This window comes from Penicillium maclennaniae (genome assembly GCF_028827695.1).
Source record: "Penicillium maclennaniae strain IBT 15551 chromosome Unknown utg000006l:1.0-2513246.0:1.0-2515036.0, whole genome shotgun sequence".
NCBI lineage: Eukaryota > Fungi > Ascomycota > Eurotiomycetes > Eurotiales > Aspergillaceae > Penicillium > Penicillium maclennaniae.
The window spans coordinates 573,965-674,897 of record NW_026623218.1 but is presented as its reverse complement, the minus strand read 5'-3'; the positions used below and the strand labels follow the sequence as shown (position 1 = coordinate 674,897).

At 50.8% G+C, this 100,933-nt stretch overlaps 32 protein-coding genes across 32 annotated transcripts; 18 read left to right on the top strand and 14 right to left on the bottom strand.

Annotated features, from left to right (window-relative positions):
• Nucleotides 1-9,723: 9,723 nt before the first annotated feature.
• Nucleotides 9,724-10,463, top strand: N7477_006493 (rRNA-processing FCF1 family protein; the record flags this gene model as incomplete). The annotated part of the gene is made up of 4 exons (XM_056968156.1): nucleotides 9,724-9,794; nucleotides 9,848-9,910; nucleotides 9,974-10,330; nucleotides 10,382-10,463. The coding sequence occupies 4 exons, from the start codon at nucleotides 9,724-9,726 to the stop codon at nucleotides 10,461-10,463; spliced, it is 573 nt and encodes a 190-aa protein (XP_056820952.1).
• A 651-nt stretch (nucleotides 10,464-11,114) lies between these two features.
• Nucleotides 11,115-16,517, bottom strand: N7477_006492 (rRNA-processing protein UTP21; the record flags this gene model as incomplete). The annotated part of the gene is made up of 9 exons (XM_056968155.1): nucleotides 11,115-12,567; nucleotides 12,666-12,733; nucleotides 12,790-12,931; nucleotides 13,203-13,765; nucleotides 13,835-14,473; nucleotides 14,534-14,785; nucleotides 14,844-16,152; nucleotides 16,238-16,338; nucleotides 16,398-16,517. The coding sequence occupies 9 exons, from the start codon at nucleotides 16,515-16,517 to the stop codon at nucleotides 11,115-11,117; spliced, it is 4,647 nt and encodes a 1,548-aa protein (XP_056820951.1).
• Nucleotides 16,518-17,316: 799 nt separating this feature from the next.
• On the top strand, nucleotides 17,317-21,258 carry N7477_006491 (inositol polyphosphate kinase VIP1; the record flags this gene model as incomplete). Its single annotated transcript, XM_056968154.1, has 3 exons — nucleotides 17,317-19,705; nucleotides 19,771-21,118; nucleotides 21,174-21,258. The coding sequence occupies 3 exons, from the start codon at nucleotides 17,317-17,319 to the stop codon at nucleotides 21,256-21,258; spliced, it is 3,822 nt and encodes a 1,273-aa protein (XP_056820950.1).
• A 352-nt stretch (nucleotides 21,259-21,610) lies between these two features.
• On the top strand, nucleotides 21,611-22,963 carry N7477_006490 (ATP-NAD kinase PpnK-type; the record flags this gene model as incomplete). Its single annotated transcript, XM_056968153.1, has 1 exon — nucleotides 21,611-22,963. One exon carries the CDS (start codon nucleotides 21,611-21,613, stop codon nucleotides 22,961-22,963), a length of 1,353 nt encoding a protein of 450 aa, XP_056820949.1.
• A 406-nt stretch (nucleotides 22,964-23,369) lies between these two features.
• Nucleotides 23,370-26,541, top strand: N7477_006489 (lipase ROG1 family protein; the record flags this gene model as incomplete). The annotated part of the gene is made up of 3 exons (XM_056968152.1): nucleotides 23,370-23,613; nucleotides 23,662-23,832; nucleotides 23,891-26,541. 3 exons carry the CDS (start codon nucleotides 23,370-23,372, stop codon nucleotides 26,539-26,541), a joined length of 3,066 nt encoding a protein of 1,021 aa, XP_056820948.1.
• A 133-nt stretch (nucleotides 26,542-26,674) lies between these two features.
• N7477_006488 (inositol monophosphatase family protein) lies at nucleotides 26,675-27,656 on the bottom strand (the record flags this gene model as incomplete). Its single annotated transcript, XM_056968151.1, has 3 exons — nucleotides 26,675-27,347; nucleotides 27,406-27,487; nucleotides 27,539-27,656. 3 exons carry the CDS (start codon nucleotides 27,654-27,656, stop codon nucleotides 26,675-26,677), a joined length of 873 nt encoding a protein of 290 aa, XP_056820947.1.
• Nucleotides 27,657-27,989: 333 nt separating this feature from the next.
• On the top strand, nucleotides 27,990-35,654 carry N7477_006487 (uncharacterized protein; the record flags this gene model as incomplete). The annotated part of the gene is given in 17 exon segments (XM_056968150.1): nucleotides 27,990-28,010; nucleotides 28,069-28,114; nucleotides 28,163-28,266; nucleotides 28,323-28,436; nucleotides 28,494-29,294; nucleotides 29,633-30,169; nucleotides 30,231-30,270; nucleotides 30,476-30,831; nucleotides 30,884-31,243; nucleotides 31,295-31,448; nucleotides 31,504-32,014; nucleotides 32,076-32,907; nucleotides 32,975-33,034; nucleotides 33,351-33,482; nucleotides 33,497-34,720; nucleotides 34,777-35,070; nucleotides 35,130-35,654. The coding sequence occupies 17 exon segments, from the start codon at nucleotides 27,990-27,992 to the stop codon at nucleotides 35,652-35,654; spliced, it is 6,111 nt and encodes a 2,036-aa protein (XP_056820946.1).
• Nucleotides 35,655-35,950: 296 nt separating this feature from the next.
• N7477_006486 (tetrafunctional fatty acid synthase subunit FAS1) lies at nucleotides 35,951-42,273 on the bottom strand (the record flags this gene model as incomplete). Its single annotated transcript, XM_056968149.1, has 5 exons — nucleotides 35,951-36,421; nucleotides 36,482-38,104; nucleotides 38,130-39,146; nucleotides 39,194-41,965; nucleotides 42,016-42,273. 5 exons carry the CDS (start codon nucleotides 42,271-42,273, stop codon nucleotides 35,951-35,953), a joined length of 6,141 nt encoding a protein of 2,046 aa, XP_056820945.1.
• Nucleotides 42,274-43,314: 1,041 nt separating this feature from the next.
• N7477_006485 (trifunctional fatty acid synthase subunit FAS2) lies at nucleotides 43,315-49,006 on the top strand (the record flags this gene model as incomplete). Its single annotated transcript, XM_056968148.1, has 4 exons — nucleotides 43,315-43,831; nucleotides 43,894-45,662; nucleotides 45,707-48,829; nucleotides 48,896-49,006. The coding sequence occupies 4 exons, from the start codon at nucleotides 43,315-43,317 to the stop codon at nucleotides 49,004-49,006; spliced, it is 5,520 nt and encodes a 1,839-aa protein (XP_056820944.1).
• Nucleotides 49,007-49,559: 553 nt separating this feature from the next.
• On the bottom strand, nucleotides 49,560-51,777 carry N7477_006484 (tRNA (guanine26-N2)-dimethyltransferase; the record flags this gene model as incomplete). Its single annotated transcript, XM_056968147.1, has 2 exons — nucleotides 49,560-49,704; nucleotides 49,841-51,777. 2 exons carry the CDS (start codon nucleotides 51,775-51,777, stop codon nucleotides 49,560-49,562), a joined length of 2,082 nt encoding a protein of 693 aa, XP_056820943.1.
• A 361-nt stretch (nucleotides 51,778-52,138) lies between these two features.
• On the bottom strand, nucleotides 52,139-53,191 carry N7477_006483 (uncharacterized protein; the record flags this gene model as incomplete). The annotated part of the gene is made up of 3 exons (XM_056968146.1): nucleotides 52,139-52,923; nucleotides 52,985-53,096; nucleotides 53,123-53,191. The coding sequence occupies 3 exons, from the start codon at nucleotides 53,189-53,191 to the stop codon at nucleotides 52,139-52,141; spliced, it is 966 nt and encodes a 321-aa protein (XP_056820942.1).
• Nucleotides 53,192-53,396: 205 nt separating this feature from the next.
• Nucleotides 53,397-54,110, top strand: N7477_006482 (putative C2H2 finger domain protein; the record flags this gene model as incomplete). The annotated part of the gene is made up of 3 exons (XM_056968145.1): nucleotides 53,397-53,405; nucleotides 53,456-53,482; nucleotides 53,547-54,110. 3 exons carry the CDS (start codon nucleotides 53,397-53,399, stop codon nucleotides 54,108-54,110), a joined length of 600 nt encoding a protein of 199 aa, XP_056820941.1.
• A 334-nt stretch (nucleotides 54,111-54,444) lies between these two features.
• Nucleotides 54,445-55,792, bottom strand: N7477_006481 (pyruvate dehydrogenase (acetyl-transferring) subunit E1 beta; the record flags this gene model as incomplete). The annotated part of the gene is made up of 4 exons (XM_056968144.1): nucleotides 54,445-54,916; nucleotides 54,990-55,276; nucleotides 55,348-55,471; nucleotides 55,554-55,792. 4 exons carry the CDS (start codon nucleotides 55,790-55,792, stop codon nucleotides 54,445-54,447), a joined length of 1,122 nt encoding a protein of 373 aa, XP_056820940.1.
• A 358-nt stretch (nucleotides 55,793-56,150) lies between these two features.
• On the top strand, nucleotides 56,151-58,052 carry N7477_006480 (metallophosphoesterase family protein; the record flags this gene model as incomplete). Its single annotated transcript, XM_056968143.1, has 2 exons — nucleotides 56,151-56,317; nucleotides 56,357-58,052. The coding sequence occupies 2 exons, from the start codon at nucleotides 56,151-56,153 to the stop codon at nucleotides 58,050-58,052; spliced, it is 1,863 nt and encodes a 620-aa protein (XP_056820939.1).
• Nucleotides 58,053-58,211: 159 nt separating this feature from the next.
• On the bottom strand, nucleotides 58,212-59,517 carry N7477_006479 (enoyl-[acyl-carrier-protein] reductase; the record flags this gene model as incomplete). The annotated part of the gene is made up of 2 exons (XM_056968142.1): nucleotides 58,212-59,256; nucleotides 59,309-59,517. The coding sequence occupies 2 exons, from the start codon at nucleotides 59,515-59,517 to the stop codon at nucleotides 58,212-58,214; spliced, it is 1,254 nt and encodes a 417-aa protein (XP_056820938.1).
• A 714-nt stretch (nucleotides 59,518-60,231) lies between these two features.
• On the top strand, nucleotides 60,232-61,861 carry N7477_006478 (glutamyl-tRNA(Gln) amidotransferase subunit HER2; the record flags this gene model as incomplete). The annotated part of the gene is made up of 3 exons (XM_056968141.1): nucleotides 60,232-60,367; nucleotides 60,581-60,749; nucleotides 60,814-61,861. The coding sequence occupies 3 exons, from the start codon at nucleotides 60,232-60,234 to the stop codon at nucleotides 61,859-61,861; spliced, it is 1,353 nt and encodes a 450-aa protein (XP_056820937.1).
• A 272-nt stretch (nucleotides 61,862-62,133) lies between these two features.
• On the bottom strand, nucleotides 62,134-63,938 carry N7477_006477 (SPRY domain-containing protein; the record flags this gene model as incomplete). The annotated part of the gene is made up of 2 exons (XM_056968140.1): nucleotides 62,134-63,352; nucleotides 63,406-63,938. The coding sequence occupies 2 exons, from the start codon at nucleotides 63,936-63,938 to the stop codon at nucleotides 62,134-62,136; spliced, it is 1,752 nt and encodes a 583-aa protein (XP_056820936.1).
• A 662-nt stretch (nucleotides 63,939-64,600) lies between these two features.
• On the top strand, nucleotides 64,601-66,193 carry N7477_006476 (snoRNA-binding rRNA-processing protein ENP1; the record flags this gene model as incomplete). Its single annotated transcript, XM_056968139.1, has 3 exons — nucleotides 64,601-64,963; nucleotides 65,020-65,276; nucleotides 65,329-66,193. The coding sequence occupies 3 exons, from the start codon at nucleotides 64,601-64,603 to the stop codon at nucleotides 66,191-66,193; spliced, it is 1,485 nt and encodes a 494-aa protein (XP_056820935.1).
• A 3,987-nt stretch (nucleotides 66,194-70,180) lies between these two features.
• Nucleotides 70,181-71,514, top strand: hacA (transcription factor HAC1; the record flags this gene model as incomplete). The annotated part of the gene is made up of 2 exons (XM_056968138.1): nucleotides 70,181-70,377; nucleotides 70,440-71,514. 2 exons carry the CDS (start codon nucleotides 70,181-70,183, stop codon nucleotides 71,512-71,514), a joined length of 1,272 nt encoding a protein of 423 aa, XP_056820934.1.
• Nucleotides 71,515-71,950: 436 nt separating this feature from the next.
• N7477_006474 (putative SNF7 family protein Fti1/Did2) lies at nucleotides 71,951-72,644 on the top strand (the record flags this gene model as incomplete). Its single annotated transcript, XM_056968137.1, has 2 exons — nucleotides 71,951-71,995; nucleotides 72,054-72,644. The coding sequence occupies 2 exons, from the start codon at nucleotides 71,951-71,953 to the stop codon at nucleotides 72,642-72,644; spliced, it is 636 nt and encodes a 211-aa protein (XP_056820933.1).
• Nucleotides 72,645-73,586: 942 nt separating this feature from the next.
• On the top strand, nucleotides 73,587-78,111 carry N7477_006473 (Zn(II)2Cys6 transcription factor domain-containing protein; the record flags this gene model as incomplete). Its single annotated transcript, XM_056968136.1, has 9 exons — nucleotides 73,587-74,166; nucleotides 74,205-74,878; nucleotides 75,582-75,817; nucleotides 75,865-76,347; nucleotides 76,402-76,868; nucleotides 76,977-77,116; nucleotides 77,164-77,240; nucleotides 77,293-77,366; nucleotides 77,420-78,111. 9 exons carry the CDS (start codon nucleotides 73,587-73,589, stop codon nucleotides 78,109-78,111), a joined length of 3,423 nt encoding a protein of 1,140 aa, XP_056820932.1.
• Nucleotides 78,112-78,410: 299 nt separating this feature from the next.
• Nucleotides 78,411-78,792, top strand: N7477_006472 (uncharacterized protein; the record flags this gene model as incomplete). The annotated part of the gene is made up of 2 exons (XM_056968135.1): nucleotides 78,411-78,510; nucleotides 78,542-78,792. 2 exons carry the CDS (start codon nucleotides 78,411-78,413, stop codon nucleotides 78,790-78,792), a joined length of 351 nt encoding a protein of 116 aa, XP_056820931.1.
• A 238-nt stretch (nucleotides 78,793-79,030) lies between these two features.
• N7477_006471 (3-oxoacid CoA-transferase) lies at nucleotides 79,031-81,016 on the top strand (the record flags this gene model as incomplete). Its single annotated transcript, XM_056968134.1, has 7 exons — nucleotides 79,031-79,292; nucleotides 79,345-79,625; nucleotides 79,698-80,217; nucleotides 80,281-80,360; nucleotides 80,410-80,559; nucleotides 80,609-80,830; nucleotides 80,873-81,016. 7 exons carry the CDS (start codon nucleotides 79,031-79,033, stop codon nucleotides 81,014-81,016), a joined length of 1,659 nt encoding a protein of 552 aa, XP_056820930.1.
• A 170-nt stretch (nucleotides 81,017-81,186) lies between these two features.
• Nucleotides 81,187-82,078, bottom strand: N7477_006470 (uncharacterized protein; the record flags this gene model as incomplete). Its single annotated transcript, XM_056968133.1, has 3 exons — nucleotides 81,187-81,738; nucleotides 81,759-81,860; nucleotides 81,920-82,078. The coding sequence occupies 3 exons, from the start codon at nucleotides 82,076-82,078 to the stop codon at nucleotides 81,187-81,189; spliced, it is 813 nt and encodes a 270-aa protein (XP_056820929.1).
• A 314-nt stretch (nucleotides 82,079-82,392) lies between these two features.
• On the top strand, nucleotides 82,393-84,343 carry N7477_006469 (uncharacterized protein; the record flags this gene model as incomplete). The annotated part of the gene is made up of 10 exons (XM_056968132.1): nucleotides 82,393-82,514; nucleotides 82,561-82,891; nucleotides 82,952-83,045; nucleotides 83,102-83,187; nucleotides 83,243-83,373; nucleotides 83,420-83,549; nucleotides 83,602-83,698; nucleotides 83,764-84,033; nucleotides 84,091-84,175; nucleotides 84,226-84,343. The coding sequence occupies 10 exons, from the start codon at nucleotides 82,393-82,395 to the stop codon at nucleotides 84,341-84,343; spliced, it is 1,464 nt and encodes a 487-aa protein (XP_056820928.1).
• A 201-nt stretch (nucleotides 84,344-84,544) lies between these two features.
• On the bottom strand, nucleotides 84,545-85,755 carry N7477_006468 (uncharacterized protein; the record flags this gene model as incomplete). The annotated part of the gene is made up of 2 exons (XM_056968131.1): nucleotides 84,545-85,514; nucleotides 85,559-85,755. 2 exons carry the CDS (start codon nucleotides 85,753-85,755, stop codon nucleotides 84,545-84,547), a joined length of 1,167 nt encoding a protein of 388 aa, XP_056820927.1.
• A 421-nt stretch (nucleotides 85,756-86,176) lies between these two features.
• Nucleotides 86,177-87,724, bottom strand: N7477_006467 (putative MFS transporter; the record flags this gene model as incomplete). Its single annotated transcript, XM_056968130.1, has 6 exons — nucleotides 86,177-86,391; nucleotides 86,436-86,564; nucleotides 86,626-86,756; nucleotides 86,807-87,268; nucleotides 87,331-87,547; nucleotides 87,604-87,724. The coding sequence occupies 6 exons, from the start codon at nucleotides 87,722-87,724 to the stop codon at nucleotides 86,177-86,179; spliced, it is 1,275 nt and encodes a 424-aa protein (XP_056820926.1).
• A 207-nt stretch (nucleotides 87,725-87,931) lies between these two features.
• Nucleotides 87,932-89,651, bottom strand: N7477_006466 (cytochrome P450; the record flags this gene model as incomplete). Its single annotated transcript, XM_056968129.1, has 2 exons — nucleotides 87,932-89,460; nucleotides 89,519-89,651. 2 exons carry the CDS (start codon nucleotides 89,649-89,651, stop codon nucleotides 87,932-87,934), a joined length of 1,662 nt encoding a protein of 553 aa, XP_056820925.1.
• Nucleotides 89,652-90,345: 694 nt separating this feature from the next.
• On the top strand, nucleotides 90,346-91,833 carry N7477_006465 (putative cytochrome b5 reductase; the record flags this gene model as incomplete). The annotated part of the gene is made up of 2 exons (XM_056968128.1): nucleotides 90,346-90,478; nucleotides 90,527-91,833. 2 exons carry the CDS (start codon nucleotides 90,346-90,348, stop codon nucleotides 91,831-91,833), a joined length of 1,440 nt encoding a protein of 479 aa, XP_056820924.1.
• A 1,651-nt stretch (nucleotides 91,834-93,484) lies between these two features.
• N7477_006464 (uncharacterized protein) lies at nucleotides 93,485-95,092 on the bottom strand (the record flags this gene model as incomplete). The annotated part of the gene is made up of 3 exons (XM_056968127.1): nucleotides 93,485-94,060; nucleotides 94,107-94,918; nucleotides 94,993-95,092. 3 exons carry the CDS (start codon nucleotides 95,090-95,092, stop codon nucleotides 93,485-93,487), a joined length of 1,488 nt encoding a protein of 495 aa, XP_056820923.1.
• Nucleotides 95,093-95,865: 773 nt separating this feature from the next.
• N7477_006463 (uncharacterized protein) lies at nucleotides 95,866-97,314 on the top strand (the record flags this gene model as incomplete). The annotated part of the gene is made up of 1 exon (XM_056968126.1): nucleotides 95,866-97,314. One exon carries the CDS (start codon nucleotides 95,866-95,868, stop codon nucleotides 97,312-97,314), a length of 1,449 nt encoding a protein of 482 aa, XP_056820922.1.
• Nucleotides 97,315-98,359: 1,045 nt separating this feature from the next.
• On the bottom strand, nucleotides 98,360-99,160 carry N7477_006462 (putative allergen; the record flags this gene model as incomplete). The annotated part of the gene is made up of 1 exon (XM_056968125.1): nucleotides 98,360-99,160. The coding sequence occupies one exon, from the start codon at nucleotides 99,158-99,160 to the stop codon at nucleotides 98,360-98,362; it is 801 nt and encodes a 266-aa protein (XP_056820921.1).
• Between the last annotated feature and the right edge of the window lie 1,773 nt (nucleotides 99,161-100,933).

The following is a 100,933-nucleotide window of genomic DNA, read 5'->3' as shown; positions in this document are numbered from 1 at the left end:
TATTTTGACCACTTCTGATTCCGGTCCGCGGCCCTCCCCCCGAACGATAGGCGGGACCATTTTCCCTTAGGGATAAAATGGTCTACCGGGTATGCATAGCCTGATACTGCGGGGAAGCTTTCGGGGTGGCTTAAACCGTCGATCCTTGACATCATTCTTTTCGCTTTTCTTCGGTTCCCTTCTTTGCCACCTTTATTATGTTGCTGCCTAGTATTTGTATGTTATTCTAGACGTCATTTCTAGGCTATCCTAGCCTATAAATATGTCCTTCTTTTCTAGCAGAAAGAATCAAGTCAGTTCTACTTTCCAAAAAGTCATCTCTACCTTCTTCCTTTGATCCTCAGGACTGTGGTTCTGCCTTCGTTTCGGCTATATCTGCTTATAGTCTATCCTACGACCTTTGACCTTCTACCTTTGTCTGGCACCGACTGACCCAGCCGGACTAAGGTTGATCCCACGGACTTAAGGGGCCACGATCTGCTTCGTGGTAGCTTTCCCCTTATATCCCAACAATATCTAAGTTATAAATACTAGAATAATATTAAATATAAGAAATTACTAATAAAGGTATACATTATTTTTTTAGTATAGATATAAATAGTATTAAATTAAATATATTCTTTAATAATAAATATATTGATGTTTTTTTTTAATACGTTTAATAGTAAGATCTTAGATATCTATAATATACTTAACTAGATTAACTATATTAATAGAGTTATTTTATATAATAAAAAGAATCCATATGAATTCACAATAAGTAAAAATAAATAAAACAGATAAATTAACTAAAGAGTAAAGATAATTAATATAGAAATAACTATAATATAATATAAAATAGAATTTAATATATTATAGATATAAATTAGTAAAAAAAAACCCTTCATTTATTTTAGTCTTAAAAAAAGGAATAGATATAAAATATATATTAAGTAAGCTTTAAGATTAGTATAAAACCAAAAAAAATAAAAATCCTTTCGTTTCTCCTTATAATTACCTCTGAAGCCTATTATCTCTAAAAAGGAAGATAGTTATAAAGAAATACTAAGGACTAATAATAAAGATTTACCCTATAGTATAATAAGGAAGTCTTAGACCTAATTTATTCTTAAATTAAGAGGGTATCTAGATAACTTAGACCTAGTAAGAATTAGTCTTACTTCTATTAATATTACTTTAGCTGTAAAGGAATACTGAGGACTAGCGGTGAAGGTTTGCCCCGCAGTGGAATAAGCAAGTCTCGGACCCAATTCGTACTTAAATCGAGAGGGTTTCCAATTAATCTAGACTTAGCAAGAATCAGTCTTGCTTCTACAATATTATACCTAGTCTAGATATCCTTTCTTACCTAACCGACAGGCTTTCTATCCTAAACATATAGATCCTTTATAATTCTGATTCTTCTTTTATCGGTTACCTAAGGAAGTATATCTATTAACGACCGTGTCCTTCGCTCCCGCGTCGCTACCGAAGGCGACGACACGCCTATATCGCACGAGGCTACTGCTACGTCCTAGCGTAGAGACGCTACCGATTCGACCCCGGGACTAAACTAACCTAAGTTAATTTCTCCTGACCCGCTATAATACGAACCACTTCTAGGGGGACCTACGCGGATATTAAGCGACCCATAGAGAACTCCGAAACGACAGCCAAACTATCGAAGATAAAATCGAACGCCTTAATAAGAAAATCCGCCTCCTTAAACGTATTCGGGAGCTTAAAGAGGACCGAACTATGCTAGTTAAGATAAGGACCCAGCTACAAAATAAAGACGAATTAACCGCGAGTAACGACAAAAAGGGTATTAAAATCAAAGATATCCCTTCCTTTTTAAAGGACTTTAACCTCCGGAAACGTTAAGAGTGGATTCTTAACCTCGAATACTAATTCGAAGCTAACCCAAAACGATACCCTACAGACCGAGAAAAGGTATTCACTAATATAGTAATAATAGAATATGACTATTACTAAAGATAGCTATAATATATATATATAAAGCCTATAGAGGAATAATAAGAGCTTAAGAGCTTATAGATAGCTTTTAAAGACTAGACGACTACCCTTCTATATAATATAGTTACCTTATAGGCCGATATAAGTGTTAGCCTTAGCTAGGTACGCTAAAGGCCATAAGATAATCCGGATTAATTCTATATCTATCTAGATAGCCTAGAATAATATTTTAAACGGAAAAGCGAAAAGGATAATATAATATTCTATTACTCTAAGCTTAACCTAGCCCTTCGCTATTATATAAGCGAATATCTCCCTAGAGGATAACTACTAAAGACACATAATACTATAGTAAGTGAAGCGGGATATTTCTGGAACCTACTCTAAATAGCTAAGAAACGTTACCGATTCGCTAACGAAACCTAAGAGTATTAACGCCCACTAGGACGCCTTATATAATCTAAATATACGTATAACTAGAGAAGGGACGACGCCTCCTAAAGATATAAGGAGTAATAACCCTTAAAGACCCGGCTAGGTTCCTTACGCTTCCGGGAAAGCCACGGTTATTATAACTTAAATAATATATATAGATCGACTACGAACTAAGACCGAAACCCACTACGCTTAGGATTAGGACCCTAATACTACCGATACCACGAATTTAGCTATATCGCCTTAAACTACACTAAAGACAGACTAAATACATACCCTACGCGTATCTAATCCTTAAGGAACTCGGGAAAGGGGAATAAATTAAAGTAAGCCCTACCCCTACGACTCTAGACCCTAAGATAGGGACTACCTTACACTTTTATATCCCGATTCGAGTACGGAATACCCTCGTCATACACGCGGACCTAGACAGTTACGCTAAAGTTAATCTAGTTAGCTACTAATTCGCAAAAAAGTATAACCTAGAATATACCCTAGCCACCGCTCTAACTATTTAGGCAATCTTAAACTAAAAGATTATCTCCTATAGGGTATAGAAAGTCCCTATTACCGCTACTAACTTAAGGGGACACCCCGTAGCTTTATAAGATAATATATAGCTATAGATAGGGACCTACGCCTAGAAGGTAGCCCTATCCTTCTATTAATAACTATAATTTAAGACCTTTAAATCTATTTATTACTAGACCGATAATAGTAATTTAAGGTAAAAGAGTTCTCCTTACTTAGCCTATAGTAATTCACTAAGGCCTACCAAAACTATACCTATATTTATACCGCGATCTAAATATCAGAAGATATATAGCTTCTAGAGGATAATAAAGAAACAGAGACTATATCCGAACTAATACTACTAGACGAACTAGAGATATTTCGTAATATATTCGCGGCCGATTAGTTAAGGATTCTGCTAATATAAAAGTTAACTAATTATACTATCGAACTTAAGGAAGGGGTATCACCCCCCTATAGGCTAATATACCCCCTCTCGCAAACCGAACTCGCGGAATTAAGGAGATATCTTAACGAAAACCTCGTAAATAGACGTATCCGACCCTCTAAGAGTCCCGTAGGGGCGCTAATCCTCTTTATACCTAAAAAGGATGGTAGTTTATATCTCTGCGTAGACTACCGAGGATTAAATAAAGTCTTAGTTAAGAATCGCTATCCTTTACCCCTTATTTCAGAGATCCTTAACCGCCTTTTAGGTATAAAATACTTTAGCAAAATCGATATATAGGATATATATTACCGAATCTAAATAAGAGAGGGCGAAGAATAGAAAATAGCCTTCCGGACACAATATAGCCACTATAAATATATAGTGATACTATTTAGACTCACTAACGCACCGACTACCTTTTAAAACTATATTCATACCGCGTTATGTGGCCTACTCGATATAATCTATATTATATATCTAGATAATATCCTTATCTTCTTATTAGACTATAAGTCACACACGAAATACCTTCGATAAGTCCTCGAAAGGCTAAAGGAAGTATAGCTCTACGCAAAAATATCTAAATATATATTTTATTAAGACTAAGTAAAATTCCTCGACTTTATAATTAGTAGCTAAGGTATCTTAATAGACCTATAACGTGTTACCGCTATTATATCCTAGGAAATACCTAAAATATTCTATAATATCTAAGTATTCCTAGGATTCTATAACTTCTACTAGCGCTTTATTAAAGGATACTCCCTTATTACGGTCCCTCTTATTAACCTTCTAAAGGGAAGCTAGAACGGCAAGAAATAAGGGAATATAGATCTAAACGATATCGAAAAGGTAGCGTTTTAATAACTAAAAGATACCTTTTAGTAAGCCCTACTCCTTAAATTCTTTGACTTAATAAGATATATCCGAATTAAAACTAATATATCTAACCTAGGGATAGCCGGGATAATATTATAACCTAATAATAAAGAGCGATAGCACCCTATAGCGTTCTAGTCAAGAAAATTTACTAACGCAGAACTAAACTATAGCACCCCAGACTAGGAACTATTCGCTATCGTATATTTATTTAAGCAATAGCGACACTACCTAGAAGGAAGTAAGTACCCTATCGAGGTCCTCTCTGATTATTCGAACCTCTAAGGCTTTATAAAATAGCCAAAAATCAATAGACGCTAAGCCCGGTAGTATTTATTTCTTACCCCCTTTAATTTTATAATTAAATACCGAGTAAGTAAAATAAATCCCGCTAATAGCCTCTCACGATAGCCAAATAAAGATATAGCTCTAAGAATAGAGCTTCTAAACCCTATTTAAGAGCGAATTATAGGTATTTCGGAGGTCAAACTAAGAGACCTCTTAGCTAGCAAATCCTAGTTAGAGTATAATAACTAGGAAGAACCTAAACTCCGTATACGAATCCCTATTAATACCTAAGTGAATCGAGGCCGGGGTAATATAAAAATAGCTAACTAAGCTATCTAGGAGGAGTTAAGTCGCGCTTAATAGTTACCCCAGAGTATAATATAGAGTGCTAGTACTAATAAGAATGCTTATACGGAGTATATAAGCGCTAATCTACGGATCTAGATTAAGAGAATCTAGGATAATAATCCGGAGACTCAGAGCCGAAAGATAGCTATTTCGCAAGGGAAATAGCGTATAAAAGGATAGTCTATTAACCTCGATAGCCTATTACGCTACAGAATACGCCTTTATATCCCTATAGGGAGTAACCTAAAATAGAAATTACTATAAATCTACCACGATAATCCCCTAGCAGGACACTTTAGGAAATATAGGATAATAGAGCTCCTATAACAGAAATATTATTAGATAAATATATACTAAGATATTACAGAATATATAAAAACCTACTCTGTTTACTAAGGAACTATAGCACCTCGGTATAGGCCGTACGGTAACCTCGAATCCCTACCGTAACCTTCACGACTATTCGCCAAAATCTCTATAGACTTTATTATAGGTCTACCCTTAGTAATCTATAAGAATAAGCCTTATAACGTAATCTTAGTTATTATCTGCCGCTTTACGAAATAGTGCCGATTTATCCCTATTTTAATAGCGATTAACGCTAGTTCCCTTACCGTTATAATATATTATAAGATCGAACTCTAGTTTAGCCCACCAGAAGGTATCGTATCCGACAGAGGCCCTATCTTTACTAATATATTCTGGTTAAAACTATATTTCTACTTAAGGATAAAACTCCGATTTTCTATAGCTTTCTACCCATAGATAGATAGCCAAACAGAAAGGATAAATTAAACCCTTAAGTATTACTTATAGTATTTTATAGATACTAAGTAATAAATATAGCCGAATCTACTACGAATTACAGAGTTTATATATAATAATACTATAAATACTACTATAGGTATCTCGCCCTTCTAAGCCCTTATAGGATATTCCCCAAATTTCTAATTACGCTCCGAGACTAGAGCACTAAAGGAGGAAGTACTAGCTATAATAGATCGAATATAAAAGCTATAGGATCTCCGTAAAAAAATAAAGAAAATATAGCGAAGAGCTACCGAAACTATAGCGAAGCACTATAATAAACGCTATACCCTAATTAAATTTAAGCGTAGAGATCTTATAGCTCTTTTAACCCGTAACTTAAAGCTAAAGACACCTATAAGAAAACTCTTACTACGCTTTATTAGACTATTCTGCGTACTTATAATAGTCAGAATATAAGCGTATCGTCTAAGCTTACCTAACTAATACTCTTAGTTATATAATATCTTCCCTATAACCTTCCTTAAGCCCTAGCACTAGCGTAAATCAGATATAAACCCACTTCTAATACCAGAGCTCGCGGACAATAATAAATAGGAGGTTAAGGAGGTTAAGGACGAGAAAATCTTCCGTAATAAGACACACTTCCTAATTAAGTGAAAGGGATAGCCCGCAAAATATAACTAATAGTTACCAGAAGTGGATATAAAGAATACCTAAGAAATAATATAGGACTATAGGAAAAAGAGAAAAGGCAGAAGAGTTTATTAAAATCCTAAGAAAAGATCCCGACCCAAAGTTGGCCACCACAAAAATAGCAAGAACAAATTTAGGTATTTAAGGTTTCACACACGAAATCTCTACGAAGATATACTAATATATTAAGAAAATAAGACCGAAAGGTTAAAGTATAAGAGAAAGATAGGCCACAATATTATTAATAATCGCCGCACTATTAGCGTCTCTATCCGCGTACTAAAGGCGAAGCGTGGCCAAAATATTATTACGGAAGGTTAGCTTCGTAACCCACTAGGAAATAAATATAATATCTATAGGGGACAAACGAGAGACTAGCGAAGCCTCCTATAAGAGACAGTAAATATTAGATACGCTAGGGCTAAGGTTATCGATAGGAATAGGGAGATAACCGGCCAGATACATTTAGTAAATAGCGAAGTTAACCTATAGAATTATTAGCGAAACTTATACTAAATAGGCTTCTAACTTATAGGCTTAGTGGCACGCGTAGTGCCTAGGTTATAAATACTAGAGTGACGAGATACTAAGTGCAGAAAGTTAGTAATAAAGGCGCGAACTGCCTCCTCGGCACAGATATAAATAGCACTAGACCAAATAGAGTCACTAGTAATAAACTCACTATCTTTATCCGCCTCCTTAGCAGACTTAGTGATAACAGCCTAAATATCCGCGATATACTTAACTAAATTAACTATATTAATTAAGTCACCCTATATACTAAGGGGAACCTAGACAGGTTAGTAATAAAATATAACCGAATAAAAAAGATAAATAAACCGAAGGGCAAGGACGATTAGCACAGAAATATATCTAACATAGGACAGAACTTAGCGTATTATATATATAAACTACCGAGAAGGCGCTCTACCTATCCCAGTCTCGGAGGGAGCGACGGACGCAGGGAACACACTAAGTAAGCTCGGGGATCAGAGATACGTCCTATAGAGGGCGATAGCTAAGGGACAAAGGGGCAAATATATTGATTCGCGAGCGAAATAACGACAAAAATAGAGAAAAAGAAAAGAAATAAAGAGAAAGCTAAACTAGCAATAAGTTATGGCCGAAGAACGAATAAAAAGAAGTTAAAACAATACTAAATATAAGCACTAAGGAGATAGAAGAGAGTTATTAAAGGGGGAAGAGTGAGGGGAGAGAAGTAAGGAAATATATAAGTAAAGATATTAATAATATATATAAGTAAATAATAATAACACACTAGAAAACCACCGATACGCGACCGGAAAAGACACACGTAAATATATATTGCTATTAGCTAAACCAAATACACGACCTCGCGCGGTATAATAATATTATTGCCCTATCGCGGCTAGGTCTGCCGCGAAACTAGAGGGAGTCTAATACTATTTATAACTCCTATATAATATACCTTAAGTATAACGACACCTAAGGCTTATCCCTATCACATAATCCGACCCCAGGGGTCACGTGCCACCAGATAATGTTATACCAAAGAACGACTAAAAAAAAAAAAATTTCGATTATCTCCGGGGCCCGTCGTCTCTAGAAGGGGAGGTAGTTATAAAGGAATACTGAGGACTAGCGGTGAAGGTTTGCCTCGCAGTGGAATAAGTAAGTCTCGGACCTAATTCGTACTTAAATCGAGAGGGTTTCCAATTAATCTAGACTTAGCAAGAATCAGTCTTGCTTCTACAATACTACACCTAGTCCAGACATCCTTTCTTACCTAACCGACAGGCTTTCTATCCTGAACACATAGATCCTTTACATTAGCCTAGATATCCTTCCTTACCTAAGCGATAGGCCTTCCACCCTAAACACGTAGATTCTTTACATTATTCTAATTAATATAAAATTATATTATAGCCGCAGGCATTAAGATAGATAGTCCTCTGGCACTATAGCGGGGACTTGGTCCTTACCGCTCGTGATAGGGGCAGTCTATATTTTAGATAGTACCCACTAACCCTTAGGAGGGTCGTCGTTGAGTCTCTTTCATAAAAGGGAACTAGATTTCATATAAAGGCTTTTGCCTCGCTGACCTAATTAAACCTAGAGACTACTGTGTGGTCTCACATCATCGTTGTCCTCAAAAATATTAGGTATAGCGCGGGAATCAGCCTTACAATAATGGAATAACGATTGTACAAAATACAAATACAGTGTATAACTGATCTCACCTCCGAGTGGCGTTTCTAAACCTCATAAAAAACATTTTGAGGGTCGGCATCTCCCGCCCTCCGCCCGACCCTCGCGGGCGGCCCTTATCCGTCCGTATTTGCATAAAAAATTTTAACTGTTCCTAATTTGGATATATAAGCCTAATAACTTATACTTTTATACTATTCTTGTAAAGGAGGTTGTTTGAGGGCAACATCCTTCCGCTTAGCCAAAAGACCATTTATTTCGACCCTTAAGGTCGACATCCTCAAATCCATATATATACCCACACCTGCATATTAAGGAATAACCACATTATTCCTTAACAATTCTTACTTCCTATTCTAGTTAGTCTATATATATTTGTTATGTTTGTCGGCCCTCGAATCGCCCGCGAGCCGCCCTCTGAGGGTAGGTTAAAGACCCTACCCGGCCCGCGGGCAGGAAGAGCCCGCCCTCCGCCCGCAAAACTGCGGGTCTGTGGGCGGCCCTCAGAGGGCGGCTCGCGGGCGGTTATGAGGTCCAGGCGTTTCTCTCATACTACGACACGAGGAATCGAGAGCGTTAAAAACTCTCGATTCACTCCTAATGTGTCAGAACGACTCTCGTATTATCAGCGAATTTTGTAACTACGAAATTTTTTGCAAAAGCTTAATCGATCATCTTCTCGATAGATTTCCAGCCAATTTATCTAGGATCATCAATAAAAATGGAAGGCATTTTTGATTAGAGATCCATATCGCACGGTCACGCAATGGGTGCTGCAGATCTCTTAGATGTTCCCAAGAGGGTCTTTCGAATGGGCATCTATACCTGATTCCAGCTCTTTCTCGAAAATTTCTGGACACCCGTCCAGAAGCTCCTTAAAAAGCTAAATCTCCTTTTGTTCCTTTTTTTAGACATCTTTTCTGGATGTCTTTGGATATCTCTCGTGTGATCTGTTACGGCCACTCACCTATAATAATTTGTATTATGTGCCTGGTCCGGCTACAGGCTGGAGTTGCGAGCGGGGAACTCGAAGCGGCTCCCGAAAAGCGAGATAAAAGCGGTCAGTTTCGGCAGATCCCATGCCGTGCATTAGTCATCGACAGATAAAGAGTGATCGCCTCAGGCTCCCAGATAGCCAAAAATATTTCTGGAGCCGCTTGTCTGCGTTCCGCCTTCCTCCTACAATTCTCCACGCCAGTATGGGTGTCCAAAAGAAATCTCGCAAGTTTGCGCAGGCAAAGAGAGCAATTTCTCTTCGCGATAACCGTCTGTATGTCATAGCATTCTCCCCCATCTTTGATCGTTGCTGACATACAAGTGCAGGAAAGAGAGTGAAAAAACGGACAAGAAGGGCAAGACAGGAAAGGATGATGTTGTCAAAGAAGCGTTCGAACCCTGTATTCCATTTGACAGGTGATGCAAGATTACTGAAATTATGACAGACCGCAGGCTCCATCGTCGCTTTTCTTTCAATACAACACGGCTCTGGCCCCCCCCATATTCCGTGCTTGTCGACACCAACTTCATCTCACACACCATACAACACAAGCTCGAGGTCATTCCCACCATGATGGACTGCCTATATGCCAAGTGCATCCCTGTCATCACGGACTGCGTGCTTGCCGAGCTGGAGAAACTGGGCCAAAAATATCGACTTGCATTGCGTGTCGCCAAAGACCCCCGCTTCGAAAGAATAAGGTGTGACCACAAGGGTACATATGCAGATGACTGCCTTGTCGATCGAGTGATCAAGCATCGCGTGTATATCGTGGCAACCAACGATCGCGATCTGAAGAGACGCATTCGGTACGTCAATTACTCTGGCAATTTATATCTATGATTCTCACGCCCAAACAGCAAAATTCCTGGAGCACCGATCATGAGCGTTGCTCGTGGGAAATACGTAATTGAGCGACTTCCAGATGCTCCTGAAAAGTGAGAACTCTCCTCTCCTATCACGCCAGGCTTTACCCCGGTTGGGTCTGTTCGGGTAGTCACTTGTCATGAACCGACGCTATCGGATAGGTCGGTCGATATATCGTTCACATGGTTTGGACTTTCCCGGTTCGCGAGTTCGTTCATGGTCAGCGCGGGCGCCGCTTTGGACAACATAGCCTGCTGGTCATTTTCTACGCCCAACTGTGTAATGATTGTCACTGGAGTGACCCTCTCATTACATTCAATTCACGCTTGGTACCTGGGTACGTGGTTCAAATTCGACCACGGGACATAATGAGGGCACTCGGTCAAATCTGCGAATCCCATTCTTCTCCAAGCTACGGACTGTCAGATTTGCGCTCCAGCCTGATGTCTGCAAAGAGCAGTTTATGTACCTAGACAAACATGCCCTATTTTCGTGAACAAATGGCGCCCCTTAGCGATTGGGCCTGTCTGGGTCTCAACTAAGGTTGTGCCAAAACATCCAATGAATCGTCATCAGCTCTTCACAGGATTCATCCCACGGGGACGAAGGATCTGCGCGATCTAAAGAGATCTTCAATCCCAATGCAAAATTGAGCGTCGGGTAGAACCTCACACGAAGCGCATGGGATTGTAACGATCGGGAAAGCGTTGGCTCGTCCCCGCCGTATCAATTATATGTCTCAAACAACCGGGAGACCGAATTGCGGGCGAGTCCATTCGTAGAGAAGCTTTTGACTATATCGTGCCGCGACATCATGAGAAGATGTAGTGGGGGTAAACCTGCCAGAATACCTTGGTGCTGGACGGGAATATTCTCCGCATTGATCTCAGCCAGCTGCTTCAAAATCCGCAGGGAATACAGTATGGCCTGTATCTGGGCCATTAGATGGATGTCAGTCCAGTCAGTTCGTTTGCCCATGAATCCTTTGCTGAGGAATCGCTCAAGATGTGCTGCGTTGGGTGTCGCAGTCGTGCGGGAGGAGTCGCAGTGTATCTCGGACAAGGCAAATAACACCCAGAATACAGACGGCGTATTATGCCGAAATGTTCTTCGCGCAAGATCTATACGCTCTTGTAGAGTGCGTAAGTCGGAGATCGTCGTGTTTGTGCTGCTAAGACTGATCTGCTCAGCAACGATTCTACCTCCTCTGCGAACAAATTCCTGAACACGTGAGAGTTTCTGAGGAGCTGATCGAGACAGATTGAGGAGGGAATAGCCAATAGATCTGTAAAAGCGACCGTGTTCCCAGGCACATCGCCTGGAGTGATCTTCATTAAGGATTCCAAGGTACATATGAGGCTGGTCGGCGCAACAATAGACATCCGGCTGCTCATACTGCCAGAATAGCTCAGACACCCTGGGGTCACACGTCTGGACACTTCGTATGTTCTTGACCAACATTCGATCATCGGGTTGATATTCGCGGATGAACTCTATGTAATCAGACGACCGTTCAACCGTTCCGGAGTTGTCCTTGGACCGTCGCACAAGCTCCGTAAAGCTTCGGTGAGGGTCTTGTATCAGCTCGTAGGCAAATCTCGGAAGATTCACTGACCCGAGTCGATTGGCAAGTTCGGTGGGTTGTAATCGCAGGCCCCGGATCTCCAGCTCGACCAAATCTGGTGCGTCTTGGAGCATATGCACCGAATTAAGGAGCACGACTGCACCAAGCGGACCTAGATCATGAACCAACAGATCTGAGTCGTTTGTGAGAACGGCCGAGCCTGTGAGTTTGGCGAACCGGGCACATTCGATGTCGGCTTCTCCGGGGACCATTGCTGTGATCTCAGCCCATGGATATTCAGCCTCCCCCAGAGGGAGATCGGATCGCTGAAACATCGATATTATGAGCTGTTTGTTCCACCGGGACCGCAAGTCCTCGAAAACCGCGGACACCATGAACGGGTTTTCGGGAAGGTTCCTCCATCGAGCGGGAAGATTTCGGATCTGCCAGAGCTGAGCATGCCGAAGTGAAGTCTCTGGACGATGTTGATATTCATGACTAGGAACCACATTTTGGAGTCGGGTCAATTCCAGCCGGTGTCTGGACTTTTCAAGCCGAGCAAGTCGAGTCCCTCGCTTGGAAAAGGGCAAGGCACCATCGAAACATATATTATGTCTGAAAATTGTGGTTAATTATTACATTGGCATATTCAGCATGAGCACGGTTGTTCACATTTCAACGCCCAGATCAATCAATTGCAGAAGGTAACTTACGACACCGCGACTGACCTCGTCGCAGGTAGGTTGGATGTCCAAAACGTCGTAAGCTGGGTCTGTCCACGCTAGTAGTCGGTAGTAGACATGATATACCAAACTAGGTCCGTCAATCACTACTGACTGCACGCATGGAGGGCCCTGGTCGGATGCTTTCCTTAGCGAAACAGTCTCGGCGTAGGGCAAAAGGTACTTCGTCAAATGCGAGATCCCCATCGTCTAACCTGAAGAGATAGGAGTGGTAGAAGTGAAGAAGAATTTTCCCGCTATTTGACTGTCTTAGTCAGGCCGATACAAATGGGAATCAGTGGAATCCTCACATCTGGCAGATATATTCTTCAGATGTTCTGTAATATGTAAAGGCCCACTTGCAAGTAATATCAAAACTCCGCTTGAAGCAAATAATTCAAATTGATCAAAAGCCATTTTTTTGGTGTGAAACTACATATGCGATATAGATGTACAGGAAACACGGAACCACCACAGCGAGTGGCTTAGCGTGCGGATCTTAGGAATCCCACAACTCCACGACAGTACCCTACCAGCCCGGCCAGGCGTTTCCCTTCTTGCTCTTGTTCGTGAGCCCAAGAGACCAGAGCCTGCTGCAGAACCCGATATTCAGGCTCATCCCGATGAGAGCATAGCCCGACGGTATCAGCATGGATCTTCAGAAAGACTGCCATCCATGCATTAACCAATTCGAAGTCTCTTCGCAATTTCAAACGCATCGTCAGAGCGGTCACGAACCCGGACAGTTCAGAGAAACCGCCGCGCGCCCGTGGATCTAAAGAGCGAATTTCCAAGTCCGCGCGGGCTGGAGGTAAAGATTTAAGATGCTCGATCAAGGCATCGTAGTTGCCTAAACGATGACCAGACTGCAAAAGCCTAGTAATTAGAGACTCCGAGGAGCTGAGGCCCCCAGCCTGCAATTTGGAAACCCGCGAACGCTCTGCTTCCGTACCCTGCGTAAGCGGATCCAGCACGGCCGCTTCAGTAGTGATTGCGCTCGTAGACTGGGGGTCCCTGGTACCGATCAGCGAGGGGAGGAAGAATGGTGCCTTCTCAGGGGCCTTCGGAGCTTCTTTGGGCCGGTTGCGTTCCTGCGATGACGTTAGTGAGACCGTCAACAGCCTTGGACAGGAAAAAATTCATAACAATCATATACATACCCTGATAGAGTCCAGGTGAAGAAGAGCTTGCCACCTACTCTTGGGAACCAGGCTGAGTGTCACCATATCTTGTCGAAGCTGGTCACTTGCCAGCACCGGTCCCTCAAAATCATCCTGCTCGGGCGTATCCAGGAAAGCTGCCTCAACGAGGCCTGCACCACTCTCACCAGACGAGGTTGGCACGCCGATGTCCTCGATAGCATCCTCGTCCATGTTCTTGGTGGAAATCGGCATGAAAAGGCTACGGTTGCTCCATAGGCTGATTCCGATGCTACCTGCGTGCGCGGTGGCCAAGAAGTCGCCGCTGGATGACATGGCAAGGGAGACACAGGTGCTGGACACCCGGAAAATGTCGATGAGATGACCGGTGGGCAGGTCCCAAACGCGCAATACCGAGTCCATCGAGGCCGCGATAATCCAGCGTCCATCATTGGAGAAAATGAAATCATTTACCTGGCCCACGCAGCCCCAGAATTCACGGACAAGTTTTCTGGTCTCCAGATCGATCACACGAATTGAGAGATCATCACAGCTGAATGCGACTAACTCGCTGGTCTTACTATAACGAAGGCCTGTGACAGCTGCCATTGGATGCCAATCCAATTCGTCTAACAACGAACCAGAAAGCAAGTCCCAGAACTACAGAGACAAGGTGAGTTAGGTATGTCAGACTGACGGAACGATATCAGAGGTATATACCTTGACTTTCCCATCCAGACCACAGCTAATGACCGTCCGGTTAAGATTGTCAATCATCAAGCCAGTGACAGCCTTGGTATGACTAGAGCCGACAGTGAAATCGTCGTTTGCGCGCGATTTCGCACCACGAGACCGGGGCGAGCGAGGTGGGAAACTTTGGCGATGCATGCCGGACTGCATATTAAACATATCAATGGAGCCGGCCGCTGAACCTATAACCGCAAAAGTTCCACATGGAGACATAGCCACGCTCTGACGTGTGAGTTAGCGGAATCACGTTCTTCTTGCCAAAGGACTCAGCGCTACGTACCTTGACTTCAGTCCCATCACTGGTGGCGAAAGCCCAGCGTCCCGCCTTTTTCTTGCCCCAGAACCAAGTTCGCGCATATTTATCACCTCGGTGGCCAGTAACCACGCTTTCCCAGCCCGTTGCGTTGGAGGTGTCGGCATTGGAAGCTTTGGGGTTTGACCAGACCGGGCCCGAGGTTGTCACGCCCATACCCCCATCACGATTGAGAGAGCAGGCGAGGCAAGTGATCTCAGGTGCCTTGAGCGTATCCGCGACAGACGAGTTTGAATGTCCGGAAGGGCCCATTTTCTTTGCCTTGCGTTCCAGATTACCCTGGGATATTTCCGCGTGCTGACTGTCCTTGCGCAAGCTAAGACCCCAGAAGCTGCAGTCTTTGCTGGCACTGAGAAGCCATTTACCGCCGGATTCGGAACCATCTGAGGACACGGGCACGAAATCGAGAGCACTGACAGCAGCAGAGTGACCACCCCTGGAATGGAGCGGCCTAGGAATTGGAGAAAACGGCGTCTCGTCGAAGATCCATGTCTTCAGGGCATTGTCGTCTCCCGACGATACCAGTACTGGCTGTCCGTCCAAGAATTCTACGCGATTCACTCCCATACCGGTCTCATTGTTTGAGACTCTATGAGCACCGCGGAGAATACCTGCCACACGGCCCCCATCGTTCAGGTCCCACATAGTGATATCACCGCTCCCGCTGGAGATTGTGGCCATCACGCCAGCCTTCCGTCCATCGTGACCAGCACCAAGACCGTCGCTGCGGAAGGTAATTGAGGTCACCGGAAGAGCCTGGGTCGATGCATTCCTCAAGGGCAAAACCAACTGGGCAGAATCGACATCATGAATCGACAAAGAACCGCTCTTGTGGGCAATGGCCAGAAGGGATAAGGCCGGAGTAGGATGCATGGCAGTCACCGGCCCGGCATCTGACGATGGAGGGGGCATTGTGTACAAAAGCTTGCCGCTGCGAAGGTTCCAAATATCAACCGCGCCATCACTACGCCCCACGAAAACCTTGTTGAGATAGGTGGGCATATTGCACATGATTCCCACGTAGACCTGCTCCCCTGACGAACCGGGGGTCGACCGGGGCCGCAGACTGGCATAGTGTTCGTAGCTAATAGTGTTCCAGATCTCTAGCCCACCTGCCCAGCAGCCAATAACCCACGAGCCAAACACCATCAACCGCTCAATGGGCCCATCAAGCGCCGGACTGTCCAGACTTGCGACGCGCTTGCCGCGTTTGAAGACCCAGACTCCCCCCAGAGGATCGAGGTCGAAGATGGCCCCAGGCAGCGAAAACCTTGTCCTGCCAGGCATATGTGGCGGTGATAATCTCGGGTGTTTGTGGTCGACTCAAGAAGACCAGGCTCAGACCTCGGCGCAAGTCGTACGTCTGGAGGGAATGGCCCACCGAAGTTGTAATTTGGAATGTCGACTTGCCCAGGCGCACACTAGTAAAGGGAACGGGGGTCGGTGACACGAGTCCTAACGTCTTCACACCCAGCGAGTTAGCAGAAAGATTTGAACTAAATGAAATAGTTCTTGACGTACCCGAAAAGGAGCAAAGACTTTGGAGCCATGACGGCCTTCCTTTCGAGCTTTCTCATCAAATACCCTCTTTTGCCTCTTTGCAAGAGGCAAGCCGAATGTATCGCTGGCCATTGCCGGCATATTGTCGCGGGCAAAATGCAATGCTGTAGCGGCCGCACGTATTACGACGGAACAACGAGACTGAGGTGAAAGTCAAAAAATCAGACAAAATAACAGATAGCGAGACTTTCAAGCAACGAAAACGCAGAAAGTAATTGCTGAATAGCGAACTACTCGATACTCGCAGACCAAAGGTTGCTCGAATAGTGTGGTGATTTTTTTTTATCCGCAAGAAAGCTCTGACCGCCTTCCGTCCCGCCCCATAGCCTATGAGCACGATTTGCCGGCGTCCGCAAGTTGAACATTCCAACAGAAAGCACGAGAGAATTTCAATAACGATGCCATGAGAAGATGAATTCCGTCGCCGTCATTGGCTCAATTCTAGAAGCTCGTTGATGCAATTGGATGGGGCGAGGGCTGAATTAGGCGGAGCAGAATAGAGCAGAGCAGGCTAGCGGACGTCGAGAGATACAGAGTGAATTCTGAAAGTAATTTTTCTATTTCGCGTAAAATCATGGTGAGTTGATAATGGTGTGGAATCCAGCGTAGTCGAAGCGGCAAAGCTTGGTTGGTTTTGTGCCGCAAATATTCTTAAGTAAGTATCCGTCTGCGTCTCGGTCAATCTTCTCCGCCTCCAGGCAAAACCCTTGTTTCTGTCCATATCCATCTCAGTGAAGCCAATTTGTGATCGGAGCATGATCTCACCCATTTGACTGTGACAGGGAACTGATACGTCCCGGAGTCGCACTCGATTTCCTCCCCACCTTGCCCCTCCACCCTACCGCATCTCTCGTCTTTGACCTTGGCCTTTATCCGCGACATGGATACCGACAATGGCCGGAGTAGCGGCCCTCCTGTGGATGTCGGCTCTTCAAAAGCCACACCTGACTCGACAGGCTTGCTGAGTATGGAATCGGAGTCGAAAGATAACCCTCTGACGGAGTCCACAACATCGACCAAGCACCATGGCCAAAACAGCCCCGTGAAGCCGGGCAAGACGGAGACAGATAAAGGCTCTTCGCCTCGCTTCGGGCAATCTACACGTTCTTCTAGCCGACCCGCCCGCAGATTCAGCGGCAGCACCGCTGCCAGCACCGCCGCCAGTTCCACCAGCGAGATGGAGACCAATACCCCGAGACCCTGGAGGATCGGTGTGTGCGCCTTGGATGTCAAAGCACGTAGCAAGCCAAGCCAAAATATCCTGACAAGACTTCAGTCTAAGGGCAATTTTGAGGTCATTGTCTTCGGCGACAAGGTCATTCTCGATGAGGCCGTGGAGAACTGGCCCGTCTGCGATTTTTTGATTGCGTTCTTCTCGGATGGATTTCCTCTAGACAAAGCGATCGCATATGCCAACTTGCGGAAGCCGTTCTGCGTCAACGATCTGCCGATGCAGAAGGTGCTTTGGGATCGTCGGCTGTGTCTCAAAATACTGGACCAAATGGGAGTTCCTACTCCCAAGAGAATGGAGGTAAACCGCGATGGTGGGCCAATTCTGGAATCACCGGAGCTAGCCCAGCATATATACAACCTCACAGGAGTGAAATTGGAGGGTCCGGAGGATGGCACCGGCGGTGGCGCCCCAAAGACTCAGCAAGTCTCAATGTCAGAAGACGGGGAAGCTCTGGTGGTGGACGGCAAAGTCCTCCGGAAGCCCTTTGTGGAAAAGCCGGTTAATGGCGAGGATCATAACATTCACATTTACTTCCCCAATGATCAACAATATGGCGGCGGAGGACGCAAATTGTTCCGTAAAGTCGGGAACAAAAGCTCAGAATACGACCCAACTCTGTCTGTGCCTCGGTCTCTGACCGAGTCAGGGACAAGCTATTTGTACGAGCAATTCCTACGCGTGGACAATGCCGAGGACGTGAAAGCGTACACAGTCGGGCCCAATTTCTGCCATGCCGAGACGCGCAAGTCCCCCGTGGTTGATGGGCTTGTCAGACGTAACACCCACGGAAAGGAGCTGCGGTACATTACAAAATTAAGCCAGGAAGAGGCAGCGATTGCCTCCAAAATCTCGAATGGTTTCGGACAGAGAATCTGCGGATTTGATATGCTTCGTGTTGGAGATAAAAGCTACGTCATCGATGTCAATGGCTGGAGCTTCGTCAAGGACAATAACGACTATTACGACAAGTGCGCTAATATCCTCGGAGACACTTTCTTAGTCGAGAGGCGAAAGTACGAGGGATCGATAGAGCGTTCCGAACCGCCTTCACCGGATATGGGTTCATCACGGAAAAGCACGGCCAGCTCTCACCGACAGGCCTTGAAAACGCTTCTGAAGTCTCCAAGTACCTCTCGACTTCACAAATCCCACGAACCAGCTCCTTCGGATGCATCGACTGGTGCCCCCTCGTTGGCATCATCCTCAGGCATTGAGAGCACTGATCTCGGTATCACTCTCAGCAAATTGAACTCTCGCGATGGGCGCTCCGATTCCCGGGGGTATAGTCCCTCTAACACAAAGTCCCCGGCCTTATCACTGCATCATCCTAATGATGGAGCTCCTCCACCACTTCCTGCTTCGAAGCATTCGTGGAAATTGAAAGGCATGGTGGCAGTCATTCGACATGCGGATCGCACTCCGAAGCAAAAGTTCAAGTTTACATTCCACAGCCAGCCATTTGTAGATCTTCTGAAAGGTCACCAGGAAGAAGTGGTGATCAAAGGAGAGGCTGCTTTGTCAAGTGTCTCCAATGCAGTGAAGTTGGCAATGGAACAAGGGTTGGAAGATATGGAGAAGCTTAAGCTGCTTAGTACTTCTCTTGAAAAGAAGGGCGGATGGCCTGGAACGAAGGTACAGATTAAACCCATGTTCCGGAAGCGGAGGCCGGAAGAGATGCGAGAGCAGGTATCACCTACTACACCCACAGCACCGCCGGGCGAAGTAGCCTCCGAGGAGCCTCTTTCGCCCGTAGTCAGCGAGCCTGCGCACGATAACGACCCATTTGGCAGGCCCCAAACGCGGAGCGACTCAATTTCCGGTGCCACTTTCTCTCGATTCTCGGCTGTGGAGAATGACCTGATCCTAGACAAACTCCAACTTGTCATCAAGTGGGGAGGAGAACCCACGCATGCAGCGCGTTATCAATCCCAGGATCTTGGATTGAACATGCGCGATGACCTCAAGTTGATGAATAAGGAGGCCCTGAACAACGTTCGTCTGTTCACAAGTTCTGAACGGAGAGTGAGCACCAGTGGTACGTGAAATGCCCCCTAGACAAAAACAGATCCCTCAAACATCTTACTCATGAGCGAATTATAGCTCAAATCTGGGCTTGTTCGTTCCTCGACCAGAAGGAAATACCCGAGGACTTCATTCAGGTCCGAAAGGATCTTCTAGATGACTCTAATGCTGCGAAAGATGTCATGGATAAGGTCAAGAAGAAGCTGAAGCTGCTTTTGCGAGAAGGGTCCGCACCCTCACAATTTGCTTGGCCTAAAGATGGAAATATTCCGGAGCCTTCGGTTGTCCTTGCTACAGTGGTGGCCCTCATGAAGTTCCATCGAAGTGTGATGCGCCACAACTTTGAGAAATTGGACCTGAGGGACTCACAGCCCTCACCAACCGTTAAAAATCCCGAGGACATTGGTCTGTGCAGTCAGCCAGAGACACAGCCGGATCTGCACAACATTTCGACAATCCAGGGGCGTTGGTGCGCCGGAGAAGACCCGCGTCTCTTCAAAGAGAGATGGGAAAAGCTTTTTGCAGAATTTTGTGACACTGAGAAGGTGGATCCCAGCAAACTGTCTGAGCTTTATGACAGTATGAAATTTGATGCACTCCACAATCGGCAGTTCCTGGAATGGATCTTCATGCCCCCTGACAGTGACCGCGAGGAAGACGATAAGTGCAGTGTCAAGGGAAAGAGCTCCACAAGTTCCGATTCAACCACAGAAAGCACCAAGACTGGCCTTGACCCTGCAAACGAAAAGATCGATGAGCGCACGGATAATTCGATATTTGCCCATCGGTTCGGATGGAAAAAGCGACTCCAAGCAATCGAGTCACTACCACAACTTCGAGCACTGGATGATTCATATGACCATTATTTCAAGCTCTTCCCGGGCTCTAGCTCAAGCAAGTGCAAGATGGACGAGCGACTTTCTAAGCTCCGTGAACTGTACAAACTGGCGAAGGTTCTGTTCGACTACGTGACACCTCAGGAATACGGCATCACCGACAGTGAGAAGCTTGAGATCGGCCTTCTTACGTCGCTTCCTCTCCTTCAAGAAATCGTTCGTGACCTAGAAGAAGTTCAGGCATCTGCGGATGCGAAGTCTTTCTTCTACTTCACGAAAGAGTCCCATATCTACACACTTATGAATTGTATTTTGGAGGGTGGGATCCAGACAAAGATCGCTCGGAGCGCTATTCCGGAGCTTGACTATCTCTCCCAGATCTGTTTCGAGCTATACGAAGCACGAGATGCCGAATCAGAAGTTAATTCCTACTCGATCAGGATTTCCATCAGCCCTGGCTGTCACGCTTTCGACCCGCTTGACGTGCAACTTGATTCGCGGCACGCTATCGGTTGTGCTCCTCGGCGCAGCTTGACTGCCCATCAAGACTGGAAGGAAGTGATTGAAACGCTGAAGGCAAAATTTGATACGTAAGCATCATATGAAGTTGATCTTTCTTTGCATTAAGCTGACTATCGACTGAAGGGTCAAACTCCCGAAATCATTCATTGCCGTCAACTTAAGTGACAAGCATGTTTCTAACCGATCAGAGGAGCAGGAGCGTGTCTAGCCGTCTTGGTTGTAGTCATGGTATCTCATACGGAACTAGAAGCCCCAGTCGATGCGGGTGTGTTAAGAGGGCAGGGGATGCTTATGTGTATTGTATTGTATACTCTCATGTAAATTCTTTCGTTCTTTGTATACAAGCATGCTTTGAATCTGGATCGTTAGATCTAAGTATATATCCATCTTTTGATCCTAGAACGCATTTGAAAGCACAAGAGGTTGGCTCGTTGCGTAGTCACCGACAGATACGAGGTCCAGGAACAGAAGTTGCCCCACCAAATGCTTATCAGTTGGAATAACACCAGGCTGACTCCTGCAGTTTAAATCCACCACTCCCTCCCTCCAGATATATGAAAATGACGGCAGTAGAGGCCGATCAGAATGCTGCGTGCAGTGCCGCCGTGATAGGAAATGTACTAAATTATAATAACCGCGCAGGTGGTGAGGGGCATGTTGACTTGACTGATATTGTGGGTGTGCTCCCCCGGCCGGGACATCAATCAGAACACCTTGTGCTCTTTTTGGACCAAACTCAAGGTCACGAAGACGATATATGTCCTCGTCTTGCAAAAATATGCATATCTTCTCTGGTGAAGGGATTGTCCCCGTTTTTAAGGGAGATTCCCAGTTATCTCCAACAAGGCGAGCCCGTACAGGTTGTGATATCTACACAGTCTGGGACAGGAATAGCAAAAACAGTATTCCAGCGTGCTGTGCAGCCTTTCCTGACTTATCTGGCCATTTCTCACCAGGTACATGAAACCCAGTCAGACCAGACGATCCTTGGACTGTCTCAATCACAATTCCTCGAGCGAGCCTGTGCGGGGATTCCGCAGACTATTATTCTCCTGTCCGGAGATGGGGGCCTCATCGACATCGTTGATGTCTTCTACAGAACTCATCGCAAGATCTACGTTCCACCGCATATTGCCTTGGTCCCCTGTGGGACAGGGAACGCGATGGCAAGCTCGATTGGACTACGGTCTGGCCCGGCTTCTAGCCTCACTGGACTTCTTCAGGGACAACCTGTTCCGGTGCCCATTTTCGCTGCCAGGCTCTCTGCCGGTAGCCGGCTTGTTGTTGACGAGGGTCGCCATCGTTCTCAGATAGATGCCGAATCCGACGCTCCTCACCGCACAATGTACGGTGCAGTGGTTGCGAGCTGGGGATTACATGCGGCACTGGTCGCAGATAGTGACACTATTGAATATCGCAAGTTCGGATCCGAGAGGTTTAAGATGGCAGCCAATGAGCTCCTCTACCCATCTGATGGCACAGATCCTCATCGGTTTCAGGGAAAGATCACCTTGACTACAATGGACAGGCAGACCGGAGATCTTTGCGAGAAGGCAATAGAGGACCACGAGCACACTTATGTGCTTGCAACTCTTGTCCCCAGATTGGAGAAGGAATTTCTGATTTCGCCCGATTCGGAACCTCTCGGTGGACAAATGAGGCTCCTGCGCTTCGGTCCTCTACCCGCTGAAGAGACAATGCGCCTCATGAGCATGGCTTATGAGGAAGGCAAGCACGTGCGCGAAGAAACCGTGACCTACGATGAGGTGGAGCGTCTACGCATCGATTTCTATGAGGACGAAGAAAGATGGAGACGAGTTTGTATCGATGGCAAGATTGTGGCAGTCGAAAAGGGAGGTTGGATAGAGCTTCACAAAGAGTCTCGTCAGCTGCTAAATGTGATCAAGCCATGATGTTTTGGGCCTCACACTGGTCCCATTTCAAAATTGAGCCAGGTTGAAGGTACAATCTATTTAATTATCTCATGTGGAGATATGCCGACTTGGAAAGATGTCACCAATAACCCCACGAGATATATGCCCCGTCCTATTGTAGATTAAAAACCCGTAGCTCCCAATACCGATGAAATAGGTACGCTGTTATTTATACCACCAGATGTAGTCCCATCCTCAAAGCACGAGGATCGTATCTGCGGGATGACCGCCCGCGTTCACCTTCCGAGAGCAGGCCGATAAGGTTGTTCCATTACCAACTCCAACACCGGATCATTTTCCACGACTCACCCAAATGGGACATGCCAGGTCCTAGTCCTGCCTTGAATCTGGCCTTGTTGGACCATGGAACTGCACGTAACATTCGATGCTGATCACTCCTCGAACGTACATCGCTTCGCAGACCCCAGACCACGCCAATTCGCGCGTCGAGGGCGCGTCCCGCTTCTACACACTCGCCGGGTGGCATCAGAGCCCCGTGGATACTGGACAAGCTGCGGATATGCTGTTCATTCATCAAGTCGGCAGTGTTCGCGTAGGGGAAGTAGCACGGTCAGTTCCAGAACACCTAGAAGCCCATATTCTCACTGCTTTGGCTCCGGGCTCTTCCGGTTTGCACCCATATACGTCTCATCGAGCAAAAAACTAATGGATCCGAGTTGACAGATATACCTTGACATACACGCCAGCTGCCGACCCTATCCTGCCCATTCCGTCCGAACTCCATGTGAGGGTGAAGAACTCATCCGCGATCCCTCTTCGAGCTGCTTATCTCCATGGCCCATATACGCTCTATGCAGCCTGCTACCCCTCCAAGTTCGATCCCAACAGTAAGTATGACCGACAAGACACCGAAGGAGCCCCCCCAGTTTGAGCCATATCTTAAAGCTGGAGGCAGCTGGAATGCGGTCATCAAAATGCCCACGCGCTTCGGAGATTCCCATAATCTTGCTGTTGGACAGCTCGGACCAGACGGAGACCGAAGTATGACCTGGGTCATCGAGATCGTGTCCCAGGTCATCTTCTCGAATAGCGCCGCGGTCCACTTTGAGCTGCTTGTTGGCCGCGACGCGAAATCCGTGGAGCTTTTTTCTTCAGGCGCCGCCTCGATGAAAATTGGACCCCCTGGTAAATTTCATGAACATTGGCTCCCAGGAAGCAAGGGCCAACAAGTCACTGCTTCAACTGGAGTGTATTCGAAATCCATTACATTACGCGTCGACGATACGACTAGCTTGTGGAACACCCCGCCTTTACCATCGGGGACACCGGTCCCAGCGAACGATACGCCGGATGGTAATCGCTCGGAAATCCAGGTGAATGAACATCCGGGATCAGAGTGTGCCAGCGAGACGCAAGCCTTCAAGGCCTCTAGGCAGAAAATTCATCTGGTCGTGATTACTCATGGCTTGCACAGTAATCTAGGCGCCGATATGCTTTATTTGAAAGAAAGTATTGATGCCGCCGCCAGAAAGTCGAGTGAACAAGCGAGAGCCGCCAAAGGTGACCATGATAACACCGACGACGAGCTTGACGAGCAAGTCATTGTCCGGGGCTTTTCTGGAAATGCCGTGCGAACTGAACGTGGCATTCAATATCTTGGCAAGCGCCTGGCTAAATATGTCTTGCTCATGACCTATCCCGATCAGCCATACTTTCCCCTCAAAGGGTCCAAGTCGAAGTCATTCTCCCGCCCTTTCAGTGCTCGCAAAGACCAGGCTGAGCCCTCATTAGAAACCCACGCCTCAGTGAACAGAGGTGATTTCTTAAATGGAGAGAATATGGCCTATCAAATCACCAGCATCAGCTTCATTGGACATTCTCTCGGTGGATTGATTCAAACTTACGCTATCGCATATATCCGGAAACACTCGCCCGAGTTTTTTGACCGAATCAGACCGGTCAATTTCATTGCTCTCGCATCTCCCTTTCTAGGCCTTAGCAATGAAAATCCAATGTATGTGCGGTTTGCTCTGGACCTGGGGCTTGTTGGACGGACTGGACAAGACCTCGGTCTCAGCTGGACAGCGCCCAGGGTGCGAAGTGGGTGGAGTGCTCTCATCGGTGGCCGAGGAGACTCATCAAAAGCCCAAAGTCAGTCAGATCCCGGCGCAAAGCCACTTTTGCGAATCCTGCCTTGTGGTCCCGCACATGAGGTTCTTCACAAATTCCAGCATCGCACCATTTACTCCAATGTAGTGAACGATGGAATTGTTCCGCTAAGGACATCGTGTCTCCTCTTCTTGGACTGGCGTGGCCTTGATCGGGTTGAGAAGGCGAGAAGAGACAATGGTCTTGTTGGCACTATGGCCGAATGGGGCTGGGCCGAATTGACGGGGGCGAACTCAAAATCTCCTCGAATGACAACCGCGCTGCGAAATGGTAGCAATGGAACAAAAAAAAGCTACCAGGGCCTCTACGATGAAGCACAGTCCTCCCAGGGAGTTGTTGCCGTGGATGATCCATCGTCACCAAGCCATAGTCAATTCCTGACTCGCATGCCTTCGCGTGGCAGTCGCGCGGTGGACACGGGACCGAAGGAGAGTGAATCCGACAGGAACTCCGGACCCCTCAACTCCTTCCTCGCACTGTTTCGCCCGAAAGAAACTAAGCAAACTCTTGGCAAAGGTTCTAAAATCTATAGGCGCAGCCAGACTGTCGCATCTTTCGACCCCAATGAATCACCGGCTCCCATCGTGCGAGGCAATTCTATGTTTGAAGAGGATGGCGTCCATACACCTCCGAAGACGACGTTTTTTGAATCGGCAGGAGACTTGCTGATGCCACCATTGCCCCCCACGGATTTTATCTTGGACCCGGCTGCTCGTCCTCGAACGATCTTCCATGATCGTATCTATCATCCCGAAGATATTCCCCATCCCTTGCCGGTGAAGCGACGAACCTTGGCATTCGGCTCGCTGCAAACCAAAAACTCCAAACCGGCTCCTGCTTCGGCAACTCATCTTTCTTCCACCTTCGAGCCCGATGCCAACGACCATGGGAGTGGGCTCAAAGTCGAGGAGAAAATCGCGAGAGCCTATCATCGTGATCTTTCTTGGCGCAAGGTGCTCGTCCGCCTCGAGCCCGATGCACACAACAACATCATTGTGCGGCGCATGTTTACCAATGCGTATGGATGGCCCGTGGTGAAGCATCTTGTTGACACGCATTTTGGCCACTCTCCCACCGTCCAGGTCGATGATACACTGAAACAGAATGTCGATCGTGCTAAGTCCCCGAATGTTGGACCAACTAGCTCAGGTGACGAGGTTGAAGGACAGAGTGATGTTGGTGATCGTTCTGCGGCAAACAGCCATTGCACCATGTCGGTCCCTTCTCAGGATCCTGACACCTTCCCCGCCGACAACGAATCTCACGAGACTGCGAGTTCCCTTGAACGGTCCCAGTACACGGGCGTCTCTCGGCAGGATTCAGCACGGTGGACTGATCGACAGGTGGATGAGGATGATGACTGTGAGTCCGGATTGGACGAAGAAGACGAGGTCGGCTTCCGTCGATCCCCACGGCTGAACGCCTGAGACAGCCAACCTTCGGATCGTGGAAAGCTCACTGTAGAGAATGTATATATATATATATATATATATATATGTATTGAACATACCCTGTAATTAATTGAAACTATAAACCAATGACCGACGCTTTAAGTTCCACCTAATACTCCAGCTTGCCCTGGATGTGGCTCCAGAACTCTTCAACGATCTCCTTCTGGCCCGCTGGGGCGCCACGGACTGCGAGATACCTCCTCCCGTCGAGGCGAGTCTTCCAACCTCCCGGGCTGCCATCGACCATGATGCCTCCAGCCTCGGCTAGGATCACCCACCCAGCGCAGACATCCCACTCCCAGCATCCACCCTCCCAGTAGAGATCCAACGTGCCCTCTGCCACGGCACAGATATTGAGGGCTGCGGATCCCAGACTCCGCATAGAACGAACCATTGCCCCACCTGTCTCCTTTGACTGGCCCAACTTCTCAAAAGTCCGGATTTTGGTCTCCCAGTTCTGACCGCTACGATCGGATCCCCATTCAACGGCGATGAGGGCATTGGCCAAGCCTGTCAGGGGTTCCACATTATTTCCCTTCAACGGAAGACGAGTCTTACGATTCAAGAAAGCCCCTTGACCCTTGATGGCAGAATAGAGATTCTTGGTAGAAGGGTTGTAGACCACGCCCACAGTCGGCATCCGGCCGACGGCGAAACCGAGCGAGACACAGGCGCATGGGAAGCCGTGAACAAAGTTGACAGTTCCGTCAATCGGGTCCACGATAAAGGTAGGGGCATCGGTCAATGGATGAGCCGGATTATAGGTCTCCTCGCCGTGGAATCTACTCGGCACAACAGGATGAGCAGGAGCCAGGCAGGTTTGCTGCAGTAATCACCTACACATAATCGGGATATCTCTCCTTTAAGGCACTCGAGATCATGTTCTCAACCGCACGGTCATACTGTGTCACAAGGTCGGCACCTGAAGAGATTAATTTCGGTTTTGCTCACGAAAATTCGAGAAACTTCATACTGTTCAATTTCGAGCCGGTGTCACTAGTGCCTGGGAGGGCATTCGTGATGATATCCCCAGCCTGAAAGGCCAAGGATACCAGAAAATCATGAATCTCTTCGAGGTCAGGGGCGGCCATGTCTGTGGAGAGGACAGAGAAGGTAGAGCTTAGAAAGTCAAGCCCCGGACTACACTAGAAACTTTAGGGAGGGGCAGCGTGGGGGGGGTTCCCTCAACCCCCGCCGCTCAGCAACACAGCCCGTGGTACTAAGAAGGGCACCTTAACTGATTTAAAATTGAAATAAAAGTGTCAGGCCGTCAAACCGTCAGATTGCATTCCACTCAGCTTTGAAACTGTCGGGTGTGTACTGTAGAGAAGTGTTGCGCCGGTGACGTCGAAAACCCCCACCTCGGGGAAAAAAAAAATTTCGTGCGGGCGCCGTGAATTATCGACCTTCCAACAAACTGCACGATGCCGACCGAGCTCGAAGAAGTGAGTCGATGTACTTATGCAACAGAACCCTGGGTTGCTGACTCTACACCTTACACAGCTGGTGGAGTTCCTTCACCACGGGAATACCCAGATTCGACAGATTGGTAAGGACTTGACGCCAACGAATGCATCGGTTCTAACGTGATTTCAAGCCTGTGAGAACCTCGTCGGCTTCTCTACGGCACAGCCCGATCTGTTTAAGCGACACCAATTACTCCCCGTTACCGACCTGAAGCTCCTCGCTCGAGACTATTCGGTACGTGCCTCTCCGATTCCTCCAAGAACGCCTTTCTGATTCAAGCCCTCTCATAGCCCATCGCGAAAAATGCCTTGACTATACTCATCAACCTGTCCAGCGATGACGAGATCCTGACATTCCTGGCCAAAGATGACCAGTTCATTGAGGTGCTCTTGAAGAAATTGATGGTAGGTGCAGCCTCAATAGATCGAGGCGAGCCTGATTGACGAGATGCGCAACACTAGAATACCAAAGATCCGAATGTCGATGAGGTAGCCATGCTACTGGCCAACCTTGTCAAGTCCGATCACCTCGAAAAACTTCATTCGTTGAAGCGCAAGGCCCCCCAGTCCGTCTCCACGTCCGAGAACGCCATCGACCAATTGATGGACTGCTTCGTAAAGGGTGCGGAGGGTAGTCTCAACAAGCATGCCAACTACGACTATCTATCCTATGTTTTCGCCGACCTTTCACAAACCGAAAAGGGACGAGCGTATTTCACCACGCGACAGGAGTACGACGGGGTCGTCCCTATCACCAAGCTGACCGTCTTTACGGAACACAAAAGTGACATCCGTCGGAAGGGCGTGGCATCCACCATTAAGAATGTGGCATTCGATGTTGCCTCTCATCCAATGCTTTTTGACGAGGATGGAGTCAACCTGCTGCCTTATCTTCTACTACCCATCACGGGCCCAGAGGAATTCCCCGACGAAGAGTCGATGTCGATGCTGCCAGACCTCCAATTACTGCCCCCGGATAAAAAGCGCGACAGTGATCTAACCATCATCACGACACATCTGGAGACTCTGTTATTGCTGACCACGACCCGGGAGGGCCGAGACAAGATGCGTGCCGTGCAGGTGTATCCCGTTATTCGGGAATGCCATCTCAACGTGGAAGACGATGATGTCCGGGAATCTTGTGACCGCCTTGTTCAGGTCATTATGCGTGATGAGGAGGGTGAAGAGGAAAAGAATGACACTGAGTTATCAAAGGCTCAGGCTCAGATCGAAGCTTCGCCAGCGGAAGACGAAGATGAGAAAGTCACGGAACTGTTTTGAGAGAGAGAGAGAGAGGAGGAGATAGAAATACCTGCAATTTGGAATGTAAAAATCCTATAGACTATTGATCAGACTTTTATGAAGAAGCAGCTTATAAAGTAATCGGCATTGCGTTGAACCCGGGGTCGAACCTCCGAATGCGTGGGGCTTGATCCACTCCGATTTTCCTAAAAGTCGTTTCACTTGAACTGAGCTACTGCACACTCTAATCCTAAACAGGCGCCCAAAGAGCCCCAAAGAGCCCAAAGAGCCTCAGATTCGACAATTTTTGCATCTTTGCCCTATCTCCTACCACAATCACCGTCGACATTCCGCTGCAGCAGCGGAAGCTGTCTTGTCCCCCGAACCCGAGGGGTGAGTGGCTTCCCGCATCGGACCGAGTTGAGTTGCCCGACTCTGACGTGTGCGACGATGGAAGCCGCGACTCGCCTGATCCCCTCGTGAACTCGCCCGACCATTCGTCGTTCGCTAAGCGATTCCAGGCAATGATGGCGCGTACTCCTCTCATCCGCTCATCGCCCGCGCTGGGTTCTTCATCTTACGGCGCGGTGCGCATTTCGCAGGAGTCTAACGACGATGCTAATCTTGCCGCTCGGTCGAATACACGCAGAGTATCTAATAGGTCATTGCGTGCAAGCTATGAGAACTGCCCAGGGGGACCCTCTAATGGTGGTAGAAGCTCAAGAACGAAAAGATCACAATCCTCGAACAGGCGAAAAAGCAGTTCACTGTACACGGAAGGTCACAATCGACGACCCTCGGCTGCCACCTCCGACATTGGAATGGGTGCCGATTCAAAATACTCATTTGCAACTGGTCTTGCCGTGCCAGGGAATCCTGTAATGCAGGAGACCCCGGTATCTTCGGCTTACATGACAAGTGATGACGAGGAAGATTTCTCGGATAACGAGGACGAAGTCACGAAACCCACAGATGATGATCCGCCTGATAATTCACCGTAAGTTCGAGTACTCAAATGAAGAACACGGAATGGTGATGTCTGCAAGACCATTGCTGATCAGACATGATGCTATAGATATGCTCAAGTGAGAGCCACCGTGCCCGCGATAGACGACATTTCTCTTTCTATAAATAGTAAGTGTGCTGTCTAGGAGGGATCTGAACAATATTTGAGCATCTTGTACTGACATTTGCTTTTAAAGCCCCTCGCATGTGGTTTCTCTCGCTACTTTTCTCTCTCACGGGCTCCGCTGCCAATCTTTTTTTTTCTCTCCGCTACCCAAGTGTTGCCATAACGCCCATCATTGCGCTTGTTTTAGTTCATCCACTTGGGAAATTCTGGGATTTACTTTTTAAGAGAACGAGTGATCCCCTCGAAGTATTCGAAAATGGCGCTCTTCACCATCGAGAGTCGCTTTGTGGCGACCTTGACGCACCAAAAACTCCCTGGATGTCAAGGGTGCGGCAGTGGTTTGCCCAAGGTCGTTGGAATGAGAAGGAGCATGCGTGCGTCTATATCAGCAGCAACGTTTCCTTCGGCTTTGCTTTTGCAACTGATGTCAGTAACAATCGGGACTTTTGATTTTGCAGATATTGACCCGTAAAAATAGGTAATCGTGGAGCAGCATAAGTTTTATGAGCAGGAGGTCCCCATAATGTACCAGATACTGCTCATCATTTCTACTCAAGTCCTGGGCTACGCGTTCGCTGGTCTCACCAGACGATTCCTTGTGCGCCCATCGGCTATGATTTGGCCCGGAACTCTGATGTCGACTGCTATGTTTACCACGATGCACAAGACTTCCAACAAAAAAGCCGATGGGTGGAGCATCTCTCGATACAAATTTTTCATCGTTGTGTGGGGAGGTGCTTTTCTTTGGTACTTCGTCCCGGGCTTGCTAATGCCTGCACTCAGCTATTTCAGCGTCATCACTTGGTTCGCTCCGAAGAATGTCGTGGTGTCGAATCTGGTGAGAATTTTGCCTGATATGACATGGAATCCGTTACTGACTGCATATTAGTTTGGTGTTGCATCTGGTCTTGGGATGTTTCCTTTGACTTTTGACTGGGCTCAAATTGCGTATATTGGATCTCCATTGCTTACTCCATGGTGGGCCGCCGCCAACATTGTGACCGGTCTCGTGGTGGTGATTTGGATCATCGCTCCTATATTGTGTAAGCTGCAGCCTCACCCTACTTTATGTACACTTGAGTCTTATAGGTTGAACAGACTATAAAAATGTGCTCTTCTCATCCTACATGCCCATCCTGTCAGCGGCAGTGTTTGATAACACCGGGCACCCATACAACGTGAGCCGTATATTGACTTCCGAGTTCTTGTTCGACCAGAAGGCCTACGAGGAGTATTCACCGGTTTATCTCCCCATTACTTATGTGTTGTCCTATGGTGTTCAATTTGCTGCCCTGACTTCTCTGGTCACGCACACCGTCTGCTGGTATGGCAAAGACATTTTGCATCAAACACGCAAGGCCTTTGAGGAAAAAAGGGAGATGCCTGATCTCGAGACATATGAGCCTCTTCAAACGGAAAACGGATCTCGCCCTATTCGTGGCAGTGATGAATTGTCGAGAGTCAGCTCCCATGATCCGAACAGGGAGATGCCCCTGGGCGTGGAAGATGTCCACTGCCGCTTGATGAGGCGCTACAAAGATGCCCCGCTCACTTGGTACCTCATCGTGCTTGTCACAATGCTGGCCATCGCCACTTACACTGTGGAGCAGTACGTGCCTCCTTCCTGTCTTGTGTTTTTCGTTATTATTGAAGCTGATATTGGAATGAAGCTACCCGGTCCATTTACCATGGTATGGATTATTTCTGGCCCTTTCCATCACGAGTGTGTTTTTCATCCCGGTTGGAATCATCATGGCTGTCACCAATCAACACAGCAGTCTCTATCTGATCTGTCAGCTTCTCTGCGGCATCGTCTTCCCCGGTCGACCAGTTGCAAACATGATATTCGTGACTTACTCCTACATTAGCTCGGCTCAAGGGATCAAGTTCTCCTCAGACCTGAAGCTCGGCCATTACATGAAGATCCCACCTCGCATCCTATTTGGCGTGCAGATGATGGCAACCCTAGTTTCCAGTTTAACCCAGATTGGCGTACTCAACTGGATGTTTGCCTTTATCCCAGGCTTGTGCACTCCACAGGCGATGAATGGGTTCAACTGTCCTATTGCCCGGGTACATTTCAATGGTAGTATTCTTTGGGGTGTGGTAGGACCTCAGCGCTTTTTTGGCCCTGGGGGTCTCTACCGACCACTTGTATGGGCGTTCTTGCTTGGCGCGATTGCACCACTGGTGGCTTGGCTTCTCGGACGACGGAGCAAAAAGAACATCTGGCGCATGATCAATTTTCCTATTTTGTTCGGCAGTCTCAGTTGGATCCCACCGGCGACAGGATTGAATTTCTCTGTTTGGGCTGTCGTTTGTTTCATGTTCAACTATGTGATTCGGAGACGAAAGACAGCTTGGTGGGAGAAGTACGCGATGACTCTCTCGGCAGCATTGGACTCTGGACTGGCATTTGCCGTGATCGTTGTTTTCTTTGCTTGCATCTACCCAGGTTGGGTTGATGGGTTCCGATGGTGGGGGACGGAAATTTATAAACAGGTGAGCATCTAGTCCTCTGCTTATATTATGTAATGTTTCTAATAACTAACTGTTACTTCTTGCATAGGGATGCGACTGGATTGCATGTCCTTATAAACAGCTGGAACCTGGGCAAACATTCGGAAGGGTGAAGTGAAGACCAGAGAAGTCATGGGGTTCTATAGAAGCGGGATGAGACGAAGAATCAAGGTTATGATAATAATCACTATATATAGCAATTTTCTTCACATCTAGACAGTTAAAATTGAAACCCGTGTTTTTGTAAGAAGCTAAAACACCAGTAAAAGTGGAGCGAAAGCGCGGGAATGCCAAGGCCTCGCTTACTCAGCATTGATGTTGACCTCATCCTCACTTCGTCGCTGTGTTGTAATTCCCTTCTGCGAAACCGACTCCATCGGTCTTCTTGGTTGATGCAATTTGATAACATACCACTTGTTTTTAAGCGAAACAGTGCTCTCTCTGCGATATGTCGACTCCAACTAACCCCTCGATTGGCACGCCAACAGGGTCGAATGGGGCGTCGAATGGAGCTCCCCCCTATGCGAATGCGCCGACCTAAAGCCGCCGACCCGCTTGTTCGGCCCAAAAGAAGACCAGTAATACCTACTGGAGCTCCTCCTCCCGGCAGAGTTGCAACCAAGACTTTACCTACGCGACCCCCCCCATCTCGAACGTCCAACAGCCCTCTCTAACGGGAGGGATCTTATCTACGCCTGTCAAGGCAGAACACGCGGTAAACGGGTTCAGCGGGCCGCTGTTGTCTCAAAAATACGTCGACTATCCGTTGGTGACGACAAAACGAGCCTTGCGAGAGGGAATGAAATTCCACATCGCCCGGTTTGCCTCCAAACGAAGCGTCGACCCACGCGACGAATCACAATTCACACGACCGGTCAGGTTACATCGTCGGGATCCAAGAACACGATCACAGGATCCGAATGCCGAGAAGATTTTGGGACCCGATGGTCAACAGCTCGACGAGGCGGAACGAGAAGTATTGGATGCTAGGCGAGCTGCTCGAGAGAAGGAGCGCGCTGAAAATATGGCCCAGATCGCGCCCTCTGTGGGATCACTTGGCAAACGACCGAACGCCCCCAAGGCGAAAACGCAACAGGTCTTCAAATCGGACCTAACCCCCGAGGAAATTGCGAAGGCGCGGATTAAATACGAGGAGGCGCTTCCGTGGCACCTTGAGGATTTCGATAACCGAAATGTTTGGGTGGGTAACTACGAGGCAGCGCTATCAGAAACCCATGCCGTGTTCGTTCTTGACAACGGAAAGATGCGAATGATTCCTGCCGAGAAATGGTATAAATTCAGTGCCAAAAGTCAGTTCAAGGCGTTGACTATTGAGGAGGCGGAGAAGTTGATGTCAAAGCGAATCAAGGACCCGCGCTGGTTCATGGAGAAACAACAAGAGGTCGAACAGCAGAAGGAATTAGAGCAGTTTGCCAAGCAGAGAAAGGTCTTTGCTGGAAAGCAAGGCGTCCTTGCCGGACGAGAGGGACTTGAGGCTAGTGAGATGGATTTCGAAGAAGACCGCTTTGCAGATGACGAAGAGCATGACGATCTATTTAACGAGCAAGACGAAGATACCAAAGCTGCTGAGAAGAGAATCAAGGAGGACCGGCTGAAGGCGAATGTATTCGATCTCAAGGAAGAGAAAGACTACGAAGAAGAAGAGATTCGCGAAAAAAAGGAGCGTGAAGCTCGCAAAATCCAGGGCAAGAAAGTTAGAAAAGCTCTGAAGAAGAGAGAACGGAACTTTGACTACAGCAGCGGTTCCGATGTAAATCCTTACACTGATGAGGAGGTAAGACTCGAACACTATGAGGACCAAGTTCTTAACGCTGATCTTTCTACCCGCAGAGCTCTGATGACAGCGAGTCTGAGCGACAGAAGGAAGAAGAACGCAAGGCCGAGGAGGAAAAGAACCAGAAGGAGTCAGCATCATCCTCCAAGGGCTCCAACACACCTTCGGGTCGACCGAAGCATACTGATCCGCTGAAGAAATCATCCGCTTCTTTGAAGAGGCCAGGGTCACCTAATGCCTCTGATGCCAGTGGGACAGACACTTCTCGAAAGAAGATGAAGAACAAGCATCAGTCTTGGCAGCCAAATCCTCAGCCAGCTTCTCGTCCTATCTCTCCCTCTGCATCACAGGTAAGTGCATGGTGTTTATTGTCTTCCAGGCTCGTGGTTTCTAATAACTTTGCTTGCAGGCTGGCAAGAAGCGTGTCCGAAACCCTCACCTGGGCGGATCCGGATCTGGCAGTGATGTTGATATCGGAATAGGCTCTGGACCGGAGATAAGTGAAAGCGGCAAGGTTAAGAAGCTGAAGCTCAACCCACCTTCCGCGACCTCTCGTGGTGGTACACCGCAGGGTTCTCGAGCTGGAAGCCCTATTGCCGGCCGGGCCTTCTCTGGCAGTCGAGCCAGCAGCCCCGAGGGGACTTCTCGAGGTATGTGTTCCATTGACACGAGCCAAATCGATGGTACAGATTCTGACTCGAGTGGAAAAGGTCGTGGAACGCCTGGGCCAACTGGATCGTTCCCCACTCCCGCAGAGGTTCATGCAGCTATTCCGCCGTCGGGTATTTTGACCGGTGATCTTTCGCGAGCATTCCGATCTCGTCTTGGACCATCCAAAGAGAACCACCAACGGTTCATCGAGATTGTTAAGAAAGTCAGTGTGTACGGCAAGGAAGACCGTATGCTGCGTCCCGGTCCTTGGAAGGAGACTTGAGAAGGTATCTTCCCATCATTTACAAGGGTTTTATAGCGACAAACGTGTGTACGATACACCGGCCTTGGCCTAGAATTTGATTATGGAAGGGCGTCGTGATAAATGACGCATTTCCAAATGACCCATTAGATGGGATGAATAGAAAATCCAATTCATAACGAAACTAGAACAAAACATTTACATTCAACTGCGCCAAGTTTGAGACATGTCACATCACGATTTGCATAAAACAGAGGTCTTTCTATGGAGAAACCAAAAGAATAAACACATTAGAGACGAGGGGAATCACAACATTATTAGGCCGCACGGGCGGCGGACTCGTTGCCCTCTTCGTACTTGTCCCAGTTGGCCAGGATTGAGGCGATGCGAGGCGAGTTGGTAAGCTTGTAAACATCCTCAAAGTACTCCTTCGTGATCTCGAAGGGACGAGCAGTCACGTTAGGAATGTACTTGCCAACGAGCTTGCTGGGGTCAATTGTGGTCTTGTTAATCTTCTTGAGCAAGAAGGACCGGAAGGGCTTGACACCAGAGCGCAGGAAAGTGCTGTGGAAGGGCACATCGATACCCTTGAGAGGGATGGTGGCAAAGCCACGTTCCAGGTTGATAGGGCGAGGCTTGGCCTCGGTCTGCTTGACACACTCCATGATGATGCTCACCAGGTGAGCCTTGACATCCTCAAGAGACATAGTCTGCATCAAAGTGGGAATGTCAATGTTCTGAGCCTTGAGGAAATTCAGCAGGTTGGTGAGGCAGTCAAGAGCACGGAGCTGGGAAAACAAGTTAGTATAGGGCGTTCAAAAAAAGGGAATAAGAGTCAGCAAACTTACATCACCAGCAGCCACATATTGCATGTTAGCAACGTTGTAGTTGACAATCTCCAGAAGCCAGCCGGTCTGCTCCGCGATGTTCTCAACGACGTACTGCAGAGCCTGCTCGTTGAAGGTCTTCGAAATACGGCTGGGGTTGACAGCACACATGGAGTAGTTGGAACGACCCTGCTCGTCACGCTCGACGGCAACCTGCATGGTCAGACCACGGTAAAAGACAACGGAGACCAAGCTCTCAATGGGCATGACATCAGCTAGGGCAGCCAGAGCGGAATATTCGCCCAGAGAGTGACCTGCGAAGCTGCTGTCACGCTGCACCAGACCCTTAGAGCGCATGTCCTCGAAGCTGGCCTTCTCCATCAGGGTCAGAGCAGGCTGGGTGAACTGAGTGGCAGATAGCAGGCCAGTGGGAGAGCGATATGTGTACGAGGCGGTAGTCTCGTCGACCTCCTTGAATATCTTCTCCGACTTGATTGATCCATCGGCGTTCACTGACTCGAAGGTCATCGACATGTAGTTCTGGCGAATGGCCTTACCCCGAGGACCACCGAAGTAGACGGTAAGCTCCTTTGGGTTGTTCTTGACGATGTCGATGATGGACAGGCCATAATTCTCAATGAAGTGGCGATCAGCACGGTCCCATACCTCCTTGGCCACGGGGCTGCTAGCGTAGAGCTCCATACCCATGCCCTGTTCCTGAGAACCCTGACCGGTAAAGACATAGGAGGTGACAGGCTGCTCAACCTCGGCCTCACCAACGAGAACCTTGTCCTCAGTCTCCTTGTTCATGGCCTCGACCTTAATGATCTTGCGACCAGCAATCATACCCACGTGCTGGAGCTTTACGGTGATCATATCATTGGGCAACACCATGCCCACCAAAGAGACGTGGAAGCCACGAACGCGGCCGATGTTATTCTCAGCAGCCCAGGTCTCGACCAGGCTGCGGACTGCAGCACTGCTGTACATACCGTGAGTTATGGTACCCGGCAGGTTGGCGTAGCTGGAGAAGACACGGGAAACGTGAATGGGATTGTAGTCACCGGAGACACGAGCATAGGTCTCGTTCGAAGCCGGAGAACGCAGCTCGAGAAGAGTCTTGCCACTGAGAGGGATGGGATTCTCGAAGTAGACGGGCTGCTCAATGGAAGTTCCATTGCGCTGAAGGTAGTCAATGACGGGGTTGCCGTGGGAGGTGCCGGCCTGGTAGTCAACAGAGGCGACCTGGATGACCTCCTTCGTGGGCAACTCAAGCAGGACCTGACCAACGGTCTGAACATTGCTGAACACAGTCTTGTTCTTGAAGCGAATCAAGCTCTGCAAACGGAAAGTGATGGTTTGGCCGAGGAGCTCAATGTCAGACTCGTCCATGCAGAACCACTCCTTGGAGCGGAGAATAGCAACATCCCGGCTGGTGGCGAGGTGAACCTGCATGGGCACCTCATCCTTGCGCTGGAAGGTGTTCTCGAAGTCGAGATAGTCGCCCCGGTAAAGGAACTGGCTTGTGACGTGCATGATGGCCTTGCCCTCACGCTTGATAGTGCCGCAAACCTCGACCATCTTGCCAGATTCCTGGTTGATGACGGCGTTGATTTGGGCAGTAGTGTCCAAAACATCACCAACCTTTCAGGGGCTCAGCACCAGGGACCATTTTGAAGCCGTTGGACAGGTGGACCAATCTCAGCAGGTCACCGTCAATAGTGCGAGGGAAGATAGGCTTGGTGATGGCCTTCCAGCCAGCCACAATGGCGAAGTCCATGGGGGCAAAGACCTCCTTGCCGGGACGATCAACAAAGGCTTCGCCGGTGTTGCCGACAGCGTGAACGAAGTCAGCAACAGCCTGGGAAGTGATAGTCTCCCGGCCACCGTTGAAAGTGGCGGTGGTGGGGGTGTCGAAGGGCACGTCCTTGTTGCCGAACCAGATACGGTAGTAGAATTCCTTGATGCGATCATTACGATCACTCATCACCTCACGGATGGGGGCATAGCCGGTCTCCGGGTGGTATGTGAACAGGAAGGTCAAGGGGACAACACCGCCTTCGGCAGTGCGGCCCTCGAAGAGGGTCAGGCTAATCTGACCGTTTTCATTCATTTTCGCCTCGACAGTCTTGACCAACTTGCCTGACTGGTAGGGCTCACGGACGCTGATGACAGTCTTGGAGGGTTCACTAGGGCTGGTGATCTCCACGAAAAGACCAGCAGTGGGCGCCACGATGCGCTTCATGGGGTTGGTCTGGAAGCGGTGACCCTGGACGAACACATCGGCCAGGAACAAGGCGTGACGCCAGGAGTAGGAGTCGCCAGCCAGAAGACGAAGCCAGCGGTCAACTTCAGGCAGCTCAACGGAGGAAGACGAAGACAGGCGGAAGCTGATCTTGTTGGCCTCTTCAGAGACGGTAAGACCCTCCATCTCCTGCTGGTCCTCGGAGCTGAGCATCTGTCCACCGAAATACTCGATCACCGGGATCTTGCTCTTGTCACCGCCGTACACATCGCGAAGAAGACCGGCGATGTGGCCCTTGTGGACACCATCAAGAATGTCCTTCACAGGCTCATCGATGAAAGTAGAGAAGCGAGCAGCCGTAGGACCCTGCAGAATACAAGTACGGCCAACATCCTGGTCAACGACAGCCTCAAGATCCTCGCTTTGCCAGAGAGAGTCCTTCTTGAAGAAATACTCAAAGTTTTCATCGAGCGAGGGACAAAAGGAACGGGCTTCTGTCCGCGGCGCTGACAGAGCAGAAGGAAATGCTGCACATCCTGGGCATTGATCAGCTGAGACGCCGCCTCAGGGTAAGCGGCCAGAATGTTGTCAACAGTCGGGTATGGTGTGTCGAGCTCGGAGTAGCTTTGCAGCTTCGAGTCTTGATCATTCACAGTGGTGAAACGCTCCTCGACACGGCGCAGGAAATCACCAGTGAGGCGCTTCAGGGAGACATCAATCCAGCGAGACTCATGCTTGATGTACATGAGATCAACCATGCGGTGAACCACTTCGGCGTAGGTCATGTCCTCCAAGTCCACGGTCTCCCCAGCGGAGTTGCGGCCGAACCACACCTTGTGGAAGTCATCGTTGAGCTTCTTAATGATGTAGTTGCGCTGTTTCTTGAGCTCGGGAACACGCTTCGCCTTGTCGAGCTTGAAAATCTTCTGGTCCATCTCCTGCCAGAACAGAACACCACGGGTGGCCAATTTGTGAATGGGCTCGCCCATTTCGGAGAGGACAGTGATGACACCACCAGTAGCACTCTTGTAGGTCTTCTCCCACTCCTCATCGTCGACACCGGGGGCATCAGCAATGGCCTTCTTGGCATTCTTGGAGGTGTGAGCCTCTTTGGCAATCATCATACGAGAGCCGAAGAGACATCCATCGAAGGGCATGGCAGGGTAGCCGAACTTGGAAGACCAGGTACCAGAAAGGTAGGGGTAGGTATCCTCAGCTCCACCGAAGCCACTACCGGCGACAAGAACGATGTTGTCGCACTTGCGGATGCGGCTGTACATCTGAAGGATGGGCTGGTGGAAGTCCTCGAATGAGTGATGGCCACCACCACGGCCACCAGTCCACTGCATAATGATGGGGAACTTGGGGTTAGCCTTGGCGATGTTGATCACCTGTTGGATAGCATCGACAGAACCGGGCTTAAAAGCGATGTGCTTGATACCGAGGGTCTGAATGTACTCGTTGGCAACCTCGATCGAGGGCACACCGGCACCGATGGTCAGACCCTCGATAGGAACACCGTCAGCGCGCAAGCGGCCGACCAGAGGGATCTGCCACTGCATGGCACGGGGATTGACATAGATCAGATTGATCGTGATACCCCGGCCAGGCGGACAAGCCTTTTCAATCTTGTTGATAGCCTCAGTCATGGTCTTGGCGTTGTAGTAACCACCACCAGCAAGCTCAACGTGGTAGCCAGCGTTCATCGTCGCGGCCACGAAGTCCCAAGCGACAGTAGTGGGGGTCATACCGGCCACCATGACGGGAGGAATGCCCAAGAGACGACTCATCTTGGTGTCAACGTAGGTCTCGCCGGTGGAGGTCTGCACCAGACGTGGGCCGTGCTCCTTAACCCAGTCGGAGGCGTACATGACCGAGTGCTCATCACGGTCAAAGAGCTCCGGCTTATAGCCAACCTCGGCATTGGTGCCATCCATCTCACCCGCCAGGATGACACGAACACCAGTACCGTCCTTATTCCGGTTGGTGAGGACACCCAGACCCGAGATACCGCCAGGTCCGAAATCAATGATGTGAGTGGCCCCGGGGAAGACAGTAGCCTGTTCCCAGTTGACGGCATCGTGAGTGATCATGCGCACCAGAGCAGGGACGGCGCTCTTGTCGCCCAGCTGGCGCAAATCCTCTCCGGATTGAGTATGGAAAACGGGAATAACCAGAGACTTGGCGGGAATTTCGATGTCCTCCAAATCCTCAATGATGCGGTCGTAGGCCGAGGTGAGGTACTGGCTGTGGAAGGGGGCGGTGATGGGGAGGAAGCGGTTGACGAACCGAATCTTCCGCTGAGTAAAGGGGACACGGTTCTGGTCCAGACCGGTAGGGGCCTTGACCTTGCGCAGGCGCAGGTTTAGACCGTACAGGGAGATCGGGGGACCGGTGACCACAAAGTTGCGCGCACTGTTGACCAGGGAGATCGAAATGTGGCGATCTTCGGGCAAGTGCTGGTTGGTGGCATCAATGTGCTCCTGGACGGCGGTGCGAGACAGATCCCGGATGGAAAGCATGGGGGTTGGAGTTCCCTCGCCGTTTTCAATGGAATCCTGCAGCACTGAGGGGGCAATTGATGTGCGGGGATAGGCCTGCTGGCTGCGCAGACCAATCCAGAAGAGCATTGTCAAGGCATCCCGAGTGGCCTTGGCGAATGACTCCCAGGTGGTCGCGGTAGCGATGGCAGCGGCGGTCACGACACCTTGGGAGTGACCGGTAGTACCCTTGATTCGCTCAAGGAGGTCACCGGGCTGACGGCCCAGAACCTTGCAGGTCACCATGTAGTGGGCCAGCTGGACCAGACCGATCAATGGCAGACTCACAGGAGCGGACACCAAGTAGTCGGTATCGGGCTGGGCATCCCGATCCTGGAGCCATCGCATGATATCCAGACCCTTAGGGTAGAGCTTGCTGGCCTCAGGCTCTCGCGAGAGGGTCTGTAAGAGCTCTGCGGAGGAAACGATCAAATCCTCGACGAAGGTGGGGTAAGTAGTGTAGATGGAACGGAGCTCATCGAAATACTCCTCAATATTGCCCTGGCCACCGAAGACCGTATAGATGCCGGCGGCATCCTCTGAGGCCGCCCGGAACAGGGCAGAGTCGTAGGGCTTGGTGGGCCGGCCGGCGGCGGCTCGTCCAGCATAGTAGGCCTCCACGACCTGGTTCTTCTTGGCCACAATGCCAGGGAGAGTAGCCACCACGGCATGCACGTCGTTGCCGCGCATGAAGCCACGCTCGAACTCATTCAAGGCGAGCTTGAGAACTTCAAGGTAGCTACCCTGAGAATCATCCTCCCCTCCTCGACCTCGCGGGCAGCCAGTCCGATATAGCGGGCGACCAGCTCGGTAACGGAAGAAGGCTCATCATCCTGAGCCAATTCATCCGTGGGCTCGGGTAATGAAGCAGTGAAGGTGTCTTTCAACTGCGAGGCGTGGAAATGGAGCGAGGTGGGGACGAGGAAAGAAAACTCGAGAGAGCCATGTGAAAGAATTAGAGGGCGGAGGGATTGAGATGACCGAGGGGTATTGATGCCGGTCTGAGGACCAGTCGATGTGCCGTACATGATGAAAGCCCTCTCTCTTCTAGAGACCCAGGTGGGACTCGTGTTCAATCGAGGATCTGGAGAGTAATGAGCATGAGCATGAGCAGGAGCTTGAGCTTCGGCAGGGGAGAATTGGCGGTATCGGGAAAGAGAGAATAGCCACGTACAATCCTCAATTCAGTGTCCGAACAAGACACTATATTAAAAGAAAACCAAATAACTAGAGAAATAGAACGTCACAAGGAAAGGGAGAGGCAGGAGTACACGAGGGATGTTCAGTGTAAAAAAAAAAGATCCGCTGTTGAACGAGTTGCGACTCAAAGCGGTTTAGGGCGGTGGCCCGCCCCAATCGCAGTTCAACATGTAATTTTGAGGGTACTGGAGTTTCCGAGATTACCGTATTTCACAATTGCTGGGACACTGGGACGATGGGGTGTTGGGCCTGGTCTTATTGGTACAGCGCGTATCAGGTACCTCCCCACCATGCAATCCCCTGCAATCACTGGCGCCGGCGAGTCTTCGGCCGGAGCATCTGCCGCCTCGCACTAAATCCGGAGCTATGGTACGCGGGAGCCCCAACGTCCTCAACTCTTCTGGGCCCATCCCTTCGACCCGACTGACCACCTAGTCTAGATGAATTGAAGAAGCATACAGGATAGCGACCACGCTGCTATTCTCCGTTAATATCATTCTTTCAATTGTGAACAGTCGCTATATCCGCCGGATTGTTAACATTCCATCTCCTTCATCGTGCTGCACGCAGCCACCAGAAATTCCCCACCCGAGGTCGCAAAATTACCCGTATTGCGTATTACCACCCTATCGGCCTATCGCTTTCCCACCTTTTTTTTCCTCGAATTGAACCTTCTCTCCAAAGGCCCTTGGATCCTCTCACCTCCTCTCCTCCAAGCCATTGTTGCCTTTTCTTTTTTGTGTGTGTGTGTGTGTGTTCTTTTCTGATTTGGAAAGCCTTCCACGGGCATTCAGCGACGATTCCCCGTCGCGTACCCTCAGGACGTGCGTCCTACTCCTACCTTAATACCTTAACGATACCCTCACAACATGCGTCCCGAGATTGAGCAAGAGCTCGCTCACACCTTGCTGGTGGAGCTGCTCGCCTGCCAATTCGCTTCTCCCGTCAGATGGATTGAGACTCAGGATGTCATCCTCGCCGAACAGCGCACCGAGCGCATTGTTGAGATTGGTCCCGCAGATACTCTGGGAGGAATGGCCCGCCGGACGCTAGCTTCCAAGTACGAGGCATACGATGCCGCCACATCCGTTCAGCGTCAAATTCTGTGCTACAACAAGGATGCCAAGGAGATTTACTACGATGTCGATCCCATCGAGGAGGAAGCTGTCGCCGAACCTGCTGCCGCCTCTCCCTCTGCTGCTCCCGCCGCTGCTGCACCGGCTGCTGCGGCTGCTGCCCCTCCACCTCCCAGTGCTGGCCCAGCCGCGGCCGTAGAGGATGCCCCAGTATCTGCCGTCGATATTCTGCGATCCCTGGTTGCGCAGAAGCTAAAGAAGAGTCTGGCCGATGTACCATTGTCAAAAGCCATTAAGGATCTGGTCGGAGGTAAGCTCGCGATCAATTCATGTTAAATCGCTCTCACAAACCTAACATCCTTTTTCTGCCAGGTAAATCTACATTACAAAACGAAATTCTAGGTGATCTGGGCAAGGAATTTGGCTCGACACCGGAGAAGCCGGAAGACACCCCTCTGGATGAGTTGGGTGCGGCCATGCAGGCCACTTTCAACGGCCAATTGGGCAAGCAATCATCTTCCCTCATTGCTCGAATGGTCTCCTCCAAGATGCCCGGTGGTTTCAACATCACAGCTGTTCGCAAATATCTCGAGACTCGGTGGGGTCTGGGCGCCGGCCGCCAGGACGGTGTGCTCTTGCTTGCTATTACCATGGAGCCCGCTGCTCGTCTGGGCGCCGAGCCCGATGCCAAAGCTTTCCTCGACGACGTGACCAACAAGTACGCCGCCAGTGCTGGCATTAACCTGTCTACTCCCGCGGCCGGTGGTGACGCTGGTGGTGGTGGTGGTGGCATGATGATGGACCCTGCGGCCATCGATGCCTTGACTAAGGATCAGCGTGCTCTCTTCAAGCAGCAATTGGAGGTGATTGCCCGCTACTTGAAGATGGATCTCCGCGCCGGTGACAAGGCCTTTGTCACCTCCCAAGAGACCCAGAAGGCCTTGCAGGCCCAGCTTGATCTGTGGCAGGCAGAGCATGGCGACTTCTACGCCTCAGGCATTGAACCCTCTTTCGACCCCCTCAAGGCCCGTGTCTACGACTCCTCGTGGAACTGGGCCCGCCAGGATGCCCTCAGCATGTATTACGACATTATCTTCGGCCGTCTCCAAGTGGTGGACCGTGAGATTGTGAGCCAGTGTATTCGCATTATGAACCGCTCCAACCCTCTTCTTCTCGAATTCATGCAGTACCATATTGACAACTGCCCTACTGAGCGCGGCGAGACCTACCAGCTGGCTAAGGAGCTCGGCCAGCAGCTCATTGAGAATTGCCGCGAGGTGATGGATGTCGCCCCTGTCTACAAGGACGTCGCCGTTCCTACCGGTCCCCAGACCACCATTGACGAGCGTGGAAACATTGGCTTCAAAGAGGTTCCCCGTGCTAGTGCCCGCAAGCTGGAGCACTATGTCAAGCAGATGGCTGAGGGCGGTCCCATCTCCGAGTACAGCAACCGTAACAAGGTTCAGAATGACCTCAAGAACGTCTACAAGCTCATCCGCAAGCAACATCGCCTCTCTAAGTCATCGCAGCTCCAGTTTGACGCTCTCTACAAGGATGTTCTGCACGCTTTAAGCATGAACGAGAATCAGATCATGCCTCAGGAGAATGGTAGCACCAAGAAGTCTGGCCGCAACGGTCTCAAGCGCACTGCCACCCGCCCCGGCAAGGTTGAGACCATTCCCTTCTTGCATTTGAAGCAGAAGGCTGAGCACGGTTGGGACTACAACAAGAAGCTCACCGGTACCTATCTGAAGGTCTTGGAGTCGGCCGCTCAAAATGGTCTTACCTTCCAGGGCAAGAATGTTCTGATGACTGGTGCTGGTGCCGGTTCCATCGGTGCCGAGGTCCTGCAGGGCCTGATCAGCGGTGGTGCTAAGGTCATTGTCACTACCAGTCGCTTCTCTCGTGAGGTGACAGAGTACTACCAGGCTATGTACGCCCGCTATGGTGCTCGTGGTTCCCAGCTTGTCGTCGTGCCCTTTAACCAGGGTAGCAAGCAAGACGTTGAGGCTCTTATTGACTATGTTTACGACACCAAGAAGGGCCTCGGGTGGGACCTCGACTTTGTTGTTCCCTTCGCTGCCATTCCCGAGAATGGCCGCGAGATGACAACATTGACTCCAAGTCTGAGCTGGCTCACCGTATTATGTTGACAAACCTGCTCCGCCTCCTTGGCTCTATCAAGACGCAGAAGCAGACTCACGGCTTCGAAACTCGTCCCGCCCAGGTTGTCCTGCCCCTGTCGCCCAACCACGGTACTTTCGGAAATGACGGACTCTACTCCGAGTCCAAGCTGGCTCTGGAGACTCTCTTCAATCGCTGGTACTCTGAGAATTGGAGTAACTACCTCACCATCTGCGGTGCAGTTATCGGCTGGACCCGTGGAACTGGTCTGATGAGCGGCAACAACATGGTCGCTGAGGGTGTCGAGAAGCTTGGTGTCCGCACTTTCTCCCAGCAGGAGATGGCCTTCAACCTTCTTGGTCTGATGTCTCCGTCTATTGTTGACCTCTGCCAGAACGACCCCGTCTTCGCTGATCTCAACGGCGGCCTGCAGTTCATCCCCGATCTTAAGGGCTTGATGACCAAGCTCCGCACCGACATCATGGCTGATAGTGACATTCGGCAGGCCGTCATCAAGGAGACTGCTATCGAGAATAAGATTGTCAATGGCGAGGACAGCAGCGCTCTGTACAAGCGAGTCGTTGCCGAGCCCCGCGCCAACATCAAATTCGAGTTCCCCACGCTTCCTGACTGGGAGAAGGAGGTCAAGCCCATCAACGAATCTCTTAAGGGCATGGTCAACCTGGACAAGGTCGTTGTTGTCACCGGTTTCGCCGAGGTTGGCCCTTGGGGCAACTCTCGCACCCGCTGGCAGATGGAGGCCTATGGCAAGTTCTCTCTGGAGGGCTGTGTTGAGATGGCTTGGATCATGGGCTTGATCAAGCATCACAACGGCCCTCTCAAGGGCAAGGCCTACTCTGGCTGGGTTGATGCTAAGACCGGGGACCCTGTTGACGACAAGGACGTTAAGCCCAAGTACGAGAAGTACATCCTGGAGCACACCGGTATCCGTCTAATCGAGCCCGAGCTGTTCAAGGGTTACGACCCTAAGCAGAAGCAGCTGCTTCAGGAGATTGTCATCCAAGAGGACCTAGAGCCCTTCGAGGCCTCCAAGGAGACCGCCGAGGAGTTCAAGCGTGAGCACGGTGACAAGGTCGAGATCTTCGAGATCCCCGATTCTGGCGAGTACACCGTGCGCCTTTGCAAGGGTGCCAGCCTGCTCATCCCCAAGGCGCTCCATTTCGACCGCCTTGTGGCCGGTCAGATCCCCACCGGCTGGGATGCCAGCAAATACGGCATCCCCGACGACATCATTGAGCAGGTTGATCCTGTCACTCTCTTTGTCCTCGTCTGTACTGCCGAGTCCATGCTTTCTGCCGGTATCACCGACCCTTACGAGTTCTATAAGTACGTCCATCTCTCCGAGGTTGGTAACTGCATTGGCTCCGGTATTGGTGGTACCCACGCCCTGCGCGGTATGTACAAGGACCGCTACCTAGACAAGCCTCTGCAGAAGGATATCCTGCAGGAGTCCTTCATCAACACCATGAGTGCATGGGTTAACATGTTGCTCCTGTCTTCCACCGGTCCCATCAAGACCCCCGTCGGTGCCTGTGCCACTGCCGTCGAGTCTGTTGACATCGGCTATGAGACTATTGTTGAGGGCAAGGCCCGTGTCTGCTTCGTCGGTGGTTTCGACGACTTCCAGGAGGAGGGATCGTACGAATTCGCCAACATGAAGGCTACCAGCAACGCCGAGGACGAATTCGCCCATGGTCGCACCCCGCAGGAGATGTCTCGTCCCACCACCACCACTCGTGCAGGCTTCATGGAGTCTCAGGGTTGCGGAATGCAGCTCATCATGAGTGCACAGCTCGCCCTTGACATGGGTGTGCCCATCCACGGTATCATCGCTCTGACGACTACCGCCACTGACAAGATCGGCCGCTCCGTCCCTGCTCCTGGTCAGGGTGTCCTCACCACTGCCCGTGAGAACCCCGGCAAGTTCCCGTCGCCTTTGTTGGATATCAAGTACCGTCGCCGCCAGCTTGACCTGCGCAAGAAGCAGATCAAGGAATGGCAGGAGTCCGAACTTCTCTATCTGCAGGAGGAGGTTGATGCCATGCAGGCCCAGAGCGACGAGAGCTTCAATGCCTCTGAGTACATGCACGAGCGAGCTCAGCACATCGAGCGCGAGGCCGTTCGCCAGGAGAAGGATGCGCAGTTCAGCCTGGGCAATAACTTCTGGAAGCAGGATTCGCGCATCGCTCCCCTGCGCGGTGCCATGGCCACCTGGGGTCTCACTGTCGACGACATTGACGTCGCTTCCTTCCACGGTACCTCAACTGTTGCCAACGACAAGAATGAGTCCGACGTTATCTGCCAGCAGCTCAAGCACTTGGGTCGCAAGAAGGGTAACGCCGTGATGGGTATCTTCCAGAAATACCTCACCGGCCATCCCAAAGGTGCTGCTGGTGCCTGGATGTTCAACGGCTGTCTGCAGGTCCTGGAGAGTGGTCTCGTCCCCGGTAACCGCAACGCCGACAATGTCGACAAGGTCATGGAGAAGTTCGATTATATCGTCTACCCCAGCCGCAGCATCCAAACCGACGGTATCAAGGCGTTCTCTGTAACTTCCTTCGGTTTCGGTCAGAAGGGTGCTCAAGTCATTGGTATCCACCCCAAGTACCTGTTCGCCACTCTTGACCAGGCCCAATACGATGCTTATAAGACCAAGGTTGAGGCTCGTCAGAAGAAGGCTTACCGCTACTTCCACAACGGCCTGATCAACAACAGCATTTTCGTTGCCAAGAGCAAGGCCCCTTACGAGGATGATCAGCAGAGCAAGATCTTCTTGAACCCTGACTACCGTGTAAGCGTTGACAAGAAGACTTCTGAGCTGAAATACTCTTCCGTGCCCCCAAAGGCTGATACTGCCGAGGGAACTCGTCAAATGGTTGAGTCTTTGGCCAAGGCCAATGCCGCCGAGAACTCCAAGATTGGTGTCGACGTTGAGAACATTGACGCGATCAACATCTCCAACGACACTTTCATTGAACGTAATTTCACTACTGGTGAGCAGGAGTACTGCCGCAAAGCTGCCTCTCCACAGTCTTCGTTTGCCGGTCGATGGAGTGCGAAGGAGGCCGTGTTCAAGTCCCTGGGTGTCAGCAGCAAGGGAGCCGGCGCTGCCCTGAAAGAAATTGAGATCGAAAGCGACGCCAACGGCGCTCCGGTTGTGACTGTAAGTAATGACGATCTCTTTACGATTTCAAGAGATCAACAACGCTAACGGGTGATCTTCATGTAGCTTCACGGTGCCGCTGCCGCTGCCGCCAAGCAGGCCGGTGTCAAGTCGGTCAATGTCAGCATCAGCCACAGCGACTCGCAGGCCGTGGCCGTTGCGGTCTCGCAGCTTTGAGATAGCTGTATATTCTTGGATCTTGAGCTGCCTACATAGATGCTGGTGGGAATCGCCATGGAAGCTTCTCTCTCGGCTCGTTTTCTTTCTGAGACGTGATGATTGTGATTTACGTTTATTCGTTGGTTTCTTATTAGAGTCGGGCCAGCTTCGTCTCCTGGTTCGTTTGGTGTTATAATGGGAGTAATGACATGCCATAATCTCGTTCAATAACTCATTCTTTTCTAAGGGTGGAGCTGTAATTTCCCACCCTACCGGAGCCCCGCCGGCTATGCATTCAGCCATGTAGTCCTGGCCCGTCACTTTGGCGTCACAAAACACCAGAGTCTGAACATGTATGAACGCGACTAACACCTAGCTGAGGACTAGAAGGATTCAAGGAATCGAAGCAGTGCTATACCAAGGAAATGTCTCTGTAAACTCGTGGAGCTCCAGAAGAATGATAGAATAGACACGCATGTTGCTGAGACCCGAGTAGAACGTACTTTATGTGATTGGGTCTAATTGTGGACGAAGGGGCTTTCTTAATATCTACAACAACTGAATAAACATCTCATGATCGCTTCGATGCCACGGCAGCACGGTTCAGCGGGCCCCAGTTGGCACGCGGGTTCAGTTGATACCGCACCAAGCGCTTTTTCGTGTGTGCAGCTGACGCCTCACGGCCCAGCGCTGCATCAAACTTAATGTCCAGAGTACTTAGGGTGCGGCCGTTCAAAAGGTCGCGCGATAGTGCTTGGCTTCATGGTATTTGCAGGCTTGGGCTCATTGGGATCAGGGAGCACCTCGTCTGAGGAGCCTACGGCGGGCTTCAACGCTTGTCGTGATCCAGACCGGTACAGAGATGCTTCCACCTTGGTGATCAGGTCACTGACATCTTTGCCGGACTCAACAGCATCGAGAAGATCCCTCTTCAGCTGTGCCAGCCACTGGTCGCCTTCGTGCATCTTGCGCAAGTTGTCGCGGCTCTTCGCCATGATTGCGGCGCCGGGAGTGCCGGGTTTGACGGAGCTTTCCTTGATGGGAGAGTGCAGGCGAACCCATTCACGCATGATCTCCCAGATCACACTCCAAGGAGCATCAGTGCGGATGGAGTTCGGTTTAGCATGACTCCGAGTAGTGCGGTAGCCACAAGAGCGGACGGCGCCGCGAAATTCATCCATGGGAATAGTGGCGCAGTGGAGGACTTTGGAAAGGAAGCCGAGGTTGAAGTAGAAAGGATATTTTTCCAATGCAGCAGGATCCATCCGGGGAATGATGGCGGGATACTCAGAGTCTTGGGAAATGGTGTCGGCTGTCTCAGCGTCGGAGGTTGGTTGCTGGCCGGCTTTGGCCGCAACAGGAGTGAGATCCAGATCCTCTTCCAACGCAGTGGTTAGCATGCCCTCAATTCGAGGAATTGTCTGGTATGTTTCGGGATCGAGAGTGGGGAGAATAGCCAGGATCTTTTGGATGAAGTGAGGGTTGTGCAGCGGGCCTCCCCACATAGGTCCCGCGATGTGAGTCTTGAAGCCGCAGTGCTCGCAGTGCGTGCCAGCTGAAGGACCCTGCGCCAGACCAAAGTGGTAGAAGGGGTTACCCTTCTTGTCAAGCCTTTGCTTCGTGGCGGCGATGGGTTGCGTGCTCCAAGCGCCACATCCAGAATCGCAGTTGTACACAAGCATTGTGTTGCCGGCAGTGAACTTGACCATAGCAGGGGAGCGGTACACTCGGACAAACACACGGGCGTAGAAATCGATTGACAGAGAAAGTAGGGGCTCAATGGCAAGTCCGTACTTGGCAGCAGACATGGCAAGAGAGTTCAAAATCAACCGCAATCCACCCTCATGAGAGTGCGAGCCCTTGATCGAAACACCTCCGTACAAGGAGAATGCTTTTTCTGGATATCCAGTCGAGGCCCAAACGCCAGCATCAGTGCAAGTGACACAGAGCAATCCACCGTCCCTGACACCCTGGATGGCAGCATCAATGAATGGGGATGCGGTGCCGTAAGGGTCCAAATCGATCACGTCGAATTTCTGAAGTGCGCCCAAGCTATACATGTATGTGCGCGCATCACCGAGATTAGGTTGGATCCGATCTTGCAGCCCATTATATTCAATGTTCGTCTTCATCGATCTGATGGCAGAGGCGGACAAGTCATTGGCCACGACTCTGGACACCGGAAGCTCCGAGGCATAGCGAAGTGCGCGCAGGCCCGTCGCGGAAAGAGCATCCAGAATTGTGTAAGAAGGCTCCGAGTCAGACTGTGCCTCTTGCTTTGCGTTTCCAGTCTGCTCGCCCTCCGGCTTCACTTCATTGGCACCATCCGTGGCAGACTTGGATGCTTGATCCTCGGAGTCCACCTCACGCTTCCTCTTCTTCCCTTGTATGCGTTTCTTGAACTTCTGCTTTTTTGACTCTAACAGAGACTCTCCGTAGGCCCGAATGGCAAGGACACTCAAGTCGCGATTGAACTGTTGGATCGGGTTGTAGAAAACGGATTGCGACTCGTCTTCCTCTCTGAGGTCCCTCCGCGTTGCCTTCGAAGCGGCTTCTTGCGCAGGAGGGTTAAGAATATGCGCGCGGCCCTCTTTAATCACCTGGTAATCTGTGCCTTGGAATTGCACCAACTTGGAGGTATCGGTGGAGCTCTCCATTGTCCTCGATTGGCAGAATGGCCTCTGGAATAACTGGGGAGAGGTATTTGTTCGTAGAATCTGTGCGCTAGCAACGGATCTATCAAGTGCGCATCGTCGAGCCAAGGTGAAGATGGAGAGTCGTAAGGTCATGGACGAGGTGCGTTGATAGTGAAAATGCGCGGCGTCGGAGGAAAAAAGATTCCTCGCACGGACCGAGTCACCGCCCACTATGGAACTACGAGCCTCAATGAATATGGATGGAAAACACACGCTGCAGATTGTTCATTCGACTATGAGCATTCTTGAATAAACTACAAGTCTTCGAGAATTTCATCAAGATTGGGTGTGAAGCCCTCACACGCCTATGGTTTGAGCTCTTATTCGCGCTGTCGAGTCGCGTGCAGCCAGCATCTTGAGATACTTCGATCGAGAGTCACAATACACGATTAATGATTAGTCGTAATTACATGCTAGAGTACAATGTATGTTCATATCATCCTCCATTATCCCCTCATAACCAATCGCCAATGATAGGCACTTGACGATACATCTCATTCCACCCTTGCGCTTCCCAACCCGAGCCTTCACCTGCACGTCCAACAATACCGAGGGCGCCAGCCAGCCAGAGAGCCGCACCTGCTGCGGCAATCCCATTGACTATCCACCACATCTTGCGCTGTCTCTTCGCGCGGTCTTGGTTTTCGGGATAGCCCAGATAGCCTTCTAGCGATCCCTTGCTGTTGCGCTCTTTGCGGGCTGTAGTCACTCTCCAGCCCATCCAAGTAGCCCAACCGCCGACAAAGTGCCACACGCTGGCAGTGACAAATAGCAAGTAGAAAAGGTTCCAGAACACTGGACTGCGCGCAATACCATGGGCAACATAGCCCAAACCCACACCGGAACTCCCGCCTTCCACGATCAACGGTGTAGCACGGTTGACCAGCACATGAAGACCAATCAATGGCGCAACGAAATACCCTGTGCGAGCTTGAAGAGAGAATCGAGGCCAGGAGGAGAGCAATGATCGCTGAGCGCGTGTCTCCGCGCCGTATAACCGAGCGCGTCGTGATGCACGGATATTGCGCAGACCGATTCCAGAGATGATATGTGTCAGGACTGGAATTGTGAGAATGAGATGCTCCAGGCCTGGAGCCTGGTAGATTGGTCGCGTGAGCAGGAGATAGGGCTCGCTTGCGGGCACGGAGCGGGTCACAAGTGGGAAGAGTGCGGTGTTAGCGAAGTGCAGCACGAAGAAGGCCGTCGGTGGGTAGGTCGAGTATTTTTGAAGGCCAGACACTGCATGTATTGATTAGAAAATGTGAGTGTGAAGGTTTACGCGGGATTGAGCGCAACATACACAATGCATCCCACCGGTGGGCTCGGAGACCTAATTTCGGGGCCGAAAATCCACAGGTACGCTTCGGCTTGTCTGCCTCGGGCTGAGGGAAGTACTCGCCGCTTTCGAGTGTCTCAAGATCGGGGTGGAGTCGTCCACGGGCGAGGGGTCTAGCTCTTGCATGGAAATGACCGACTTGGTGTCGATGTCTTGTGGTTTGACGTTCATTGTGGGCCGAGTGTTCGTGACCAATTGAAGAGAAAAGGGAAATTCGTATATCAAAAACTCATCACTCGTACAAGGTGCTCGTCGATAAAAGAAGAAAAGATGAAGGCAAAACAAGGAAAAGTCTGGGACGACGATCTTGCTTCGAGTCCGCCCAACGGGACGTCTCTGATAGGCCTAACTCTGCTTCTCCCACCACTTCACATAAATGGCGCCGGTATCTTCCCTGGACCTTGCCTACTCTATCGCCTGCTAACATGTAATTAGAGAGGTTTCACTAATCCTGCTCCTAAAGTACGATTCATAGATAGCCATCAACACCCCATTCTTCGCAAGTCACGTCCACTGACAGGAATAGACCGAGTCGGCGCGGTCCGCGCTCAGCGCCTTCACATGCACGCTATGCAATAAATCATACTCACGGCACCCAGAGTACGAGGCACATATCTCTTCATATGATCACCAACATCGCAAACGTCTTCAGGACCTCAAGCAGCTTTCCCGCGACCCAAATGCCGCGGAGAAGGCCCGTCGCGCGGAGCGCAAGGCCGATGCGGAGGCCGGGTTAAAGGTCATTGATGCACCTGTCGGTGGCCCAGTTCCAAGTGGAGGGGTCACTGGTGCGAAGAGCGGAGGAGGTTTCAAGAAAGGTGGTTTCAAGAGTTCTTTCGCCGCTGTCAAAGGTGGTCCCGCAGCGCCGGTGAAAAAGAACGTCTTAGGCGACGATGAGGAGGAGGAGGAATCCACCACCGCCAAAGAACCACCGCGTGTGTCATCGAAGCCGGTTTCTGAGCCAGTGCGAGAAGATGGCGAAAGTGATACAGACCAGGAGTATGCGCGGGATCGAGACGGAGGCGGATACTATGACCCCCGTCAACCAACAGGCTGTTTTGCGGAGTGTGTCGGTCTCGGCTCTACATGACCAACTCGCATGTATACTCCATGTGCATCTGGGGCGTTGGATCAGGGCATGGTGTTTGGGCAACTACCTTGCATGAAACTTTTCACAAATCTATAATGACCTGAATGGAAAGAAAAATTGTAACTTCCAATGTCTATCAATCTAAGACACAACAAAAGCATTTACGCTGGGTGAGGAACGAGGCACAGACCCGGAGAAGGTAATCGTACACAGCTTTCCAAGATCTGCCTAGGCGAGAATAAACAACGACATGATGGGGGAACAAACAAATATAAAATGAGACAGATGGAATGGTACTAGGCACATGGTTTTATTACGCGCTCGGGCGCTGCACTTACAACCGCAGGAGCTTGGCGGCCTGCTTAACGATGGTGTCCTCCTGGGGGAAGGCCATGTTCTCGAGACCGTGAGCGTAGGGAGTGGGGACCTCAGCACCGGTGACACGGACGGCAGGGGCAGTCAAGTAGTCGAAGCCGTACTCCATGGCGAGAGCCATGATTTCGGAGGCGACACCGAACATGGGGTAGCCGGACTCGACGACCATCAGGCGGCCGGTCTTCTTAACGGATGCGATGATGGCCTCGACATCGAGGGGCTTAATGGAGCGCAGGTTGAGAACCTCGGCGTCAACACCATACTTCTGCTTGAGCTCGGCGGCGGCGGTGAGGGACTGGCCGACACAGCGAGAGACAGAGACGATGGTGAGGTCCTTGCCAGAGCGCTCGATCTTGGCCTTGCCAATGGGCAGGACGAAATCGTTCTTCTGGGCGGCCTCGCTCATGGGGAAAGCCTGGCCGTACATAAGCCTAAGATTAACCTGTCAGTTCCACGGATCGATCTCCTTGGGAAGAAAAAAAAGTTATTTGGGTCATCACTCACTCGTTCTCGAGAACTACGACGGGATTGGGGTCACGAATAGCAGCCTTCAGGAGACCCTTGGCGTCCTCGGAGCTCCAGGGGGAGACGACCTTGAGACCGGGAATGCTGCCGTACCAGGCGGAGTAGTCCTGGGAGTGCTGAGCGGCGACACCGGCGGCAAACCCGTTGGGGCCACGGAAAGTCACGTTGCAGGGCTGGATACCACCGGACATGTAGTGAGTCTTAGCGGCGGAGTTGATAATCTGATCGATGGCCTGCATGGCGAAGTTGAAGGTCATGAACTCGCACTAGAAGGAGATCCGACAAATCAGTTTCCCCGGTCTTGTCTTTTTCGATTGCAGGCTCCAAAATCACTCACAATGGGGTGCAGACCAGCCAGAGCAGCGCCAACGGCGAGACCGGTGAAACCGGCCTCAGTAATGGGGGTATCGATAACCCGCTTGGGGCCGAAGCGGTCCAAGAGTCCTCGTGTCACCTTGTAACTGCGGAAAAGAGATCCAGGTCAGCGATAAATGTCTTCGACCAGACAGTTCCCCTTCTGGAGAATGGAGAGAGATTCCTTACGCTCCGTTGTACTGTGCGACCTCCTCACCCAGAATGAAAGTCTTCTGATTGAGCTCCAGCTCCTCGGCCAGAGCCTCGTTCAGAGCGTCACGGACTGTGACATCCTTGGTACCGGATTCCGAAGCATATCCGCGAGCGCGAATGAATGAAGGAGCGCACGACTTGGCGAACGCAGAGCGAAGAGGGGTGGAAGCCAGGCGCGAAGCCAGCGCTGGGCGGAAAAGACGGGGAGCGGCCATGGCGGAGAGTTAGGATGGAAGTCGAAGAGAGAGAAGGAAGGGAAGCAACAATTGGAAGGTCCGCAAGGTTCAAGAGAAACCGCAGAGGCGATTGAAGACCAAAAGTTTCAAGGTTGGGAAAACGGGAAGACCGCGCTTGAATCTTTGAGATGCAAATCCGAAGATGTTGGGCGCTGAGTCAGCACCTCACCGGCAGCTCCTTCCGTAACCGTAGGAGCTTCCTCATGTTACTCGTTCTATAGCTATATCCTTGCATCTCTCTTGACTTCTCTCAGTATCTCATCCGATTCTATCCTGTCTACCAAATAAAAAGATTCGGTTCTCCCGAAATTCTGCTCTCATAGGGGGGCTATACGACATGTTGTTCGCGGTGTTGCCCTGGATCGTATCTTTCCCGTCGGCGCTCGCCGCTCAGCCCTCCGCGCCCGCTCCCATCTCCGCGCCCCTTCGAGCTCTCGAGCTCGGACAACTGAATTTCCTTCATACTACCGATACCCATGGCTGGCTGGCCGGTCATCTAGAGGAGTATGTTACGCAGTGTCTGTGCTGTAGGCTCTAAACCAGACTGATGCGCGTCGCAGACCTTCATACTCGGCGGACTGGGGGGGACTATGTTTCGTTCGCGACGCGCATGCGGGAAAAGGTAGAGGCGCAGGGCCAAGACTTACTGGTCATCGATACCGGAGATCGCGTCGAGGGCAACGGTCTCTATGACTCGTCCGAGCCCAAAGGCATTTATCTCTCGGAGATTCTCCATCATCAACACATCGATGTGATCACATCTGGGAACCATGAACTTTACAAACAGAACACGTCGGAGGCCGAATTCCTGACTACTGTTCCTAATTTCCGGGGCAAATACCTTGCCTCCAATATTGATATCAGACATCCCGAAACTAACGAACTAGTCCCGCTCGCCCCGCGATTCAAAAAGTTTACTACCAAGAACCAGGGCATCCGCATCGTAGCGTTCGGCTTCTTGTTTGATTTTAACGGGAATTATAATAATACTGTGGTTCAGCCAGTGGAAAAGACTATCAAAGAAGATTGGTTCCAGGAGGCTGTCCGGGACGCGGAAGTCGATCTATTCTTAATCGCCGGCCACGTCCCGGCGCATTCGCCCGAATATCGGGCCATATTTGAAGAAATTCGGGGAATTCGCTGGGACACTCCAATCCAATTCTTCGGCGGCCACCAGCACATTCGCGATTACGCAAAATACGATTCCAAGGCCTTTGCTCTTGCCAGTGGCCGGTTCATGGAGACAATCGGTTTTGCGTCGATTGACGGGCTTTCTACAGGTGATCAGCCAAGTGTTGCATCGAGCCCCGTATTTAGGCGACGATATATTGACAACAATCTCTACTCTTTTTACCAACATACTGGCCTAGATGAAGAGTCCTTTCCGACTGAAAGTGGCCTCAACGTTTCTCAACTCATTGCTGAATCTCGGAGTGCTCTTCGACTGGATCACGTCCATGGCTGTGTTCCACGAACCCTTTGGACGTCCCGAGTTCCTTACCCAAACCCAGACAGTGTCTTCACGTGGCTGCAGACCAAGGTGCTGCCTGATTCTCTTAAAGATGAATCTCGTGGTGAGGTCCCTTCAGTGGCCATATTGAATACGGGTGCCTTGCGATTCGACATTCTCAAGGGCGAGTTCACGCAAGATACCATATGGACTATATCACCATTCACCAACAGTTTCCGCTACGTAAAGGACGTCCCTTACGAAAAGGTGCAACTGATGATGGAGGTCCTCAACAAGCAGCCCAAGGTTCTAGAAACGCTCGAGTCAGACTCAAAGCTCCTCCCTTTATCACGTCCTGAAAATCTTGCTCGAGCTACATACTTCAATGCTGAAGTTGTTGAAGAAGATGATCTGAACCCGCGGCTAGTCTATGACATGGCAGGGTCACACCAAGCCCATCTCTCAGCCGATAGCCTAGATGAGAACATTCTGCCGGGGTATACGACCAAGGATGATGCAGGAACTGATGGAGATGATACCGTTCACTCGCCCATTGCCTTCTACGAAGTTCCCAACTGTATCCAAACCTTGCTGTCAGCCGACAAGTCGGGAGTACCAAAGACGGTCGATCTCATATACATTGAGTTCATCCAGCCGCACTTGGCGATGGCTGCCAAATTTGCCAGCCTTGATGTCGATTTCTTCAAGGACAGTGAGGTATACATGCCGTCGACGACATTGACTGATTTGCTTTTAGCGTGGGTGAAGAAGCACTGGAAATGCGGGTGATCCACTTATGTACTGAGTCCTGACCTCGAGATGTAACACAAGATATTCTCAGTCTACTACACTGCTTTTTCTCTTCCGGGTATGCCAGTCACTGGCAACACAGTAGTCATATAACGCCTATGTAGAAATACTGCCTGACCATATGGTACATCGACTTTTTTACTCGTCGCCGCCGGTGAAGGTGAAAACACCCTTTCCACTGCGGTAGCCACCCAGAGTGCCCTGCACGTTCTCGGCCAGCTGGGGGCCCTCGGACTTCCAGTTCCACTCGACTTTGTCGACAGGAATATCCTTGAAGCGGCCTGTTCGGGTAAGCTGGAGCACATCCTTGATGGTGTTCTCCTTGAGCTGGGGGTTCTTGTCACCCCACTTGCTAACCCAGAATCCGTCAAACACGAGATTTTTGAAGATCAAAATGCCAGAGGGTAGCGCAACCGGCTGCTTCGACATGGCCCCATAGGTCACCATATGGGAGTCTGGAGCCAGAGTCTTCGCCAGAGCCGTGGCATTCTTTCCACCGACGCAGTTCAAGGCTAGACGAATGGGCTCCCGGCCCTGACGAGTAACCTCTTTGACCATATCCCGGAAACCACCATTCAGCATCTCTTCTTCAGTCACAACGACGTTAGCACCTAGATCTTTGAGTTCCTGTTTGAGGGCCTCCGTCTCTTCGGTTGTCTTCCGCTGACGGATTACGTTGAGAGTCTTGATACCCCACTCGCGGCTCAATTGGATAGCAGCGCGTCCGACGCCACTGTTGGCACCATTCTGGATCATCCATTCCTCCCCAGCGCGCATCCAGTCCCACTCACAGAAGTCACGAATCATCCGGTACGCGGTAACCGGGTTGACACTGACAGTACCGATCTGGATGGGAGTCAAGCCCTCCTTGTTCTCGATGCGGATAAGCTGTGACTCGTCCATCTGAGCGTGCGTTCGCCAGGTCCCCTGACCAGTGCGCTTCATAATGACCCAATCGCCCTTGGACAGGTTCTTCACGCCCGCACCCGTTGAAATGACCTCGAACGCTCCCTCGTTACCACCCACAGCCGACGGCTCAGCAGTTCCCAGCGTCGTCTCAAACGGAGGCTTGCTAGGATAAACACCTTGGATCTGGTTGACATCGGCGGGATTCATAGGCGCGGCGAGAAGACGGAGGTTCACCTGGGTACCGTGCGGAGCAGAGATCGAATGCTTGTGAAGGCTAAAGAGTGGTCAGTTCATGGAATCATGAGTTTCACAGGAACAAGTCATACTTGAGGACATCCTTTGGCTCGCCGTATTTCGAGTAGATCAACGCTTTTGCCTGTGTGTAGCCGTACATAGAAATGCGCCTTCGGCCGTCGACGGAAAATGTGACTCCAGCGCATTGAGCTTTAGCGGCGACCGGGAAAATCGCAACTCGAGCGGCACCGGAGGCACGAGCACCGTTGGCTGCAGCTCTTATGATACCATGCGACAACATTTTGGCTATAGGTGGATGTTGGTGGAAGAAACAAAGGCCGGAAGGGAATGGGAAGATGACGTCTATTTGGCGGTTTAGCTCGGCCCGAAGGAAGCTGCCAGGCTATACATTTCTCGTCCGCTCGGAAGTATTACCCCACAGAAGAATTTGCTCGAATGTTTTCATCTTGACCCGATCTGTTCGGAATTCGGTATTTTCTGTTGTTATTTTCCGTTTCACTAAGGGATATAATGTCGACCTTGCGGCTTGCTGGATAGCTCGGCTTCGTTTTCCGAGGTCCACTAGCGATCTTACACGACGGGCTTTCTTTGCTTGAATACAAAAAATCAAGGTTTCTTTACAATCCTGCGAAAATATATTTAGCCTGATGCTCTATGTCAAACCTTGGGGGGGATCAGAGTCCCTTTCTAGCTTAGATCTGGGAGGCTCTAGGATGCGTGAGAGCCTATGTCGACCCGCGGGTGCTTGTGTGTAAGACAGTCTAAGTTGTATATCAGCACGTTGAGAATGTTGAAATGGAAATCAGTAAATAGAAAATTGCAAGCCTTGTGGAATGAATTACCAAGATAATTAATATAATACTGTAAATTGCTTCAAAGACCACAAAAGCAGGTTCTCATAGATCATTGCCAGGCAGAAGCACGGGCCATCTGGATATCGATTTATCGGTTTCCGCCCGCGGTCGACACACACCTTCACGAGTCACGGTTCTAAATGTCCCTTTTACGCGAAGCAGAGAAATGCATCGCTAATCAACATGCACACAAGCTCAATGCTTTCATAACCCCACTGCCCCGTTCGGGACAGTGGTTGGACCGCGTCAAGCAAGCAGACAAGCGTCGCGAGCAAGGTGCGTCCATCAACCTCAGTTCAGTAACCAATGACTAACAGAAGATTGCTGGAACAGGAACTTCCAGCTCCCCCCATAGATGGCCGCTTGATCTCCATTAAAGATAACATCTGCACGCGCGACCTTCCGACGACATGCGGCTCGGGCATTTTGAGCAACTTTACTAGCCCATTCAATGCCACAGTGATCGAACAACTAGAGAATGCCGGGCAGTCGTGGCTGGTAAGACCAACCTGGATGAGTTCGGGATGGGTTCACATTCTACGAATTCGCGATTTGGACCCGTGAATAACTCGCGACGGGATGACAGCGGACACGACCTCTCCGCTGGTGGTAGTTCTGGTGGGAGCGCGGTAGCCGTGGCTGCAGATCAATGCTATGCGTGAGTACCGGACACATACATCGGGGCCTAGAACTGGCTATTGACTGGGTTCAAAATGCTACAGTGCACTTGGAACAGACACAGGAGGCTCTGTCCGGCTTCCTGCTGCATACACGGGGACCGTTGGCTTCAAGCCGTCCTACGGGCTAATATCACGATGGGGCGTTGTCGCATATGCCAACTCCCTGGACACGGTTGGAATTATAGGAAAAAGAACGTCTAGGGTTCAGGACGTCTTCCGTATCCTCAATCAGCATGACGCACGCGACCCGACCAGTCTCCCTACTTCCACAAGGTCACGGATTTTGTCCCAGCTCCAGGCCCCTCGACTCGCATCTCGATTAACCTCAACTCCTCTCCGAATAGGATTCCCGATAGAATACAATATCTCCGAGCTCACACCGTCAGTTCGCCGTGCCTGGCTACAGTCCCTGACCCATTTGCAGGAGCAAGGACATACCATTCACTCTGTTTCCCTACCAGCCACCAAGCATGCACTATCAGCATACTATGTCCTGGCCCCCGCCGAGGCATCGTCGAACCTGTCCAAGTACGATGGTGTACGATACGGTACCCGGGCGGAGGGACCAGACAGCGACGGACAGCCGGACGGCTACCTTTATGCAAACACGCGCGGAAGGGGGTTTGGCGATGAGGTGAAGCGAAGAATCTTGCTAGGTACATTCAGCTTGAGCGCTGATGCTATGGACAACTACTTCATCCAGGCACAGCGTGTCCGGCGGTTGGTCCAGCAGGATTTCAACGCCGTGTTCGCTGCTGAACACCCATTGGCTGCAGCTCAGGACGCTAGCCTCAGTGCAGAACAGGTTGATGTTCTGGTATGTCCCACTGCGCCGTCATCGCCGCCTCGACTGTCCGACGTGACAGGGCCCTCTAGTGGTTCATCTTCTTTGGATGCCTATGTCAACGATGTCTTCACGGTCCCCGCCAGTCTCGCAGGCTTGCCAGCGATTTCCGTCCCGGTAACAAACTCACATTCTTCACACGATTCGGGCGCTGGTGATCTTGCTGGTATCCAAGTCGTGGGCCAGTACGGAGATGACGAGTTGGTCATGAAGGTTGGCGGATTGCTCGAGGGCAAAAGTTTTTGAGAGCCTATAGCAAGCTCAACCTGTTTCATATATATATAACTACAACGATACCACATCTATACCTCATTCTAAGTTGATTGTTTCAGAATTTGCAGAACAGGTCGCCCATCTTCATGGCCTTAACTTTCGTGGAACAGGACGATCGCGTGTTTAAGTTTCGTTAACAAAATGGTATCGATGTAACTTGATGAGAAACTCCTTGAACGCCGTACCCGTCCCTATAGCTGTGTCGCTTTCCATTCTATTCGGATCATTCTGACCCTTTTGGATCTTCAAGTCATCTCAACATCTTCATCAGCCCCGACAGCCGGGACATCCGCTGCAGGAAGAGGGGTACCAGCAGTCCCGACACTCATGGTATCATCTAGCGCTAGATTTCCTGTGGCAGCTGGGGTTGCCTGGTTACTGTTGGCGGCAGATTCAGAGACCCCGGGGCCCGAGACTGCGGAATCCAGGGCAGCACCGACGCCTCCTTTTAACACCTCAGAGCCCCCGACTGCACCATCCATCCCGCCGCCGATCACGTCGCCATCAATTCCGCCCCATGTAAACATGGCCTCAACCTCATCCACGATATCGGCGACCACGTCCTCGACGATCTGATCATTGAAGCGATCACCGATTGGTAGGATCGGCTCGCCCGTTTCGGTGCTGTCAGGCGGGCCAACCCACCACGGCCCTTCAAAGCGGCACTCGACTGCACCGCCGCCGTAGCAGCTTACGGCTGGATAGTAACCGATCATGCCGTCGTCGGCATTCTCACGCTCTCCGATCCCGAGATTGTTTGTGCCATTAGCAAGCCGACTCGCCGGCGGAAGGAAAGCATAGAGCTCTTTGAAGGGTGTGCCCATCTTGACACCATTCTTGAAGATAGTAATGCTAGATCCAGGCAATGTGCGTAAGGACGGGTCTTCACTGTTGTACGGAGAAGGGGGGCCGAATGTGGGAGTTTCTTTCAGATTGAAAGCGTAGTCGCGGAGATGTTTGGTAGAGAAAACGTTAGATACTTGCCAACAAAAATCATCGGACTTGGAGTGAAAAGGAATGCGATCTCGGATGATGTTGGTAGCAGTGGGAATCCGGGATGCAGGATCTGTGCCATCGCCATCTATAGCGGGATCGTAGGTGCCCTGGACTATCTTTGTGTGGATGGCTAAAGGCGGAAGGGTAATCAGCATGCCAATTACATCGCCCTCGTTAATAGATTCGCCTTTTGGGAAAAAGAACTCGCACCGCATGCGGTTGACGACTTCGCCGTTAACATCACGGATTCCATACCCGTAGCAGTCGACACCGACGTTGACATCGGAGTCTGCCTCGCGACGTGCGAACCCAAGTCTGACATGGCCACGGGATGGAGTGCTGGACCCATTCTGCGAAGCGCCTTGGGGAGTCACACCGCTGATTATTCGTGCCTCGTAATAATATGAGCCCTCTCGAGCGCAGACATTTGCTCGAGCCGTGTGCCACGCATCGTTGGTAGTCATGGCCCTAGCATCTTCAGAGAAATAAATGGCTGTAGGAGAGAGTCCTCAAAGCTGAACCGGGCATGATAAGGTCTCACGTCAGTTTGCCGGTACTTAATATGCGGAAAGCCTTGGTCGGCGATGGCATAGCTATACCGGAACCCATTCTTATTGGTGAGTTTATCAATCACCTCATAGAAATCCCAGCTTTGGCCTAGCACGCTAGAAGATTTCCTGCAGACCTGATTCATTTGGCGCGGGCGCGGAGGAAATTTATCCATTTCGAAGGGTTCAGCGAGAAGCAATGGGCGAAGCATTGACAATTCCGAGCTGGGAATGGCGGTGCTTGCGGCGGTTGCACGCTTTTTGGGAGGAGGCGCATTTTCGATATCCAAGCCTTTAGCTTCGCGCTTCTTGCGACTATCACGCTTGTTCCGCTTTGCGCGAGCATTGTCCCCCTGTGCAGAAAGATGGATTGCTGGTGCCGGTGAGGATCGCGAATTCAAATCCGATAATGCGCCGTTCAGGAAAGGGCCATTGTTGGGAGGGATAACGGGGGAGTTGATGTTCGAGGATGGTGCGGAGGACCTGGGGGCTTGGCCGGATGCCATGGTGAGATTTCAGATGCCAGTAAGCTGGTAAGGGATTTTAAGAGGCGGAACGCAAGGGCGACTTGAAAGGTCGTTGTGCAAGATGGGCTCTCGGATTGAAAGCAGCTCCTGCAACAGTAATTTGTTAGCCAACTCCCGAAGGTCTCACGCAATGATAGCCCAGTTGAAGGCACCCAAAAAAAATTAAGGGCAAAATCAATTAAACATCATGTAAGTGGTGAGAGCTTACCAACCTCATATCATGCGCGCGCAATTAATCGGCTTGAACACGGAGCTGTCTCAATAGGCACAAGCGCAAGGTGGGACCTGCGGCTGGATATCCTAAAGGTTGCAGCTGGATTGCAAGCTACACCTATTAAAGCTTCAGAAGTATAAGGCACAGCTGCAGAGAAAGAGAATGAGCACTCGTCGTCCTGGTGAAACACGCGGTCCTGCGAAAGTCCGGCTACGCGCGGCAGAAAAGCATCGGCATTAGGGCGGTGAATTTGTGAGGGCGGTAGAGATAAAACTTCTCCGCCTGGCAAAAAAAAATAACTGATTAGATCACATGACCCCAAAATTTACACACAACTGATTGACGGTTCGTGGTACACATCTCAAGCAGTCCAGCAGGTTTCTTTTCTACTTCGTCTTGGATTATCTGGGCAGAGAACAGTCTCAACATGCCTAAAGCCACCAGTTCCCGCGCAGCCGCGGCCCGCAGACACAACCCTCTCGCAGAGGATATCAGTGCCGTGGGGCACCTCCGAACACAGAGCAGCAAGAAGGGCAAGCGCCAGTCGGATGAAGACGAAAATGGCGAGAATGGACAGCGCTATGTTGATGCGAAGATGTCGCGCAACATTCTGCAAATGGGACAGGAATTAGCAGACGAGGATGCCGCAGAACAAAAACTTGCCCTGGGTACCACCGAGCCCAAGCATAACGCTGCTTTCGAATTTGATACCCGTTTCGAGGATGAGCCGCTGTCGGATGACGAGAAGTTTGAGAATGACGACTGGGTTGACGAGGAAGTTGAGGAATTGGTAAGGAATCGCCATATCTATAGGGATGGCAATGGAGAAATCTAACATGACTGTAGGAGGTTGATCCCAACGACCTCGATATGTTCAACAAGTTTATTCCCGGTGGCCACGAGTCGGATCCCATTTTCGGCGGTGCGCGAGACTCTTCCGCCCAGGGTCAAACCACGAACCTTGCAGATTTGATTTTGGAGAAAATCGCCGAGCATGAAGCCAAGCAGGCTGGCCAACACAGTGACCCCACGCGCATTCAAGGCGGTGGCGTTGCAGAGGATGCCGTTCAGATCCCTGCTAAGGCTGTGGAGGTTTTCGAGAAGTACGTGAAAGCTATTTAGCACCGAAAGAATTGCGCTAACTTGCAAGTACAGGGTTGGCATGATCCTCTCGCGCTATAAGTCTGGTCCCCTTCCCAAGCCTTTCAAGATTCTTCCGTCTGTTCCCAACTGGCCGACTCTTCTCGACATCACCCAGCCCGAGCGATGGACCGCCAACGCCGTCTATGCTGGAACTCGCATTTTCATCTCGTCCAAGCCTCATGTGGCTCAAGAGTTTATTGCGACTGTTCTGTTGGATCGCGTGCGCGAGGAAATCCATGAGACTAAGAAGCTCAATGTTCACACCTACAACTCGTTGCGCAAGGCTCTCTACAAGCCTGCCTGTTTCTTCAAGGGTCTGCTTTTCCCTCTTGTTTCCAGCGGCACCTGCACCTTGCGTGAGGCGCACATTGTCTCTTCAGTGATTGCTCGTGTTTCTATTCCCGTGTTGCACTCTGCTGCGGCCCTGCTCCGTATGTGTGATCTGTCAGCTGAGATGTCGAGCCGCTCTTACGAAAGCACCGGTGCCGTCAACATGTTTATCCGAGTCTTCCTGGAGAAGAAGTATGCCCTGCCATACAAGGTCATTGATGCTCTGGTATTCCACTTCCTGCGCTTCCGTGCCGCTGATCCCTCCGAGGATACCTCGATGGGTAATGCCGGTAACAGCAAGGCCTACAGGCTCCCAGTTCTGTGGCACCAGTCTCTGTTGGTTTTTGCCCAGCGATATCGTAACGACATCACTGAGGACCAGCGTGAAGCCCTTCTCGATCTTCTCTTGGTCCGTGGACACAAGGACATTGGGCCTGAAGTCAGGCGTGAACTACTCGCCGGTCGTGGCCGGGGAGTGGTTGTCCCTGATCCCGAGAGGCAGAATGCCCTTGATGCCGGTGACGACACTATGGACATGGATATGTAAAGAGCTCTTCGAGTCTTTTTTCCCTTTGTCTTCAAAACTCCCCTGCATATACCACCTACGACCTGGTCATGAGCACGTACTTGATGGATGGCGTTTATTGTGTTATTTGTGCATATAATTCCCCTGTTATCAGAACTAGTGGAGTCGATAGATTACCACAGGGTCTACGGACCAAAAGCAAAAGCATTGTGAATACGTCTTCCTGGTAAATACCTCGTTTCACGCGCCTTGGCCTCCATTGGGATCAACACAGCGACTGTTAGAGATAATTGCTCGCGTTCAAGTTCGTACCAGTTCATTATGTGAGTCTGTGAATTATGTACGCCGTGTCTAAGATGTTCATGCTTGAATATACCCGTGAAATAAACGAGATGCACTTAGGTTTTTTGAGCCGCAGCCCGATGCTACCATCTTTAGCTCAGGTTCCGGGCAACGAGGCCAAGTCGAGCTAAATGCGACAAGTCCGTGGACGATTGGCTGCACGGAGGACCCTTCCTCTCGAGCGTGTGGCACAGATCCCATCTTGGGACTTGGCTGTCCTTGGCGAGCTACAAAGCTCTGTTCTGTGTTCTTGAAGATCATTGATGCGGTGTAGCGGGTATGCTGGCTACGTTGACTTGAGTTCGAAGTTCGAGGGGATGTCGTGGGGGCCAAACCCAAGTTCAGGCAAAGACACTGGCGCCATCCCAATCTGGGCCCGGAGACCCGTCTCTAGTCAACTTTAGGGCCCTAGAACCAGTCTTGTCTTGACTTACACTCAGACCTTGCGGTATCTTGCCCAAGTGAGTCAGAGTTTGGCGAGACCATAATCTGTATAATTGCGAGGAGCCCACCAGTGTCAGATATGTCTTCGTCGATGGGGTGGAGCATGAGGCCTCACAGGGCTGCCGATTTGGGAACATGCCCTGACCGAAAAGTAGCCCATAATATACTTCAACGACTCGAATATTGTAAGGCTTTCCAAACGACTAATATGCAAGGACGTACGATGGCTAAAATGAGCTCGATCTGAGCTTGGCTTCATTGAAGATAAATGTAGAAGAATCGATCTTCACTCAGTACTTGAGATACCTGCATGGGGTTCGACGTAATTGTCAACTGCTCCAAAATATAAACGTAAGATAAGAAACAAGAAAAAATGGGTCGAGATCATTTCCCGCTTTTTGCTGTGTCATGCACTATCAATGACGACACTTGAACGGATATCTGGCACCGCTCCTCCTGTAGCAGCTCTTTCTGTTCCCGCCCTTTTCCCAGCGCAAATTGAAGTGTTCATGAATTCCAGTACGCGCGCCAACAAGTACAAACCTACGATAGTCGATAGCGGCATTCATGTAGGTTTACAGCATCTTGATATCGATCTGAAGTGCCACCTACGCTAGTACAATATGCAATTCGCATCTGTGTATGGTGCTATGGACCCGCCGAGAAATGTGTTCCAGGCCCCCAGGGAATCTGTGTCTAAGTAAAAACTGGATTTTCTGGAATGTACTTCGACATCAGAACTGGTCTTTTTATGTTACATGCATTCGAACTGTATCTCATCATCGTCACCCAACCATCCCTCAATATTTTCAAAGTTCATCAGTGAATATAGGCGTGTGCATTACATTTCATGGAATCTCGTGGATGAGATCATCATTCTAGTCCCTATCTCATCATCCTGATACCTATTCTACTTCCTCTCGGAAGTGACTTGAATCTCAACCGTGCATACGTATGTCTGATGTTGGAACAGAGAGTGCTTACTGTTCCATGGGCAGATCTCCATGTGTCATGGCAAATCACCATGGTGTAGTTTCTTGTATACACATATGCCCTGGGGCAGCACTGTCATGTGATATTTGGTTCAACAGGATTTGAACCACAGGGCCCCGTAGGTGGCGCATGATCATTGTTGCCATCGCCGCAGTCGTGGACATGATATGCAAATAAGAGGTTGATGACATCCTTCTTGGAATGGAAAGGCAATGGGTGCTATAACTCTATAACAACAAAGGCACCAAGCAGCGCAAGACCTTATTTGAATGCAGCTCTGCCATAAGTTTGACATCTCTGGAATCCTTCAATGTCCCACGATTATTCATGCATAGGTTATAAACAGCTTTTTAACGCCTCTGGAGTGTCTGAAGTACCAGCATTTCCCGCATCTACCTGGCATGAAGAGAATTGCCTAATCGGGACTGTGTATGGCTCCGTCTAAGGCGCGTTCCCGTATCTGCCTCTAGTGGGGATTAGCTGATAGAACTTGGCGAAGGTTATACTCCTGGCGAGACGGTCATAAGATCAATAAGTTATGTAGTCCTAGTGGGATAGACTTGATCGGGGAAGAAGGAGAAGTAGAAATTCGTCTGTGTGAATCGGTTCGGATTTGCCTAGAGCATTTAAGTACGGTCACACTAGGTACATGGGCATCTAGAGAGGAATCCCTGCGATGTCTCAAAATATTCCGACGACAAATTCCTACACCGATTTGCATGTGACAAGCCCACTCACATCGGAGGAGTATACGAAAGAATTCTCGAACTATGTCGTGGCCTTTTTCCCTATCTAAATAGAAGTTGCCCCCATCCGACCACACAACAGAATAGGAGCCACCATTAAGCACGGATACAGAGTGAGTCTCAATGTAATCTCGGTCAATCCGCTTCACAGGGTCGAGGGCCACAAGCAAAGGATTCTGGGTGTTTCAGGGATCAATCTGCCTAAGTTGGGGGGGGGGACCTTGATGCGGGGTGATGTGTGTGTCAGGGAATGAATGTCTAGATGCACTAAAAAGCAATGTATCAGGGGAATTTCTGCGTATGAGAGGTGATTTCCTACCTATAGCCTGCAGGTGTGGATACGCGGGATGTACTGTAGAGTATTTTGGAGTACAACTGTACGGACTCCGACGGAGTCAATGCTTCAGATGCCAAGGTACTCCGTACTCTGACCGCGTGCTGCGTATTGCATGTTGCGTATGGACTTTTTACTGGAGTTTCCCCCTGGTGCCTGGAAGGTGGAGTCGGAATAACCTGCAGGATTATTGATATTATTGATTTAAAAAAAAAAAAAAAAAAAGCATCTACAGTACAAGTACGAATCATTGACCACATTGAGTAGGAGGGGTCACTCCTTTCCTTGATAAATCTCCTTGGAGGGGCTCAGCCACGACGGATCCAGCCCCTCCGCGCGTTCCGTGTTGTTCGGCGCCATTCGGTGGGGTAAGAGGGAATTCCGCCAATGTGCATGGAAATCGGGAGGACCTGGTTCAGGAGTTGCATTCCAAGCGGCCAACAAGGGCCGGAGGATCAGAGTGGCGATAGGGGCATTCTCCGAATGTTCGGGGAACTTGGCCTTGAGATGCGCACCAGGGGGAGTCCACTGCGTTCCAGATACACAGTATGGAGTACGGAGACATTATTAGAATGGGGAAGATAGGGGGGGTAAATACCTCCTTGGGAAGTCAATAGGACTGTGGAGTGTGAGAGATGTACGGTAAGAGGCCTTAGGGTGTCGCGTTTTCCGTTACGAAGATCAGGATCAGGATCACACTTGAACCTCAAGTTGGGAGCCTGAGGATCTTGGGGGACAAGATCTATTCATAAATATTATGGTGTGTACGTGTGAGACGAGACACAGCTGAAACCCAAGCGTACCGTGGAATCCAGGGGCGCAGGAGGGGGGCTAGGCTGACGAGTAAGAGGTACTTGCTTCTACAGGTTGTTCACTATGGTGGCCAAGGTACCCGAGACTTCCTTTCGATGGCCCCACCTTGGACCAGGGATGAATGAGGTGAGACCACGCTGGCCTCTACTTAAACCGTGGCCTTCGCCCGGTTGCAGCCCAACTCACCCCAAGGAACAAGTGTCCTTCTCGCGCTGACTCACACCTTCCCCGGATTGCTTGGATCGTCCGGTGCCTGTTCGTGATGACAGCGTGGCCTTTGACTACGCTTCAATAGAAAGTCATCTTTCCCCTCCAGACTGGCACCGGCCATCCACTATGACAGACACAATCAACCCGATGGAGTCATTATCAGCATCCCCGTCTCCCGAGCTCCACTTGACTGTCTCCCCCGCGGATACATCATTGGACTCGCCCGAGCCGGAGGACATCCTGGAAGATGAGAAAAAGCCCGCGAAGAAGAGAAAGTCCTGGGGTCAGGAACTTCCCGTGCCCAAGACCAACCTCCCACCACGGTACATTCTACCCTTACCCCTCTTTGATGCAAAGAAGGACAACATACTAATCGTTCTTCCAGAAAGCGTGCCAAGACAGATGATGAGAAGGAACAACGGCGGATCGAGCGCGTTCTCCGGAATCGCGCTGCGGCTCAGACTTCCCGCGAGCGTAAGCGTCTCGAGATGGAGAAGCTAGAGACCGAAAAGATCCGCATGGAACAACAGAACCAATTCCTCATCCAGCGACTGTCCCAGATGGAGGCGGAGAACAACCGCCTCTCTCAACAAGTGGCTCAGCTCTCCGCTGAGGTGCGCGGCTCTCGCAGCAGCACCCCCAAGCAAGGCTCTCCTGTTCTCGAATCCCCTACCCTCACGCCTACCCTGTTCAAGCAGGAAGGCCAAGACCTCCCGATGGAACGCATCCCCTTCCCCACACCCTCCGCTACCGACTACTCCCCGACCCTCCAGCCTTCTACTCTGGCTGAGGCCTCCGACGTGACACAACATCCTGCAGCGGTGTTGTGCGACCTGCAGTGTCCGTCGCTGGCCTCGAAGGAGCTGGAAGCGCCCTCCCTCTATTCGATCTCTCGGGCGTCGAACCTGACGCTGCAAATGACGTTGCAGCTCCTCTTTCTGACGATGACTTCCGCCGCCTATTCCACGGTGATTCACCCGCTGAGTCAAATCCTTCTTTCCCTGAAGACGGGTTTGCCTTTGGCCCTCTCGACGGAGGAGATCTATCAGCATTTCCCTTTGATTCTTTGGTTAATTTCGACCCCGAGTCCGTCGCCCTCGAAGGTGCCGACTCGACCGGTCTTTCGGATGAAACTGCTCACTCGACTGCTAGCGTGCAGCCCAGCCTTGGCGCGTCCACTTCGCGATGCGACGGGCAGAGCATTGCAGCTAGCGGTTAGTGAGCGTTTCTCCGGACAGACTCGGTCGGTCGACGCCCCGGAGGGCCGACCGAGTTGGGAGTCGTTATTGACATTGGCATGGGCGATCGATAGATTCGACCAGTCAAGGCGGCATCGGACCACCAAGTCCAAATCCGGCCGGCGACGCAGTTACGGAAAGGTTCAACGGAGTACTGGGGGTTCCTGGAGTTCTACACCGGGCGAGAAATTTACATCTCTGCTATCGGGCAAACAACTATAGGGGATAGTCTTCTATTTTTGCTGTATACTATATGATCTTTTCATCTATTCAAAAGAAATGACTGGCTCGTTTTCTTTCTTTGATCTGAATCTGGATGTTTGTCGTAGTTCGCTTGGATTATCATTGATGAACCGCCGCCGCCTTGTCTGGCACTGGTGGCAATATGTAAGCCATAGAGCAATTTTGTTGCCTAAGTATCTGTATCAGAGGCCGCCTTCATAGGAATGAAATGGATATGAACTCGATAAAACCCCTGCCAAATTGGCCGAGCTAAAATAGAGCGACGCTAAAGAATGCGCTGAATGCGGTGACGTTTGCCACGCGCCATCTTCTCACTTCCCCTCTTCAGTCCCCAAGTCTCGACCCTCCCTACTGTCCCCGACCTTTCCCCTGCACGTCGCTACGATCTACCGGCATTGCCTCCCTCATCGCCATCATGGTCCGCCGAGATCCCATCTTTGAAGCCCGCACCAATGTGAAGGTAAGATACCACCCCGCATCGCCTGATTCCGCGCACGCCCAGGACTCATACCTGCCAGCTCCATTCGAACCGACTCAAGAAAGAAGCCAACCGTGCAGAAGCCACCTTCAAATCCGAAAAGGCCAAAGCAGACAAGGCGATGAAAAACCGGGAGTTCCAAATTGCCCGGATCCACGCGGCCTCCGCCGTTCGCGAGAAACGCCGCCAAGTAACCCTCAAATCCGAAGCCGCCCGTGCGGACGTTATTATCAACGAACTCAAAGCCGCACAGAGCACCCGCGACACATCACGGACGCTCGCTCTTGCGTCGCGCGGCCTCGACGCGGCCTCGAAGAGCGTGAACCTCGAACACCTTGTCTCGCACGCGAACAACTTCCTCGCCCGGTCCGAGGACTTCAAGATCGCCAGTAGTGCGATCGAGGACGTTGCGCAGGGTATCTCGATGCAGGAGTATGGTGCAGAGGGCGAGTCGGAGGTGGACCGGATGATGGAGCAATTGGCAGATGACGCGGGCGTTGATATGCGCCTGGCGTTGGAGTCTGGCAAGGCGCCCGAGGATATTCAGCAGCACGCTGAGCCTGTCAAGCCAGATGCGGAAGCTGAGGATGGGCTTGGAGCGAGATTGAGAGCTTTACGGGCTGCTAATTGAGTTGGTGGTTTCTTATTGTCTCCCCCTCTCTCTCTCTCTCTCTCTCTCTCTCTCTCTCTCTCTCTTGCCGTGCATATCCTGGATTTTGAACTGGTCGGTTCGAGCAAGAGGCCAGTCTACTTTACGACTTTACGGCATTTTTGCGTTAGGAGTGGTTGTGATTATTTTCTGTTTTGCTGTCCCGGACTTGGCGTTGAACTGAAACTTGTATATTCATATCCATATCCATCTTCTATTTATTCATTGAATACACTTGACCCGATACGCTGACTACAAAGGTTCACAACGAATGTAGCAAACAGATCAATGCGGCTGAGAAGGAACGCCGAACTAGAAAAGGCTCTCTCGCCCGCGCTAAACAGATGAAGCGGGGAGTAGAGAGATCGGCAATCAATATTGAGCGCTGACTCGCTTTCTCTGCCACTTCGACTTCTCTGTTCTCCTCCATCAGTACCTCTTATATTTTCACTTCCTCTCCTGCCATGTCAGGCCATAGTAGCTGTGTTAGAAAGGTCCCAGGTGCCCGACCGTCCTTTCACCACAGCCGCAAAGATCACTGGAATCCTCACCATTCGGTTAGGCAGTTGCCACCGAACCGGTTCATCTTCTTCAACTGCATGAAGATCCGGGAGTTGACCGTCCGAGGTGGATGGACCTGTCTAGTTCTCGTGAGGACCAAATAAGCGAGACGGGGCGGCGATGGACCCTGATCGGTGGCCAGCATCCGTCTCAGCCAATGGTCACAGCGAGACTCATTTCCACCATTCCTGAAATGGTTCGTGGGAGGCTTCGCTGGCCCCCAAAATAGGATGTCCTAGTCCCTAAGGGTCCTTTGTTAGCCTCTGGCAACTGGTTAGCGTCGCAAGGGCCCTGGGATCTTTAAAACCCTGTGGCCGCCATGACTTGCCCGTGGTTTTGGAGGGAAAAATTCCAGGGCTCGTCATGGCGGCCGCACGCTCGTTTTGGTGCTTCTTGACACTCGTTCTTTACTGTTCATTCGTTCGCGCAGCGCCCTGGATCGTGACTGATTACTGGGAGGAAGAGCGCATCACCAGTTATCCCTATGATTATTATTATTCGTCCAACGTCGCGCCGTACGTGACGACCGTGAACCAGCAAGTGCGACCGACCGTTACGTCGCTTCCCGAAGCTGTATCGACTTACACCAACGTCGAGACCGGCTACTATGCAGGCGACGTGACCGTCGTCAACGAACTATACACCGCCACCATCGGCACGGCGGCCTATGACCTGGCCTACGGCGATGACTACAGTTTGTACGAAACTACCATCTATGTGGTCAACCTGACCTATACCGCGCCCACAGGCTGCTCTACTCAATGGACCACGACCACCTACGCCACGGTGACCCCTCCCAGCAGCGTCGAAGCACTGCTCCCGCGCACCGCCACTTCCACCTCGTTCTCCGTGGACAAGACATCCACTCCGTTCTCACCGACCACGTATACCTACGTCTACGTCTGGGTCGAACCGACGCAAGTCCCGAGCACCAGTCTCGCCTGTCTGAGTGATCAAGCCCGCCCACGGCCCTATACTCAGGCTCCAAGTGCCAGTACACCGGCAGCGACATCTGCGGTTATTACTACGGCGGCTATGAGGGCACGGACGAAGCCTGGTATAACGACTCGTCGTGGTGGGGTATTTCCCCGCTAGCACTCATCCTAATCTGTATCCTCGGCTGGGTTGGCCTCTTCTTCATACTCGGCGTCATCGAAGCCTGGATCCGCTTCAAACGGCTCATGACGGGCTGGCAGACCCGACGAGGATTCCCTCTTTTCTGGGCCTTTATGCTTCTACCCGTCTCACTCTTCTGTCTGTGCTGTTTCCGCAAGGGATACCGCTCACGCAATGCCGGGGATGCGGCCTTCTTGCAGCAGAAGTGGCGAGATATGAGTGCTTGGAAAAAGTTCAAGCTGTTCATTGTCTGGGGCTTCCGCTTCAAGTATCCTGATGTTCTGGGACCAGCGCCGATGCGCGTGAAGCAGAGCAAGAGGCCTGGTAAGAATGCTGGGCCGCCTTTGCTGAACGCTTCGCCGCCTCAGACGGCGATGTATGGGCCGCCAATGGCGGCTGGTGCTCGTAACCCTGAGATGGGCCAGGAGTCGAATCCTGCGCCGCATCCGGCTAGGGCACCGTTGGTTCCCGGAACCGAGGGTGTCTTTTCGGGTCAAGACGAAGTTGATCAAGAGCAGAATGTCAGCCGTGAAGGAGCTGTGAGTCGAGATGGTGCAATTAGTCACGATGGATCACTCAGTCGGGATAGACCAATCAGTCAGTGTGAAGAGATTGGCCGGGCCCATTGATTCAGCGAATTGATTGATGGGTTTCATTCTGGTTACGCTCATGTGGCAAGGGGGATGGATTGTCGATATTATCGGGGCTGTATATATATGCTCCTAACACGGTTCTTATGACTATAACCTAAAACCAGGTGCTTTTAATCTACAATATTCCATCTTGTGCGGATGTGTGATGTTCTTCATCGTCGTCTCGTCTTCTCGTCTTCTCGGTAGACCGAAAGGGGCCGCTTCTGCATGTCTGCAAAGTACAGGTTCTTTGAGGCTTCACTACCAATATTTATTCAGCCTTGACCTTCCGTTCCTAACCTCAAACATTTTCCGAACCATCGAAAATGATTTCAACGAAACATGATTATTGTAATCAAAAACTAGATTCATCCAGCCCAAATTGATCTCGCACAAGCTCGGTTCATTTTCACGAGGGAACAAAAAAGAAATATCTCAGGTTATTTGTAGGAATAGCCGAACGCGGGGGTCGAACCCGCAACCTTGAGATTAAGAGTCTCACGCTCTACCGATTGAGCTAGCCCGGCAGGGCTTGGTGACAGGTTGAACCAAAAATGGCTTCATTAAGCAGAAGTTTTTCATGACCACTGCGCCTCTGCAAAGCCGATAGCCCAGTTTGGCTCGTGCGACGATCCGTGGGGAAACTCTGTATGAAGTTGGACAGCACACCGATGGACGGACCGGGAACACCGGCCCTGCAAAACAGCCCGCGTGTCTCAACTGTCGTCGCAGTAAGATCCGCTGTAATCGACCGGCGGGCCATGCGCGATGCGAGAAGTGTCGCCAGGCAGATGTTGACTGCATCGTGCCGAGCCACCATCTGGGACGACAGAAGGGTGTGAAGAAGTAAGTATTTCCCATTGTAGTCGGGACGTGTAAGTTGACCAGAGTAGCAAGCGGAAGGGTCTGGAAAAGGCAATTCATCAGATCGAGCAGGCCATTAAACGGCCCAAGGTTGATCCAGAGGGGCCGGATGATGCACAGAAAGCCATCTCGGGGCTGCAAGAGTTGCTCACTCGGTTTCAAGGGCAATTACAGAGTGAAGAAGTCTTTGAGCCGCCGGATCGGTCGCGTAATTTACCGTCTCCGGCTCGGGATACGAGTGCGGAGGAGAGTCTTGCTCTCGATGATGCGGAGAATCCTCTGCAGCTGCTTGCCAGAGCCTCAGATCTTCAACTCTCACCAACAGGTGTACGACATGTCCCAAAGTCTCCGCTACCATCTATTGCGCCCTTGCCGCAGGAGAGTAGTGGGTTTGACATGAGTGCAAAGTCGTTCTTTGTGCCTACCAGAGCCCACTTGGATGTTGGGTCTGAGTTAGACCCTGTTGATCTGGGACTTGTCACATTTGACGAAGCTGAATCTTTGTTCTCCTTGTAAGGCGTTTCAACCATGTCAATTGGAGACGCGCGGATACTGATGGCTCCTAGCTTTTATCAGAACCTCGCACATACACGATGGGGCCTAGATCCCATGGTACATACGCCAAGTTTCGTACGCGCACAATCGGCATTCCTATTCACGTCCATCATGGCAGCGGCCGCACTTTTCCTATCGTCTGCCGCTGCATTATCGAAGAGACTCTCGAGGCATTGCAAGTGGCTTGCGAAGCGCGTGGTAACGAATCGCTATAAGTCAGTGGAAATAGTGCTCGCCTTTATGGTGAATGTCCCATGGATGCCCCCTGGGGACAGATTGGGAGATGATGATACATGTTCTTATATAGCCATGGCACTCACCGTTGCCTTAGACTTGTCGCTGAACAAAATTGTCACCCCGTCTTCGAGCTTCGACCAAGGTCTATTAAATCGTCTTGCTCGTGCCGACTGTATTGACGCGAAGCGGGCGTTGCATATGGATGGGTTCGATGACGTGGAACCTTACTCGGAGTGGGGTCGTCGGTTACTGCGAAGACGAGAGAGGACTTGGATTGCGTTGTTTGTCGTTGAGAGAGGGTGAGTCTGGCTCAAATGATGATGGAATATGCTTTCTTACTGTGTTTCAGGGTTTGCCTTGCTCGAGGACGAAGTTATACTGTACCCCCCCACATCACTTGTTGAGAACTGCGATGCCTGGCATCGGGCAGACATCGCAGATCGTCGTGACGGACCGATGAACTCGATGGCAGTCTTACGCAGAGACCTAGTAAGTGACGCGGCTTGGAATATAGAACAAAGTACTAAAAATACCAGGATGATCTATTCAGAAAGGTCAAGGCGAGCTGCGACAATTATCGAACGGTTGATACCGGATCTGAAGCCGCCCAAGCGTATGTGTCGCGAATAAAGTAATTCAGGATGAGATCGCTTATCCCTTGATAGTATTGAAAAGACCATCGAGGATTTCTATGAGCGCTGGTACGCAACGTGGGCATTGGCAATTAGGGAAGCTGGAGGTCAGTTCAGTTCCAACAATTATATCTACGGCCAACCAACTAACATCATGCAGCACGCTCGCTCCCACCGTACGTCGAAATTCTAGTGACACATACTCAGCTATCCACCTACGGCGGTGTCATCAATCATCCCACAGCACCACTTGCAGTAAAGCGCTTTTTCCGAGCAGCTGGACTTTCCTCTGCCCTGAACGTTCTCCGAGCGGCCATCCAAGGGGAAGGACGACTGAAATCCATGCCAAACAACACGGTCATCATGATCTCGTTTGCAGCATGCTCAGCTCTCAGTCTTAGTGTGACCCCAGGCGACAGTCGGTCTAGTCTAGCTCCCAGTGTGCGGACTCTGATCGAGGAGACCGCAGGAGTCCTAGAGCGAATAGGAGCCACTCCGAGTCACCGTGGAGGAGCATCGGTATTATATGGTAAATATCTGCGTGAATTGATCCGACGAGGCCCGGCTGTACCTAGTCAACAGCTCCGATCAGATGCACGGCCATTCGCCATCGCAGATCCTCTTGTACCCACCACTAGCCTAGGTGATCAGTCGTTGGCAACAACGCAGGCCCTACCCCCAGGAGACATCTGGACCGAGCCGATGCAATTCTCCTCCATGTCCGATAATCAGATCATCGATGCGGTCAATCGTGCTGGTAGTGCATTTGGAGCGTCGATACCGGACGTGCCTGTTGACGATATGCTCAGTTGGGATTGGCTTGACTTCCCCAGCACGGAGTTCACTTTCTGAAGAGTTGACTATTACTAGTTTCTGACTTACAGTCTAAATGTGCAACCTCGGGAAATACCAGGACAGCCAAGACGGCCAAGACGGCCATTAACTTAGAATGGTTGAGATCCACTGTTCACCGAGGCTCAGAGACTGAGCCGTGCGAAACACTTCACGTCATTGCCCTTGGCGCTTGCAATGTACATAGTCAGAGTACCAAAGATCTGCATATAAGAACGCGATGAATTGATCCGTCTCCTTCACACCGAACATTTACCCTGCTTCCCATTTCTCAATTCCGATGTTCATAGAGAACCAACATGGTCGATCTCACGATGCTAGCGCCAGGGCCAGCGGGCACCACCATGCTCGGGGAGAGCAATATTGAAGCTGCCGCTCGACGCGGACTGGCAAAGCAGCGTCAGCGCGACCAAGCCATGAAGTTTTTCAGACGACATTGCCTCGAACGACACCAAGGCCGACAACTCCGACGCCACGATCCCCGCATATAAGTCTTCTATGGGAGACAAATCGCAAAAGACCCCACACAGTCTGAATGATCAGAGCAAGAGAAATGGACAAGCTCTGTCTCAAGCAGAGGCCAAGGGTTCATCGAGTTCGAAGCCTAGTCAAGTGCCGATCTCACCCAAGAGTGAGCTCCGCGGTAAATGGCAACGCATTCGCAGACGACTTCATGCTTGAAACATCCATATCGATTCTACACCCCATTACTCAATAAGTGAACCTTGATATTTCCATAAACCTTCTAGAATCATTCGAGCCGGGTAACCCGATGTACCTGAGTCGGAAACACGGCGCCCGGCCCCGCCACTCGGCATCCAGAAGTAGCCCCGAAGTGTCGTTCACCCAGCACGTAGCTTAGTATTAATATCCATCGCATGCCCCTTGATCCTTTCTCCATAGAGTCCAAACGCTCACAATGGCAGCGTTACGAGTCACAACCACACAGCTCTCGCGCAAGGCACTAACATCATGCCGACCACGCCTCTATCTCGGCATTCGCCCGACACTTGCAACCCGCCCCAAGATACACGCATACTCCACGGCACCGACACGGAATCTCGCCCCGAAGATCGAGCGCGGAGGGTCCAAGCTGTACAAAGATGCCGATGAAGCTGTCAAGGACGTGAAGAGCGGCTCGACGATCTTGAGTTCCGGGTTCGGACTCTGCGGTGTTGCGGGTGAGTTGCATGAATCTCGGAGAGATTCGGGACCTCGCTAATAAGTGAATAGAAACGTTGATCAATGCAATGGGTCGACGCGGGAAAGATCAATTGCATTCGCTCACGGCAGTTTCGAATAATGCCGGTTCGGCGGGCAAAGGTGGATTATCAACGCTGTCGCATAATGGGCAGTTGGATCGGTTGATTCTCTCGTATTTGGGCAACAACAAGGCTTTGGAGAAGAAATATTTGTCCGGGAAAATTGCGATTGAGCTTTGTCCTCAGGGTACTCTGGCTGAGAGGTTGAGGGCTGGTGGTGCGGGGATTCCGGCGTTCTTTACCCCGACCGGAGTTCGTAAGTACCATCTAGTGGATCATATTGTACGAGATACTAACTCAGATCGAAAAGACACATTCATCCAGGAGGGAAAGATCCCCGTTCGAATGGATGAGTCCGGCAATGTCTTGGAGTCTGGCAAGCCGCGGGAGACCCGTGAGTTCAATGGCAAAACGTATCTGATGGAGACTGCATTGACTGGAGATGTGGCGATCTTGCGGGCGTGGAAAGCCGATGAGGCTGGAAACTGTGTTTTCCGGTATGTTTGCATCACGATCATATCGGCAGAATATAATGCTGACTTCCGTAGATACACCACCAAGGCATTTGGACCGATCATGGCCAAGGCTGCTACCTTGACTATCGTGGAAGCCGAGAATATTGTTCCTGTTGGGTCGATTGACCCGAATGATGTGGACCTGCCAGGTATCTTTGTGGACCGCATTGTTCCCGCGACGGACGAAAAGCACATTGAGATTAAGAAGCTGCGTGAAAGTGAGGCAGCAGGTGGATCGACGAAAGGCGAGGCTCAGATTCAGAGAGAGCGTATCGCTCGGCGAGCGGCGAAGGAATTGAAGCAGGGATACTATGTGAACCTTGGTGTTGGTCAGTATTGAAAACTTGCAGCTGTACACTTCTTCTCTTTTTGATTGTTCTGACCATGTGCAGGTATTCCTACACTGGCACCATCCTTCTTGCCCAAAGATGTCAAGGTTTGGGTTCAGTCTGAGAATGGCATTCTGGGAATGGTATGAAATATCTCGGTGATTCGGAAGGGTTCATGCTGACCTCGATCAGGGTCCGTATCCCACAGAGGATGAGGTCGACGCAGATATCATCAATGCCGGCAAGGAGACCGTGACTTTGGTGCCAGGTGCTGCCACCTTCGACAGCACTGAGTCATTTGGTATGATCCGCGGTGGCCATGTGGATGTGTCGATTCTCGGCGTAAGTATAGCTCCATTCAACTGCGCGGCGTTGCTAATTGAGTGTATAGGCCCTGCAAGTGAGCGCCAACGGTGATCTCGCAAACTACATGATCCCCGGAAAGGTCTTCAAGGGTATGGGCGGCGCCATGGACCTGATTTCCAATCCCGGTAAGACCAAGATCGTGGTGGCGACCAGCCATGTCGCCAAGGATGGATCGCCCAAGATCGTGCAGAGGTGCAGCCTTCCCCTGACCGGTGCCAATGTCGTGAGCACCATCATCACCGACCTGGTAAGTCTCAAATTGCCCCATGAAGTAGCACTTAGCTCACAGTCCTCGCAGTGTGTCTTCCAGGTCAACCGAGCCACCGGCGAGCTCACATTAACGGAACTTGCTCCCGGCGTAGAAGTCGAAGAAGTGCGCAGCAAGACAGACGCCAAGTTCACAATCGCCGAGAACCTGGAAATCATGGAGTAGAGCGCAGCGAATGCTTTGTTTTTCTTTTCCCTTTTTCTTTTTTTCTTACATAGAACAATACAATACACATTCATCGGAACAAGCTGTATTCAAGTCAATGCAAGTCGCAATAAAGTTATAATCATTCTATCATGACAGTATATACAGATCTCACAGAGCTCCTATAGACATTACAACTTCGCCTTACCCGGTGCATAAGTCGAGCCAGAGCCCTGGCTAATTGCCTCAACAATAGCATCTACGCTATTCAAGATCCACTCATTGCCCTCATCACTCGCCAACCAGCGCGCGCCCTCCTCACCTTCCACATCGGTAGCCCACGATCCATCCTCAAGAGCCTTGCGCAGTCCAAAAACATGCGATGTCACCTGCGGGCCCACGCCAGTCTGCGCACGCAGACAAGCCACAGCAACGATGGAGGTCAGCACGCGGCCAGCCGCGGCACTGGTATTCCGGGCCGGATCTGAGAGAAGAGAGCCGTAGTGACTGTTCAGGATCACAACGGGTAGATCCGGGTGTGAATCAGCGAGCTTGTTATATAGCTTGTTCTCGAAGGGTCGGTAGATCGAGTTCCAGAGGGCGCGGCCGCGCTCACTAATCGAGGTGATGTTCTCGGGTGTTGGGCCGCGGGTGGGGGTAGTAGAGAGCTGAGTAGTGACGGAGTCGGGGAGGGTGGCTTTGAAAGCGCCCAGACAGTTGATTGTGCGGGGATGCCGTTGAAGCTAATGCATTTGAGGCCGACTTCGCGCATGAGTTCGGCGGTTTCGACGGGGGACGTGCTGGAGGCGAGCTGGTATAAGGCAGCAAGGGACTCTGGGGAGTTCATGGTCATTGTTGCTGCTGTCTAGACATCGATCAGCCTCTGTGTCTCTGCCGGGGTGGATTGGTTCTCTGACGACATACCGACAGCGCGACCCATGAAGGCTGGGAGACATTCTTGGCCTGAGCAGTCTGCGCGATTTTGCTGTAGACGGCAGAGATATTCGCCGGAGCCGGCACGGTAGACGGTCGTGCGGCAGGGGCATTGATCAATGCCTTCAAACTGTTAGAGAGCCTCGACATGGTTGTTGTTGCGAGCGAGAAGAGTCTCCGACGGTTGGCATTTGAGAGGGCCCGAAATCCCGAGGTCGGCATCCACTTTTGGACCCCGCGACCCCGAGACATTCGGCGCGAGTGTGACATTGATAATACAAAATACAGCCTCGTATCCTGTAAAGAACCAAGCAAATCCCAAGCATTTTGAAATCTGGGGAAATGCGGGGGAAACAATAGCAGGGTCAGCTCGGGTTTTAAAAGTGATGGCCGAGTTCCTTTATCTGCTTCGTCCGGTCTCTGACTTCGTGTTCCCACCTGCATCTCTACGCGCATAGTCGATCATGGAATCGAAACCAAGCGTAATGGAAATCGAAGAAGCCAAGACGAGCGAGCTAAATCGGTTTGGCGATCAGCTGCAGCAGCAGAAATTGACGCGTCGCATTCTCCTGAAGCTAGACACACGGTAGGTTTCTCACTATAGCCGTCGAGCCGTTAGCTAACGAGGCTAGAATCCTGCCCGTCCTCGCATTGCTCTTTTTATGCTCTTTTCTCGATCGTACAAATGTCGGAAATGCCAAGATTATCGGCCTAGAACAGGACATCAACATCAACGACCACCAGTATGATATCGGGTTGATGGTTTACTATCTGTTTTACATCTGCAGCGAGCTGCCAAGCAATCTTATACTCAAGAAAGCATCGCCTAAACTGTGGCTACCTTTCTTGACTGTTCTCTGGGGTATCATTACCATGTGTCTGGGGTTCGTGAGAGACTATGGCGGATTTGTTGGTGTGCGGGCTATTCTTGGCATTGCTGAGGGTGGATTGCTGCCGGGAATGGTAGGTTGGATTCGGATTCGGATTTGGATTCCCCGGAATGGCCACTCTAACATTACATAGGTTCTATATCTGTCGGCTTTCTATAAACGCGGAGACTTAGCTCTACGAATTGGTCTCTTTTATACCGCGGCTTCTTTGTCCGGTGCTTTTGGTGGTGAGGACATCATCCCAGGTGTCTGTCTGCGACATAATCACTGACTACTATGATAGGTCTTCTTGCCCGTGGTCTTGCAGCAATTGCCCCGCGTGGAGGCCTGGAGGGATGGCGCTGGATCTTCATCATCGAAGGTCTACTGGTAAGCAAAAGTAAAATCATCATCTGCTGTCAAACCCCAGCTTACGGTATCATAGACTGTCGCCTGCGGTGCACTCAGTTTTTTCCTTCTTCCCAACTCATTGGAGTCTTCATCGTTCTTGACCCCCGAAGAGAAAGAGTTCGCACGCGAGAGGCTTCTGATGGATAATCCTCGAATGCCGGATGGGTATGTACGCCATAGTTGCCTAGCCTTCTGATGCTAACATAAACAGGACATTGGCTGCCGAGGTGGAGTCATTCAAATGGTCTGAAGTCCGACGAGGTGTCCTAGACGTCCAGGTCTGGCTCTCCGCTAGTGCGTACTTTGCGATCCTATCTGGACTGTACTCGTTTGGTCTCTTTGTATGACACTTCCCTCAAATGGACCGGATCACCTCTTTCTAATACTCCCCAGCTACCGACAATTATCAAGAATCTGGACTTTGCCAAGGATGCCAACGAAGTGCAACTTTGGTCGGTCATTCCGTACGCCGTCGCCGCCGTCATCACCGGTAAGCAGCATGTTCAACATCCAGATGGATCATCCTGACCCCCCTTCCTTTACTGATATCCATAGTTGTGGTGGCATTCATCTCAGATCATCTCCACCTTCGCGGTGTTGTGATGCTGTTCACCCTCCCTATCGCAATTGCCGGCTATGCAGCAATCGCCAACATTGACTCCCCGCGCGCTCAATATGGTATGACATTCCTTATGGCTACCGGCCAGTATGCCAGCGTACCGTGCATCCTGGTGTGGATGTCGAACAACTCGGCCGGTCACTACAAGCGTGCAACGACTTCGGCACTGCAGTTGGCCATTGCGAACGCAGGAGGGTTTGTCGCAAGTATGTCTTCTCTTATTTCCTTAATCTTGAATTCATGATATTAATAATGAGTACCAGCCTTTAATTACCCATCTCATGATGGGCCACAGTTTCATCGGGGACATACAATTATTCTGGGGTTGCTTGTGTTTGCATGGTTTATGTGAGTCTGAACTGTCTCTCTCGATAGTCCATGTTGGCTAATATCTGTAGGATTTTGTTTAATGTGCTCTATTGCGCTAAAGTTAATCGCGATAAAAGGGATGGGAAGTATGACCGGTATGCAGGATATAATGACGACCGAAACCCTGATTTCAAAATGGTTCTTTGAGGAGACTTCTGAGCAATTTCCCGGAGGATGTGGATACATATGACAGATGCAGTGTTTCTAATCGGCGCTACCTATTCTATATAATCAAAAATGATGCAGCAAGGCAATGAGCACTGCTATGTATCTGAGAGTATTTTAGCTCATTCATCATCAAAGGTAGGAGAAACACGCTGCTATTGATTCAAACGCGCAAAAGCAAAGTCAGTTCCACCAAGTCCTGGGCCTCCAATCCACTTTTGTCGCACCATGCAAATCATCCACGTTAAGCACATCCACCCCCTCCCGAACTAGTGCCCTCCAAACATGATTTCTCAAACCAATCGGCCACTTCGGTGTTCCCCAGTACCTCACTTTCAAACCCCGTTCATGCGCAACAAGTATCTGATGCTGAATCTTAGCGAGCTGACCCTGAGAAAGACGGCCGAGTGGAAGTGAGCCAATGGACTGGTGGAAGTCGACGGAGGCGTAGTAGCTATTGTGGTCGTTGAAAAGAGACCCGTCCATTCTGAGATCCTTGACGGTTGAGAATGTGGTGTGGGTGAGGACGTCCAACAGAGCGTCGTAGAAGACGTCACGGTGGGTTGTGCTTTGGAGAATTTGCTCGAGGGGAGCATTGCCCGACGCGACGATTGTGATGGGGCGATTTTGGACTTCCGAGCCGTTGAAGTAGGTCAAGTATCCACCTTCTCGTAGGGGCTGCAGTTGTTCCATGAGGTGAGGCCAAATAAGTTCTCCAGCTCCTTTAAAGTCGACGAGAAGGACGAGAGTTTGCTTGGGATCTCTAGCGAAGATGCCGACGACCTCTTCTGGGATTTCTGAATCATTCGCAATTGGATTATATTTCTGGAGCATCTCTAGGAGCGGGTCGAGGTAGAGACTGCGCAACGTCTGTCCTGGGAGCACAGTTTGACGTGTATGTCCGACTTGGAGATCCCCATTGTGCAACCAGACGTCCGCTTCCACACTAATGCAGCCAGCCGCAAGAGCAGAGAAGAGCGGAAGACGGCGCCAGTAGTCGTTATGGGAATGACAAGCAACGGGGTCAACACCGTGAGTCGGCCAAATCGAGGAGAGAGGTGACTGGTGATTTAGGAAAAGGTGAGCATCGCGAGCATCTGCGAAAAACGAGAAAAGACCGCTCCGAGTGAATGTAAAGAGACTGAAGAGACCGCTGAAAACAGTTAGATATGAATCACCCGCAAGACGAAAACGTACAATAAAAACACGAGGGCATAGAGAGGCCGAATAAGCGCCCTGAAAAGCAGCGCTTTCTTTGAATAAGGCCTCGCGTCACAACGCGCATGCGAGCACTTCCATACACGCGATGTGTTCATGGAGGACTCGGGCTTTCGCAGCTTAGTTAAATCCTCAGAGTCGAGGAAGAGGATAATCTCAGGGTCGGTGGTCCTCATGACAACACCCGCCAAGGAAGCTTGATTGGTATAGCCTCACCCATCCGATGATAATGATTATATGACAATTGTGTTGTTGAAATTGCGTTATGCTGCCTGGAATCTCGTCTGCGTCCACAGCTGAGGTGTTGTAGAATGGGAAACGGGTCGAGTGCGGACGTGTAGATCGAACTTTTGGGGAGAATCCGTCTGCCTAAACACGTAGATACCTCGAATGTGCTACGCTGGAGCCTTGATTCAAAGTTAAATGCAAGACTGTTACTCTCTCATAATCTAGAATTCTGGGGAGGGGCCCCTTTGTATTTCTATCATTTGTTAGATCGGCTAACAATGCCACAGACTAGTGAGACAAAAAAAAATCAGCTTTTGTTGGCCCTGTGATCGCAATCCCAGGCTGCGTTTATTTATTCCGAGATGTATTCTACTGAGCCTCGTCGTCGCTTTGCTTAGTCTGCTTGCGCTTCGCAGCTTCCTTGCCGGCAAAGCTGGTCAGCATGCCGAGGTCGTAGACGACCTTCAGAACACCCGCAATGATGAAGGAAACCCCGAACATATTGTTGCGAGCCAAGATACCGGTGAGAAGAGGACCCATACTCTGAGTCGTGGTCTTGACGACATTGACGGCGCCCATAATAGCTGTACGCTTGTCGGATGGGAGAGCCGCGGCCAGGAACGCCGACCTGGGGGGCCACATCCATGCTCTGGGTACAAGCGCGCAGAACGAGGAATGTGAGCGCGAATGGCAGGCTGTTTGGCACGGAGATCATCGCCAGACAGATAGCTGATGGCAGATGGGTAAAGACCATGGTCTAGAAATGGGTAAGTCAAGAATATCGGTTAGGAGGAATTAGATGATTACCTTCACATTACCGAAACGCTTGGCAATCGACGATGCAACCAGCATGGAAGCAGCAGAAATACTGCTGGTCACGAAGAAGATAGTGCCGAGTTCACCTTCGGGCAGGCTGAATTTGCGGTGGAAGAAATATGTCATCCAGGCCCTGGTCGAGTCAGCAAATAAATCTTCACCGGTCACGACTCCTTGACTTACATCGATGCCAATCCAGAGGCAAAAGCGTCCAAACCGAAGAGAATGAACAGACGAATGACGAGCGACCAAAGACCCTTCTCAATGGACGCAAACAGTCCTTTCTTTTTGGGAAACTCTTCAACGGTCGCAGAGTCTCCAAGGAGCGGACGAGTCTCATCGTTCTGCGGTACCGGCTCCTCCTCCACATACTCGACCTTCCGGCTCAACGCCAGGGTAAATATCAGCTTAATCACACCAACAGCCGCGTAGACGACGAACATAATCCGACACGACGGGATAAACTCCCATCCATGCAGAGACTGCAGCGAGGTAAGCATCCAACCGCACACCAATTGACCCAATGCGGTACCGGCCGCTCCAACCAGCGAGTACCACGCAAAGACATCAGGAAGTTTCTCATGCACCGTGAGATGGGCCAAAGTGGACTCCTCAACGGCACGGAAGGGCCCAATCTCATTTCCACTGCGGGGAAGTTAGCGATTAAAACTCAAATATCTCGCCACCAAACGCAGCAGAGTACATACCTTGGGCTTATAACACCAAAGACCGCCGCAGCAAGCAGGACCCAATAATTGCCCGTCAGCGCAAACACAACGCCACTGCCGGCCATCAACACCGAGCCCAGCGACAGCACAGCCTTCCGACCAATCTTGTCTGCGAACAGAGTCAGGAAAAAACTGATCACGACATCTCCTATCAAGGTCAAAGTCATGAACAAGCCGATATGGTCATCAGCGATCCCTAGGCAGACAAGTACGACGCCAGGATCAGAGTTGAGCCGCCGTAGGCGAATAGACGCACGAAGCGCTGGGCGCAGAGAAGCTTGACGTCGAGCGATGAATGCCACATGGTGACGAGGCCCACCTCCTCAAGGAAGTGGGCGATGATGCGCACCGGGCGCGAAGTAGACTCAGCCATGATTGAAGAGAAAGAGAGAGTGAAGCCGGCAGATTGAAGCCGGCAGATTGAAGCCGATAGCAGAACGGCAGTAAACAGGAAACGGCTCGAAGTGGGTCTCGGACTAGGCAGCATGGGTGATTAATTGGATCGGAGTTGATTGTTCTAGATTCACGATCGATTCTGTGAATTATACAATTACATGCATTCAAACATCTCTGACCCCATTTAAGCAGACTCGCTCTTGAACGGCCACTTCACGCGTCGCTCAGCACGCACGTACAGGTTGTTTGGGCGGATGAGCTGGAACATGGGATCGTACTCGATCGGCCCGTCATTCTCCTTGGTGAACTTGTAGCGGTAAACCAATTTGGGCAAGAAGACCTTGACCTCCTGCAGAGCGAAGTTGAACCCGATACACATACGCGGACCGGCCGCGAAGGGGATATATGCGCCCTTGTGGCGATTCTTGACCTTCTCCGTGTCCCAGCGATCGGGGTCGAAGCGAGCGGGGTTTTCCCAAACAGCGGGGTTGTTGTGGACGTGGTGTAGAGCTGGGATGACAATTGCATCTTGAGGCAGTCGGTATCCGCCGGGGAGGATCATATCAACCTTTGCAGTGCGGGCCGGTTGGTAGGAAGGGTTATGGCGACGCTGGGTCTCTTTGATGAAGTAGTCCATGAAGGTGAGTTTGTCGGTGAGGTCAGCGGTGAGTTGAGTGTCGGCGTCGATGTCATGGTCAATAAGTTCTTGAAGGAGACGCTCTTGCATACCATCGTAGGTGACCAAGGAGTAGAGCAGCCACGACAGGAGGGAGCTGGTGGTTGTGAAGCCGGCACCGGTGGCCACGACTAGGGCGGACATGAGACTTTCCTTGGGCAACTTTTCACCCTTGTTGTCGGTGGCACGAATGGCGTAGTCGATCATGTTGGATGCTTGCAAAGCTGCGTCCTGTAGAGGGAGATCCTCGATGCCACCGCGAGCCGCATTCTGAATCGACTCCTCGACCATCTCGATGATGCGCCATCTGGCATCGCGCAGACGTTGAGGATCACCGAAAGGCAGCTTAGCGTACCAATTGCCTCGGGCAGTCACCTTTTTGTTCAGCTCTAATGACTCGGCAATACGGTACACCAGCTCGTGCGGGGGAGCATCGGGCGTTGTAAAGTGCTTAAAGTCGATCCCGAGAACCAGTTTGCCCACGGCCTGCGAGCCTAGCTTCAACATATACTGGTAGACATTCCACACCTCCTTCTGCTCATCGAGCTGATCAAACACCTTAAAAGCATCCTCGACCGTTTCCTGCATGGTGGGAGCATAGTGGCGCACAGCCTTGGGCCCTAAGGCCGGGGGAAGGAACTTGTGAGCGGCGCGCCATTCGGGGGTATCGGTATCACCAAGGAAAACACCAGCTTCCTTGTTCTTGATGGGATACAAGGGGTGAGCCTCGTTGATCTTCTTCGTGAAGAAGTCAGACTCGGCAAACACAATCGTTGACAAGAGAGGGTCATTGGTGTGGTAAACTGTACGGCCCATATTGGTGGTCTGAAAGATAGGGCCATACTGTTCGAACAGGCGCTGGTGGTTGCCCAAGTGGTCGGGGTAGATCTCGAAGAAGTTTCCTACAAAAGGAAGGCCTTTTGGTCCGGGAATTTCTCGAACTGCTTTGCCATCTATCGTGATAGCGATGGGATTTTCGGTGGCCAGAACCTCTGGCACAGTGAAAAGGGTCGATTCGTCAGATTGGAACGAGATGCCTTTCTTCTGTCAGTATTCAACTCCTAATAGTGTAGCTCAAAGCCTTGAAGTACTCACCGCTAGGTTCAACAATGGCAAAATGCCCAGCAATCAAATGCTGAAGTCCTTCGGCGTCAAGAGATGAATCCACCTCGACATTCCGTGCTGACGAGCTAGGCTCTCCCAGCAAATAAAATTGTTTTACAGCCATTGCGATCTGAAATGCCAACCCGAACTAGCCCCAAGACCAAGTGCCCGAGGGTGTTTACTTATAGCGGCATAGCACAAACCACGCAATTCCCTTGGAGCCATCGAATATCCAACCCAAATTCACTTTTCGACCCACGTCTTATCTCATCGACACGAACAAAACGCATAACTTACTCGAATTTTCATTAATGTCGATTCGATTCGCGACAGGCCGTGGCGGCCTGACAGCCTACCGAGGCAGTTTCAGGCTTTTCGATCGCGGGTCCACCATGCGCTTACCTTTCGCAGTTACGATCAGCACAACAGACCCGCTGGGTTCGGTGTCGACGGTGACAGACTTCTACGCTTGCCTGGAAAAGGGAAGCAAATGGAGCTGTTTTTCGGGATCGCAGTTTATCGGCATCGGGTTCAGGGTGCCGTTGAGGACAAGCGCCCGTCCCGCGGTGTGGTTCCGTTGGCGTTGGCCGTGGATATGAATGTACGGTTTCATTTCCGAGGCATAATGCACGGTTCCCTTGGATTGCCTTGAGATTGGAAAGGGGCAATGCATTTTATGCATGGAAGTTGTCTGATTATATTTTGGAGGGTCTTTGTTGGCTGGCCCTTTTTATCAGTGGAGTTGTTCGATGGGGTTTGAATTTCTTTTAATTGTCGCTTTCGCTGTTTGAAACAGTGCATTATTCTACGATTCAAGCATGATGACGGCCCCTGAGACGAAAGAGCTTAAGACGCAATGGAAGGCCGATGTCGAGTTGCCTGAGCTTTCGATGAAGGATGTGGCTGCACACAAATCGAAGACCGATATGTGGATTGTGATTCACGGACAAGGTTAGAGTCTATGGAATTACTACATGGGTCAAAAGCTAACAATAGCAGTCTTTGATATCACGGAGTATCTGCAAGATCACCCTGGAGGTGCTGATGTTCTCACCGAAACTGCTGGCACAGATGCCACCGCTGAGTATGAAGATGTCGGGCACTCCGAAGATGCGCGCGAGATTATGCAGCCATACCTGGTTGGCGTACTCAAGGATGCTCAGCAGTTTGTCCGTCCCAAGGCTGTTCGTGTGGTGTCCCAGAATGCGCCAAAGGACACCAAGCCATCTTCTTCACTACGAACTCCTGGACTGGTGGCCGGTGCCATGGCTGCGATGCTTCCAGTACTCTATATCTGCAGCCGGGGAAAAATTCACCACTTGAATGGCTTGGGTTCGATTTCCAAGCTCCTCCCGCATCAATTGAAGGGTCTCCGCTTGCCACGCGGCGGCTTCGTGAATGGTTTCCTCGCAGCCAGCGCTGTCGCTGGCACGATCGGTGTGATGGTCGCTAAGCAGGCCAGCCGATTCACGAAGATCGACTCTGGTTTCATGCGCTATCCTCCTCGCATGAAGGCTAAGAAGGTTGTTCGCATCGATCCCCACCTTACTCGCGGATTCCTCGAGCCCCAAAATTACCAGCGCATCCCTCTGGTCGAAAAGGTCCAACTCTCGTCAAACACATTCCGCTTCATCTTCGCTTTGCCGAACGCCAATAGCGTACTCGGTCTTCCGATCGGCCAGCACGTAGCCATCAGGGCCAACATCGACGGCACAACCGTAACGAGATCCTACACACCCACCTCTAACAACCTTGACCGTGGCCGCATCGAGCTGGTCATCAAATGCTACCCCAACGGCCTTCTCAGCGGTCGTTACCTAGCCAACCTCTCCATTGGTGATGAAGTCGAGTTCCGCGGCCCCAAAGGTGCAATGCGCTACACTAAAGGTCTCTGTCGCAAGATCGGCATGGTCGCTGGTGGCACTGGTATAACCCCGATGTACCAAGTGATCCGCGCAATCTGCGAGAACGAAACCGATACCACCGAAATCAGCCTGATCTACGCGAACCGCTCTGAGTCAGACATCCTGCTCCGCGAAAAACTTGAGACCTTCGCGCGTCGCTACCCTAAGAACTTCAAATTGTGGTACATGCTCGACAGCGCACCAGAAGGCTGGACCTACGGATCAGGCTACGTGGACCGGACAGTTCTCTCCGAGCACCTACCCGCCCATTCACCCGACACCAAGATTTTCCTATGTGGGCCACCAGGCATGGTTAACGCGACCAAGAAAGATCTGGCAGAACTAGGCTTCCAGAAGCCCGGTCCAGTCTCAAAGATGAGCGACGAGATCTTTTGTTTCTAGAAATCCCGAAAAAGAAAGAGCCGAGGTACTTCGCATCCAATTCCAATATAGTTAATTATTTCTTCTTCATTGTGGAGTCATGCATTATCCGTTGTGGAGTGACCAACTCATAAGACGTGGCACAAAGCTCATCAAGGATGGCGTCCGGGCGCTATTCCCGATGCGTTGTTGTGGCCGACGCCCAACAAGAAACGTGCCGAGTTTCGGGTGCGCCGAGCACTTTCTGGACGGACCGATCGACTTGGCGCCCGAAGAGGCGCAAATGTGATGCCAATTTATGCAGGGCTGGGCTAGGATGCGATAAGAAGATGGGATGAGCCGAGGTTCCAATTTGGATTTTCTGCTCGAATCCGGAATGCAAAATATGAGATGTCAAGGGGGAAGCTGTGAAAACGCAAAATAAAACCCATGCTCTCTGTGCAAGTGTGCATAGAAACCCTAAATAAACGCGAGGACCCGTAGAGAGGTCAGACCTTGAGGTCTGTTACTGGGTAACAAAACTATACCTTAACTATTTTCATTTGCTGAGATTTTGTTAGATTATGGCGTTGCCCAAGGGGGCATTCATAGAACAGTGCTTCAAGCTGCCCGATATCGTAGCACTGTAGAGGGAACCGACGTCCCTCTGACGGTCCCCTTTGAACGATGTCCCTCATCAGAACAGGTCTCTCGGACCGTCACCTTTGAATTATCATCCTTCAATAGATCCGTCCAAAATTCAACTTTCGAATTATGGCTTCATCAGAGCCGCACAAGATTTTCTTGGTAACCGAGATCCTGGAAATGATCCTACTACAAACTCACACGCGCACTTTACTCACGTCCGCTCGAAGGGTCTGCCGTAAATGGTGTTCCCTGATTCAGAACTCAAGGGACTTACAGGCCGCCCTGTTCTTTAAGCCTATCAGATATACTCTACCACGCGGGACGCCGAGCATTCGCAACCCGCTCCTAGAGGAATGTATATGGCCAAGGTTTTGCGCAAGACAAGCACGCGATTGGAGGGCACCGCCAGTAGAAGGAGGGGCAGAGATACCCCAGATCGATCCTGAAACCGACCGACTCTTTCTCCAAAAAGGGGCAAGTTGGAAACGAATGTTATTTCAGCAACCTCCTCGATCGTGTATTGGATTCGTCGAAAAGGATGGGAAGGCTGTTAATGGTCCGGCATATACCAAAGTGAAAGTTCACCCGAGGGGGCACTGTTTACGAATACATGACGTGATCCTCCCTGATATGAATATCTTGAATGAATTTCATCCTCTGCCAGAGGAAGGACTACTCTGGCACGGATGCATTCGAAAAAAAAGAACTGCTGAAGTATGCTTGGGAGTCGGAATATCCAGCAGATGATGAGAAGGATGGAGAAATCCCGAGGAGCCAAATAGCGTACGCTGCCTCTCAATATCTGCCAGACTGTGATATTGTGTTTTTCCTTCTGGAATGCGGGCGCATTCGAGGGCAGTGGGTTAGCAATTATGGTGCTTTTCATTTGAACTATTGGTTCGGTCTTCTTGGGATGAGTCTCGTGCCTGAAGAGACTTCTATTCCGATGCCGGTGATCTAGATTTCTGTTTAATTTCAGATTGTATAGCTTCTTCTATTCTTCCTTCATAGCTTCATTCTATCACTTGCTTTCTCTAACTGTCGACTACTCTGTGCTCTCACAGATGATTACAGCATCCCTGATCTCTGTCGGCAGAAGAAAGCCACCGTCGATACTGAAGGAGGCAGCGTCTCCAAGGCCAGAAATTGAATCACCTTCAGAGTGTCGGCCGCAAATAGGTGTCTCAAAATTTTTGAAGAGCACGGCACGACAGTGAGGATCCGTGAGCTGACCCAGACACAGAACCGAACCTGACTGTCCTTGTATGTCGACTCCGTCGAGCATGGTACGCCAGAGAAGAGCCGCAGACTGAGTCCGCGCCTTCCTATCCCAAAGGTACTCTGTGCCCTCGACGACAGCTTCTTGGATCTTGCCAAATGGGTCTCTTTCGGCTTCCTTGGACTTCTCGGATCGCACGCTGAGTGTCATGGCAAACGCACATTGGCCCTCCAAGGCATCTCTATAATCTCCCCAGCCAATTATTTCTGGTGCGCGCGGAGGGTTTCCGATCTTTGGCAGATGGCCTCCAGTAACGATCGAGAGGTCATGATCGATGGTCTTAGGAAAGGTGGACGAACGTGCGATACGATGGTCAAATGTGGACGAGATGGAACCCAGTCTCTGATGTTTTTAGTCGGAGATGCACATCAACATCTACAAGACTCACCTGTTTGGGCTGCCACAGCCACACGCTCTTTCCAAGTGATGAGTCGACGGTCGCTCCCACCTTGAGACTTTCTTTCACTTTCATGGCGGTCGCGATGGAGAACGTCGCTTTGGTCTTCTTGAGCAGACTCGTACGTTTAGGGGTCAGGTTCTCTTTAGGGTTATTCACGTCGACGAACGCGTGTGTTGGGACACAAATACCCTGCGATCCATCGGTGAATTCCACTTTGAGACCCAAAGACGCCGCGGAATCAGTTGATTCAGGCGATTCGGTGATTGCAACCTCACGGTCCGGCAATGTTTCCGCGGGATAATGGACAGCGACATCGTATCCCAGTCGTAACAGTCCGAATGACGGCACGCAGCCTTCCAGCCACGACGCTTCGACGTCTCTGCGATTGCGAAACAGAACAACGAGAAAACCTGCTACGAATACTCGAGCCCCGATGGCTGCTGGGAAAAACCGACGCAGCGATTCCAGATAAGCCGCTGGGAGAAACTTCCGTGGATTGATTGCACCTTGCAGAGGATCCTGACGACTGCCACTGCACACTTGCGAGATCTGAGGCAGAAGATATTCTGGTCGGAGGTGGATCTCCCGCCCGCCCGCCCGCGTGTCGTACATAGGCGCGTCAGGCCCAATGCCTACCACCCAGATGGTTTTGTCATTGACTTCGGTCTGAAACACAAAGGCGCAGGGCGCTAGCGATCGGTGATGCGTTCGAAGCAGTCGTTCAATGCCGAGGCTGACGGTGGCCTGCAGCGCTTTGGCGGCGGCTTCATCTGGCGGACCCCACTCGTCTGAGTTCGTCCCTGGATTCCACCGACACAGAAAATTGTCAACACAAGGATTACCTCAAAAGACTTTCTAAATAGGGAGAGCTAACTGGACACGAGAATCAATTCTCTGGGCGAATGCATAGAGCTTGGTAACTTCAAGCTATCCACACAGTCGGCGGGGATCGGCGGATATGGGTATTGGCCCATGATTTCGAGATCCCTGCAGTATACCACAAGCAATCCCTGCCCTGGGATGCACAATATCCATCCACCCAGTCCACCCGAGGGGGGTTGGGACCTCATCAAGATGATGTCAATGCCCTCAGCTACGGACCCACCCACCGAATTGCATGACAGCCACTCAGACCTCCCGTGATTGTTTTTTTATATTAATCACTCTGCCAATCACCTTCCGGGCTATCTCCAAGCGTACAGGTCACATAGCCCAAAAACCAGAAATTAGAGGCAGGGGACTATCGAACCCAGGAAACACAGGAGCGGTCAAGATGCGCGGGGACCGATGAAGCAATGAGAGCTTAAAATTCTGCAGTAGGTGGCTGACAATTGTGCTGAACCCGTTGCCCTCAATGGTTGCACTACAGCCCTTAGCGCGGCAGGTTCTCCAGATAGCCCCAGTTGGCTGCAGATGGGCCCCAGATAGTTCATCCATCGACCTATCAGCGCTCGATCAGCACCCGCGAATCTGCGCTATTACATCGCGATCGTGCCGATCTCTTCAGCTAGACAGAAGCTATGTCGAACGATGGAGACTGGGAAGGCGCCATGTTCCTCCCGGGTCCAATGAATGGGATCGATGAGATCTGTCGATCGGAGTGACTAGCTGAAGATTGGTCAAAAGCTAAGTAGTCTTCTCAGCTGCTCACCACCCCCGCTTCCCGTGCGCCTGGAAGCTCTCTATCTTTTTTTCCTTTCCCTGTCTGCTTTTTCTTTGTTCAACACCGTGATATCCCATCTTCGCCATGCCTACTGAGATCCCTTCGCCGCCAGGTATTCCCATTTTGGGTAATGTGTTCGATATTGACCCCAGTAACACCTGGACCTCGTTGAATAAGCTGGCCGCTCAATATGGTGAGATGCGCTTCACTCTGGACAGTACTCAGAATATGCAACTCATGATCGATAATATAGGGCCCATTTTTAAAATTAATGTGCTGGGTCACCAGTTAGTCTTTGTTGGCAGCGTCGCCCTCCTGGAAGAGATTTGCGACCAGACCCGATTCCGAAAGTGTGTGACAGGCCCTGTGGTTGAAATCAGGTATGCAGTTCACGACAGTCTGTTCACCGCGTACGAGGGCGAAAAGAGCTGGGGCATCGCCCATGGTATTATGTACCCGCACGTCACCCAGGAAGCAACCGATGCAGTCTTCAACGACATGGCCGAAGTAATTCCCGACTTGACTACGAAATGGAGCGCCAGTCCCAAGCAAAAGGTCAAGGCGTCGGACGACTTGGATCTGATCCTGTTGGCGTCCTGTATGAAGTGCTTCTTCAATCAACGTGTTCACGTTCTGGAAAAGGGCGAGGAAGCCACCAAGGGCTGGGCTATGGTACAGGGCTGGGAAGGTGCCACAATGGAGGCGCTGAAGCGCCCAACTCGCCCGAAGGTCCTCAACTGGCTGTACCAGAGCCGTTTCTCTAGCTTCACCAAGACGATGCGCTCGTACGCCAGAGATATCGTCAACAGCCGCAAGAACAACCCCGAGCAATCCCGCAAGGACATGCTGGATGCGATCATCAACCGTGTCGACCCCGTGAGCGGCGAGAAGCTCACGGACTCCCAGATGCTCGACGAGATCATCACCATTTTCATCGGCGCTGCCACGGCCGCCAACTTGCTCTCCTATGCCATTTACTACTTGATCAAGAACCCGGAAGCGCACAAGAAGGCCTGCGAGGAAATTGACTCCGTTGTGGGAGACGGACCCATCGACCTCGCTCACCTGAAGCAACTTGACTACGTGGAAGCTTGCCTCCGCGAAACCATCCGTCTCTCTGCTACAGCCCCAGGCTTCAATATTGAGCCCATCCCCTCTGATAGCAAGGCACCCGTTCTGCTCGCTGGTGGCGAGTACCAAATCCCACACAACCAGCCTATGATCGCCATCCTCAGTGCCGTTAATCGCGACAAGTCCGTCTTCGGTGAGGACGCCGAAGAATTCCGCCCCGAGCGTGTGATCGGCGACAAGTGGGATAAACTCCCCGCCTCTGCTAAAAAGGGCTTTGGCAACGGCAAGCGCGAGTGCACTGGAAAGCTATGGGCTTGGCAATGGTCGTTCTTCACCCTCGCGAGCATCATCAAGGAGAATACCTTTGAATTCGCTGACAAGAACTATCAATTACACGCCAATGGCGCGTTCAGCATCAAGCCGCTGGACTTTTGGATTTTGATGAGCAAGCGCCAGAAGTAAAATAGTGGTGAAGAGGTAGCTTTTTGTTCAGATTGATAAATAGCGGATATGACGGTCGGTAATGATTTTATCTATATCTCATGGTATGAATGCAAGTCTCAATGAGATAAATTTTGTTCTGGAATTCGACATGACTATGTCTACGATAGGTTTACTGCGCGTGTCTTGAGCGGCGTGAATGAGATTGGGCATTATGACAGTGCTGCGCTCCTGTAAATGGGAAAGCTATTGGTAGTGGGGAATGCACCGGAGGTGATGTGTTTGTCCATATCGTGAATTCGTATCATTGAAGAGAAGCACCTGGGTACTGGACTGTGCTGTCGCTTTTTCTCAAATTGTCAAGTCGTGGGTGCCGTGTTGATCGATTGATGGAACCCGGAAGCTTGCGACAGAATTGCACTCAAAGTGAATCCGGCAGATAGCCTTGGACGGAGAGCCAGATATCATTGGATTATAATAATGCGCCATCCCTAGTCTCGAATCTGTTGGGACCATCGCACTGCGGATGGGTTGTGTAGGGCGCAGAGAAAAGTAGACAGGGCTAAGAGCCGTGTTTCCAACCCAGCTGTAGACGCGTGGAAGCGCCCCCTGAAGCGCCGCGATTCTTCCAACAACGACGTGTGAATTGCAACCTTTGAGGGTCTAGAACGATCTGAAACATGGGCTGGCGACGACTAGCCGGCTTGATGATCCGACAGTGACGAATTCGCCGCGCTTATCCAAAAGCGGTTAGTCAATTGCATTCCTAAGAATGCAACACTATGCGGTTACGGACGCCACAGCACAATCCAATGAAGAAACTACTCAATGGGAAGAATCCGAGTCAAGAGTCATTCGAACCAGTCTGAAATTGAGGTTTTTGAGGGGAAAAAAAAGAGTGAATCACAAAAAAAGGACCAGCCTAGGTTTTCTATATCGACATAGAAAGTAGAAATCCGTAATCGGAACATGTGGGTATAGGCCGAATCCCCCTCACAACAAGCAACAACAAAAAAAAAAAGGCAAGTCTATAGGAATTCATTTCACACATCAACAAACGATCTGCTTAGCCGCTGTAGTCAATGGTGACAGCCAGACGAACGCCGTTGCCAGAGGGCAGGTTGCCACCGATGCCACCCACGGCAGTCTCGGCGGGGGTGTAGGCGTTGTCCACGCTGCCACCACCAGTAGTGATGGAAGAGCAGGTTCCACCGATAGCATCGCAGATCTTCATACCCTGGACAGAGAAGCCAGCGTTGACCGCCTGGATCTCGGAGACATCGAAGCCAGACCAGCCGTTGTTGGTGGTGGAGCCAAAGTCGAACTCACCCCAGGTGGCAGCGTAGCCACCGTTGGAGTCAGTGGGGATCGACGAGCCCTCGGCGGCGGCCCAGCCACCCTGGGAGTCATCGTCAAAGGCGATGTAGACGGTGGCGCCGGGAGACAGGGTGAAGCTCTGGCAGGCGTTACCGTACCAGCCGTCCATCGTGCCATCGGGACCATACTTGTTCCAGATGACGACAGTCCAGTCGTCGGTGTTTTGACCCTGGAACTGGGCGACGTACTTGTACTGGTTGGCCTCGGAGGCAGAGACTTGGATGATGTTGGAGCCGTAAGGGTTGCCAACGTTACCGGAGTAGGTCACGTCGCTACCGGAGGAGCCAGTGGTGGCGCCGAATCCAGCGGTAGATGCGGCACCGGAGGCGGGGAGGCTCGTCCAGGCAGAGTCGGAAGAAGAAGATGAAGCAAAAGAAGCAGGGGCGGTGGTGGCGCTGGCCTGGCGGCGCTGGAAACCATGGGGATGGGGAACAGCGAAGGTGCTGGTAGCGAGGCCTGCGAGGAGCAGAATGGACTTGGTGAACTGCATTTTTTTTTGGAGTAGGTTGACTTGGTGAAGACCGTGTAGAAAAGAAAGACAATAAGAGTCCAAAGGATCAAAAGAGTGTGTCAAAAGGAATGACTTGAAGTAGGATGACTTCGAAACTATAAAGGAGTGTAGTTCTTTGAAGAGAGTGTGAGTGGTTTGACAAGAGAAAACGAAAACAGGGTGATGTGACAGATTTAAATAACTTCACCCAAGAGGGAGAATCAGAATCTGACGGGGGTCCCGCCATCACCCATTGCCTCTTCGCAACGAAGTCTGGAACCCAGTTGCAAGCCATTGTGCCTGGTACCTGGGGAGAGACATCCATGGAAGTCTCGAGCTGAAATGAGGGGCAGGGGTGTACGTCAAGAGCGGCGAATTAGGGTAAAGTGGCAGCATTGGGCTCTAGACAGAAAGAAGCCCTAGAAGAATGGCCATCGAGTGGGTTGACGTGACTCGATTGGCGAATCCGCTTGAAATTGAGTCCGACTATTGGCAAAGGAGATCGGGTTCCCATCCGCGGGTCCAAAGGTGGAGACGTTGGACGGTGGCCATTCTCAAGTTGCCGGCGAGTCAAAGGCGGATTCTATATTCGCATCCCATCAGCATTGGTTTGTGGATCTCTGGCTTGACCGAGGAACACTTCGGACTGGATGGTCAGGGGCCGCAAGGAGACCCAGGGTACGCTCTCGTGAGGATAGCTACGGGAGACCATTATACTTTTGGCTCCGTCCTTGGTTAGCATGACTGGTCTTTGTGTTGGCTCCTGAAAAGCGATTGATCAATGGAATTTTGGGACGTGCTGGGATGAACACACAGGTCGCACGCTCGGCCAAGCCCCGTTCGAGGTGGGAACCGCTGTTAAACTTTTTCAACGGTGGCTAGATGGAAAGGTCGACCGGACTCGGTGGATATACAGTGGGGAAAGGGGATTCGTCGGCAATGGAGAGCGATCGGAGACTAGAGACTTAGTAGCTACATGGGATTGGATTACGTTGGATTGATTCTAGGCCAAAGTGGAGTGAAGTGCATCACCATTACATGCCGATTTTGCTGTGCCCTCGAAATACCTGGATTGGCTACTTTATTGGGTACAAAGCATTCAAAGGGTAAAGATACAAAGCACCACACAGAGAGTCTCCTGAATGAAGCGAATGCGACTTCTTTTTTCTTCTCAGCTCCGGGCCACGGTGGTGTTCCTTGGATTGGCCCGAGTGGGGAATCAGGGCAAGCTACAAAGTATCACGATTGGTTCATTCCAGCCTTTATTCAACCAATTAAATTATTTTGTGGAGTCTTGGCAGGGCAATTACGCATCTTTGGCCAATCACATCCACTAAGGAACCAAAAGGGTGAGCAATAATAAATCGGAACCGCGGAACAATTTTTGGAGTTCCTGAACGCTTTGGCGCTGACGCAGCTCAAGTCCAGTGGCGTGGTGCAAGTCTGGATAGTCAAATCACCATCCATAACCAGACCTGGGTCTTTCTTGGATGATATGAACATCATCAATACATCTGCCCATACAATGACAGCTGCCAATGTTCGTCAACAAATAACGCATCTTGGCAATTGCTCTTGGTCTTTTGTCATGAAATCACCATCTGAGAGTCAACTGCCGGCCTAGACAACGGCTGTGGGTACCGAAATGGAAACCCCACCCGACACGACAGAACGACTTTGATCCTTGATCCCGGTGCAAGCCCCATTATTTCGAATCCATTCAAATCCACCCTGAAGTCTCTGTCGGGTCCCTTTAAATTGCTTCGATCAGCC